The sequence below is a fragment of the Mya arenaria genome, chromosome 7 (genome assembly GCF_026914265.1).
Source record: "Mya arenaria isolate MELC-2E11 chromosome 7, ASM2691426v1".
Classification (NCBI taxonomy): Eukaryota; Metazoa; Mollusca; class Bivalvia; order Myida; family Myidae; genus Mya; species Mya arenaria.
This window is the reverse complement of record NC_069128.1, coordinates 34,085,553-34,229,731: the sequence shown is the minus strand read 5'-3', so window position 1 is coordinate 34,229,731 and position 144,179 is coordinate 34,085,553. Positions and strand designations below refer to the sequence as shown.

The 144,179-nt window shown below is 36.6% G+C and overlaps 1 protein-coding gene and 1 long non-coding RNA gene across 4 annotated transcripts; both read left to right on the top strand.

Annotated features, from left to right (window-relative positions):
- Nucleotides 1–47,803: 47,803 nt before the first annotated feature.
- Nucleotides 47,804–143,258, top strand: LOC128240545 (uncharacterized). Of its 3 annotated transcripts, none has more exons than XM_052957213.1 (4): nt 47,804–47,872; nt 140,812–140,931; nt 141,046–141,165; nt 142,363–143,258. In XM_052957213.1, the coding sequence occupies exons 1-4, from the start codon at nt 47,870–47,872 to the stop codon at nt 142,477–142,479; spliced, it is 360 nt and encodes a 119-aa protein (XP_052813173.1). In that variant the 5' UTR covers nt 47,804–47,869; the 3' UTR covers nt 142,480–143,258. The 3 variants fall into 3 exon arrangements, with proteins under 3 accessions (XP_052813173.1, XP_052813174.1, XP_052813175.1); XM_052957214.1 differs by lacking the exon at nt 47,804–47,872 and adding an exon at nt 134,556–134,708; XM_052957215.1 differs by lacking the exon at nt 47,804–47,872 and adding an exon at nt 134,818–134,946.
- Nucleotides 55,437–56,935, top strand: LOC128240546 (uncharacterized). Its single transcript, XR_008262186.1, has 4 exons — nt 55,437–55,503; nt 55,972–56,068; nt 56,308–56,404; nt 56,701–56,935. It is a non-coding gene; the product is annotated as an uncharacterized LOC128240546 (long non-coding RNA).
- Nucleotides 143,259–144,179: the final 921 nt, after the last annotated feature.

The window sequence follows — 144,179 nt, the reverse complement described above, 5'->3', positions numbered from 1 at the left end:
CGTCTTTTTGTTTTTTTTGTTTTTTACAATTGAAAGTAAAAAATGAAAAAGGAACATACATATCCTTTTTCGTTTTTCTAATGATTGAAGGGAAAACAAAATTGATAAGCTTTTTGACCTTTTCCGTATTTTAATTATTACCACGGAATACAAAAAAGGAAAATATTTATTAATACCGTTTCTTGTTTTTCGTTTAACACTTTGTAAAACAAAAAACAAGCTATCATTTATAAACCGTTTTTCGTTTTTTCTATGATTAAAAGTTAAAAACGAAAAAGGAACATTCTAATCATTTTTCATTTTTCTTATGACTGAATATAGAAAACCAAAATCGATAGACTTTTTCTTTTCCATGAATTCAATTTTACTACATAAATCACACAAGAAATTGATTTATTTAATACCGTTTTTCGTTTTTTGTTGCTGCAATTTCCGGTAATTCTTCACACCCTCTGCATAAATTACACAACATCACGGATGTAAGCGATCAAAAGAGTTTCAGTGGGAACAGTTTGCGTTGTAATTTCGCAACACATGTTGACACAAGAATGCTAAGTTTTATTTTATTTCGAGGCACTAAGGAGACAGGCAGTGCGGGGCGAGGACCTAGAAACGTCGAAGATTGCTAGAATATTTCATGTAATAATCAGTTACACCTCTGTTACCTCCTTTAACTAATATCTTCAAATGTGTACTGTATGCCATCTGTTTACAATTGACATGCCTCCTTTGAAAGCTGTCTTAGAATATGTTGTTGTTGAAGGGTTACTTTACGTTTTATCTGCACTGACCCGTAAATGTTTTCGATCAATCAGGGGCAAGTCCAGGAATTGTCGTTACCTTGAAAGGGGGGGGGGCGCTTTTGACATGCACCACAGTATGTGGTCTGAGCACAGGTGCAGTGTTGTTGCTTACTTTTATCTTATATTAAATTATTTAGAATGTTAGTAACATGATTGTTTGTCTTCAAAATGTAATTGAATTTCACAAGATGTCACAAAAGTACTATTAAAGAAAAGCACCACTTTCTTTTCAGACTATGAATATCTTTTCTCACCGATAGTAGTATGAAAGAAAAATGGAATAAATGGGTATTATTTGATTTTTAAAGATTGGGAGGTTGTGTGTGTTTGTGTGTGTGGGGGGTCAATATTTCTGCAGTTGCATGATGATGATGATGATGATGATGATGTTGTTGATGATGGTGATGGTGATGATGATGATGATGATGATGATGATGATAATGGTGATGATAATGATGATAATATTGATGATGATGATGATGATGATGATGATGATGATGAAGACGATGAAACAAATTTTCAAGACAGTGCTGCTAGCATGTATTTGAGAGATGACAATAATACAACAGTGTTTCCTGATGGCCATGGGCGCTTTCCGGTTGATGACATGGCATTTGGATCGCACTTTGAGGTTAACGGTGATGCCCTTAACACGGCTCTGTCGGCGGCGTTCGACCTCCCAGATCGTGGCAGGCCTGCAGCACCCACAGCCTCCGCCACAGACAATGACAGGGCGGTTTGTGTTTGCTGAAAGAACACCCTAATCCCATACAGACAGCGCCCCTGTTTCGACGACCTCAGAGCAAAACCTTTCAAAGGTAAATGACACATAAAAATGAGTTTTAAATATGTTCCTTCAAATCTTTGTGCTAAAAATGTAAACTCTACCCCAAAGCAATTAGAATCGTGATTCTAGGAAAAGTATTTTTTAACCAGTGTTCACATAGTGAAACCTGGTTATTAAAATGACGAAAGTCTTTGTTCGGGCGGGAGGCGGACGGGCGGCGTCAAACTTACCTTTGAAACTGAATAACTTTAGTTAGGGTTGACCCATCTTGACCAAACTTGGTCTATAGGAAGAGTTTATGGAGACCTTTCATGGGAATGCACTGGGGTCCCTAGGGTCAAGGTCACTGTTACTAAAAATAGAAAAACAGTTGAAACTGAATAACTTTAGTTAGGGATGACATATCTTGACCAATTTTGGTCTATAGAAAGAGTTAATGGGTACCTTTCATGGGATTGTGTTTGGGGTCCCTAGTGTCAAGGTCACTGTTTCTAAAAATCGAAAAATGGTTGACACTGAATATCTTTAGTTAGGGTTGACATAGCTTGACCAAACTTGGTCTATAGGAAGAGTTTATGGATACTTTCATGGGATTGCATTTGGGGTCCCTAGTGTCAAGGTCAAGGTCACTGTTACTAAAAATAGAAAAATAGATGAAACTGAAAAAATAACTTTAGTCAGGGTTTTCTGGTCCTTGGTTGTATACGGGTATTCAGGCAGTATACTCTTTAATTCTTTAAAACTTAGATCTCGTCCCCTTGAAGGAATGAATGGGTAAAAGATTTACAATAAACCTTTAACTCTGTACTTTGTCCTAACAGGTCTGTCCAGCTAGTAGAGACTCAAGGATCCACACTGCACCCTGTTCAGACAGTGTATCTATGGCTGACCGACATTGAAGCTAACGTCCCCGCTGTCAGTGATAAGGTACAGGAGAGCCACGACAGTGAGGAGCCGGTTATTCTCTGTGATAGCAAGGGGATGGAAATAAACGACGTGCCAGGAACAACAGGTAATACAGCTTAGACTTTCTTAAGAACCTTGGAATGAAAAGGCATCATGAGGAAATTGGCATATGGTACCTATGCTTTAAATGTATTAGGTAATGAAGACTTTATTAATGTTTATGCATCTATGAGCTTGTTAACGTGTACACATCTACAAGCTTGTTAATGTGTACGCATCTTTTAGCTTGTTAACGTGTACGCATCTACGAGCTTGTTAACATGTACGCATATTTTAGCTTGTTAACGTGTAGGCATCTACGAGCTTGTTAACGTGTACGCATCTTTTAGCTTGTTAACATGTACGCATCTTTTAGCTTGTTAACGTGTACGCATCTTTTAGCTTGTTAACGTGTACGCATCTTTTAGCTTGTTAATGTTTATGCAACTAATTAAATTAAGCGGGGAATATTATTTTAAGGATTTGCTTGTTTTCTTATTACCTCAACATATTTATTCAGGAGTGTATTACTGTAAACAATGCGGCAGTAATAAAGTCATTGAACTACTGATTCATACTTGCGTTTTACAATGGGCTGTTTAATGTTGTTTTGTAGGAACTGATTTCTGGAAGCCCAAGACCAGAGAAGTATTTTGCATGACAGAATCAGCCTACCGAGAATATACAGCAGGCCGCCGAAACAAGCAAAGGTACTTGTAATATTGAAACTGGGATGCAAACTGAAAGGTTAATATAATTAAGAGCTGGGTGTTAACCTATAATGGTTATACACCTATGTAAGGATAAGGATCAGTAATTGTTATATACCACTACCATATCATTCAATAAGTGACCTTTACGTGTAAACATAGCATCTTCGTATTTTATCAAAACGTTTGTCATTCAACATCAAATATCGGCCTATTTAAGCCGATCATCATTTGTGTTAATGGATAACAAAGTAAAACTATAATACAGGCGCCGTGATCAGCCTCAAGCTGCAGCTATTGTTGGCAGGGAGGACATCATCCACCTCGAAGAGGCAAGGGATCTTTTGGCAACCGTTCTTGAACAGACACGATCTGTCAAACGAAACATGGAAACACTACAAAATACATTTTTGACGGGACAAGTACACATGAGCGTGTCAGGGGAGCAGGCGAGGGCCATAAAAGATGCCTTCATGTGTAGCATATGTAAAGGTTTGAACCCAAATTTACCATTTGTCACAATCTTGTTATAATAGCATACACATTTTCGTTGAAACATCGCAAACATAACAGAGACTGTAGCCTTTAAACAAGAAAGAAAACATACATTTCTTTACATAAGCAATCGTATATGGCATTTCTAAAAGTATAGTTATTTAAACAGTGTTGAACTCTGCAGCTTAAAATACTAAATAATGCTATTAAAGCAGTTAAATATGTCAATTTTTCTTTAACAAAAAAATAGGAATGCAAAGACAAAGATTTCTGTGATAGTGGGTCTGGATTTAGTAGTTGCCCCGGGTCGATTTCGGATTGGAGCCTGTGATTGAGTTAGTGTTTTGATGACTTTAACCTGCAAGTTTGTAACTTGATAGTAAACTATTTGACTGTTGTTTTTATAATATTTATAAATGTATGATGATCAACAGTATGCATTTATTGCAGGTGCTATGGTGCAACCAATGTACGCAACGTGCTGCAAAACTCTCATTGGTTGCCAGCAATGCATAGAGACCTGGTATGCAAGGCCAATGCCAAGGTTGTGCCCCAAATGCAGGATCCCAGACTGCCAGGCGTCAACAACCCTTGCAGCAGGAGGGCTGACTGACGCCATTAGTGCGCTGACAGTGCATTATTTCAGCAGGAGGGCTGACTGACGCCATTAGTGCGCTCAGTGCATTATTTCAGCAGGAGTAGTGAAGGAACAATTGTTGTTGTTGATCTATGCAAACATTGCAAAAAATTTGTTTAACTTTGTCTTTTGTCATGTTCAGTAAAATTGAAACCTTTCAGAGTCTTTGGAGCTTTATCAACATTTGTTACGTGTCGTGTAGTTAAACAAAACGCCAACTATGTGTAAAAGTTTATAACTTTACTAACTGTTCTAAACAGCATCACGCTTCCAGCCGGATCATAACATAAAAAGATACTAGCGCCCTCCCTACTTAAAGGCTCCTTCACCCAAAAGCTCTCTCCCCCTAGTAATCAAAACCTTTATATACAACACCACCCTATACAGGTTATGCAAGTACCAGACGGGTTATGCAAGTACCAGACGGGTTATGCAAGTACCAGACGGGTTATGTAATCTAAGTACAAAAACCTTTTCCGGGGTGTGGTATCAGTTACACTATGTAATATGTTACACTACCACAACTTGAGCCGAAACTAGGTTTTCAAGGAAGGATACATGCATGTTTTCATAGTTAATACTTAAATGCATATGATGCTTGTAAAATATTTGCACATTTTACAGATGTTGTGTAGGTCCAAGGAGCCCCCCCCCCCCCCCCCCCCCTCCAATAAATCCAATTTATACAAGTGATAAATGTATTTCGGTTTAAGGCAGGAATGAAAAACAATTGTTTTATCATTTTGTCCAGATGTTTTCGCACTGAAGTGCATTTTTGCATATACTATTTTTATTGACAAAACGTATGGATGATTTCCTAAGACGGAGTGATGCATGAGTATTATTTCACTCATAGTTCTGGATCACACCATTATCCTCCATTATGTAGAAAGATATGGAGACCTTTAAAACTGAAGTCAAAATCCTCATAAACTGGAGTTGAGTGGCAAATGGACACCACCGTTGATCTTTAGAAATGATTGTTGTACAAACTACTCAGCACAATCCCACAGTCTACATATCGTGAATGCAACTTTAAACAACGTCCTGTATTTTGTGCTCATGTGCTCATATACCTTTGACCTCTATGTTTAGATAAATACTGGTCAATCAAAGACTTCCAAGACAAACCAACAAGATGACTTGTTTTATACAGTTCATGGTCGAGAATGAGTTGATACAACAAGTCATCAATATCATGGACGTAAATGGTGTATAGGTCCATGAAAATATATATTAAGATATTTATGCCGAATAATGTCTTGTCAAGTCAACGAGCAGGCTGGAAATCATGATTGACAGCTCTGTTTAATAGATGCTCGAGGTGTGGAACCTCATGACAGAAGCTGTCTTGGCAGGCTTTCCTGTTCTTTCTTCTGCATCAAATGGATCTCTTCCAAAATGCACTGTTGCTGTAAGGACTGAGTCTGCAGCATACATGTCTGCAGCAATATTTGCGGGTGGGAACTGATCAGCTGGCACCGGGGCCCCAGGTTGGAGACTGATCAGCTGGCGCCGGGGCCCCAGGATGGAAACTGATCAGCTGGCACCGGGGCCCCAGTACTCGGCTGTGCAATGCTAGAAGGTATGCCATGACCTAATAATGAACAGTATTAAACAATTATATTATTTTATTACTTTAAAACCATTTTCTTCTCCCAATAATTCAAACCCTTCAATTTTGTTTGCAAAACGAAACGGTTTTACAGTCGAACCCCGTAGGAACTCCCAGGGAGTATATAAAAATATATTGAATATTTATGGAACTAACCGGTACACATGATCATAAATGAGAAGATTGTTCTACACAGGCATGCTCTTAAGGGAGACAATTTTGCTACTAAAGCCATCAATTGCCAGCAAATGTGTAGCGCCAAACATAGCAAGTTTTTCATTCTGGTCCATGTGCAATTTATGGCCAAAATACTCAGCGAAATATGGAATAGGATTTATATTCCTTTAAAGGCAGTCCGGGAACTTTTTGACTGCCCCTCATGATATTTTATTGTGAAGACGCTTGTTTAAGCGATAAGGTCATTTGTAAATTGAATTATAAAAGTATTAGAAGTAATTGGGTATTGAAAATCATATTGTATAGACACCAGTGGTCGTCCCACAAAGTTTTGCACCCTATATGCGATGATCTATGCCAGGAAAGAAAGTTTTGTTTAAAACAACAATCATAATATTAAATCAAACCGAATGTGATTCTTTCTTGTTTTCATTATTTTTTATGAGTTTTCTTTTGTATTAGAGCAATATAAGATCAAAATGTCAAAATATGGCACTACAATCTTTCTGAACGTTCCTGGCTTTAACATAGTTCAGAAGTTAAATGTTAAAATACATACGCGCTGCCTGGCTTCATGGTACGGACAATGAGTGTCACGAATTGCTCGCCCAACTCGGACCACAGAGACCCGCATTTTTTGTGACGCTAGATAACCTGTCATCATTTTTCTCCCAAATGAAGGGCCAACCTAAATTTAAAACAACATTCTTTTATTTCCGTTAACACATAAAAATATTTGTTTATTTCCACTATTCTTTCTGACCCTATTTGCCTCCTGACCCGACACTTAGGGCCGAAGTATGGATTCTGTTTTCGTTATTTCCTAAAACATACGCATTTTTTGAGCGAACATGTAACCATTTGACTCCCGGTTCACAAATGAAATAAAAAAGGAAATTGCTTATGCCTAGGCCTAAAAAAAAAATACATTTGGTTCGGGTTACCCGACCCTACCTACGGAATAGGCGCCGACCCTAACGTTTTTATAGTCAGTTTAAAAAAAAAAAATGAAAAACTAAAAAAAAAAAAAAAAAAAAATTCTTTTTTTTTTGCTTTTCAATATGTAGTTTAAAACCTTAAATGCTTATATAGAAGATAACTTTAACACCATTCTCCAATGATGAAAATGACATTCTTATATAAAGCCTAATAAAAAAATAAATATAAAGCCTACCTACCCTACCTATTTTTAAAAATTTTTTTTAGGCCCTACCAATCACCTCCTATTTAATTGGAGGTTTTAGTATGCACAATGACCTTTTTTGGCCTTAAAACAGGACATTTTTCAGAACATGTAAAGTAATAGGTTTATAAAATGAAATCCTTATGTCTGAGCGTGATTGAGACTAGTCTAGCGTTCACATTCTCACATTTTGTGGTCCGGTAACTTCAGTTCAACACAGTGAATTTAATATCGACTCAGAGATATTTTCTGGAAATGGACTCCAGAAAATTTCAAAGAACTTATGCCAAATATAAGAAATGTGAGAACCAGTTATATACTTTTAATTGTTGCACAGCTTTTAATTTTTATACAAACCTTTGTCCAAAATAATACAATTGTGGAAATATATTTCCCTCTTAATTTAAGCATAATGAAAACTTTGCGACCACAGTGAGTGTTACACTCTTCGTATACACCCATTTCTGACTAAAAACCTCAAATAGCTGTAATTACTGATCAAATTAACGAGTGATGATAAAAGTGAATGCAATTAAAAGATCACTAGAATACTTGTGCATGCTGTGCAAGAAGCAGGACGCAGGGAAGACCACTGTTGGTCAAAGACAAAACACAATTCATTAAGTAATTTGTATCGGTTATATTAGACAGTACCAAATAAAAGATGGTAAACGTGTGGAGTTTAAAAATACCCATCATATGCACATATCCATTTAGAGATCTTGTGAGCCTTAGGCAAATATGAACATATGTTTTCCGTTATGCTACCCATACCTTTATATGGAACGACATTGAACCGAATGCAAGGCTGATTTAAAACAGTATGTTTGTTTATTCGGAAAATGTTGAAATCAGACCTGTTCAACAGCACGGTTGTTTGCCGTTCTCAGCTCCGTTTCTGGCAGCAGTGTACCACCTCTTCGTATGGCATGTGCATGGCAAATAAGCCTCGAACTGTCCGCACAGACATACCCCAAACCTCACCAAACTGCTGTTTAAGGCAACTGGCCACTTGCTTATGTGTCATTCCCTCTTTTTACTACAAAGTCTTTATAGATACTCCAAATGGGGTTCCAGGGCAGAGAACTCCATCTCCTATGGAATTATTTTTTAATACGGATCAACATCTTACATACATGTACTTCATGCAGCTTTTATATTCATTTGTGTTACAACCGGGGGGTATAAGCCCCCACCCACAACCCATCCCCCAGTTGGCCGGCAAGCTAAGGAAATTTGTGTACGTTTTCCCCCAAAGTATCAAAGTATTGTTATTTAAATAGTACTAAATTTCTCAAAAATGCATCATTAGAACGATTTTCACCATCACCTCACCCCTCCCTGTTTACACATTATATACCTTATAAATATTGATATATTGGCGTGTTTATAAGATATATTAGTCATCTTTAAAGTTGACGGTTTGGTTTAATAACAAATTGTTTTGAAAGTGCCATTTCAATATATTTATAAGCGAAACAAATTTTCCAAAGCGGTGGGAGGACAACCCTCAAACCAACGCCTTTAAAAATTAAATAATACAAATAAGTTGTATCCTACTTTAAATATGTCAGCCACTCCATTTGTCAGCCTAACGTACTGTATACAACTCCAGAACTACTTTCACTTTCATTTTTGACATGTATTCCAATGCTCGGTTAATTAATTAACACGAAGCAGATACAAAATGTTACAACATATTTAATGAAAATACTCACAAAATTGATCAGTGCTATCTTCACGTTGGATTCTGCACTTGGCAATCTCGCCACTTATGTCGTTCAGTACCAGAATAGGAGTAAACAGACATGGTGACGTCATCTAGTTCGTGTGAAACTGGAAATTGCAGCGCCACTCGTTTTTTGTTTTGTGCTTTGTAAAACGAAAAACGGTATTAATGAATCAATTTCTTGTGTGATTTACGTAAGTAAAATTGAATTCATGGAAAAGAAAAAAGTCTATCGATTTTGGTTTTCTATTCAGTCATTAAAGAAAAACGAAAAATGATTAGAATGTTCCTTTTTCGTTTTTTACTTTCAATCATAAGAAAACGAAAAACGGTTTATAAATGATAGCTTGTTTTTTGTTTTACAAGGTGTAAAACGAAAAAAAGAAAGCGGTATTAATAAATAGTTTCCTTTTTTGTATTCTGTGGTAAATATTAAAATATGGAAAAGCAAAAAGCTTATCAATTTTGGTTTTCCCTTCAATCATTAGAAAAATGAAAAAGGACATGTATGTTCCTTTTTTGTTTTTTTCTTTCAATTGTAAAAAATGAAAAATGAAAAGACGGTATATACACGGACCGTGTATCTATATTCGTTTTACATGTGTATCAGTTGATTTTGAATAAGAGTACTGTCACTTTAAAAGAGCTCTGCCAAGCTTTGCTCGGTCTTATGCAATATGATTGTTTTTATGAATCTGTTAGAAATCTGATTTAAATAACCTTGGCTTGCCCTATATGATTAAGGATATCAAAAGCAACAAGCTTAATTAACTACAGCGCTTAAAGCTGCACTCTCACAGTTTTTACCGTTTTTTCCAACTTTTTTTATTTTTTGTCTTGGAAAGAGCAAATTTTTGTGTAGATATCTGCAAAAACTTATTTAAGATTGCTGACCAAATATCAGATCATAGATTTTTATATTTTGTTTGAAAATTAATGTTTTATGGCTTAAACCGGTACTTAAACGGTTAAGAAAAATGCATAAAACATCAATTTTTGAACTTAAATATAAAAATCTGCGATATAATTTTTTGTCAGCAGTCTTATATAAATGGTTTCTATAGATAATTGCCAAAATTGGCTTGTTCCAAGACAAAAAATAAAAAAAAGTTGTCAAAACGTTCAATCTGTGAGAGAGCAGCCTTAAACTCTTGAGTCTTACTGTGCGTGCCACTTATATCAATTGAAGAAATTTATAAAAAAATCATTGTCAATATCAAATTTACAGAAGCCCTGATGATTATGAATAAAGATTTTAAGCATTATTACAATGACTGCTCATGTAAGATAGGTTCATCCCAACCCAAGTGACGCAGGTTTTGTGAAAACAAGGTTAAATTTCAGCGTTTCTTTCGAACACCCTGTGCAAGGGTTAAATTAGGATGAACCTATCTTCCATGAGTAGCTTGGGTAAATATACTAGGGAGGCAATCCAATGGCAAAATTGCTCATAATGTATTCGGAAATTCTTTCAATCAAATATTCTAATATACAATTACCAAATTGAATCTTTTAAAAGTTGTAGTAAATTATTAAAATTGTCCTTTCTTGCTGCCCAGGTCTTAAAAACCCTTCTTTTTCGTGTCAGTACACGCGACAAATCCTGATTCTTCCCTAAATTATTTCATCTTACTGCTTTCAAATACAGTCTTCATGACCTTAATTTACAAATTGATTGCTATATACCTTTTTTAAGATATTTCTTGTTTATGTTCACTTTCAACTTTGTCATTATATGACTGTATACACTAACACCTAACTGTAATTTTTTGAGCAATTCAAACTTAACAGAATGAATAAATCTAACTAGGTGCAAGATGATGATGATGATAGTGAGAGTCAAACTGACCCCGACGATGATGAGGAAGCTCCGGGACCCAGTAAGTTAATGTAGGATTGGATTGTGGTATTTTTCTAACTGACAACACTAAAGGCTAAATAAAGGAAAATCATGCCTATGAGAAATGAACACTGTCTGCATAAGGTGAAACCTTGATGGGACTGCAAAATCTGTTAGGTTAATTTAAATGTAAATTGTGGCCTTTTAAATTTGATTGTTTCACCCACTGATGCAAAAACATTTATACAGAGTGCTCAGTTACATTAAATGTACCGGTACTAGGGGAAACATGGTTTGCCTGTTGTTTGCAACAGTACAGAACTGCTGTAGGAATTTCTTCTAAAAAAGTAAATGCTCCTTTAAAATCTTGATTCAGTTTAAACGTTAAGTTTGTCACATCAGAGTATTTCCTTTGTGTAACAATCCCATAATTTTGATTTTCATAATTGACCACTTGTGTCCCTTTATTGACTGAAACAACAGCAATTATTTGCTCCCTATTTTTCATTTCAAGGCCGAAGATCACCCAGACACAAGGGAAAGAAAGGTAAATACCTTAAATATTTTACACTTTTTTTCTTGTTGATATAACAGTTTAATGAGCACAAAGTACCTGAGGGAGGTCAGGGTTGTCCATCATCCATCAGCAATCTGTCATCAAATTTCACCAAACTTTACAGGAATGCTCCTTTGGTAATATTTATAAGGTTTTAAGGTAAATAAATATACCCCCAGAAACGAAGTTTGAGGGGGTATATAGGAGTGAGCTTGTGGGTCGGTCGGTCGGTCGGTCGGTCGTCGGTCGGTCGGTCGGTTTTCATGGTCTAGGGACGATAACTCATGAAAGGCTTGACAGATTTGAAAATTTTTTGGTACACAGGTGTAACATCAGAAGATACAGGTCAAGTTCGATATTGGGTCTGGTGGGGCCAAGGTCAAGGTCACTGTTACTAAAAATAGAAAAACAGTTTCCGGACGATAACTCATGAAAGGCTTGACAGATTTGAAAAAATTTTGGTACACAGGGGTAACATCAGAAGATACATGTCAAGTTCGATATTGGGGCTGGTGGGGCCAAGGTCAAGGTCAGTGTTACTAAAATAAGAAAAACGGTTTCTGGACAATAACTCATGAAAGGCTAAATGGATTTGAACAATTTTTGGTACACAGGTGTAATATCAGAAGATACAGATCAAGTTAGTGAGCTTGTCGGTCGGTCGGTCGGTTTTCATGGTTTCCAGACGATAACTCATGAAAGGCCAGACAGATTTTAAAAAAAATTAGTACACAGGTGTAACACCAGAAGATACAGGTCAAGTTCGATATTGGGGGTGGTGGGGCCAAGGTCAAGGTCACTGTTACTAAAAAAAGAAAAACTGTTTCTGGACGATAACTCATGAAAGGCTAAACGGATTTTAACATTTTTTGGTACACAGGTGTAACATCAGAAGATACAGATCAAGTTCGATATTGGGGCTGGTGGGGTCAAGGTCACTGTTACTAAAAATAGAAAAATGGTTTCCGGACGATAACTCATGAAAGGCCAGACAGATTTGAACATTTTGGTACACAGGTGTAACATCAGAAGATACAGGTCAAGTTCGATAGATCCTTCAAAAACTAAATGAGCAAATATTTACCTTAAAAGTAATTGTCACTTGGAAAGATGAACAAACAAAACAATTCCAGCATGCTTCATTTGAACCAGATTCCAGTGGAATACCAGCAGAACTTAAGTATGGCATATTTGCCACAGTAGTGCTTACTACAAATATGGACCTGTCAGATATTGACCTGTCAGATGGACTTGTTAATTCGGCTACAGGAACAATCCCGGATTTATTCCCAGGTGGATAAGGATGCATTCAAGCCCAAATATGTACTTGTAAAATTTGATGATGATCGTGTTGGAAGAAAAGCTCGTGAATGCTCTAGATGTCTTATTTCAGAAGAGATCAGCTAGAGCATCAGCTAGTTTTTCTTGTCAGCAGTGTAACTTCTAAATTACTCAACAGATTTAAATAAAACAATACATGCATGATAAAAGAAGATGCAGTGTGCATTAACCTTGGAGTTATGGCCTCTTTTCAAAGGAATGGTTTGCCATTCCTGTGTCCAGGCGGCATTTGAGGGTATTCGTCACTCCTGTGACAGCTCTAGTTTGGGAAGTGGTATTTGGAAAAGGTTATATAACAAAAACTTTCAAATCAGGGGTCATTAAAAATTGCCTTTGCCTCAGGGGTCAATTGTTATCAATGCTTTTATAATCATTTTCTTTATATCTTGTTCTCCAAAAAGAATAAAGGTCCAAAGATAAGATATTTGATATGTAGCATTAAATTGTCTTGTGGTCATTTACTTAGTTTATTGATATTAATGGGTACCCGCAGGGTCATGATTGGCACTGCTCTAAAGAATTACTTGTTTGAAATCATAATTTTATTGAGGTCAAATTTCTGGTATGTAGGATTCCTGTATCAAGGTTGTTGAATTTGTCTCTTAGATAAACATAAATTGGCCTCCTCCTAGTTGGCTTATTTGTTATCTAAATGATCTAACAGAGTGAACATTTTTTCCATTACACCATGCGTATCCATATTGATACCTTCTTTGCGAGATAAACTGAAACGGTACCCATTTTTGCACATGTAGCAGTCATTCTCTGCTGAAAACAAATCAGCGATGGACATTTACAATCCAGTTCATTCTATTGATGAAGGTATGTCATGTGCAAAAGAAGTATACCACAGAACACTGAAAGGTTATAGCTATAATGTCTTTTTTTGTAAATTGTGCCCATTTTTAGCTCACCTGTCACTTTGTGACAAGGTGAGCTTTTGTGATCGCCTTTTGTCCGGCGTCTGTCGTGCGTCGTCCGTCAACAATTTACTTAAAAGACATCTCCTCCTTAACCGCTGGGCCAATATTAATAAAACTTCATAGGAATGTTCCTTGGGTGGTCTTCTATCAAAGTTGTTCAAAGAATTCAAATCCATGCAGAACTCTGGTTGCCATGGCAACCAAAAGGATTTTTTTTAAAAATCTTCTTTTCCCAAACCACAAGGCTTAGGCTGTTGATATATGGTAGGTAGGATCACCAAATGGTCCTCTACCAAGATTGTTCAAATTATGGCCCTTGGGTCAAAATTGGCCCCGCCCCAGGGGGGTCATGGGTTTTCTCTATATGTTTATAGTGAAAACTTAAAAAATCTTCTCCTCTGAACTTACTTGGCCTAGAGCTTAGATATTTGGCATGATTCATCGTCTAGTGGACCTCTACAAAATTTGTTGAAATTATGGCCCTGGGGTCAGAATTGGCCCTGCCCCGGGGGGTCATGGGTTTTCTCTGTATGTTTATAGTGAAAACTTAAAAAATCTTCTCCTCTGAACTTACTTGGCCTAGAGCTTAGATATTTGGCATGATTCATTGTCTAGTGGACCTCTACAAAGTTTGTTCAAATAATGGCCCTGGGGTCAAAATTGGCCCCGCCCCGTGGGGTCATGGGTTTTCTTTTTATGTTTATAGTGAAAACCTTAAAAATCTTCTCCTCTGAACTTACTTGGCCTAGAGCTTAGATATTTGGCATGATTCATCGTCTAGTGGACCTCTTCAAAGTTTGTTCAAATTATGGCCCTTGGGTCAAAATTGGCCCCGCCCCGGGGCGTCATGGGTTTTCTCTATATGTTTATAGTGAAAACTTAATAAATCTTCTCCTCTGAACTTACTTGGACTAGAGCTTAGATATTTGGCATGATTCATCGTCTAGTGGACCTCTACAAAGTTTGTTCAAATAATGGCCCTGGGGTCAAAATTGGCCCCGCCCCGGGGGGTCATGGGTATTCTCTATATGTTTATAGTTAAAACTTCAAAAATCTTCTCCTCTGAACTTACTTGGACTAGAGCTTATATATTTGGCCTGATTCATCGTCTAGTGGACCTTTACAAAGTTTCTTCAAATTATGGCCTTGGGGTCAAAATTGGCCCCGCCCCGGGGGGTCATGGGTTTTCTCTATATGTTTATAGTGAAAACTTCAAAAATCTTCTCCTTTGAACTTACTTGGACTAGAGCTTAAATATTTGGCACGATTCATCGTCTAGTGGACCTCTACAAAGATTGTTCAAATTATGGCCTTGGGGTCTAAATTGGCCCCGCCCTGGGGGGTCATGGATATACTTGATATGTTTATAGTGAAAACCTTAAAAAATCTTCTCCTCTGAACTTACTTGGCCTAGAGCTTAGATATTTGGCATGATTCATCGTCTAGTGGACCTTTACAAAGATTGTTCAAATTATGGCCCTTGGGTCAAAATTGGCCCCGTCCCGGGGGGTCATGGGTTTTCTCTATATGTTTATAGTGAAAACTTAAAAATCATCTCCTCTGAACTTACTTCGCCTAGAGCTGAGATATTTGGCATGATTCATTGTCTAGTGGACCTCAACAAAGTTTGTTCAAATTATGGCCCTGGGTCAAAATTGGCCCTGCCCCGGGGGGTCATGGGTTTTCTCTATATGTTTATAGTGAAAACTTCAAAAATCTTCTCCTTTGAACTTAACTTGGACTAGAGCTTAGATATTTGGCATGATTCATCGTCTAGTGGACCTCTACAAAGTTTGTTCAAATTATGGCCTTGGGGTCAAAATTGGCCCCGCCCCGGGGGGGGGGGGGGGTCATGGGTATTCTCTATATGTTTATAGTTAAAACTTCAAAAATCTTCTCCTCTGAACTTACATGGACTAGAGCTTAGATATTTGGCGTGATTCATCGTCTAGTGGACTTCTACAAAGATTGTTCAAATTATGGCCTTGGGGTCAAAATTGGCCCCGCCTCGGGGGGGTCATGGGTTTTCTCTATATGTTTATAGTGAAAACTTAAAAAATCTTCTCCTCTAAACTTACTTGGACTAGAGCTTAAATATTTGGCACGATTCATCGTCTAGTGGACCTCTACAAAGATTGTTCAAATTATGGCCTTGGGGTCTAAATTGGCCCCGCCCTGGGGGGTCATGGATATACTTGATATGTTTATAGTGAAAACCTTAAAAAATCTTCTCCTCTGAACTTACTTGGCCTAGAGCTTAGATATTTGGCATGATTCATCGTCTAGTGGACCTTTACAAAGATTGTTCAAATTATGGCCCTTGGGTCAAAATTGGATCCGTCCCGGGGGGGTCATGGGTTTTCTCTATATGTTTATAGTGAAAACTTAAAAAATCATCTCCTCTGAACTTACTTCGCCTAGAGCTGAGATATTTGGCATGATTCATTGTCTAGTGGACCTCAACAATGTTTGTTCAAATTATGGCCCTGGGGTCAAAATTGGCCCTGCCCCGGGGGGTCATGGGTTTTCTCTATATGTTTATAGTGAAAACTTCAAAAATCTTCTCCTTTGAACTTAACTTGGACTAGAGCTTAGATATTTGGCATGATTCATCGTCTAGTGGACCTCTACAAAGTTTGTTCAAATTATGGCCTTGGGGTCAAAATTGGCCCCGCCCCGGGGGGGGGGGGGGGTCATGGGTATTCTCTATATGTTTATAGTTAAAACTTCAAAAATCTTCTCCTCTGAACTTACATGGACTAGAGCTTAGATATTTGGCGTGATTCATCGTCTAGTGGACTTCTACAAAGATTGTTCAAATTATGGCCTTGGGGTCAAAATTGGCCCCGCCTCGGGGGGTCATGGGTTTTCTCTATATGTTTATAGTGAAAACTTAAAAAATCTTCTCCTCTAAACTTACTTGGACTAGAGCTTAGATATTTGGCATGATTCATCGTCTAGTGGACCTCTACAAAGTTTGTTCAAATAATGGCCCTGGGGTCAAAATTTGCCCCGCCCCGGGGGTCATGGGTATTCTCTATATGTTTATAGTGAAAACTTCAAAAATCTTCTCCTTTGAATTTACTTGGACTAGAGCTTAAATATTTGGCATGATTCATCATCTAGTGGACCTCTACAAAGATTGTTCAAATTATTGCCTTGGGGTCAATATTGGCCCCGCCCCCCTTGGGGGGTCATGGGTTTTCACTATATGTTTATAGTGAAAACTTCAAAAATCATCTCCTCTGAACTTACGTGGCTTAGAGCTTAGATATTTGGCACGATTCATCGTCTAGTGGACCTCTACAAAATTTGTTCAAATTATGGCCCTGGGGTCAAAATTGGCCACACCCCGGGCTGATGGGTTTTCTCTATATGTGTTATAGTGAAAACTTAAAAAATCTTCTCCGAACTCACAAAGACAAGTAACGTCTTAATTTAAACTGGATAACATATTTAGTACACATACCAATTTTCAATTTGGGCCACATACAACAATTCATAACAAGTACAATGTATACATATATAAATACACACGTAAAATCAAGTAGTGACAAGAGCTTAGATATTTGGCATGATATATCATCTAGTTGACTTGTACCAATATTGTTCAATCTTTGGCCCTGGGGTCAAAAAATGGCCCCACCCGGGCGGTCATGGGTTTCCTTATATATGTATATGATGAAAACTTAAAAAATCTTCTTCTCCGAAACCAAAAGGCGAAGGCCTTAGATATTTGGTATGAAGCATCGTTTATTGGACCACAATTAAGATTGTTCAAACTTTAGCCCTGGGGTCAAAATTGGCCACGCCCCGTGTTCATAGGCTTAGGTTTTCAATATTTGTATATAATAGAAGCATAAAAAAAAAAATTCTCTCCGAATTCACAAGGACTAGAGCTATTTGGCATAATACATCATTAAATGGACCTCTACCTTTATTGTCCAAACTTTGGCATTGGGGTAAAAAATGACCCAGACTTCTAAAAAACTACTTTGAACCATCCAGATTTCTTATCAAACCCATGTGCAATATATGACAGGTGAGCGATTCAGGGCCATTTTGCCCTCTTGTTCAATTACTGCAACTCCACAAAAAACTGCTACACAATATTGGTATTTCTTGCCTGGACCACCTCTGCATGTTCTGCGGGTTTAAATAAACCACTGGTTTTATTATGTACTCACCATACATATATATGGATATGCACCATGCATTAGCTGCTCACTTTTTTGGTTAAAGCACTGTATTTTGATTTTAAGACTAACAAAAATGTGCTAATGACCCTCTTAGCAGCTACAGCTTACTTCCAGAGCTTAAATTGTTTCCCCCAAAAAGCGCATTTAAAGTTGTGGTAATTTAAGCTACAAATGAAAGTCTCAAGCATCGACTTTTGTTACCTTTTTGTCAAAATAAAAGATTTCTGACAGCTCTGGATTAACATGGTGAAACGTTTTCATAACAAATAATGACTATATTAGTAACTTAAACTGATTTTCCCAATTTGCCATTATTTCCAATAACTTGTAAGCCGTTTGGCAGATGAGACTTTTTATGGCCCGTATGCATATGTATGGAACATGGCAATTTTATTCAAGTATAGGTTAGAATTCATTAAGTCATTTCATTGTTTTTAAGTAACCTAAGGAAGCGGATTGCAGCAAAAACAAATGGAGCCAGCCAGCAAAAACAAAATATAAATGTTGGAAAATAGCTCATTGAGAAATTAATAGTATTATAAGCTACCAGTATCAAAAATGCATGATTGTTTAATTGCATTATTAATTATTCTAAAGTGCATCATGAATAGTGAGCATGGTCAAAACACATCTGTTGTAAAAATTAGACTAAATTTCCAAAATTGGAGACACAGTGTTTATACCGGAAGCTGCAATTTGATTGAATTTATTGGAACCAATGCTAAACTGATCAATATAGATTATAAAACGCCACATTTCGGCTACTTACCTTTTCAAAAGAACATGTAAACTTAAACTCAGCAAAATTATGTTTGAATATTCAGCCTCTAAAATTTCTAGTACTTCAAAAAATGTTTGGTGTTTTAAATATGAGAGCAGTTGCACAAACATTTTTTATTAAAAAAATAAGTGTGGTAAATCAGTTGAACAAATATCAATTTGGTGTGGCCTTAGTGTTATCAAAGGTGTATGCAAATTCCAATGCAAATATTTTTTAGGATTGTTATATCATGATACTCAATGAAATCAAATCATGGAAAATCAGACATTTGAAATTCTCATTTAACATGACATTGTGGAATACCCAAATAATTACTAAAGTATGAAGTAATTTACTCAGTTGCATATAAAACCTTTTCTCCTACCTCAGATAAGTAGATCTAATAATTAAGCAGTGCTAGAATTTTTTATCTTGCCCACGGGCAAAGATAAAATGCCCATATGGAACTCCTGTTTAATGGTCACCCCATTGTATTTTAATGGTCACCACATTGTAATTACCTCCCTTGTTGAAGACTGTCATCTGTAGCATCATGGAAACCGTGTCTTCTGGCAATATTTAGAACGCTAATTTATTACTTCTCGCTTCAAATGTCACCATTAAACAGTTTTCAACCTATGAAGAAATAATGCCTCACTCTCCTTAGAACTATTTAAAGCTGCACTCTCACAAATTGAACGTTTTGACAATTTTTTTAATTTTTTGTCTTTGAACGAGCCAATTTATTCGAAATGCATTGAAACCATTGATATAAGAATGCTGATAAAATTCAGATAGCAGATTTTCAGATTAACGTTCAAAAATTGATGTTTTATGCATTTTTTTTTAAACAGTTAATAACGGTTTAAGACATAAAACATTAATTTTCGAACAGAAATTTGAAAATCTGCAATCTGATCTTTTGTCAGCAGTCATATATCACTAGGTTGCAGATCTTACACAAAAAATGGCTCATTCCAAGACAAAAAATAAAAAAAGTTGTCACAATGGTAATTCTGTGAGAGTGTAGCTTTAAAAACAGATTTGAATATCCATGACAACCACGAATTATCGCATATCCATACACAATTATTTTCACTAAGCATAAGGGATTCCAGCAAAAAATATATTTTAACTTAATTTTGTTTCATTGAGTAGGGAGAAAAAGCATCTAGTCACTCATGATTGATAGGTTCATCCCGACCCTCGCACAGGGTGTTTTGCGGAAACTCGGAAAACCTCGTTTGGGTAAAGGCCGTTACTTACAAATATTTTTTTTTTACATAGTCGCATAACCATCTATTTTGTGTTAGAACATATTTACAATCTTTATTAAAAAAATGTCAGGTAAGAGATGATTTATATCTAGGGAATAAACCTGTCAGAACCTGAAAACCAAGATTCTGTTTCTAACCGATAGTATCGAGCTCCCCAGCCGCAGCCAAAATAAAAACACAGATACAAATGTATTTATTTTCATTCAGTAGGCATTCAATTCAAAACAATTTGTGTATTCTGCTTTTTACATTGCGTTTTAAGTCTTTATTAAAATAATTGCATTAAATATGATTTTGATTGTAGAAGTCGCTACCACATGCAATTCTAACACTGAGAAACATTTATAAAAAGTGCATCTTTATTGAGTTTTTAGCTTGACTATTCTAAGAATAGGTGGGCTGTACTACTCGCCCCGGGGTTGGCATCGGCGTCCGGTTAAAGTTTTAGGGCAAGTTGGGATTTTCACTTATAAGTCCAGAACTTTCATTCAATTGACTTAATACTTCACACAGTTGTTCAGGGCCATCACATGATGAGGTTAGATAACTACATATTATTCTTTACTCAGATTATTGCCCCTGTTTGACTATGGAACTTAGGTTAAAGTTTTAGGGCAGGTTGGGATATTTATTAATAACTTCTATACCCTTTGTTCAATTGACCTTATACTTCACACAGTTGTTCAGGACCATCACACAATGAGGTTACATAACTCCGTATTATCCTTAATACAAGTTATGGCTCCTGATTGACTTAGGTTAAAGTTTTAGGGCAGGTTAAAGTTTTAGGGCAAGTTGGGATTTTCACTTAAAACTCAAATATCATTCATTCAATTGACTTAATACTTCACACAGTTATTCAAAGCCATCACATAATGAGGTTAAATAACTCCTTATTATCTTTAATACAAATGTTGGCCCCTGATTGAGTTTGACACTAAGGTTAAAGTTTAAGGGCAGGTTGGGATATTTATTAATAACTTCTATACCATTCATTCAATTGACTTATTTCTACACACAATTGATCAGGACCATTACCCTATGAGGTTATATAACTCCATCTCCTTAATACAAGTTATGGCCCCTGATTGACTTAGGTTAAAGTTGTAGGCAAGTAAAAGTTAGGGCAAGTTGGGATTTTAATAAAAAAAAACTTCTATTCCGTTCGTTCAATGCACTTAATAAAATTAAAAAAAAAATTTCCAACCATCTTCCAACAAGAAACATAACTCGATTTTAACCCTCAATACAAATTATGGCCCTTTTTTATGTCTTTTGAAAGGCATTTTTGTATATTCTTAACTACAATTTCATAATCGGAAATCAAGTTATTTGAATGACTAATGCGTCATTGTTCAGGCAGGCTGGTGGGAGGGCAGCATCAAAGTCAACTTATGTATCAAATAATTTTACTTAGGTTTGACATAAAGAGACCAAACTTGGTAATATTACATAGTTATTGTATTCACTTCTAAGTCAAAGCGGCGTAGTCAAGCCTTACTACGGCGGCTTTTGTTTATCTTCATCTACTATCTACTACATCATTGGTACTTTTATAGATATGAAAACTTAGATTGAAGGTTGACAAACAAATTTCATTCATTGAACATATATTACACTCATTGACTCACTCACTTGATTTACTGTTTATCTTACCAATTCTAAGACATTTGTATGCAATAAGTCGACTGAACTTGTTTATGTTTCAATATGTTAGCATAACCACACCATTATTTTATAATTGAAATGAATCTAATTCTCCTAAGAAAACAAACCTACCTCTCTGTTGGCTGGACCATAGACAAAGTCCCTGTTATTCCCTGAACTTGGAAGAGCCTGGTTACAATTGACTCAGGTGCATTATGAGGTTGCTATATAATTTTCATTGTTAGAATAAAAAACAACAACAGCTTTTTATAATATTTGTTCTTTCAGGTCCTGATTACTGTATCCCAGGGGACCAGTCATCACCCAGTGAGTATATATTTTACTCAAATTGAGTTCAGTTGCTAGGATATATTCTCAACAACTTATTACGCTAAAATTGCAAGACATTTATTAAAATAAATGCATTTTAGCCCAAAAAAAGAACAGTGACATAGAGGTGACAAGGGTAGCACTCTTTTATATTTGGACATAGTCTAGACAATCAAAACAGTCAATCAAACTGTGCCACTTTATTGTTTTAACACAGTCATGAGCCCCTGATACTAAAGTGCTGATTTGATTCAGCAAAGGTGAATTATATGGATGAATACAGGGAAAGTCTTTCTTCAGATTTTGAAGAAAAGTAGAAAACTAGTAATTCAAATAAGTTAATGTAAGTTTGAACTGAGTAACTGAGTTAGTTGATGCTAAGATGAAGAGTGAACAGTGATGCTCCTTCTTTTTGTAACTATTCAAAACATGATCCAGAATTCTGGAGGAAACCATCATGGTTACAGAAACATGAGACAACTGTGCTTGGTGTATGAATTTAGTTTGGTTTCTGTTTATCATCCATGTTCATAACCAAGGCCCCGTGACAGTATTCCATTCTCGTTCTTCTTCAATTCCTTTCATCCGGGCTAAGTAAGGCCAGTTTGTTCATGCCAAAATTTAAGGGGTATCCATAAACAGCAGTAAATGCTATATAGAGCCAAAGATAACGCAGTTGTTTCGAATTTGGCTAAATTAAGTTGTGTCCACAAGTTACTAAGTTGCGGCCGCAAGTTACTAAGTTGTGGCCTCAAACAACAAAGTTGTGGTCTAAAGCTACTAAGTTGTGGCTTCAAGTTACTAAGTTGCGGCCTCAAGTTACTAAGTTGTGGTCTAAAGCTACTAAGTTGTGGTCTAAAGCTACTAAGTTGTGGTCTAAAGCTACTAAGTTGTTGCTTCAAGTTACTAAGTTGTGGCTTCAAGTAACTAAGTTGTGGCTTCAAGTAACTAAGTTGTGGCCTCAAGTTACTTAGTTGTGGCTCCAAGCTACTAAGTTGTGGCCTCAAACTACTAGGTTATGGTCTAAAGCTTAGCTAAATTGTGGTCTAAAGCTACTAAGTTGTGACCTCAAGTGACTAAGTTGCGGCCTTAAGTTACTAAGTTGCGGCCTCAAGTGACTAAGTTGCGGCCTCAAGTGACTAAGTTGCGGCCTCAAGTGACTAAGTTGCGGCCTCAAGTTACTAAGTTGCGGCCTCAAGTGACTAAGTTGCGGCCTCAAGTTACTAAGTTGCGGCCTCAAGTGACTAAGTTGTGGCATCAAGTTACTAAGTTGTGGCCTCAAGTTACTAAGTTGTGGCATCAAGTTACTAAGTTGTGGCCTCAAGTGATAAAGTTGCGGCCTCAACTGACTAAGTTGTGGCATTAAGTTACTAAGTTGCGGCCTCAAGTTACTAAGTTGTGGCATCAAGTTACTAAGTTGTGGCCATAAGTAACTAAGTTGTGGCCTCAAACTACTAAGTTGCGACCTCAAACTACTAAGTTGCGACCTCAAGTTACTAAGTTGCGACCTCAAGTTACTATGTTGTGGCCTCAAGTTACTAAGTTGCGACCTCAAGTTACTATGTTGTGGCCTCAAACTACTAAGTTGCGACCTCAAGTTACTATGTTGTGGCCTCAAGTTACTAAGTTGCGACCTCAAGTTACTAAGTTGCGGCCTCAAGTTACTAAGTTGTGGCCTCAAACTACTAAGTTGCGACCTCAAGTTACTATGTTGTGGCCTCAAGTTACTAAGTTGCGACCTCAAGTTACTATGTTGTGGCCTCAAACTACTAAGTTGCGACCTCAAGTTACTATGTTGTGGCCTCAAGTTACTAAGTTGCGACCTCAAGTTACTAAGTTGTGGCCTCAAGTTACTAAGTTGCGACCTCAAGTTACTAAGTTGTGGCCTCAAGTTACTAAGTTGCGACCTCAAGTTACTATGTTGTGGCCTCAAACTATTAAGTTTGCGACCTCAAGTTACTATGTTGTGGCCTCAAGTTACTAAGTTGCGACCTCAAGTTACTATGTTGTGGCCTCAAACTACTAAGTTGCGACCTCAAGTTACTAAGTTGTGGCCTCAAGTTACTAAGTTGCGACCTCAAGTTACTATGTTGTGGCCTCAAGTTACTAAGTTGCGACCTCAAGTTACTAAGTTGTGGCCTCAAGTTACTAAGTTGCGACCTCAAGTTACTATGTTGTGGCCTCAAACTACTAAGTTGCGACCTCAAGTTACTATGTTGTGGCCTCAAGTTACTAAGTTGCGACCTCAAGTTACTAAGTTGCGGCCTCAAGTTACTAAGTTGTGGCCTCAAACTATTAAGTTGTGGTCTAAGTGCGGCCACAAGTTACTAAGTTTTACTTAAAAAGTGAAACAGTATTATGATTTATTTCCTTAATGCTTCTGCAGTTGGTCAACATTCAACTTATAATCTTGAATAGTAATAATATATATCTAGATTTATCATCGGGGCTTTGAGCAATAAGCATACATGTGATATCGTCCCGGACGTCTGGGATTGTCCCGGAAATCGTATCTCTGTCACGGAGTCACGGAGGGTGCATGTTTGTCCCGGAAAGTCATAAAAAAAAAACGAAAAAAAAATCTTGAAATCGGAATCGATTATCTTAATTTTACCAATGAAAGTCAGCTATTTTGCCTGTCCGGGACACTGGTCGTAAAACACAGGACATGTTGACACTAATCCGTTAATTGGTACCTGTGTCGTCGAGGTCATCGTCAATCACCGATATCGGCCTATTGTTGTGCTTAACTAGTGGGGGAGGGTTCTTGTATACAAATTCATTGTTTTCATATGGATTTGTTTGGTCTTATGAATGATAGCTTTTAATTGATGAATTGATATTTTTCACACATTTTACCAACAAACGAGCATGAAGGTAAGTTCAAAGAAAGTGACAAAATGAGTAAAAAAACAAAATTAAAACACGGAAAACATCCCATATTCCTTTCAAATTTCAAAGTCGATACGTCGTTATACTTAAAACAACTTACGCGTCCATAAGGAATTTAAGTGTTTTGACCTTTTTTCCGAACTATCGTGTGTATTTTTACGCCGAAATAAAACTGACAATATGGGGTTTACAGGTGGTTATATAGAGTGCTTTAATCACGTGACCATGGTAAGTTACGTGATCGCTTTATACAGCCGATTGTTGACACGTCCCTCTATCAAAATTATATGCATCTCCAAATGGAAAAAAGCTCATCGACTGGAAAATCTTCTTTATTGTCTGGAAAAATATTGTGTGTCTTAATTGCAAACGTTTTAAATGTGGTGAAAAAATAAATATTTTGTAATGCATGTTCTCAAAAGCGCGGGAAAACAGGTGCCCGTATAGTTGTTTATTTCCTGTTTTGATGAAACCGAAAGTAGACTGCATATCCTCCTGGTTAGCACTTCATTTAAAGCATGGGAAAAGATCTGGTGGTTTTATTTTTTCAAGAAAATGCAGAGAAAAACCAACCATGTCAAGTAAAAAATATGTCTTGGCAGTCAAAATAGGTACATTTTCCCGACGTTAAAAACGACTAAAATAGCCCCAGATATGCTATAGAATGCACCACAGACGTTCCCCCTAGTGTGCGTTGACATTACGACCAGTGTCCCAGAATCGACCCAAGAAATTATCACATGTATGGCTATAATTGTGATATCGACAACATTTGTTTTCATTACTGAGAATTAAAATGACGTAAGCGGGACACTCAGCTTTCAGACTATGTAGTAAATCAAGTGTGTCACTGTTGATATTCTATATATGGCAAGGTTGATTAATTCCGATTTTTTATGCTTTCACGGATTAATCTTTAAAAACGTTTTTTAACCAGTAATGGTTCTGGATTACAATTTAAATTTAACAGTTAGGTAATCAAGAAACAGATATATCATGTAATGATGGACGACGACATAGCATATTGCCATGCGAAAATATAGACTGATTTTGACAGTAAATCTGGATAGCTGCAAGCACATAATTAAGACATAGTTTGTTAATTGTGTCTGCTATGACCTACCAATACATGTGATTGGACCGATAAAAGCATAATTATCAGATAGGCTATAGAGTGATCAGCATAGCGGAAAAGCAAGGCTATAGAGTGATCAGCTTAGTGGTTTAGGCTTTTTGAAACTGAAATCCGTCTGGCTTGGTCAAATTTGGTAAAATTGCCAGTTTTTTGAAGCCCTGTATGATATCATAGATATTTGCCTGAAGCGGCTTCTTCTGAAAGGCATTTAAGAAGTCCCTGCGTATTACCTGAAAATAAACAAATTATTGTGTATAAGTAGAAACATTTTCATGCTGGTAATGATCTGTTTCTTGTAAAATGATTAATGTGTGATGTTGTTTAAATTTGTTTTTAATTAATCTATTTTATTCCATATAAATTGGTAATTTTTAAAAAAAAACTTTAAATACCATCTGATGATATGCGGCATTGACAGTTTTCACTTCCGGTACCTGGCGCTGAAGGATCTTTCTATTTTTAGCCAAGTCTTCATGATTGCCGTCTATTTTTGTTCAAATAATGCCCATAGGCTCATGACTTGCCATTGCACTGGGTTCAGAGGTTTGGTATACTTAATTTGGGAATGTTTGAATTTATGGTCTAAACAGCTATGTAAATCCTTGCTATTTTGAACAAGGCTTAATTTAGTGGTCCACTACCATAGTTGTTCAAATTATGCCCCTTGGGTCCAAACTGGCACTGCCGCGGTGGTCACAAGTGCCCTAGAATCTTATATAAGAAATATTTTCAATTTTTTTTGTTTCAAACCACAAGGCCCAAACCTTTGATATTTGTTGTGGTGTATCTTAGAGCAAAACATTTGAAATTATTCCCTTTGGCAAAAGCTGGCCATACCCTTTTTGACTTACTTTTTAATTTTTAAAGCTACAGCACTGAAATGTGTACAGTTTTGCAAACAAGCATCAATTTTGTCCTCGGTTGTCCTTGACTTTGACCCTTTTACCAATAGTTCATGCAACTAATTTGCTTAAAACACTTTCCGTACTCAGATGTTGGATGTGCAGCATTTTCAGCTAACCTAAACACAAAAAGTGGACTATATATTTGTTGCCTATTACTCATACATACATGCTTTTGATTGTAAATGACTACAAGAGCCATGACAGTTGAACATAGGCACTATTAGGCCTCTTGTTTATTAATCTTTGTTATCTGTTATAGGACGCAATGATTTTTTTAAAAATCATCGGCCACCATTGGCCACCATGTTTGTTTCCAGAGACAATTTTTTATGGTGAAAATGGCTGTCTTCTGTAAACAATGCAAATTTACAAAAGAATGACTGGTTATAAGATGATAGGGATTATCAAACACATGCAGAATATCTGTGAAAAACTGGAGAAAAAAACTTTTAATCTATGTTCTCTTTGTTCTCTTTGTTGACAGACGGAATTTTTTTTCATGTAAATGGCGATGGTTATTTTCATTCATGCAATACTAATAAAAGCAAAACTTTCTTTCTGACGGTGTATTGAAAACAATAACCTGTCAAGGATGAAAAGTTTTGTTAAGCAAAAACCTTATATTGTGTGTGTTTGTTCTGAAAATGTCAACACCTACAGCATTTAATTCTAAAGAATGTGGCAAAGTGCTTAAAGTTTTTGATTGCAGCAGTTAGTACTTTTGGTTTGTTAAACTGATTAATTTAAGGCAGCGCGCATTTTTTTGATATTATTATTATTACGATAGTTCACAGCTATGCTTTTTGACAGTCTTAATAATCGTTTTATACAAAATAATATTTAATAATTAAAGTCGCACTGTAAAGGAACTTTGAATTGACAAAAGGTTTTTTCACACGGTATTCTGATCTTCAACTGCTGTTATAACCAGGTTTTAACTCAATTGAGTTGATGTGAGTTACATCCCTTTCTAATAAAAAAGAAGAAAGTTTTTACAATTTTGTCACTTTAAAGCTGCACTCTCACAGATTGAACGTTTTGACAATGTTTTTTTATTTTGTGTAGGAATGAGCCATTTTTTGCAAAAATCCATGACAACCAGTAATAAAAGACTGCTTACAAAAAAAACCTGTTAGTAACAGTTTAAGCTATAAAGCATTAATTATCGAGCAGAAATATGAAAATCTACTATCTGATTTTTCGTCAGCAATTTTATACCTTTTCTCCTCTACGGATTATAACCACTTCCAAATTTCACCTGCCGACATTAACTAGATCCAACATTTGATCTGAATGATTTTTCTTCTAAATCAAATATAATCAAACACCATTTCTTCATTTTATTTCTACATTATATTATTTAAAATCATTTTTAAGACAAAAGCAAAGTACTTGAGATAACCCACAATTGTTATTTTGGTGTAATTATGGGAGATCATTAAGTTAATGCCTTATCTACAGTTATTAAGTTTCAGAGTGTTTCTGTAGGCAAAAGATTGAAGCCACTCATTAATACATTGGACATTAAAAGACTTGAAAAATCCTCCTAAGATGATAATATATAAATATATAAATAAATAATACAATTCATACTATCAAAAAAGTGTTTTTGATCCTGATATTTATTTGTGAAATTTGAAGCAGAGCAATGTTTACAATTAAGTTAATGAAATTTGAAGCATCATTTTTTAACTGCACGGCAGCAATTTGCTCTTTACCTCTTATTAAGTTTTAATAATACATAATTTGTTGTTTGTAAATTGTAATATAAATACATTTATATTTAGTGTTTTTTTATTACTTTTCAGGGAGGATGAGAAAAGTCAGACACGAAAGACAAGTCAGGCAGCAGGAGGTAAGCCATAACTAAATCTTTAAGAGGAAACCTATTATTTGATACATTCTTGGATTGGGTTTTTAGCTCACCTGAGCAAGAAGTGCTCAAGGTAAGCTATTGTGAACGCCCTGTGTCCGTAGTCAACAATTTGACTGTTAACACTTTAAAGGTCACAATTTGGGCACAATCTTAATGAAACTTGGTCAGAATAATACCCTCAATAAAATCTTGGATGAGTATTGGGTCAGCTGGGGTTAAAAACTAGGTCACCAGGTCAAATAAAAGGAAAAGCTTGCTATAGAGGTCAAATTTATGACTGTATCTTCAGGAAACTTGGTCAGAATGGTGATATTAATAATCATTAGGCCAAGTTTTAATCTGGGTCATGTACGGTCAAAATCTAGGTCACCAGGTCAAATAAAATGAAAAGCATGTTGACACTCTAGAGGCCACATTTATGACCATTTGTTCATGGAACTTGATCAGAATGTTATTCTTGATGTTCTTTAGGTAGTCATAAATTTGTTTTAATTAAGTCCCCTCTTGTTGCACTTTCCATTGCCCTGAAAAACACTTTTATCCTCCCCTGTCACAATTGCCCTCACCCGGAAAACACTGGATCAGGTGAGCGATACAGGGCCTTCAGGGCCCTCTTGTTTTTAAGCTCGCCTTAGCCGTAGGATGAGGATGAGCTATTATGATCCATGAGTGTCAGTTGTCTTCTGTCCACACATTTGTTAAAACACTCACATTTTTGCCTCAATTGTCACAAAACTTGGTCAGAATGATCGTCCTAGAAATTACCCAATTTTCAGCCCAGTATCCTGGAATTTTGTCATAAATGTTGTTTCATTGATTTAAAGCTCAAATTCTAATATAGCACTTCTGGGGTCAAAAACTAGGTCACAAAGCCCAAATATGGAAAAACCTTGTTAACACTCCAGAGGTTAAACATTTTTAGCCTTATTATCCTGGAAATTTGTCATCAATAATGTTTTGATAATTTCTAGCTCAAGTTTGAATATTGGTCATTTTGATTAAAAACCAGGTCACAAAGCCCTGATATGCAAATATAAAATTTTCAGCCCAAATATCCTGGAAATTTGTCATCAATAAATTGTTTTGATGATTCCTAGCTCAAGTTTGAATATGGGTCATCTGGGTTAAAAAAACAGGTTACAGAGTCCAAATTTGGAAAAACATTGTAAACACTCTAAAGGTAACATTTTCAGCCAAATTATCCTGGAAATTTGTCAGAAATATGGTTTCATTTATTTCTAGCTCAAGTTTGTTTTGAGTCAACGGGGGTCAAAAACTAGGTCACAGAGCCAGAATATGGAAAAACTTTGTTAACACTATAGAGATTACAAATATTTTGACACAAATATCCTGATACTTTGTCAGAAATGTTGTTTCATAGATTTCTAGCTCAAGTTTGCTTATCAGTCATCTGGGGTCAAAATCTAGGTCACAGAGCCAGAATATGGAAAAACGAGAACATTACAGCCCAAAGTCCTGGAAATTTGTCAGAAAGGTTGTTTCGTTGATTTAAAGCTCAACTTCTAATATGGGTCTTCTGGGGTTTAAAACAGGGTCACAGAACCCAAATATGGAAACACCTTTTTAACACCATAGAGGTAACATTTTCAGCCCATCTATCTTGGCAATTTGTCAAAAAGGTTGTTAAATTGATTTCTAGCTCAAGGTAGAATAAGGTCATCTGCGGTCAAAAACTAGGTCACAGAGCCAAAATATGGAAAAACCTTGTTAACACTCTGTAAGGTCACATTTTAGCCAAAATATCCAGGAAATTTGTCAGAAATAAAGTTCTGATGTTTTCTATCTCAAGTTTGAATATGGGTCATCTGGGATTAATAAACTAGGTAACAGAGCTGCAATATTGAAAATCTTGGTTAGCACCCTTTAAGGATTGTAACATTTTGAGCCTAAATTACCTGATAATTTGTCAGAAAGGTTATTTTGATAATTTTTAAGTCAAGTTCGAATATTGGTCATCTTTTTTCATGCCCCGTAAGGTGGTCATATTTAAATTGCAACATCTTATCATCCATCTGTCTGTCCATCTGTCTGTCTGAATTGGTTTGTCCAGCTCAATAAATTGTGTCCAGGCTGTAACTTTCTCTTGTATTAACAGATTTTAAAATAACTCGCCACATTTGTTTGACATACCAAGGCAACGTGTTGCGTGCAAGACCTGTGTCCCTACCTTTAAGGTCAAGGTCACAATTAGGTGTTTTTCACAATGGAATGCTGCACATATAGGGGCTTAGAGTATAGGTTGTCATGTACGGGCTTTAACTTTCTCTTGTATGGACATAATTTATAATAACTTGCCACATGTGTTCGCCATATCAAGAGGACATGATGCGTGCAAGACCCATGTCAAAGGCCAAGGTGACACTTAGTGTTATTTAAAAAGGAACGCTGCATATATAAGGACATTATAGTATAGGTTGTTTTGTCTGGGCTGTAACCTTCTCTTGTATTGACAAATTTAAAATGACTTGCCACATGTGCTCGACATACCATGATGACATGTCGTGTGCAAGACCTGTTTCCCTTATCTAAGGTCAAGGTCACACTAAGTGTTTATTCACTATTAAATGCGGTATATAAGGACATAGAGTATAGTTTGTCGTGTCCGGGCTGTAACTTTCTCTTGTATTGATATTTTAAAAGAATTTGCCACATGTGTTTGACATACTAAGTCGACATGTCACGTGCAAAACCCATGTAGTTACTTCTAAGGCAAGGTCACACTTAGTTGTTTATTCACAATGGAATGCTGCATATAAGGACATAGAGTATAGGTTGTTGTGTGCTGGCTGTAACTTTTCCTTGTATGGACAGATTTTAAAATAACTTGCCACATGTTTTGGACATACCAGGAAGATGTGTTGCATGCATGTCCCTACCTCTAAGTTGAAAGATACACTTTGTGTTTGTTCACAATGGAAGGCTGACTGTAAGGACACTAGGGTGTAGGTGGTCACATGAATGCTGACTGTAAGGACACTAGGGTGTAGGTGGTCACATGAAGGCTGACTGTAAGGACACTAGGGTGTAGGTGGTCACATGAAGGCTGACTGTAAGGACACTAGGGTGTAGGTGGTCACATGAAGGCTGACTGTAAGGACACTAGGGTGTAGGTGGTCACATGAAGGCTGACTGTAAGGACACTAGGGTGTAGGTGGTCACATGAAGGCTGACTGTAAGGACACTAGGGTGTAGGTGGTCACATGAAGGCTGACTGTAAGGACACTAGGGTGTAGGTGGTCACATGAAGGCTGACTGTAAGGACACTAGGGTGTAGGTGGTCACATGAAGGCTGACTGTAAGGACACTAGGGTGTAGGTGGTCACATGAAGGCTGACTGTAAGGACACTAGGGTGTAGGTGGTCACATGAAGGCTGACTGTAAGGACACTAGGGTGTAGGTGGTCACATGAAGGCTGACTGTAAGGACACTAGGGTGTAGGTGGTCACATGAAGGCTGACTGTAAGGACACTAGGGTGTAGGTGGTCACATGAAGGCTGACTGTAAGGACACTAGGGTGTAGGTGGTCACATGAAGGCTGACTGTAAGGACACTAGGGTGTAGGTGGTCACATGAAGGCTGACTGTAAGGACACTAGGGTGTAGGTGGTCACATGAAGGCTGACTGTAAGGACACTAGGGTGTAGGTGGTCACATGAAGGCTGACTGTAAGGACACTAGGGTGTAGGTGGTCACATGAAGGCTGACTGTAAGGACACTAGGGTGTAGGTGGTCACATGAAGGCTGACTGTAAGGACACTAGGGTGTAGGTGGTCACATGAAGGCTGACTGTAAGGACACTAGGGTGTAGGTGGTCACATGAAGGCTGACTGTAAGGACACTAGGGTGTAGGTGGTCACATGAAGGCTGACTGTAAGGACACTAGGGTGTAGGTGGTCACATGAAGGCTGACTGTAAGGACACTAGGGTGTAGGTGGTCACATGAAGGCTGACTGTAAGGACACTAGGGTGTAGGTGGTCACGTGAAGGCTGACTGTAAGGACACTAGGGTGTAGGTGGTCACGTGAAGGCTGACTGTAAGGACACTAGGGTGTAGGTGGTCACGTGAAGGCTGACTGTAAGGACACTAGGGTGTAGGTGGTCACGTGAAGGCTGACTGTAAGGACACTAGGGTGTAGGTGGTCACGTGAAGGCTGACTGTAAGGACACTAGGGTGTAGGTGGTCACGTGAAGGCTGACTGTAAGGACACTAGGGTGTAGGTGGTCACGTGAAGGCTGACTGTAAGGACACTAGGGTGTAGGTGGTCACGTGAAGGCTGACTGTAAGGACACTAGGGTGTAGGTGGTCACGTGAAGGCTGACTGTAAGGACACTAGGGTGTAGGTGGTCACATGAAGGCTGACTGTAAGGACACTAGGGTGTAGGTGGTCACATGTGGATGGTATTTGTTATGTTCTGAGACAAAATTTAAAATAACATGCCATATGTATTTGACACCTTAAGGCAAAATCAATTTTTCATGTACTGACCTTGTTCATAGGTCAATGTCACATTCAGGGGCATTTGCCACATACTCTGACAGCCCTTGTACTTTTATTGTACACTAGGTGAGCAGTATAGGACCATCTTGACACTCTTGTTTATATAATGTTTATATCATTAAAAATACACTTTTTGCTTATGGGTCAAAGCCCTTCCCTTAATATCCTCAAATTGGACTTGCAAAGTCGGCTGCAGTTGATGAAGTATTTCAACAGTGGTGAAAAACAATGAAAAACTGAAGTAAATGGGACTAATCATTTGGTCTAATTTTCACCAACTTTTTAATCAAATGCTTACATGGCAGTTGATGGAGTATCATAAGGAACATTTTTCACCAAATGCCATGGTGCAATTTATTTCATCAAAATGCCAAATTAGAATAAAAAAGTTTTTAAGCACATTATTAGTTTGTATTGAGTGCTGGGCCTAGCAAGATTGATACAAATATATACAAGAAACTGAATATAAAAATCCATCCTTACACATTGAATCATTGCATATTAAAACAAGAGAACAGCAGTGCCAAACACTTGACCCTTGTATAAGCTATGACAAAAGTGTATTTTTATCTTCTAAAACAGACAAGCTGATAAGTTTATTTAATTATATGGTATTTTGAATTTTTAAATGATTAAACTGTGTCTATTCATTATAGTGCTACACTTGTGTTGTATATTGTGTAGGTCGGTCGGTCAGTCAGTCTGTCAGTAGACCAAAGCTTGTTCGACTGATAACTAAACATCATTATTGGTCATCAAGCTTTACATGTAGGTTGGGCCTGACCAGTAGATGACCCGATTGATTTTAGGGCTCATTAGGTCAAGGGTCAAGGTCACAGTGACCTTAAATGGTGAAAGAATTTCAAAGCTTGTCCGAGTGATAACTCAACAATGGCTAGATCTATCGTCATCAAACTTGATTTGGAGGTTGGGCCTGACCAGTAGATGACCCCTTTTGGTTTGGGGCCAAAGGTCAAGGTCACAGTGACCTTGAATGGTAAAAGGTTGTCCGAGTGATAAAGCGACAATGCCTGCATCCATGGCCCTCAAACTTGACTTGGAGGTTGGGCCTGACCAGTAGATGACCCGTATTGTTTTTTGGGCCAAAGGTCAAGGTCACAGTGACTTTGAATGGTAAAAGGTTGTCTGAGTGATACCTCAACAATGCCTGCACCCATGGCGATCAAACTTCACTTGGAGGTTGGGCCTGACCAGTAGATGGCCCCTATCGATTTTAGGGGTCATTGGGCTAAAGGTCAAGGTAACAGTGACTTTGATAAAAAGATGCCTGAGTGATAACTCAACAATGCCTGCGCCCATGGCCCTCAAACTTGACTTGGTGGTTTTGATATCAGGGGTCAAAGGACAAGGTCACAATGACCTTGAAAGAAAACTCGACAATTCCTCGACCTATGGTCATCAAACTTGACATAAAGGTTGGGCCTGACCAGTAGACTCTTGACTTTGGGGGTCATCAGGCCAAGGTCAATGTCACAGTAACCTTTAACACAAAAACGTTAACAAATCTTCTCCCAGTGATATCCCAACAATGCCTGAATTGATGATCTTAAACTTGACATGTAAGTTGGGCCTGACCAGGAGATGACCCTTATTGATTAATGTTTCAAGTGATAATTGGACAATGCCTGCACCCATGGCCCTCAAACTTGACTTGGAGTTGTGTATGACCTGTAGATGACCCCTTATGATTTTAGGGGTCATCGGGTCAAAGGTCTAGGTTGCAGTGACCTTGAACGAAAAAAGCTTGTCTGCGTGATAACTTGTCAATGCCTGCACCCATGGCCCTCAAACTTAACATTTAGATTTTTGGTGACTGCTGATGACTCCTATGGATTTTGAGGTCATAGAGTCAAAGGTCATGGTCATAACACACTCTATCCTCAAACTTTGAATGGTCATAATCTTAAAACTGCCTCAACGACATCCAATGTCAGCGAAAAATCAGCCGTCATTTCGGTCCATGCATATTTCATTCAATTGTCCATATTATCCTGACAACATGGCGCTCAGGGGGGGCATAATGTTTGACAAACATCTCTTGTTGATACAAACTTAACCAAAAACTCAAATGAGATTCTAATGAAGTTCTTCGGCGTTTCTAACAAAAAAACATTGCTAATCAGTAATTAACTTGCGGCCGGCGGTTAGAGGACAAAAAGTGAACCAGTATTATGATTGATTTGCTTGTGGCTTCTACAGTGGGTCAACATTCAACTGATAATCTTGAATAATCATATATATCTAGATTTTTTATCAGTGCTTATAGCTTATCGCAGCGAATATTTTATTTAAGTAACAGACTTTTAATCTAAATTATCTGTACAATTTCTTCCATGTTTTGTGCCGCGTGGACGACTCTTAATGATTCCTTCCCGAGATCTAAAAAGGATCAAGAAATGTGTCTATTTCCTCGTTTTATTATGAGATGAAACACTTCGAAGTCAACAGTAAAAGTGCTGTACATATACATGTATCATAAGTATTAACAACATTTCATAATACAGAATAATAATGATTTCAATATTGTCAAATAATAAGTTTCTCTTCAATTACAAATTAATCTTGATTGACAATTAGCAATTAGATGAACCAACAATGCATTGCAAAGTCTCACATCAACTTCTGAGTTAGTTGGTTTCAAAAGTATACAAAGAAGCAATATACATACATGTCAACATCTTTTGCTGTCTTAAAAGAATCAGATAAGCTTAAAACTTTTTTCACTGACAAATTTCTGCTTTTTTTCTCAATCGCTTCCTGATCATAGAACGACTAAGTTATCTATCTAACGAAAAGCTAACAACGGAGCCAAAGAATGACCGAAAAGTGTACAGCGCTTAGATGTGACTTGGGTGTATAAGCCATAGACAATAATATGCTTCTTACATAAATCAGTTATACATAGTTGGTACATGATAATTATAAGAAATGTATGAATACATTTATACACATATCAAGACTGATTTTCCATTCTAAATTATCTTTAAATACCTAATACAATATCATTGAAATAACTTTATAGCATGTTTCTAAAACGGAAACATTTAAGTCTCAAATACAACTGTTAATCATTAAAAAAGATAGAACAACCTTACACAAATAAGCAAAATTCTTACCTAAAAAGGATCAAGAAATGTGTCTATTTCCTCGTTTTATTATGAGATGAAACACTTCGAAGTCAACAGTAAAAGTGACTCGAGCGAGGAAAGACACAACGTTTTAGAGAATTGCCAAACCATCATCATCCAATGACAAAGGATGTTACAAAAAGTCATGCCAATACATGGCCAATGAAATTGAGACAATTAATCCAGACGCAGGGACACTAGGGGCTGGGCCCTAAAATGTCATTGTCTGACTTAATCTCAATTATCAGTTAAGCCGGGCATTCTGTTTATATTACAATCTAAAGTTTCGCAACAATCTTTAGACGTAGTGATAGGTTGTCAAGAAAAATAATTCCACAGACTAATTGATAATAAAAATGCTATACTCTGTGTATACTATAATATAAAGTTTGACAGCTATGTTTGGATAGAGTAATAAATGTCATGAAATAATTTGGCTATTATCAAAATTCACTTTAAGCACCAGAAATGTATGTTTCTAACAGACAAAATATTCTAAAATTATGAAACATGAAAAGTATTAATGACATTTCGCAAAACTTCATTACACAAAAGTACTCGAAATTTTACAGCATAACACCAGCATAACACTATCCCTCTCCCTTGTTTTACTTTATTCCTATAAAGTTGTAGGACTCGGGGAATGCACAACATATGAAAAATATACAAATGCTCATAACACCACCATTTTGACTAATTGTGTTTATTAGCTCCTGTGGTTTAATTTGAGCTCCTATGGGTTTTTAAAAAAAAAAAATGTACACTAATCATGTGAAACATTTATACACATTGTTGACATCAAAACAGTGAAAGAACATCATAAAATATATACATTTCCAGCATCTGTACTTACTATATAATACAAAAAATGCTGAAAAACAAAATCACATCAAGAAGAATTGTAAATTATTTACACAAAATATTGTTGTTATTATTTATTTTTTTATACAAGTTCTGTTCTGTGGAACATAAAGTGGCGTTTTACCAACAGGTTTAATCACAGCTGTCCAAAGAGAAAAGATGTATTTAAACATTTTACATGATATATAATACATAATACACAAGTTTCTTTTGTAGGTGCAACAGTCCAAAAAATTTGTAAAGCAATGGTATTTTCTAGTTCAATGGAATTAACAGGTTTCCATGTTTGGCATAAAAATTGGCTGTCTGTATGAAGTATGCATGATATGTCGAATTCGTCTAGCTGCTAGAGGACCAACTCTAACAGTGGATCCTACATTATTCTTTTGATGAGTTAATTTATTTTCCACATGAAAGTCATCCCAGTCAAATGATAAAATGGGTGTCCATAGTCCTTGAATTGAAATGCATGAAATGCTCTGTGGAACCCTAATATTCCAGTAGGTGGGACACATCGAAAGGTTATAAATAGGCACAAAGACACATGAAAATCCATTTGTGAGCTCAAGAACAATTTGACATGATCTATTTCTTAGTCTACATGTACATGTTTTGACTTAAATAGAACCATCACACATGACATAATCACAAAAGCTAATATGTAATGATCTAAAGTAATGCCAAGTTGTTCCCAAATATAATTTGTTGGCGCAGGAGTGGTTTCAGGCTTCTTATATATGAAAGAAGGTAGAGTGGCAGCCTGAACTTTTTGTACACCTGTATTTTGTAGAACAGACACTACAATCATGAGTTTTCTAAGTTTAAGAGATATTAAGATTAAAGCAATCAGACAAAAGGCAGCAATGGATGTCGTACAATACAAGAGAATGTCATCTGTGGAGGGCCAGTTATCTTCCAGCATAATATCTCCGGTCAACAATGGATCGGTTAAAGATTGAAACACCATAGCATCAGTTTTAGCCGACTGTGCCATCTTTTCCAGACTAAGGTGTGCCTTTCTGTCATCGGCAATTATATTTTGCATCGTATGATTATAGATTTGGAATTGAGGCACATCCACAGACAATGGATTTTCAAATAAAAAATTGCTATCAATATTTTGTAATTCTGTATCATTAAAGAATTGTTGGAGCAATGCTAAATTAACAGGATGTAACCTGCTAGTTGTGTTTTGATTACATGTAGATAATCTTTGAGGAAGATAAATGGTAGCTGTAGACACAGAACATTCACATGGTACATGTATAATACAAAAGTTACAGCCTTTAACCATTCTCTGACCAGTTTTACAATCAAATTCAACAATATCTACATTGTATACCAAAATAGTTGTGTGAGATAATGGCAAAATCTCAGATGATAAATGACTAATCAAAAATCTGAAGTTACAGTCTGCTTTTATCAGGCTTTTATCATCATTGAACAAAGCAGAAATACAAGTATCATGTGTTATTGGGTAAAGAGCTTTATTGAAAGTACAAATCTTAGTTTTGCCTGTTTTACAGCTATTTAATTCAGTCATATCAAAAGTGCCATAGTACTGTGAATCCCCAGTAATTGCAAAAAGCTGTGGTCATTAATTTGCCTGGCAGTCTTATTTTCACTAGAAACCTTAGCACCATGTTTGCCTGAATTTAAGGATAACCTCCCTTTGTGCCCATCTACTGGATTGAGTGATTCGCCCCTGTAGACAGACGCGTATCCCTATCTCGAGTTGTCATATCTTGAATTACCATATGCAGACTGGTTTCCATATCTTGAATTATCAGACTGATTCCCATATCTTGAATTACCAGACTGATTCCCATACCTTGAATTACCAGACTGATTGATAATAAAAATGCTATACTCTGTGTATACTATAATATAAAGTTTGACAGCTATGTTTGGATAGAGTAATAAATGTCATGAAATAATTTGGCTATTATCAAAATTCACTTTAAGCACCAGAAATGTATGTTTCTAACAGACAAAATATTCTAAAATTATGAAACATGAAAAGTATTAATGACATTTCGTAAAACTTCATTACACAAAAGTACTCGAAATTTTACAGCATAACACATGCATAATGATTGTTTGTGAGATCGAAGTTGGTAAATCATCATTCTTAAGATCTATGAAGGTTTTCTTATAATACAAATTGGTGTAATTATGTAACTGTTCAAAAGTTAACTATTTGATACTGAACAACTTTAGTTAGAGTTGACATATTGTGACCAAATTGGTATGTAGGAAGTGTTTATGGAGGACTACCATTGGATTGCTTTTGGAGATTCTTGCAGGGGAGGTTATGGTCACTATTACGAAAAAAAGGAAAAGAGTTAAAAGTGAATCACACAATGAAGGCTGAAGTTATTCTGTCAGTCATTGAAAACCTGGTTTGGTCGCATTGCTGCATTTCTTGTTATGTTATTGTGGTTTATGTCAGTTTGTTTTCAATCAGTGAATTTAATCAGCAATCATTTCTATGGTCAGACACTATTTAACATTCATCTTCAAAAGTAATTAAGAGTATTTTCCAAGAATTCAGAATGCTGTTATATCATCTTTTACAGGCACAGCTTCCTAGGCAAGTCCCCCAGGCACAGCTTCCTAGGCAAGTCCCCCAGGCACAGCTTCCTAGGCAAGTCCCCCAGGCACAGCTTCCAAGGCTAGAACGCCAAGTCCCCCAGGCAAGACCTCAGGCACAGCTTCCAAGGCTAGAACGCCAAGTCCCCCAGGCAAGACCTCAGGCACAGAATGGTATTTATGTTTGTTGTTTTCTTAAAAACAGACATGATTATTTAAATTATAAATGGCTAATTATTAGGGATGGCAACGAGTAGTAAGATTGATACTCGAGTACTCAGACAATCTTCCGATCGAGTACTCGGCTACTCGATTACTCGGAAAAATTGAATTTGTTTTCGGGAAAGACAAAATCGTGAAATCGTGTATACATGTATCGTTCATGGCGTATATTGTGCGTTGGTCGTATTACTGGTCATTTTCATCTTTAAATTAAACTTTCATTATGTACTTTAACAGAAATTTAAATAAAAGGAAAACAAATGTTGTTTCAGGCTTTCAATTTTGTCTTTTTCATTTCATTTAAATGATTTTATATATAAGTATTCACTGCAAATTAGCTACAATATAGCTGGAAAGTTAATTTGATTGACCCGGATTTTATTCGAGCGTCTAGATAATCGAGAATTATAATGAACAACAATCAGAATAACAATTAACAAAAATTAATAGCATACATAAAAATAATGAACCAAATACTTTGTACCGTGTTATTGTTGTTTACCTCATTAATATTCATAATTCTTGATTTAAGATATCAACCAATCAATTGTGATAGTCATTGGAAAAATAGTTAAAATACGCCCATTAAGAAATCAATGCTCGTAATGGTCACTACTCATTCGCTCGTTATCGTTCATTGTTTGGTAAAGGGTCTCTAATTGGTAAACAATAGAATTGTGAAGGTGAGAGTTCAAAAAAGCTATCAAAACTTCGCTAATTGTCATCAGTGCTAATTGGAAATAGGGGCCATTTGTTGACAGTTTGCAACTCTTACAACAACTCTCAACTTATTTATTAGGGTCAATTGTGTACACAGCGGGGATTAAAGGGACCATCCGTAAATTGTCCTCTTGGCAACTAACCAGATCTGATACTTTGTCTGTAAATTGTGTATTCGGTGATTTTTATAGATCTTTTTTATTTTTTTCCGAGTACTGGAGTAGTGATTTGGTACTCGAGTACTCGGACGATCGCTCGAGTATTCGAGTACTCGGGTACTCGTTGCCATCCCTACTAATTATAAGACACTTTTATCCCTCGGATTTAAATTTTAAAAAAATGTGAAGTTTTACAAACAAATAAGCTATTGACATTTTTTATATTGACTTTAGGCAGTCTATTGCTATTCAGAGAAATTAATGATCAAAAAACTAGTTTGTTCAATACATTCATCACCCACATAATTTTAATAATAAAATTGCAGTTGAAGATTCGGTGAATCAAAAAAAGTTCACTTTTACCTTGACTATTCAAAGAATAAGGAGAGCTATCCTATATGGAGGCTATTCGTTGCCAAAAGTCCAGACGTGTAATTCCTCCAATGTGCTTTTTAATTGTGCTAATATCTCTTACATTTGTCAATGTAGACGTGCTATTTGTTGTTTCTATTCGTCAGTTTTTCCGTATTGATTTATCATTTGTCATTATAGTAGTCAAAATGTATATTTGTCAGATCGACCCTGTATAAACTCACTAAAACATAGATCGTATAACTTGCCTTTAACAATATGATGATGTAATTTAGAAAGCCAAATCATGCATATGTAAAACTGCAATCCTACAGTCGACACTCTCAATCGTAAAATGAACATTTGCAGTCCAACAAGTCCAGGTTTACAAAAGTGAATTGACAAGTTCAGAATTACAAGGATAGACGATTTCGTATGGTAAATGTCACCGAAAGAAACTAAGGTGAATGAGCGGAGCTAACGTTTCGGATTTTCTTTTGATTATTTCCGTCGAATCAAGCAAGGGAGATAACATCTTCGCCTTCTTCCTGTAAATTCCCGGTTGTAAGTCCATGTACTCTCTCTTCACAATAAAAACTAAAATTAACTTCATCTTTTATTTTGACGATCAATGTTCCTAAATGGGTTATAAATCACCATATTATTTAGTCAATTGCAGTTGGGTGTATCTGAGCTGGGCTCACGGACCCAGATTTATACTGCCACTGTCAGTTTTTTTTACTTATATAGCCAAGCAAGCAAAAATTATTCATTTGTTTTATTTACAAGTGGACCATAGGCTGGTCGTTCAGTGTGGGGGGGGGGGAGCTGTAGGGCCTGTGCCCCCCCCCCCCCCAGTTGGCCCGCAAGTAAACTTTAAGGGGTTAATTTTTTTGTCAATATTTCTCAGAAAAAAGTACTTAATTACGCCATAATGCACCAATTCAGACTAAAAATATTTAAAATATTCAAGGGGGAGTACCCTAAACCCCACATTTTAAACCTAAGTAACGCCCCTCTAACGCAAGTCCCTGTTCAAAACCTGCTCCAGCAAACCCACGAAACTTTTGATGGACATCATAATGATATCCACCTAGTTTTGTCTGATGTTGTACATTTACTATCTTAATAAGCATGTATGGTGTAAACGTGTAATTTCAATACGTCATTGAAACAAAATATCCATGTGGATCGAAGAACAGTCCTCCAACCCACTTGTGTCCCCCAGTTATGAATTACGTGATCTGCCACTGTGAATCATAACAATCAAGTGGGGGATTTCAAGAACATGAAAAAATAGATATCGTGAGTCTTAGATTAGAAAAACAATCACGCGATTGTTCCCCTCCAAAAGGGCTAGAACCGTTTCACCTAAATGTGAAAAAAGCCCTGCTGTTGAGTGTGGGTGGGGTATAAAAGGTAGCAGCAAGTAATAATTGTTTATTAGCAATAAATTGACTTCATCATTAAAATACTTTATTAATTACTTATAAAATAATATTTGTTACAGTATAATGTACGAGTTAATGAAGTTGTAATCTTAGTGTATTTTATCCATACAGTTCCAGCTACCAGGTAATAAACCTCTGGGGCATCAAGTGAATAATTTCAACTTAATGAAAATTTTGATTTTTTTCTTTGTAAATTTTAAATTATCTAATATTACTTGCAATCTTAAACATTGCAAAAAGGCAAGAAAGTGCCCTGTAATGGTAGAATTTAAAATAGTGTTTATAGTAATTTAAAGCTGCACTCTCACAGATTGACAGTTTTGACAACCTTTTTTTTGTCTCAAACTCGGCTGAATTTGGCAGATTTTGGCAGCAATGCTTTCTATACAAATGACAAGATTACTTACAATAAAACAGATCTAAATTGTTTGGAAAACTCCCGACATTTTTCATTATTCTTAAAACGTTACTGTGGTATCACTTTTAACCATAAAACATCAATTTGCGAACGTAAAACTGAAAAACTGTATCTGATCTTTTGTCAGCAGTCTTATACCACTGGTATCCAGACATTTATGCAAAAATTGGCTAATTCCAATACAAAAAATAAAAATAGTTTTCAACACGGTCAATCTGTCAGAGTGCAGCTTTAAAAGAAAAATGAGACAATGGGACTTTTCATTCTTGAAGTATGATTTAATGCTAATGACTTACATTTTGTTGTGTTTGAGTCAAGTATCATTTTACATACATCTCATTTCATGTCATATGTGCGTATTAATTTCTATTATATAGACAAAAACATGTTGTAATATCATAAATTATTTTATTCGACATGAAATATTTTATAATCCATCCTGTTTCCAACTCATAGTCCATAGCGTCATAATATAGATGATTCGTAATGTCCATAATAAGGTTGGCAATGTCCATGGTCCAAAGTATCCATAATTGGTTTAAATAGAGCCGAGTGATAGCGGAATTTTCCGAAAGACGTAAGGAGGAGTTAAGACATGGTTAAGGCGGAGCTATCTATAAATTCAATTAAATTCATCTCATAAACATGTTCAACTGCGAATGAAAAGTCACCACCATACAATGTACTTTGTAGAACTACGAACTGAAATCTGTCTTTTACACACCGCAATGTAAAACTCGACATGTGACTTTCACCGAATGACGTTTGTTTACCATACACAGCTTTATAAACAAGACTGAATTGTCTGTTGAATAGATGCAACGAGAATAAAACTCCAATCGGTACAATGAAAAATGAAAATGTGCAGTGTAAAATGTAAGCATACAACCGAAAAATACACACATACACGTCTGGACATTTGGCAACGAATGGCCTCCATAATCCTACTCACCCGAGCGTCAGCGTCGGCGTAACCACTTATGTTAAAGTTTGCGCACCACCTCGAATATTTACAAAGTCCATTGGCATCTGGCTTTGAAACTTTGCACGCTTGTTCACCATCATGCCCCAAGCCTGTACGCAGGAGGAGATAACTCTATCAAGCATTTTGAAAAATTATGCCCCTTTTTCTACTCAGAATTAAGTTAAAAGTTTGCAAACCACGTCAAATATTTTCAAAGTTCATTGAAATCTGTCTTTGAAACTTTTCACACTTGTTCACCATCATGCCCCCAACCTGTACACAGGAGGAGGTAACTCTATCAAGCATTTGCCCCTTTTTCGACTTATTTACGTTAAAGTTTGCGTACCACCTCTAATATTTTCCATTCAATTTATGTAAATATCTCAGCACATCATGTATTGTATTGAAATCTAATGTAACAGTGATCCATGCATGTTTCAAAAAAAGCGGCGGAATTGTCGAGCACGCTGTCCCTGTGACAGCTCTTGTTTTTAATTCTGAAAATATTGTAAGATTTAATTCATTCAGATTTATTCTTTATCTAATAATAATTAAATGTGCATGTTAAGAAGCATCTAGCTGTTCACTGTCAAACATTTTGGTGTGCAAAACTCTTATTGCCTCAATTAAGCAGTTTAATATATCAAAAGTACAAACTTTTGCGATGAAATTCTTTGTTTTTCGCACTTTGTTTGTTTCATTCTTTATACTTTGCTGAAGATGTTGACATTTTGAGTACAAAAATGTTCAATATAAAGTTTTTGATGAACATAATTTCTTCATTCTTTACAGTATATCGTTTATGATAAACCATCAGAAAGAACACTTACAAATTCACATATTTTTATGGAAAACATATTATTTCGTCACTGTAAACAAACATGACGGCCAATGGTTGCAGGCAAATCAACATTTTTATTTTGTCCTTGAACCCAACATAGATTTAAGAAAAATCGATTTTTGTTCACAGATTTATTTGCCTACGTCTTATATACACTATCGTCTTATAAGCAGCCATTTATGATGTGTGAGTAATATATACACTGCAATTGATAAGCTTAATACCTATGTTTTGTATGAAAGAAAGCAGACAAATTTGATAATTTAACTCCAACTTGTGTGGACAAAAATTTCTTGCGTTCCTGTTTCAGCTGACAGGCGTCGACAAGAACAGAAGGCAGTTCAGACCATAAAGAGGGCTGCCTCCTACGCGGAGAGGAGGCAGTTTCAGATCGCTGAAAGAGACCTGGAGAAGTCGCTCCATCTCGTACAGAGGTAAGAAGATCAAGACTTGCTCAAGACAGTAAGGGCAGAAAACCTGTTTGGGTGGAGTCACTGCATAGAAATATTTGTGATCTGGTTGATTGACATTATTACCTGATGTCATCAATGTTTCCTAAACAGGTCACCACATCCACCATTTTTTATTAGTTACATAGGCAATGTTGACTGGTTGACTGATTTCTATTATTTTTTTGCCTTTATTGGTATGGGTTCAAGCCCCACTGAAACCAAAATAATTTTTGACGCTTTTTCTGTGTTTTTTTTTTCTGCAATATATAAACCATATCATAGAGTGAAAATAATGATAAAATAAGAGATCAAATGCATTACCGGACCAACTATATTTTGTTTCAAAACCATGAGCGAGTCACTTTTAATTTCTTCTTAATGTTGGAGAAACAAATGGCAAAGAAATAAAATAAAGCTACTAAATTTAGATATAGCAGTCCCGTAAATCCGAAGGAATAACAGCTCTTGCCATTGTGAGATTACAATTAAGCACACACAGGATAATATCTCAGCAACTACTTGATGTATTGCATTGAGACTTTATACAATGGCATTCAACCACCCAATCTACTTGAATAACCATGTTAGATAACTGTATTTTGCAAATAATGGTTCTTTATTATTGGACTTAGAAATTCTGGTTATAATTTTGCATGTTACCACATTTATGTTAATTTCGCAGCAAATACATCATATATTGCATTGAAATCTAATCCAGTGATCCATGTATATTTCGCTCAAACTTTTCAATCCTTACACTGAAAAGCCATGGAATAGTCGAGCGCGCTGTCTCTGTGACAGCTCTTTTTAAAAATTATGTGGTAAAAGTAGAGTAAATGTCAATTTTTCTTTTCGGTAAATTTTCGTTATGTTCATTTTACTAAGGGAGGTCACTCGTACACAAATGGGCTGAATGTAAACACTCTTGCTTCAAAACTTACAAAACTCTGCCAAAATTACAAATTGATTTTTATGGTTTTTATATTTCATAAAACCTCAATTAACTGTCTCTATGGTGTAGTGGTTCCCGCCTGAATACCTGGCTCAAATACCTGGGATGCCAGCATGATACAGTCTGCTTTTTAAAAAAAAATGGTATTGATTGTTATAACAAATTTACTTTTTTGTGAAAGTGTTATGAAATATTTAAGGTATTTAAATGAAATCTTTAATTTTTTAGGTTATTGAATTTTAAGCTGGTTAACAAATATTTGATATGCTTTTACATGGATAAAATTCTTAGATAACTTACTTGATGAGGACTGCATCATTTTGCAATTGATCTGCAATTATTAAGTATATTTTTATGCCCCCGAAGGTGGGAATATTAAAATCGCACCGTCCGTCCATCCTTCCGTCCGTCTAGTGTCCGGCTCAATAACTCGTGTCCGGGCATTAAGTTTCCCTTGTATGGACAGATTTTAAAATAATTTGCCACATGTGTTTGGCATACCAAGACGACGTGTCGCGTGCAAGACCCGTGTCCCTTCCTCTTAGGTCAAGGTCACACTTAGTGTTTATTCACAATGGAATGCTGCATATAAGGACTTAGAGTATAGGTTGTTGTGTCCGGGCTGTAACTTTCCCTTGTATGGACAGATTTTAAAATAACTTGCCACATGTGTTTGACATACCATGACGATGTGTCGTGTGCAAGAACCGTGTCCCTACCTCTAAGGTCAAGGTCACACTTAGGTGTTAATTCACAATGGAGTGCTGCATATAAGGATACAGAGTATTGGTTGTTATGTCCGGGCTGTAACTTTTTCTTGTATGGACAGATTTGAAAATAACTTGCCACATGTGTTCGACACGTGTCGCGTGCAAGACCCGTGTCCTTACCTCTAAGGTGAAAGATACACTTAGTGTTTATTCACAATGGAATGCTGAATATAAGGACATAAGAATGTAGGTTGTCAAGTATGGGTGGTATTTTTTTATGTTCTGAGGCAATTTAAAATAAGTTGCCATATGTATATGTTTGATCTTTAACTTTTCATGTACTGACCTTGTTCATAGGTCAATGTCACATTCTGGGGCCTTTTGTCAGATACTGTGACATCTCTTGTTTGTTGTTATTTTTTTCAGAAATTTAAAAAAAAAAGGAAATGGTTATGGATATTTATTGTCTGTTGCAAAACGCATGACTATAGCAAAAATTTAAATGTTCATGATTATACTATGTATAAAGAATGTATTCCAGATATTTCGATTATTGTCCGATAGAAACCAAAATGTTCATTTTGATTCAATTTTATAATTTAGCGATAGGAAATGGAGTCAGATTTTCAAACACTAAAATTTATAGATAATATGTTTGCTTTCAGGCTGAACCAGAATTGACCATAGGCCCAGAAAGACATCTCCACCTTCACCTCTATCTATCTTCACTTCCCTTTACTTGTAGCAATGGTATGTAGTATGTAATATGTAAAATGTTTATTGAGTGTCAAGCTGTATACTAGTATATCATTTTCACCTTAGCTTCTGTGTTATTTAACTTTTCTCAGCTGTGGGTGTAACTGTAATCTAAATATCTGAAAATGATTAAACCATCTTGAGCATCAGCTGTTTCAGGGGAATTTTGATTTTTTTATGAAATTAACTTGGCATTTTTCATATAAATTTGGTACAAATGTTGGGAATTTGCGGTATTCATTCATGTGAAGTTTATCCTTTTCTATTGTCAAATACAAGTTATTGAATAGATGTGAATACTGCTTACACTATTATAAGTAATACTTTTTGAGTATCTAGCAGTTATGGAATATCTAGCAGTTTTGGAATATGTAGCAGTTGTGGAATATCTAGGATAAAGGAAATATCTTAACAGTTTGGGAATATGTAGCAGTTATGGAATATGTAGCAGTTGTGGAATATGTAGCAGTTGTGGAATATGTAGCATTTGTGGAATATCTAGCATATATGGAATATCTATCAGTTTGGGAATATTAAGCAGTTTGGGAATATTAAGCAGTTATGGAATATGTAGCAGTTTTGGAATATGTAGCAGTAATGGATGAGATACCTGTTCTGGAATATCTAACAGTTGGGAATATCTACTAGTTATTGATTTGTAGCAGTTATGGGATATTTAACAGTTTGTGAATATGAAGCAGTTACAGAATAGGTAGCAGTTATGGGATATCTAGCAGTTTGGGATTATGTAGCAGGTCTGGAAAATGTAGCAGTTATGGAATATCAAGCAGTTTGGGAATATTCAGTTTTGGAATATGTAACAGTTGTGGAATATGAAGCGTTTATGGAATATCTAGCGGAATTTGAACATGTGGCATGGAATATGTAGCCGCTCTGGAATATGTAGCAGTTATGGAATATGAAGCAGTTACAGAATAGATAGAAGTTATGGAGTATCTAACAGTTTTGGAATATGTAGCAGTTAGGGAATATGTAACAGTTATGGAATAGATAGCAGATATAGAATATCTAACAGTTTGGGAATATGTACCAGTTATAGAATAGAATAATTAATAGCAGTTATGGAATATCTAGCAGTTTTGGAATATGTAGCAGTTTTTGGAATAGATAGCAGTTATGGAATATCTAACAGTTTGTGAATATGTATCAGTTATGGGATATGTATCATTTATGGAATATATAGCACTTTTGGAATATGTAGCAACTATGGAATAGATAGCAGTTATGGAATATCTAGCAGTTTTGGAATATGTAGCAATTATAGAATAGATAGCAGTTATGGAATATCTAGCTTTTTGGAATAGATAGCAGTTTTTGAACATGTAGCAGTTATGGAATATCTAGCAGTTTTGGAATAGATAGCAGTTTTGGAACATGTAGCAGGTATGGAATATCTGACAGTTTGTGAATATGTATCAGTTATGGGATATGTAGAAGTTATGGAATATCTGACAATGTGGGAATATGTAGCAATTATGGAATAGAAAACAGTTCTGGAATATCTAGCAGCTTTGGAATTTGTAGCAGTTATGGAATAGATAGCAGTTATGAAATATCTAACAGTTCAGAAATATGTAGCAGTTATAGAATAGATATCAGTTATGACTATCTTAGGTTTGGGAATATCTAGCAGTTTTGGAATATGTAGTAGTTATTAAAAAGATAGCAGTCATGGAATATCTAACAGTTCAGGAATATTTAGCAGTTTTGGAATAGATAGCAATTATGGACTTTCGTACAGTTTTGGAATATCTCGCAGTTTTGAAAGATGTAGCAGTTAAGGAATAGATATCAGTTATGGAATATTTAACAGTTTGTGAATATGGAGCAGTTACAGAATAGGTAGCAGTTATGGAATATTTAACCGTTTTGGATTATGCAGACGTTCTGGAGTATGTATAAGTTATTGAATAGATAGCAGTTATGGAATCTCTAACAGTTTTGGAATATAAAGCAGTCATGGAATATCTAGCAGGTTTTAGCAACATTTAGCAATTATAGAATAGATAGCAGTTATGATATAGATAACAGTTTTGGAATTACAATAGCAGTTATGGAACATGTGGCAATTATGGAATAGATAGTAGTTATGATTTAGATTACAGTTTTGGATTATATAGCAGTTATGGAATTTATAACAGTTTTGGAACATGTAGCAATTATGGAATAGATAGCAGATATGATATAGATTACAGTTTTGGAATATATAGCAGTTATGGAATTGATAACAGTTTTGGAACATGTAGCAATTATGGAATAGATAGCAGATATGATATAGATTACAGTTTTGGAATATATAGCAGTTATGGAATTGATAACAGTGTTGGAACATGTAGCAATTATGGAATAGATAGCAGATATGATATAGATTACAGTTTTGGAATATGTAGCAGTTATGGAATTGATAACAGTTTTGGAACATGTAGCAATTATGGAATAGATAGCAGATATGATATAGATTACAGTTTTGGAATATGTAGCAGTTATGGAATTGATAACAGTTTTGGAACATGTAGCAATTATGGAATAGATAGCAGATATGATATAGATTACAGTTTTGGAATATATAGCAGTTATGGAATTGATAACAGTTTTGGAACATGTAGCAATTATGGAATAGATAGCAGATATGATATAGATTGCAGTTTTGGAATATATAGCAGTTATGGAATTGATAACAGTTTTGGAACATGTAGCAATTATGGAATAGATAGCAGATATGATATAGATTACAGTTTTGGAATATGTAGCAGTTATGGAATTGATAACAGTTTTGGAACATGTAGCAATTATGGAATAGATAGCAGATATGATATAGATTACAGTTTTGGAATATGTAGCAGTTATGGAATTGATAACAGTTTTGGAACATGTAGCAATTATGGAATTGATAACAGTTTTGGAACATGTAGCAATTATGGAATAGATAGCAGATATGATATAGATTACAGTTTTGGAATATGTAGCAGTTATGGAATTGATAACAGTTTTGGAACATGTAGCAATTATGGAATAGATAGCAGATATGATATAGATTGCAGTTTTGGAATATATAGCAGTTATGGAATTGATAACAGTTTTGGAACATGTAGCAATTATGGAATAGATAGCAGATATGATATAGATTACAGTTTTGGAATATGTAGCAGTTATGGAATTGATAACAGTTTTGGAACATGTAGCAGTTATGGAATTGATAACAGTTTTGGAACATGTAGCAGTTATGGAATAGATAGCAGATATGATATAGATTGCAGTTTTTGAATATATAGCAGTTATGGAATTGATAACAGTTTTGGAACATGTAGCAATTATGGAATAGATAGCAGATATGATATAGATTGCAGTTTTGGAATATGTAGCAGTTATGGAATTGATAACAGTTTTGGAACATGTAGCAGTTATGGAATTGATAACAGTTTTGGAACATGTAGCAATTATGGAATAGATAGCAGATATGATATAGATTGCAGTTTTGGAATATATAGCAGTTATGGAATTGATAACAGTTTTGGAACATGTAGCAATTATGGAATAGATAGCAGATATGATATAGATTGCAGTTTTGGAATATGTAGCAGTTATGGAATTGATAACAGTTTTGGAACATGTAGCAGTTATGGAATTGATAACAGTTTTGGAACATGTAGCAATTATGGAATTGATAACAGTTTTGGAACATGTAGCAATTATGGAATAGATGGCAGTTATGATATAGACAACAGTTTTGGAATTATAAGAGCAGTTATGGAATTGATAGCAGTTATGGAACATGTGGCAATTATTGAATAGATAGCAGATATGATATAGATTACAGTTTTGGAATATGTAGCAGTTATGGAATTTATAACAGTTTTGGAACATGTAGCAATTATGGAATAGATAGCAGTTATGGAATCTCTAACAGTTTTGGAATATGCAGCAGTTATGGAATAGGTAGCAGTTACAGAATAGATAGCAGTTATGGAATATGTAGCAGTTACAGAATAGATAGCAGAATAGATACTCAGCCCTCATGATGATCTGAAATAAGATTATGTGCAAGATGATGATCATACTTGTGGCAATTAAAGTCTCCATGTTATAATTTGCTAATGTAAGGCTTATATACAAAAAACAGTATGTGCTTATCAAGGTAACAAGACTAGCATTGATTGTGACATGTTCTCATGGTCAGTCAGAACACTTCCATAATTTGTTTTATATGAAATAAAATGACTATTTATTCCATTAAAAAAATATCATCTATGGTTGTTGAATATGTTAGATCTTATTTAGTATTGTAGGGAAAATGTAGGAACAGAACCCTTCTTTCAAATTGAGATTTAACATAGAGATGTTGTTGTGGCATATTTTCCTTGAAAGAATTTAGTTATTAAAGGGACTGTGTCACAGATTGGCACCAAATTATTTTTTTTCTGTAACGAATCTCAGGACAATTATCTGATAGAATGTGTTACACTTTGATATCATAATTGTAAAAGAAAGTACCAAAATGTAAAAAAAAAATTGTGTCTGAGACCGGGTTCGGGAGTCGCCAATATTGAAGTCCAATGTCTTCCTGACTGAGCTATTAAGGCTTACTTACTACCTCAGTAATATCACGTGATAACACCGACTAGCCAATCATGCATAAGGAATGAATTCTACCTGGTAGACATACCCAGTAATCTTTTTGAATGGAAAAATGCAAAATAACTGCTAAACTTAAAATAAATTGTAAATAATGTGGTACTTCAGTTAGTAAGTTTTAATGCATTGTAAACATCGATGCCATGTTCATGTCATTTTTCGAAAAATTTCTTTTTTTTCCCGCTATTTTATCATCTGTAAGACCTTTAAAGATGTATTTTTTTTTTAGAAGTTTTCTTTAATTTAAGAATCCTTTATCTTTATTGTGGCCCCTTGCAGAAAAGGGTGCTCCATAACAGGAAGACACATTTGAATAGATCACAGTTAAGATAAATATTTAAAAGCAATTATAAATTAATATAACATATTGATGCAGAGGCATGCAGAATGATGGAATGAAGAAAAACAATTATAAAATATGCTGAATATATCAAATGTCAGTGATCTACGAACTTAAAATATCTCAAATTTCACACAGAAGTTGTTCTGGCGGGAGGGTGTCCGGGCGGGTGGCCTGGCGGCAACAAACTCACCTATGAAACTGAATAATTTAAGTAAGGGTTGACATATCTTGAACAAGCTCAATCTATAGGAAGAGTTTATGAATACCTTTCATGGAATTGCGTTTGGGGTCCTTCCAGTCAAGGTCAAAGTCACTGTTACTCAAATAGAAAAACAGTTGAAACTAAATAACTTCCAAGTCACGATTCACATACCTTGACCAAACTTGGTCTAAAGGAAGAGTTTATGGATACCTTTCATGGGATTGCGTTTGGGGTCCCTAGATTCAAGTTCATGGTCACTATTACTAAAAATAGACAAACGGTTGAAACTGAATAACTTCTAAGTCATGGTTCAAATATATCTTGTCCAAACCTGGTAATTTAAGAGTGTATGGATACCTTTCATGGGATTGTGTATTGGGCCCCTAGGATCAAGGACAAGGTCACTGTTTCTAAAAATAGATAAACAGTTGAAACTGAAAAACTTTAGTTTAGGTTGACATATCTTAACTCAACTTGGTATAAAGGAAGAGTTATTGAATACCTTACCTGGACTGCGTTTTGGGTCTGTAGAGTTAAGGTCAAGCCCTTATGAAAATACGCTCTTTCAATAAGATCGTACGAGCTCGCGACAAGCTCGTTACGACCTTGCACAATCTTAATTTCCCCTGTTGCTTGCTCGTACAAGCTTGTATGAGATCGCGCAAGGTTTTGACAAGAGCAAGCTCGTGCGAGCTTGCTATCTTTACGAGCTTGCACGAGCTTGGACCACAAATTATATTATATGGAGCAAGCTATATGAGAACTTAGAAATTTTAACAAACTCTGAAAAAAGACTAAGTCCATAAAATATCAGAAAAATCACCAAATGTCACATTGATGCACATTGTAAATGTAAAACATAACTTAAGTACAAGGACATAATTTTTTTTATTTAATTATATATATTTATAATTATTTATGATTACTGAATAATAATATCTCTTATAATAATAATCATCATCATAAGTGTTGAATACTAAGCACGTATTAAACATATTATACATGTATGAATATCATTAATAATAACACTCAAAAAACAACAGTTAATTTAACCAACAAAAAGATCCAACAAGTACTAGCAATGGGAATCCAACCAATATGACCTGACAACCTACAGTAGCAGTTCAATCATCACTTCATTTTGGTCAAATCAGGCACAAGTAGATATCCATCCATTAAATGCAGTCCAACCAACACTTGTGCTTCCATTAAATATTGTTCAACCAAAACTTGTAAATCAACTGATTATAGCTGTCCAAACAACAATAACTGTCTATCCAACAGTGATTCAAATAACACTAGTTGTCCATCACACATTCTGTCCAACAAGCAGTCCAAACAACACTGGTGGTCCAACCAACACTTCCGGTCCAACCATTTATAATTGTTCAATCAACACGTATGGTCCATCCAATATAGCGGCCCAGTAAGCAATAGATGCCCAACCAACATTAGTGTTTCAACAGGCACTAGCTGTCCATCACGTTGCTACCAATCTAGCAGTCCAACCAATTGTAGTGATGTTCTTCATTGAAAGCAATGATCTCAGAAGATAACATCAGCATATTTGAATAATATCTGTAAAGAAAGGAATGGAACATAAAAGTATATTTTTTATAAAAAAAGTAAATAACTCTCAGACTTATTTATGGATGGGGTTTAAGACAATCTGGACAATTTAAGTGCAGGCCTGGGTGTATGTGACTAGTCCTGTGGCCATCATAATATTTAAACATAACTAACTAGTAACAAATTATTCAGAAGACTACACAGGTGACAGCATGACATAATTGCTCTTTCTAAGTAAAATGTTTATTACATAGTAATAAAATACACAAAGCATTATAAATATCATACCTTATATTGATGAGGATTTATATATGTTCATTCATAAGACTTATTAGTTATACCTGGTCATGTACATACAGATTCCTTATTATAGATTTTGATGGTCAGATAGTAAAACAGACTAATGTATTATTTGTATTGATTTTCAAGTAAAACAGACTAATGTATTATTTGTATTGATTTTCAAACAAATATTTTTAGAATAGATGAGAATTATTTGTTGTTAATAATACTCCAATAAGAAAAGTACCGCAGTCTTTTCTGAACCATCTACCCCACCCACCAGAACTAAGTGTCCAGGTAAACAGTCAAGCGATTTATAGCTCAAATAACAAATGTCATTCAAATAATATCACAATAATGTAATATAAATTCATTAAAATGACAAATCTAATATAAATAAATAAATTATAACAAACCTGGAATGATAATTAGTCCGCTGTTATTGTACTTCGTTATAACCCGGAAATAAACCGGAAGTCACCCTGGACCGCAAAGGATTATGGTCTATTGGAAAGTCGAAAATGTTTGTCGAAATAATGCGCCAAATAAACTGAAGTGTTGTTTCGTTTATTAAAGGTAAGTTCAAGCAAAGTTTGGGGTATAATTCAATTACATTTATAAGGATCTTTTACGCTAACATTATTGTTTAAAATAACATAGCAACATTTTAAAGTAATGAACAAATATGTTTTGTTGTAATACATTTTCGCGACAAACGTACGAAATACGTTTTTGTAGAAACACAGTTAAATGAATGTTTGTGACTAGCGTACAGCTAATACTTCATTGTTATATATTTTAACAGCTATTATATTTGTTACTTAATGTAAGTAGGCTATTTTTGTCTAAAAAAAGAATCAATTGCCATAAATGTCCGGCAGCGATGCAAAAGTGGGTGGGAAGGTCAAAAACTAAAACGTTTAAAAAGTCCTTATATAGTTTTGAGGAACGATCTTTTAGGGGAGTGAAACATCTATTATTGGCAACATGTTTTGGTGTAGTAAGTTATAGTAAGTGTCTGAAATGTTGTTTCGTCTATTTTAGCCGGCCTAATTGAGCTAACAAAGAAATCATCAGTCCACAAAAGAATCAACCAGGGAAGGAGAAAAACATTCAAAGCTGCAAATTGTCAAATCCATCAGTGAGTAGACTATTTTTAAAGCACATGGTAAGATTTCCATGTTGCAATGGATAAATGGGTATGAATCATGCTAGTGAAATATTGAACCTCAAAACTAAGTAGAAATTGATTTTTTTTAACATTTTAAAGTTTGGTCCTTAAATGGGCTTTTGCATCACTGCTGACCCTTGACCTTTTAAAAAACCACTATGCAAGCAAATTATGGTTTAGTGTCTGAAATGTTGTTTCGTCTATTTTAGCCGGCCTAAAGGAGCTAACAAAAAAATCATCAGTCCATAAAAGAATCAACCAGTGAAGGAGAAAAACATTCAAAGCTGTAAATTGCCAAATCCATCAGTGAGTATAAAGACTATTTTTCAATTCCCATGGTAAGATTTTCATTCTGATTTTGAAAACAATATGGTGAATGTGTGGAGTGGATTTTATTTGTAACGGACAAACACTTATAAAAATATTTTTTAAAAATAAGACTCAATAAATTTGAGCACTTTAGTTTGAACAAATACAATAATCTATCATTAATTTATATACCTGCGACATTGAAATCTTAATTCGCACTGATTTGATAACCAACTGGCCGTTAGTTATTGGAAAATATTGGCAGTACAAATAAAAAAAGAAATATTTTTCAGGTTGGAAGATGGATGTCAAAGTCTCAGACAAAAGCTTCCAGAGTTAAGGAGAGAACACTTCAACAAAAACAAGCACGAGAAGAATGACTGCAAAAAAGTTTTTCGCAGATTCGTTTCCTTATCAAGTGTATTTAAGGAAAATGGACCTGTCTACAGAGACTAGATGTAAATGTCAAGGACTGCAATGAGCAATTCAATGACTCCTTTCTAATTGTGTCAAGTGTTATAAAAAATTAAAACTGTTATAAATGGACGTGTAGTAATGATGAAATTATTACCCTGTTGCGAATAACATTAACTATTCATGAACTTAGTTCATGAATGACATTTTGAAAAAATCATGTTCATGAACTGTCAAGTTCATTAACTAAGTGGGAGTTCATGAACATGATTTGTCCAAATTGTCATTCATGAATAGTTTATGTTTTTCTTTAAAAGCACACGCCAGGGGCTAGAATAAGGTTAGGTGAATAAGGGTCCTCTTATTTAAACTTCAGATAGGCTTGCACAAGCTCGCAAAGTGAATTGTAACGAGCTTATCAAGCTCGTAATATTGCTCATACAAGCTCGTAAAGCTGCCCATGACGAGCTTGTACAAGCTCGCGACGTGAAATGTAACATGCTTGTCAAGCTCGTAAAATTGCTCATACAAGCCTGTAAAGCTGCTCGTGACGAGCTTGTACGATCTTGTTTTTAAGCTTGTACTATCTTAATTTTGAGCGTGTACGAGCTTAAACGAACACGTACGAGCTGGTATTTGTTTCAATTACGGCCCATAATAGCTTAAAGCTCGGGCGCGCTTGCTCGCGAACTAGATTGGGAAGTTGATCGTACGATCCCTTGACAAGCTCGTCTTCTAGCTCGCGATTTTCATAAGGGAGGTTACTGTTACTAAAAACAGAAAAAAACAATTGAAACTGAATAACTTTAGTTATGGTTGCCATTTTTTTTTACCCAACTTGGTATAAAGGAGGAGTATATGGATACCTTTCATGGGATTGTGTTAAGTGACCTTAGGGTCAAGGTCACTGTAACTAAAAATAGAAAAACAATTGAAACTGATTAATTTTAGTTAAGGTGGACTTATCTTGACCCAACTTGGTATAAAGGAAGAGTGTATAGATACTTTTCATGGGATACAGTGTTTGGGGTCCCTATGGTCAAGGATAAAGGTCACTGATACTTATAATAGTAAAACAGTTGAAACTGAATAATTTCAGTATCAATTGTCATATCTTGACCAAACTTAGTCTATATGAAGAGTTTATGGATAATTTTCATGGGATTGTGTTTGGGGCCCCTTGAGTCAAGGTTATGGTTGCTGTTACTAAAAATAGAAAAAGGGTTGAAACTCAATGACTTCTAAGTCACGGTTCACATATCATGACCAAAATTGATCCAACAGAAGAGTGTATGAATTCCTTTTATGGGATTGCGTTTTGGGTCCCTAGAGTCAAGGTCATGGTCACTGTAACTATATGTCTTCTGTGTTGATGTTCGCTAAGAAGTTATTATGACTTCCACTGAATAATTTGAAAATCCTTGTTTCCGTAATGCTTCCCCGATATAGGAAAAGCTCCCATCCTCATTTGCTTCAACGGATGGTGAACCTCTGGTTTGTGAAGTAAACGTAGAATTCTCTGTGGGGATGGTAGTTGAATCCAATCCTGATTCAGTAGGCTTATAAAGCGTGGCCACCAGCTCTGAGTCTTCCATATTGATGCAATCAATATAGCATTCCCCTGATCAAACTGAAGTTTCTGTAAAATTTTGGGAATGAGGGTGAAAAGTTGAAAGATATATAACATATCATGATTCCATTTTAATGTAAAAGCATCAATAGCCATTGCCTCAGGTTCTGGGTATCTGGCAACATAATGAGCTTTCTTGGCATTCAGCCTAGATGCAAACAAATCTACATCAAAAGGTCCATATATTGTTTCAATACTTTGAAAAATGTTCATATCTATAAGGACCATTCTAGATCATCATTAAATGTTCTTGACAGTTTGTCAGCTTCATAGTTAGTAGAGCCTGGATTTATGAGCTGCACTCAAATGAATATGTTTTGATAAACACCACATCCATTACTCCCTTGCGTCTTTGTTTAGTTCTGATTTCATCCCACCAAAATTGTTGTTATAAGCACATGAAGTTGTGTTATCAGTGAGAATTTCGAACATGTGTATACGTTTTTGATTTACACAAAGATAACAATCTTAAGTTGGCAAGCCTTAAGTTCTAGCTTAGAACATTGATGTGCAACAGTTTATCCTCCACGGACCATACACCATTTGTGTAACTATTTTTCGGCAGCTATGTTAGACCCCCCACACCCAAATAACGTGCTGTCTGTATTCAGATTAGAGGCTAACTCTACTCTATAGCTGCAAATTGTTTGAAGAATCCATTTATCATGGGTTATTTGAAGCCATTTATTGTAACTTATAATGTTTGGTCTTGCCAGCCTGAAAGCTATCCTAAAGGTATTTATTAAAGTGTAATTTTGACTACCTGTACATACAAAAGCATTTATTTCTTGAGAGGGCCCTTTCCCTTCAATCCTGGTTGATTGGGATACTTCTTACCGTAATTTCTTGATTTCATTCCGTACGCTGCTTGTTTTGTTTGAAGAAGTGTTGGTTGCGCCCCATCTGATTGAAGTTGTGGTTTTGTCTGCTTTAGTTTGGGGTGAGGGGTAAACTGAGAGATATGAAATTCTCAGTAATGTACAAAATCTGTTACGGTGCTCATCATGCAAAATTGAGTGAAATTCATCACAAATGTTGCCCTTCAGACAATAATGAGATTACAATCCCATAATGCAAGTAATAACGACTTTAAAAAGCAATCATGCGTCGTATAGAACATTTTTTAAAAATAGATCCGATATGGCATTCAGCCGATATGGCATTTTTATCAATTAAAACAATATTAGGCAGATAAAAAATCGCATGTCATTCAGACAGTTATGTCCTTTGGACATATATTTTTGTCATTCAGACAATACAATAATTTGTCATGAATTATATAACTGAAATATGTCATTCAGACTTCCGAAATCGCCTCCAAAATTAGGAGAAATGGGTCTTGCCCAGAACAAAGAAACTGACAAAAAATCTGTAAAATATCGCCTCTTACCTGGGTGAATAATATTTTCTCTATATCGACATCTATATCACACTGATCCAAATCGTTTTTGTAAAAAGTTTTTAAACTTTAGTCCACTAAAAATCGTAGAAAAATTGAAAAATTATGCTCTAAATTACCGACTATTGTCTACAATAACTGCATAAGCCTTGTTGGTGCTGATAAAGTTTACTTCTTTAAACCATTCTAAATTATAAACCTTCAGCTATAGTGCTTTTGCAGGGTATTATAACCTCAATCTTTAGTGTTTCTGCATATGCTTAAAATAACCTTCAGCTAAAGTGATTTTGCTTATGCTAAAACATAATAATAATATAAAAATAATAATTATAATAATAAAAGATCTTTTTTGGAAGTTGAACTCCTATTTATTCATGGTATGAATATTAATGATTGAATAGAACATTATTTTCTGAAATATTTTTACAAAGTTTATATAAAAACACCACTGTTGTCAGATAAATGTGGTCAAACAATATTGATTCAATGGGAAAAAGTTTACTGTATAGTCTGCTTGAGGGTTATATAGAATAAGTATGTGAATCATATAGGTTTAAATAATTCACTTTTCAAAAGGAAGATGCTTGATATTGTTCTGGTGCTTTAAAATAATATATAAGGAAATTTGTTTCAATTACCTGAATGTGCAAGCCGATCTAGTTTGTGCAAGCAGAATCACATATTCTAGGTCAATCTGCAAGCTGTGAACAACAGTTTCTCTTAGTTTAGATATATTCTGTGATGTTAAAGTTTTGTTTGAAATATTTAGAAGGTTGACTGTCATGAATTTACTGTTTTTGAGTGGTGTAGTGACAGGAAATGACCATGTGTCCATTTAGGTAGAGGCATAATGTGGTAAGTTTTTACTATTCAAGTACTAGAGTAACTATTACCGTTCCTGGAAATATAATCCTTTAATTATAAGTAACTTGAAAAACCATGTGGCTGGTACAGTGACAAGGATTAGCTTGGGTAAGTAAGCCTAATGACGTTTCACTAGAAAAGGTTTTGCACCATATTTTAGCATTAGATTGGAACCTGATTTTCACTGGCAAAGATGTCATGGTTGGTCAGTCCTGATTTTCACTGGCAATTAAAGATGTCATGGTTGGTCAGTCCTGATTTTCACTGGCAAAGATGTCATGGTTGGTCAGTCCTGATTTTCACTGGCAAAGATGTCATGGTTGGTCAGTCCTGATTTTCACTAGCAAAGATGTCATGGTTGGTCAGTCCTGATTTTCACTGGCAAAGATGTCATGGTTGGTCAGTCCTGATTTTCACTGGCAAAGATGTCATGGTTGGTCAGTCCTGATTTTCACTGGCAAAGATGTCATGGTTGGTCAGTCCTGATTTTCACTGGCAAAGATGTCATGGTTGGTCAGTCCTGATTTTCACTGGCAAAGATGTCATGGTTGGTCAGTCCTGATTTTCACTGGCAAAGATGTCATGGTTGGTCAGTCCTGATTTTATTACTGAGTACCAAAATGGCGTCTATTTTCTGATTCCAATGATAAAATGAAACATTTAAACAGGCTAATGACGTGATATATACATTACTGGGTTAGTAGATGACCTAAAGTGGTCAAAGGCTATAGAGATTATCCTTGTTAGGACTGTAATGTGAAGAGGTCAAAGGCCGTAGAGATTATCCTTGTGAGGACTGAAATGTTAAGAGGCCAAAGGCTGTAGAGATTTTCCTTGTGAGGATTGTAATGTTAAGAGGCCAAAGGCTGTAGAGATTTTCCTTGTGATGATTGTAATGTTAAGAGGCCAAAGGCTGTAGAGATTATCCTTGTGGGAATTGTAATGTGTAGAGGTCAAAGGTTGTAGAGATTACCATTGTGAGTACTGACATGTGAAGAGGGCAAAGGCTGTAGGGGTTACCATTGTGAGGACTAAAATGTTAAGAGGTCAAAGGCTGTAGGGATTACCATTGTGAGTACTGACATGTGAAGAGGTCAAAGGCTGTAGGGGTTACCATTGTGAGGACTGAAATGTTAAGAGGCCAAAATCTGTAGGGGTTACCATTGTGAGGACTGAAATGTTAAGAGGCCAAAATCTGTAGGGGTTACCATTGTGAGGACTGAAATGTTAAGAGGCCAAAATCTGTAGGGGTTACCATTGTGAGGACTGACATGTGAAGAGGTCAAAGGCTGTACAGATTACCATTGTGAGGACTGAAATGTTAAGAGGCCAAAATCTGTAGGGGTTACCATTGTGAGGACTGAAATGTTAAGAGGACCAAATCTGTAGGGGTTACCATTGTGAGGACTGAAATGTTAAGAGGCCAAAATCTGTAGGGGTTACCATTGTGAGTACTGACATGTGAAGAGGTCAAAGGCTGTAGGGGTTACCATTGTGAGGACTGAAATGTGAAGAGGTCAAAGGCTGTAGGGGTTACCATTGTGAGTACTGACATGTGAAGAGGTCAAAGGCTGTAGAGATTACCATTGTGAGGACTGACATGTGAAGAGGTCAAAGGCTGTAGAGATTACCATTGTGAGGACTGACATGTGAAGAGGTCAAAGGCTGTAGGGGTTACCATTGTGAGGACTGACATGTGAAGAGGTCAAAGGCAGTAGGGGTTACCATTGTGAGGACTGAAATGTTAAGAGGTCAAAGGCTGTAGGGGTTACCATTGTGAGGACTGAAATGTTAAGAGGTCAAAGGCTGTAGGGGTTACCATTGTGAGTACTGACATGTGAAGAGGTCAAAGGCTGTAGAGATTACCATTGTGAGTACTGACATGTGAAGAGGTCAAAGGCAGTAGAGATTACCATTGTGAGGACTGAAATGTGAAGAGGTCAAAGGCTGTAGAGATTACCATTGTGAAGACTGACATGTGAAGAGGTCAAAGGCAGTAGAGATTACCATTGTGAGGACTGACATGTGAAGAGGTCAAAGGCTGTAGGGGTTACCATTGTGAGGACTGACATGTGAAGAGGTCAAAGGCAGTAGGGGTTACCATTGTGAGTACTGACATGTGAAGAGGTCAAAGGCTGTAGAGATTACCATTGTGAGGACTGACATGTGAAGAGGTCAAAGGCTATAGAGATTACCATTGTGAATACTGACATGTGAAGAGGTCAAAGGCTGTAGAGATTACCATTGTGAGTACTGACATGTGAAGAGGTCAAAGGCTGTAGGGGTTACCATTGTGAGGACTGAAATGTGAAGAGGTCAAAGGCTGTAGAGATTACCATTGTGAGTACTGACATGTGAAGAGGTCAAAGGCTGTAGGGGTTACAATTGTGAGTACTGACATGTGAAGAGGTCAAAGGCTGTAGGGGTTACAATTGTGAGGACTGACATGTGAAGAGGTCAAAGGCTGTAGGGGTTACCATTGTGAGTACTGACATGTGAAGAGGTCAAAGGCTGTAGGGGTTACAATTGTGAGGACTGACATGTGAAGAGGTCAAAGGCTGTAGGGGTTACAATTGTGAGGACTGACATGTGAAGAGGTCAAAGGCTGTAGGGGTTACAATTGTGAGTACTGACATGTGAAGAGGTCAAAGGCTGTAGGGGTTACCATTGTGAGGACTGAAATGTGAAGAGGTCAAAGGCTGTAGAAATTACCATTGTGAGTACTGACATGTGAAGAGGTCAAAGGCTGTAGGGGTTACCATTGTGAGGACTGACATGTGAAGAGGTCAAAGGCAGTAGAGATTTAAGTTTTGTAAGAACTTAAATGTTTAGAGGCCAAAGTCCGAAGCGATTTATTTTATTAGTGTTGAACCATTTCAAAGCTGATTTTAACCATGCATCAAGGAAGTGTAAATGAATGCTTATCATGATGATGTCACAGCTTATCTCTCATTGTTGTTCATTCTAAATTAAGTACTTTTATAAGGAATTCATCTTGTCAGGTCTTCCATTTAACTGTAACTCATTAGAAATGGGCACACTGTTCTCAATAAGTAGACAGTGTGCTAGAAATAGACTCATGCCTGTATTTCAATGGCCAAGGTCATACTTACTGGTCAAAATTGTTGATTTCATAGGCAAGCTACTGTGTGAGCCACATAAATAGCCATGTTTTATTGATGAGTATGAGGTTGTTTGTCACATGCAACACTAAGGATGTGCCTGAATAGCCAAGCCCTTATTCTATATTAGATAAAGATGCGGTTCTAAATTACATAGAGGTAACTCTTTTTTATCATTAATAATATTAAGAAGTTGAATGCAACCAAGTTATATGACTTTTTGTCATGTACACACAACAATACTGTTTTCAACTGTCTCTTGCACTTAATTTGATTTTGTTTTGCAATTGCATGGAAGAGCATTATGTCTGTACCAAAGGCTGTTTTTTCACCTGTTGGTCTAATGAATTAATAATAATAGAAATCAAATGGTCATTAAAATGTGTTAAACTGTCCCTATTGCTTGTGTCTTTAACCATTCATACACGATTCAAACATGCACAAAAACAACTTTCATGAAGAAAGCGCTTTCTTAAAAACATGTATTTTTGAAGACATTGACAGCCACTTTTGAATGTATAGTTGTCATATCTGGTATTTAGCCATTCCACTTTTATAACTTTTCTCTCCTTTCCTTCTCATTTTTATGCCCCCCTTCGAAGAAGAGGGGTATATTGCTTTGCACAGGCATGTCGGTATGTCGGTTGGTTGGTCGGTCGGTCCGTCGGTAGACCAAAGCTTGTCCGAGTGATAACTCAACAATTCCTGGACATATGGTCATCAAACTTCACATGAAGGTTGGGCCTGATCAGTAGATGACCCCTATTGATTTTGGGGGTCATAGGGTCAAAGGTCAAGGTCACAGTGACCTTTAATGGTAAAATAATTTTAAAGCTTGTCCGAGTGATAACTCAACAATGCCTGCACCCATGGCTCTCAAACTTGACATGGAGGTTGGGCCTGACCAGTATATGACCCCTATTGTTTTGAGGGGTCATCAGGCCAAAGGTCAAGGTCACAGTGACCTTGAATGGTAAAAGGTTGTCCGAGTGATAATTCGACAATGCCTGCACCCATGGCCCTCAAACTTGACTTGGAGAATTGGCCTGACCAGGAGATGGGTGACCCCTATGGTTTTTGGGGGTCATCTGGCCAAAGGTCAAGGTCACAGTGACCTGGAATGGTAAAAGGTTGTCGAGTGATAACTCGACAATGCCTGCACCCATGGCCCTCAAACTTGACTTGGAGGTTGGGCCTGGCCAGAAGATGGTCCCTATTGATTTTAGGGGTCATTGGGCTAAAGGTCAAGGTCACAGTGACCGGGAATGGTAAAAGGTTATCCGAGTGATAACTCGACAATGCCTGCACCCACGGCCCTCAAACTGGACTTGGAGGTTGGGCCTGGCCAGAAGATGGTCCCTATTGATTTTAGGGGTCATTGGGCCAAAGGTCAAGGTCACAGTGACCTTGAATGCTAAAAGGTTGTCCGAGTGATAACTCAACAATGCCTGCACCCATGGCCCTCAAACTTGACATGGAGGTTGGGCCTGACCAGTAGATGACCCCTATTGATTTTAGGGGTCAAAGGTCAAGGTCACAGTGACCTTGAAAGCGACCTCGACAATTCCTGGACCTATGGTCATCAAACTTGACATGAAGGTTGGGCCTGCCCAGTAGATGACCCCTATCATCTTTGGGGGTCATCAGACCAAGGTCAATGTCACAGTAACCTTTAACGCAAAAAGGTTAACAAATCTTCTCCCACTGATATCTCAACAATGCCTGAACCTATGATCATTAAACTTGACATGGATGTTAAGCCTGATCAGTAGATCACCCTTATTGATTTTAGGATTCATAGAGCCAAAGGTCAAGGTCATGGTGATCTTGAATGGTAAAAGGTTGTCCGAGTGATAACTCAACAATGCCTGAACCCATGGCCTTCAAACTTGACTTGGAGTTGCATATGACTTGTAGATGACCCCTTATGATTTAAGGGGTCAAAGGTCAAGGTCACAGTGACCTTGAACGAAAAAAACTTGTCTGTGTGATAACTTGACAATGCCTGCACCCATGGCCCTCGAACTTGACATTTAGGTTTCTGGTGACCTGCTGATGACTCTGGATTTTGAGTTCATAGAGTCAAAGGTCATGGTTATAACACACCCTATCCTCACACTTTAATGATCATAATCTTAAAACTGCCTTAATGGCAACAAATCAGCTGTCATTTCGGTCCATGCATATTTCATTCAATTGTCCATATAATCCTGACAACATGGCGCTCAGGGGGGGCATAATGTTTGACAAACATCTCTTGTTTACTTTGTTTTTCCCTTTCAATGTCATTTTTATAGTCTAAAGTGTGGATGGATGTAGCCATTTTTGGGAAGATTGGTCTTGTGTAGGATAGGGTAGATGTAGAAAGATGGCTGGGTAGATGGTTGGTTGAGGGAAGGTGAGGTGGGTGGTGGGGTGGTTGGGGGATGAAGGTGGGTAGTTTGGTGGAGCGGTGGCAGAGGGTTGGGGGCAGGTGGTGAGGGGTCAGTGTGGCGTGGAGGTGGTTTGAGACACATCTACAGATGTTTTTTCCTTAATCATTTAATAAGTTAATGTGTTAAGTTATTGTTAGTTAATTATATATGTATTTATTATTGTTTGTTGAATGTTTTATTTTAAATTTTTAGGGTATTATTTGGTCATGGTTACCTCATCGTTTTTTTTGAGAAGACTCAAAGAAAATATAGTTTCTATTATTCTTTCAAACAAAATTTCAGATTTACGTCCCTCTGCCCATTTTCTCGAACTTTTCTTGTAAACAGTAACTTTTTAACCAGGTTTTCAACGAAAACCGGGTTATTAGAATGAAGTTGTCGTTGGACGGCCAGGCGGGCATCAAACATTGGTTTCTGTTCAATAACTTTAGTAATTATTGATAGATATTGATGAAACTTGGTGTGTAGGTAGCTTATTGGAAGAGCTAGCTTGAGATTGCTTTTGAGGGGGGGTGGGCTAAGGTCAAGGTCACTGTTACTAAAAACAGAAAATGGTTTCTGCCCAATAACTTTAGTAAGCATTGATATATATTGACGAAACTTGGTGTGTAAGTTGCTTATGTGAAGAGCTAGCTTGGGATTGCTTTTGAGTGGGGAGGGGCTAAGGTCAAGGTCACTTTTACTTAAAATAGAAAAATGGTCAAGGTCACTGTTTCTTAAAATAGAAAAATGGTTTCTGCCCAATAACTTTAGTTAGCATTGACAGATATTGATGAAACTTGGTGTGTAGGTAGCGTATGTACAGAGCTAGCTTGGGATTGCTTTTGAGGGGGGTGCGGCTAAGGTCAAGGTCGCCTGTTACTAAAAATAGGAAAATGGTTTCTGCCCAATAACTTTAGTTAGGATTGATAGATATTGACGAAAGTTGATGTGTAGGTAGCTTATGTGACGAGCTAGCTTGGGATTGCTATTGAGGGGTAAGGGGCTAAGGTCAAGGTCACTTTTACTAAAAATAGAACAATGGTTTCCGCAAACAGTAATTTTCAGTTACATCTCTTTTTGATAAAAGTAAAGATAAAGTCATACAACAAATTAATTGACTTTAATTTCTGATTGCCCATAACAAAAACCTGGTTTCGTCGCATTGCGGGGCTTCTAGTTTGTCATAAAAATTCCTTAATTTTTCATTCCTTGTTTGTACAAACTGTTGAAAATGTCTTTAATCTAGCTCAGAGAAGCTGATGGTTTTACTTCTTTTATTTACTCAAATCATGTTATTCTGCAAAAAGATTCATTTTACACAATATAGGAAAACAACTGAGAAACAGAAACATTGCAATAAACATTGTTTATGTTTATATAAAATAGGGCATGCAACATTATTCACTAAAATACTAAAGTACTGAATTATTTTCTCCAATACCATCAAAGAAAACCCATGAAAATACTAAACGCTACTGAGCTATAGCCATTAAAGTTTATGGATGGGCCTGAATGTGAATAGCCTTGAATGTGTAGGGGCAGATAAATACGAACAAATTATCAAGAGTTTGATAATTAAGGATCTGAATGTAAAGGCGTTAATTATAATTATGGATTAAACTATGAAGGGTTGGATAATTATGGATGAAAGTATGAAGGGTTGGCTAATTATGGATAAAACTATGAAGGGTTGGATAATTATGGATAAAACTATGAAGGGTTGGCTAATTATCGATAAAACTATGAGGGGTTGGATAATTATGGATAGAACTATGAAGGGTAAAATTGGCTAATTATGGATAAAACTATGAAGGGTTGGATAATTACGGATGAAACTATGAGGGGTTGGATAATTATGGATGAGACTATGAAGGGTTGGCTAATTATGGATAAAACTATGAAGGGTTGAGACTGTACAGGGGTGGATAATTTAGTATGAGTCTGAGTCTATGTGGTTGGATAATTAAGCATGAGACAGTGCAGTGGTGGAAAATTTTGTATGAGACAAAGTAGGGATATAATATTAAGCATGAGATTTGAAGGAGCACACAATTATGGATAAGACTGTGTAGGGGCAGACAATTATGGATGAGACTGTGTAGGGGCAGACAATTATGGATAAGACTGTGTAGGGGCAGACAATTATGGATGAGACTATTTAGGGGTAGACAATTATGGATGAGACTGTGTAGGGGCAGACAATTATGGATGAGACTATTTAGGGGTAGACAATTATGGATGAGACTGTGTAGGGGCAGAAAATTATGGATGAGACTGTGTAGGGGCAGACAATTATGGATGAGACTGTGTAGGGGCAGACAATTATGGATGAGACTGTGTTGGGGCAGACAATTATTTATGAGACTGTGTAGGGACAGACAATTATGGATGAGACTATGTAGGGGCAGACAATTATGGATGGGACTGTGTAGGGGCAGACAATTATGGATAAATCTGTATAAGGGCAGACAATTATGGATGAGACTGTGTAGGGACAGACAATTATGGATGAGACTATGTAGGGGCAGACAATTATGGATGGGACTGTGTAGGGGCAGACAATTATGGATAAAACTGTGTAAGGGCAGACAATTATGGATGAGGCTGTGTAGGGGTAGACAATTATGGATGAGACTATGTAGGGGCAGACAATTATGGATGAGGCTGCGTAGGGGCAGACAACTATGTATGAGTCTATGAAAGGGCAGATAATTATGAATAAATCTGTAAAGGGGCAGGCAACTATGGATTAGACTTTGTAGGGGTGGATAGTATGCTTTTCAGGGGTATGCAACAGGGGTGATTTATTGGTGGGGGACATAAGTGTTATTCAATGTTTAAAAATGGAACATGAGGCAGACCCAAAGTTCAGATTATCATAGAGGCAGGCAGTATACAAAGTAGAAACTGGGGCAGGTTCATGTTCAAGTTTTACAAATATCTTGGACAAGGCAATACAGGATTGAACAATGGTTAACTGTGCTATAGGCATTTATTTACATATTAAGAATACAATTTGTCGGTTGATGTTGAAGGGGGAGGATGGACTTAGAAGTAGTAGAGTGGGGAAATTAAAGGGCAAAGGAAGGATGACTCATAATGCATGTCACATTGTGAGACATTTAGGATCTAAGACATCATTCTGCTACTGAACAAACATGGCCATAATAAAGTTAGATATGATAATGATAAAATGAAGTAATTCGCTCCAAGTTGAAAAACAAGGTCATTGAAAAGTATTTAACAACATATATGATTCCTGCCCCAGTCTATATTAAATATGCCAATTATTGCATGGCATTTCTGCCACTATGATCTGGGTCTGAGGGAAAGCTCTGAGAGTTACCATATATAACAGTTGAACATGGGAACAATGACAGGGTTATTAGTAAGCTCAAAGGGATGTTGAGGGTGTGTTATCAATCTGATGGTATCCAGTCAAATATGTTGGTTAGAATTGGTATAAAGTGATGAAACTTGGTGAGTAAAGAGCTCATGTGGACACATACATATGAATTGCATTTGGGTTGTATGGGGGTCAAGTTCAATGCTATACAACTAAAGCTTATAATAGCTGACACTGTGTAGGAGCAAATAAATGCAAGAAAAAAGCCAGGGTATTGGAAGATAACATAAGGATGAGTTTAAAAAGATCAGTTAGTTATGGAAATGACTGTGAAGGACAAGATAATTTAGGATGAGGGGTTAGGGTTGATAATTAAGGATAATACTGTGAATGGGCAATAAGTTAAGGATGAGCATGTCAAGGGTTGGACAATATTGAATGAGGCTGTGAGGGGTTGATAATTAAGGATAATATTGTGAATGGTCAGTTTATTAAGGGTGAGCCTGTCAAAGGTTGAACAATTTAAGATGGGGCTGTGATAGTTTGATAATTAAGGATGATACTGTGTAGGAGCAGCTTATAAATGATGAGCTAAGTAAAATGTCATGGGTTGGATAATTTTGACAATTATGGATGGGACTATGTAGGGGCAGACAATTATGGATGGGACTATGTAGGGGCAGACAATTATGGATGAAACTGTGTAAGGGCAGACAATTATGGATGAAACTGTGTAAGGGCAGACAATTATTGATTAGACTGAGTAGGGGCAGACAATTATGGATAAAATTGTGTAAGGGCAGACAATTATTTATTAGACTGAGTAGGGGCAGACAATTATTGATGAGACTATGTAGGGGCAGACAATTATGGAGGAGGCTGTGTAGGGGCAGACAATTATGGAGGAGGCTGTATAGGGGTAGACAATTATGGATGAAACTGTGTAGGGGCAGACAATTATGGATAAAATTGTGTGAGGGCAGACAATTATTGATGAGACTATGTAGGGGCAGACAATTATTGATGAGACTATGTAGGGGCAGACAATTATGGAGGAGGCTGTGTAGGGGCAGACAATTATGGATGAAACTGTGTAGGGGCAGACAATTATTGATGAGACTATGTAGGGGCAGACAATTATGGAGGGGGCTGTGTAGGGGCAGACAATTATTGATGAGACTATGTAGGGGCAGACAATTATTGATGAGACTATGTAGGGGCAGACAATTATTGATGAGACTATGTAGGGGCAGACAATTATGGACGAGACTATGTAGGGGCAGACAATTATGGAGGAGGCTGTGTAGGGGCAGACAATTATGGAGGAGGCTGTGTAGGGGCAGACAATTATGGAGGAGGCTGTGTAGGGGCAGACAATTATGGAGGAGGCTGTATAGGGGTAGACAATTATGGATGAAACTGTGTAGGGGCAGACAATTATGGATAAAATTGTGTGAGGGCAGACAATTATGGATGAGACTATGTAGGGGCAGACAATTATGGAGGAGGCTGTGTAGGGGCAGACAATTAAGGATGAAACTGTGTAGGGGCAGACAATTATGGAGGAGGCTGTGTAGGGGCAGACAATTAAGGATGAAATTGTGTAGGGGCAAACAATTATTGATGAGAATGTGTAGGGGCAGACAATTATGGATAAAACTGTGTAAGGGCAGACGATTATGGATGAGACTGTGTTGGGGCAGACAATTATGGACAAGACTATGTAGGGGCAGACAATTATGGACGAGACTATGTAGGGGCATACAATTATGGATGAGACTGTGTAGGGGCAGACAATTATGATGAGACTGTGTAGGGGCAGACAATTATGGACAAGACTATGTAGGGGCAGACAATTATGGACAAGACTATGTAGGGGCAGACAATTATGGACAAGACTATGTAGGGGCAGACAATTATGGATGAGCCTGTCAAAGGTTGAACAGTTTAAGATTGGGCTGTGATAGTTTGATAATTAAGGACGATATTGTTTAGAGGCAGCCTTTAAATGATGAGCTTGTCAAGGTTTGGATAATTTAGGATGTGAGGGGTGGATGATTAAGGATAATACTGTTAAGGGGCAGTTTATTAAGGACAAATTGAGACCTTAGGTGTGCAATCTCAAGGAGAATACTGCAGGGGGTGATGCTTATATCTGAGACTATTCATGGAGAATACTGCAGGGGGTGATGCTTATATCTGAGACTATTCATGGAGAATACTGCAGGGGGTGATGCTTATATCTGAGACTATTCATGGAGAATACTGCAGGGGGTGATGCTTATATCTGAGACTATTCATGGAGAATACTGCAGGGGGTGATGCTTATATCTGAGACTATTCATGGAGAATACTGCAGGGGGTGATGCTTATATCTGAGACTATTCATGGAGAATACTGCAGGGGGTGATGCTTATATCTGAGACTATTCATGGAGAATACTGCAGGGGGTGATGCTTATATCTGAGACTATTCATGGAGAATACTGCAGGGGGTGATGCTTATATCTGAGACTATTCATGGAGAAAAGAGAGGCCCTTTTTCAATTTGCAGGGGACAAAATAAGTTTGGAACAATGACACAGTAAAGTAAGCTGAAAGGGATGTTTAATAAGTATGCTAAATATGATGAATAATATTGATGTGTTGCATGCTGATGCTGATGCATCTCTGTATTTTTAATCTAACAGTTTTCCTTTAAAACCTGACTATGATTATGACATTGCAGTGTTTCTGGTTTTTGATTAATTTTCTCTATAAAATTATTTGGAACATCACAGTCAACACGCTTAGGTTATATTTTCATTAGATTCCAAATGTTCCTACAAAGTTAGTTCTAGAAAACAACATTGAAAGAGTTTTTCAAAAAGTTAAGAAAAGTATTAACATTCTTCAGTGGCTTGTATAAATTATCTTTTTGATAAAACATTTATGTCTTGGAAGTATTCCACCAGAGAAATAGAAGGTTCAATGGCACACTTGAGGTTCATGCAAAGATGAGATTTTGTGCATTTTGATGTTTAACTTATTAACCAGGTTTTCACATAGTGAAATAAAAATAGAAAAACAGTTGAAACTAAATAACTTCAGTAAGGGATGACATATACTGACTAAACTTGGTTTATAGGAAGAGTTTATGGATACCTTTCATGGGATTGTGTTTGGGGTCCCTAGGGTCAAGGTCAAGGTGACTGCTACTAAAAATAGAAAACAGTTGAAACTGAATATCTTTAGTTAGGGTTGACATATCTTTACCAAACTTGGTCTATAGGAAAAGTTTATGGATACTTTCATGGGATTGGGTTTGGGGTCCCTAGGGTCAAGGTTAAGGTCACTGATACTAAAAATAGAAAAAAAACAGTTGAAACTGAATAACTTATTGAAAAACAGTTTAAACTGAATAACTTTAGTAAGGGATGACATATCTTGACTAAATTTGGTCTATAGAAAGAGTTTATGAATACCTTTCATTGGATTGCGTTTGGGGTCCCTAGGGTCAAGGTCAAGGTCACTGTTACTAAAAATAGAAAAACGGTTGAAACTGACTTACTTTAGGTTTGGGTTGACATATCTTGACTTATCTTGGTCTATAGAAAGAGTTTATGAATACCTTTTAATGGATTGCATTTGGGGTCCCTAGGGTCAAGGTCACTGTTACTATAAATAGAAAAACAGACACAGGCTGAAGTTCTTCTGTCAATCATTTTGTTTTGTCGCATTGCGGCATTTCATGTTGTCTATATTGTTGTTTTTGCATAAACCGATAGTGTCCACCTTTTAATTGATAAAACATATAGAACACTTACGCTATGTATAAAAATGTTAATGACTCAAAATTGTTCAATGTCATCCAAATTTATAGAATTGATATTGAACATACAATCTTGTAAATTTGTACTCAGATATTTGATATTAATTCAGTTTTGTTGGAGCCTTATTTATCTGTCTATTCCATTCTGTTCCATTCCTTAGTATTCACCTTGCCTTCTATCCACAATTTATCCTTCCAACCCAAAGTTCATCCTTGACCCCTCAACACACTTACTTCACAATCTCTCACCACCTTTATTTTTCCAATCAGCACCCCAAAGTTCAGCCAACCCCTGCAACAACCCACTTTTCATTCATTCCTCCTGCCTCACTCTCCCTTTTTTGAATCCCTATATTCCCCATCCTCATTTCAAATGCCTATTAGACCTTACTCCTCCCCCCATCAGTGCCCTGATCCCAATTTCCAACATTTACCAATTCTCCACCAAAAATATTGATCAAGCTCATGCCACCAACACCTCCTTTACTAGTCCTTCTACTGTTTAGTACTCCTGCCCTCACTCTTACTCCCATTGCCACCAACACCTCCTTTACTATTCCTACTACTGTTTAGTACTCCTGCCCTCACTCTTACTCCCATTGCCACCAACACCTCCTTTACTATTCCTACTACTGTTTAGTACTCCTGCCCTCACTCTTACTCCCATTGCCACCAACAACTCCTTTACTAGTCCTACTACTGTTTAGTACTCCTGCACTCACTCTTACTCCCATTTCCACCAACACCTCCTTTACTAGTCCTACTACTGTTTAGTACTCCTGCACTCACTCTTACTCCCATTTCCACCAACACCTCCTTTACTAGTCCTACTACTGTTTAGTACTCCTGCACTCACTCTTACTCCCATTTCCACCAACACCTCCTTTACTAGTCCTACTACTGTTTAGTACTCCTGCACTCACTCTTACTCCCATTTCCACCAACACCTCCTTTACTAGTCCTACTACTGTTTAGTACTCCTGCACTCACTCTTACTCCCATTTCCACCAACACCTCCTTTACTAGTCCTACTACTGTTTAGTACTCCTGCACTCACTCTTACTCCCATTGCCACCAACACCTCCTTTACTATTCCTACTACTGTTTAGTACTCCTGCACTCACTCTTACTCCCATTTCCACCAACACCTTCTTTACTAGTCCTACTACTGTTTAGTACTTCTGCACTCACTCTTACTCCCATTTCCACCAACACCTCCTTTACTAGTCCTACTACTGTTTAGTACTCCTTCCCTCACTCTTACTCCCATTTCCACCAATACCTCCTTTACTAGTCCTACTACTGTTTAGTACTCCTGCACTCACTCTTACTCCCATTGCCACCAACACCTCCTTTACTAGTCCTACTACTGTTTAGTACTCCTGCACTCACTCTTACTCCCATTTCCACCAACACCTCCTTTACTAGTCCTACTACTGTTTAGTACTCCTGCACTCACTCTTACTCCCATTTCCACCAACACCTCCTTTACTAGTCCTACTACTGTTTAGTACTCCTGCACTCACTCTTACTCCCATTTCCACCAACACCTCCTTTACTAGTCCTACTACTGTTTAGTACTCCTGCACTCACTCTTACTCCCATTTCCACCAACACCTCCTTTACTAGTCCTACTACTGTTTAGTACTCCTGCACTCACTCTTACTCCCATTTCCACCAACACCTCCTTTACTAGTCCTACTACTGTTTAGTACTCCTGCACTCACTCTTACTCCCATTTCCACCAACACCTCCTTTACTAGTCCTACTACTGTTTAGTACTCCTGCACTCACTCTTACTCCCATTTCCACCAACACCTCCTTTACTAGTCCTACTACTGTTTAGTACTCCTGCACTCACTCTTACTCCCATTGCCACCAACACCTCCTTTACTAGTCCTACTACTGTTTAGTACTCCTGCACTCACTCTTACTCCCATTTCCACCAACACCTTCTTTACTAGTCCTACTACTGTTTAGTACTTCTGCACTCACTCTTACTCCCATTTCCACCAACACCTCCTTTACTAGTCCTACTACTGTTTAGTACTCCTTCCCTCACTCTTACTCCCATTTCCACCAATACCTCCTTTACTAGTCCTACTACTGTTTAGTACTCCTGCACTCACTCTTACTCCCATTGCCACCAACACCTCCTTTACTATTCCTACTACTGTTTAGTACTCCTGCCCTCACTCTTACTCCCATTGCCACCAACACCTCCTTTACTATTCCTACTACTGTTTAGTACTCCTGCCCTCACTCTTACTCCCATTTCCACCAACACCTCCTTTACTAGTCCTACTACTGTTTAGTACTCCTGCACTCACTCTTACTCCCATTTCCACCAACACCTCCTTTACTAGTCCTACTACTGTTTAGTACTCCTGCACTCACTCTTACTCCCATTTCCACCAACACCTCCTTTACTAGTCCTACTACTGTTTAGTACTCCTGCACTCACTCTTACTCCCATTTCCACCAACACCTCCTTTACTAGTCCTACTACTGTTTAGTACTCCTGCACTCACTCTTACTCCCATTTCCACCAACACCTCCTTTACTAGTCCTACTACTGTTTAGTACTCCTGCACTCACTCTTACTCCCATTGCCACCAACACCTCCTTTACTATTCCTACTACTGTTTAGTACTCCTGCACTCACTCTTACTCCCATTGCCACCAACACCTCCTTTACTATTCCTACTACTGTTTAGTACTCCTGCCCTCACTCTTACTCCCATTGCCACCAAGCCCAATATTTTTTCTTTGCCCACTTTTGAGATAGTTTATACCCAAGCCCCCATTAACTTCTAGTTTCTAACCAACAAAGCTGGTAATCAAAATCTGAGTACATAGTTAATGGGTCAAATATGACGACTAAAATTTCCATTGTTGCACTATAGGGTCTATATTTATTAAGTTGGGTTCATGAACCTTAACATTTCAATGAAGTGAAAGCTTTTTGAGTAAATTGATATCAATGAGTATGAATAAAGAATATTCATAACCAGCTTATTCTTCAGTAACCATGACCAAGTAAAAATTATTGTTAGGTAAAGTTTGCATTTTACAAAGTAAATTATAATTTGTGTACAGTCATGTGATTTTGGCCCATTGTCAACCTAGAATTCACTTTTGAACTATTAGCAATAATGTATCTACATGTTTGTAAAATGCAAGCTTTTATTTATATATATATGTGTGTGTATATAATTATATGTGTTTATTAATTTTACTTGTAAAGCTCAAGTTATCATGATTTAAGCCCAAAATTGCTCAAAACATCAAAAGGTAAGTATGCCCTAAACTTGTTAAGTGAAGAAGTGGCAATGTCACCAAAAAGGTAAGGATAATCACTGCTATGTCCCTAAAAAGAGAACATTGAAGTGTCAGTGAGATGGTTATTATAGCAGTTTGTATGTAAATGTAGGTTAACAATGTGTATATCATGAAGACGTTCGGTTTAGAAGATGCTATGTTACTCAAATGAGGTAGATTCAATTGTGTTATGTCACTGTAAGTAGGTAAGTTCAGCAGTACTTATGTCACTGGGTAGCCAGGTAGTTTTAAAAGTTGTTATGTTACTAAGAAGGTGTTGTAATGTTACTGATAGGTAGGTTTAGAAGAGGTCAGAAAAGAAGTTGGGTGTATCAGTTGTCATGTCACTGAGAAGGTGAGTTAAGAATTTGCATTGTCACCAAGAAGATGGGTATAGAAATTGATATTTTACTTAGTAGGTAGGAATATTTAAGTTCTCATTTCACTAAGAAGATGGGTAAATAAGATGCTATGTTACTGAGAAGGTAGCTATATTAGTTGTTATGTCACTCAGAAGAAGGGTTTATAAGATGTCATGTCACTTAAAAGGGAGGTTTGTGAGTTATGTCATTTAGAAGTAAGGTTTAGCTGTTTATATTTCAATAAGAAGGTAGGTTTAGCTGTTTGTATTTCACTTAGAAGGTATGTTTATAAGGTATTATGTCACCAAGAAGAAAGGTTTGTGAGTTGTTATGTCACTAAGTAAGGTTAAGCTGTTTATATTTCACTATAAAGATGGGTATATAAGTTGTTATATCGCTAAGAAGAAACGTATAGGAGTTGTTTGTGCCACAAAGAAATTAAGTTTAGAATTTGTTATGTCATTAAGAGGTGGGTACATAAGTTTTTATTTCACTACGAGGGTTAATATAAAACTTGTGGGTATATAAGATGTTATGTCACTGAGAAGGTGGGTATATAAGTTGTTATGTCACTGAGAAGGTGGGTATACAAGTTGTAATGTCACTGGGAAGATGAGTTTAGAAGTTGTTATGTAACTTAGAGGTGGGTACATTTTTATTTCACTAAGAAGGTGTGTATATATACTGTTAAGTCAATGAGAAGGTGTGTATAATAGTTGTTATGTCACTTAAAAGGTGGGTATATCAGTTGTTGTGTCACTGAGAAGGTGGGTATATAAGTTGTTATGTCACTAAGAAGGTGGGTATATCAGTTGTTATGTCACTGAGAAGGTGGGTATATAAGTTGTTATGTCACTAAGAAGGTGTGAATAATTGTTGTTTTGTCACTAAGAAAGTTGGTATATTAGTTATTATGTCACTTAGAAGGTGGGCATATTAGTTGTTATGACACTTAAAGAAGGTGGGTATATTTTTGTTATGTCACTAGGAAGGTGGGTTTATTTGTTGTTAAGTCACTAAGAAAGTTGGTATATTAGTTGCTATGTTACTAAGAAGTTGAACTTATTAGTTGTTATGTCACTAAAAAGGTGGGTTTATTTGTTGTTAAGTCACTAAGAAAGTTGGTATATTAGTTGCTATGTTACAAAGAAGTTGAACTTATTAGTTGTTATGTCACTAAGAAGGTGGGTATATTAGTTGTTATGTCACTAAGAAAATTGGTATATTACTTGCTATGTCACTAAGAAGGTGGGTATATTAGTTGCTATGTCACTAAGAAGGTGGGTATATTAGTTGCTATGTCACTAAGAAGGTGGGTATATTAGTTGCTATGTCACTAAGAAAGTTGGTATATTAGTTGCTATGTCACTAAGAAAGTTGGTATATTAATTGTTATGTCACTAAGACAGTGGGTATATAAGTTGTTATGTTACTAAGAAGGTGTGTATATTAATTGTTTTGTCACTAAGAAAGTTGGTATATTAGTTATTATGTCACTTAGAATGTGGGCATTTCAGTTGTAATGACACTTAAAGAAGGTGGGTATATTTTTGTTACGTCACTAGGAAGTTGGGTATATTAGTTGTTATGTTACTAAGAAGTTAAACTTATTAGTTGTTATGTCACTAAAAAGGTGGGTTTATTTGTTGTTAAGGTACTAAGAAAGTTAGTATATTAGTTGCTATGTCACTAAGAAGGTGGGTATATTAGTTGTTATGTCACTAAGAAGGTGGGTATATTAGTTGCTATGTTACTAAGAAAGTTGGTAAATTAGTTGCTATGTCACTAATAAGGTGGGTATATTAGTTGTTATGTCACTAAGAAGGTGGGTATATTAGTTGCTATATCACTAAGAAAGTTGGTATATTAGATGCTATGTCACTAAGAAGGTGGGTATATTAGTTGTTATGTCACTAAGAAAGTGGGTATATTAGTTGTTTTGGCACTAAGAAGGTTTGTATATTAGTTGCTATGACACTAAGAAAGTTGGTATATTAGTTGCTATGTCACTAAGAAAGTTGGTATATTAATTGTTATGTCATTAAGAAGGTGGGTATATAAGTTGTTATGTTACTAAGAAGGTTGGTATATTAGTTGCTATGTCACTAAGAAAGTTGGTATATTAGATGCTATGTCACTAAGAAGGTGGGTATATTAGTTGTTATGTCACTAAGACAGTGGGTATATTAGTTGTTTTGTCACTAATAAGGTGGGTATATTAGTTGTTATGTCACTAAGAAGGTGGGTATATTAGTTGCTGTGTCACTAAGAAAGTTGGTATATTAGATGCTATGTCACTAAGAAGGTGGGTATAATAGTTGTTATGTCACTAAGAAAGTGGGTATATTAGTTGTTTTGTCACTAAGAAGGTGGGTATATTAGTTGCTATGACACTAAGAAAGTGGGTATATTAGTTGCTATGTCACTAAGAAGGTGGGTATATTAGTTGCTATGACACTAAGAAAGTGGGTATATTAGTTGCTATGTCACTAAGAAGTTGGGTATATTAGTTGTTATGTCACTAAGAAGGTGGGTATATAAGTTGTTATGTCACTAAGAAAGTAGGTATATTAGTTGCTATATCACTAAGAAAGTTGGTATTTTAGTTGCTATGTCACTAAGAAGGTGGGTATATAAGTTGTAATGTCATTGAGAAAGTTGATATATTAGAAGCTATGTCACTAAAAAGGTTGGTATATTAGTTGCTATGTCACTAAGAAAGTTGGTATATTAGTTGCTATGTCACTTAGGTGTGTATATTAGTTGCTATGTCACTAAGAAAGTTGGTATATTAGTTGCTATGTCACTAAGAAAGTTGGTATATTAGTTGTTATGTCACTAAGAAGGTGGGTATATTAGTTGTTATGTCACTAAGAAGGTGGGTATATTAGTTGCTATGTCACTAAGAAAGTTGGTATATTAGTTGCTATGTCACTAAGAAGGTGGGTATATTAGTTCTTATGTCACTAAGAAGGTGGCTTTATTAGTTGCTATGTCACTAAGAAGGTGGGTATATTAGTTGCTATGTCACTAAGAAAGTTGGTATATTAGTTGTTATGTCACTAAGAAAGTTGGTATATTAGTTGCTATGTCACTAAGAAGGTGGGTATATTAGTTGCTATGTCACTAAGAAGGTGGGTATATTAGTTGTTATGTCACTAAGAAGGTGGGTATATTATTTGTTATGTCACTAAGAAAGTTGATTTATTAGTTGCTATGTCACTAAGAAGGTGGGTATATTAGTTGTTATGTCACTAAGAAGGTGGGTATTTTAGTTGCTATGTCACTAAGAAAGTTGGTATATTATCTGCTAAGTCACTAAGAAGGTGTGTATATTAGTTGTTATGTCACTAAAAAGGTGGGTGTTTTAGTTGTTATGTTACTAAGAAGAAGGGTTCATAAGAAAGTTGGTATATTAGTTGCTATGTCAGTATGAAGGTGGGTATATTAGTTCCTATGTCACTAAGAAAGTCGGTATATTAGTTGCTATGTCACTAAGAAGGTGGGTATATTAGTTGCTATATCACTTAGAAGGTTGGTATATTAGTTGTTATGTCACTAAGAAGGTGGGTATATTAGTTGTTATATCACTAAGAAAGTTGATATATTAGTTGCTTTTTCACTAAGAAAGTTGGTATATTAGTTGTTATGTCACTAAGAAGGTGGGTATATTAGTTGTTATGTCACTAAGAATGTGGGTATATTAGTTGCTATGTCACTCAGAAGGTGGGTATATTAGTTGTTATGTCACTAAGAATGTGGGTATATTAGTTGTTATGTCACTAAGAAGGTGGGTATATTAGTTGTTATGTCACTAAGAATGTGGGTATATTAGTTGCTATGTCACTAAGAAGGTGGGTATATTAGTTGTTATGTCACTAAGAAGATGGGTATATTAGTTGTTATGTCACTAAGAATTTGGGTATATTAGTTGTAATGTCACTAAGAAGGTGGGTATTTTAGTTGCTATGTCACTAAGAAAGTTGGTATATTAGTTGCTATGTCACTAATAAGGTGAGTATATTAGTTGTTATGTCACTAAGAAGGTGGGTATATTAGTTGTTATGTCACTAAAAAAGTTGGTATATTAGTTGCTATGACACGAAGAAGGTGGGTATATTAGTTGCTATGTCACTAAGAAGGTGGGAATATTAGTTGTTATGTCACTAAGAAGGTGGGTATATTAGTCGTTATGTCACTAAGAAGGTGGGTATATTAGTTGTTATGTCACTAAGAAGGTGGGTATTTTAGTTGTTATGTCATTGAGAAGATGGGTATATTAGTTGTTATGTCATTGAGAAGGTGGGTATATTAGTTGTTATGTCATTGAGAAGATGGGTATATTAGTTGTTATGTCATTGAGAAGGTGGGTATATTAGTTGTTATGTTATTGAGAAGATGGGTACATTAGTTGTAATGTCATTGAGAAGGTGGGTATGTTAGTTGTTATGTCATTGAGAAGATGGGTATATTAGTTGTTATGTCATTGAGAAGGTGGGTATATTAGTTGTTATGTCATTGAGAAGATGGGTATATTAGTTGTTATGTCATTGAGAAGGTGGGTATATTAGTTGTTATGTCATTGAGAAGGTGGGTATGTTAGTTGTTATGTCATTGAGAAGGTGGGTATATTAGTTGTTATGTCACTAAGAAGGCGGGTACATTAGTTGTAATGTCTATAAGAAGGTATATTTAGTAGTTGTTATTTCATTGAGAATTAGGTTATATAAATTGTAATGTCACTGAGTATATGAGTTGTTATGTTACCGAGAATGTGTGTATATCAGTTGTGATTTCACTAAGAATGTTGGTTTTAGAAGTGGTTATGTCACTAAGAAGGTGATTATAAGTTGTAATGTCACTAAGAAGGTGATTGTAGAAGTTGTAATTTTAGTAAGTTTAGAAGATATGTCTCTGATAATATTGGTAGAGAAAATATTATGCCACTGAAAAAGGTGGGTGTATAAGTTGTTATTTCATTAGGAAGGTTGGTATATGAGGTGTAAATGTCACTGATAAGGTTGATTTAGAAGTTGATATTTCATTGAGAAGATGAGCATAGAAGTTGTTAATTCAATGAGACCTTGGGTTGTTATGTCACTGAAAATGTGAGTTTAGGCCTTGTCATGTCACTGAGTAGATGGGCATAGAAGTTCTGATGACACTATGAAGGTTGGTTTAGAGGTGTTTATGTTTCTTTGATTGTGGATGTAAAAGTTGTTAATTCACTAAGGAGGTGGTTTAAAGAAGTTGTTTTGTCAATAAGATAGTGGATTAAAAGTTGTTATTTAAAATACTGAGATGATTGGTTCAGACATTTTTATGTCACTATCATGGTAGATTTAGAAGTTTTTCTGTCAATGAGAAGGTGAGTTCGGAAGCTGTTGTTATGTTACTAAGATGAATGATTTAGAAATTTTTATGTCATTAAGAAGGTGAGTATTTAGGTTTTCATGCCACTGAGCAGGCGATGTGATAAGTAAGTATGGCCGTGAGAAGGTATGTATAGTGGGGATGTCACCTAAATGCAAAATGTTGTGTAACTTACATTTTTGAGAATCCACATTAATATCAATACATTAGCTGTAAAAACTTCAGAGCATTTTTAAATTCAAATTCAAGATAAGATTTACTTTACAAAACTTTCTTGACACAGGTTGATTCAAAAATAATATTAAGTGCATTTATAATATATAATAAATCATTTTAATAAAAATACATTTGTTATAATTATATAATGCTTTCTGGTGGTTTATATAGATTTTTTATCAAAGAAACAAAAACGTTATTTCACTGTTTCAAATAGTAACATTCTGATAACTCCCCAATATTTTGAGTGTTAGATAATGCAATATATTTCATGAAGTGAACACCGAAAGTAAATATTTTAGAAGTGGCTATGCCACTTGCGAAACATAGCTTTTGGTGATCACTCTGTAATATATCATGATCCAACATATTATATATAATCAACTATCCCCTCTCTCTATCTCTCTCGCGCACTCACGTGCGTGTGCACACTCTCGCTTGAGCTCTCTCTCTCACGCTCCCTCTTGCTCTCTTTTATAATACTATATTGCTCAAATTGGAACTTAGACTCAAAAGCCCATTGTAAGTGCACTTAATTATCAATTTTTTTGTATCAAACAGACTGTAAGTAACCAGTTATGTAAGTATCAAATATTGTTTTTAATAAAAGTTTTTAATTAAGTATACAATTCTGTTAATGTCAGTTACCGTACGTTTTGCAATTAGGTGACAAATAGTGATTTGATGATGCAATTTCTTTGTTAAGTCATTTTTGTTAAGTTTTTCTTGGTTAAGTTTTTCTTGGTTGTGTTAAGTTATTCTTTTTTTCAATTTCTAGTTGTTGTGTTTTTTTTCTCCTCTGTATGATGTTTGATAGTGGTTAGTACCACTATGTCTTAAGCATACCCCACAGCTACCACAAGAAGCACTCCAAAATCCACCAGAAGTCCTGGCCACCTCTTAAGTCCATCATACTCTACCAAACTATTCCACCAACATTCCTTGTCCATCCCACCAGTAAACCAACCATCTATCCAACCACCCATCTACATCTATCCCATCCTACACCTCAACCATTTATGTCTTAAATGGCTATATCCATCCACACTTTATAACTCACCTCAGCACAAAGTCAGCTAATAGGTGAGCTTTTGTGATAGGGAACTCTTTGTTTTCTGTTGTCAGTTATTTTTACTTTTTGTTTTATGGAGCCCCGTACCTAATTATTGGTAATATTAAGTTTTAAAACGGACATCAGGTAATCTGTGATGGTCTTGATGTGTTCACATTCATTACTGCTGCCATTTTTTGTCTTTAAACATGATTATACTTAGTTATAGAATGGATTTCCAGTAATCGGTAATGATCTAGATGTGTTTGCACTCGGCACTATTACCACTATATTGACTCTGTACATGGTTATATTAAGTTTTAGAACAGACATCCGGTAATCAGTGATGATCAAGATGTAATCGCACTTGGCACTGTTACCACTATATTGACTCAGTACATGGTTATATCAAGTTTTAGAACAGACATCCGGTAATCAGTGATGATCAAGATGTAATCACACTTGTCACTGTTACCACTATATTAACCCCGTACATGGTTATATTAAGTTTTAGAACGGACATTTGGTAATCAGTGATGATCAAGATGTAATCGCACTTGTCACTGTTACCACTATATTAACCCCGTACATGGTTATATTAAGTTTTAGAACGGACATCCGGTAATCAGTGATGATCAAGATGTAATCGCACTTGGCACTGTTACCACTATATTGACTCCGTACATGGTTATATTAAGTTTGAGAACGGACATCCGGTAATCAGTGATGATCAAGATGTAATCCCACTTGGCACTGTTACCACTATATTGACTCCGTACATGGTTATATTAAGTTTGAGAACGGACATCCGGTAATCAGTGATGATCAAGATGTAATCCCACTTGGCACTGTTACCACTATATTGACTCCGTACATGGTTATATCAAGCTTTAGAACGGACATCTGGTAATCAGTGATGATCAAGATGTAATCACACTTGGCACTGTTACCACTATATTGACTCCGTACATGGTTATATTAAGTTTGAGAACGGACATCTGGTAATCAGTGATGATCAAGATGTAATCACACTTGGCACTGTTACCACTATATTGACTCAGTACATGGTTATATTAAGTTTTAGAACAGACATTCCGTAATCGGTGATGACAAAGATGTAATCACACTTGGCACTGTTACCACTATATTGACTTCGTACATGGTTATAATAAGTTTTAAAACGGACATCCGGTAATCTGTAACTATCTAGACGTGTTGGCACTTGGCACTGTTACCACTATATTGACTCTGTACATGGTTATATTAAGTTTTAGAACAGACATTTGGTAATCAGTGATGATCAAGATGTAATCGCACTTGGCACTGTTACCACTATATTGACTTTGGACATGGTTATATTAAGTTTTAGAACAGACATCTGGTAATCAGTGATGATCAAGATGTGTTTGCACTCTTCAATGTTACCAGTTTATTGACTCTGGACATGATTATTTTAAGTTTTAGAACGGACATCCCGTAATCTGTGATTATCTTGATTTGTTCACACTCGGCACTCTTACCGTCTCCGATAGATAATAAAATTCAGTGTTATTTAACCTTATGCTAATTTCAAATCAAAGAATAATCTATGTGCATATTTTTAAAGATGGCAGAAGCCATTGCTTATTGCTTATTAATCATCATCTAAGGTAAGTTTGAGTTACCAACCGTGATTTTTATTCTTGTATAATCAAAAAAAATTCTTCAGTTGTATTGTTTATCACATTATATGTACCCAAAATGATATTAATCAATATTTAAGACACAAATAATAAGCCAGAAGCCTCTATATATATATATATATATATATATATATATATATATATGGAAAATCCATTTTATTTTTGTGGTTTTTGTTTGTGGCGCATGTTGTCGACATCTTTTTCTTCTTTTTTTCCCTCCTTCTGGCACGTTTTTTAATAAAAATCCCGTAAAACATAAAAAACCTGACCTTAGAAAAAATAATATGGTCCATTTAGAACCTTTTTTGCCATGGCAACCAAATTGAATTTTTTTGATATGATCATAAGGAGATACTTTTCCAAATTCAATTGAGCCGTGGGGGCTCATAAAATACTTTGCTGACATGAGGTGGGCCTAGTTTTCACTTTGAAAATCTCACTGACAGTTGGAAACTCAAATAATTTCACAGAAATGTGGCCCTTGATCAATTTCTTTAGATGCATATGTTTGTTTTTTAAATCTTGGCAGACAAGAAGGGGTGGGAGGTGAATTCTAAGTCCAGATTTCAACTTCCAATATAGTTTCCCTTGTTCTTTGAAAAAAAACCACACAAAAAAAGCATATAGTTGTAAGGTCAGAAGGTCAAATGTCCCTGTCAACATTTATTGAATTTGTCCCCATTGTAATTCCTTGTACTGAGACCTTATAAAGCCAATTATACCTCTTGTAAATGGAAAGAGTAAGTCATAGTGATCATTATAACACCAGATATGCCAATGTAACCTTCAAGAACTGGCTTTCAATGTCCACACTGTTAATTGTGAAACTGGTGGTAGATTGATTTAAAAAGGGTTACCCTAAAATAAGACATTCACAGAAAACTACAGTGTACATATAAAAAAAATTTGTAAAATGCATCTTTTTTGTATGACAAAGTAAAGTGTTGCAGAACTAAATTAAAACTTAAGTTAAGATACCACAAGCTGGAACCCTTCTGCATATGTTGGTATTTGCTCAAATATCTTCTTTAAGGACCACATGATAATAAAGTGCTTTCAGATGCATTACTGCTTTTGTTTAATATCTCAGACCTAGTGACTTATGCACCAGTCAATTGAAACCACGGCTCACCCAGGTCCACAGGTATACCGGGAATAGCCAGGGAAATGGGCCTTGTCTGAAAAAGGCATACTGGTACTGTGATCACTGAATTTTGGCTTGATTGAAACAGGTGATCTTGCACAAATTTTGGTTTGGGGAAGGGAGTAGATTTGAACTTATATGGAGAAAGATGGCAATTGTAAGAAGTTGCAGAAAGACTACACATGTAACCCTTGACCTGCTGACCTAATCTCTGGTAAGGAATTTAAGACAGATTATCATTGGCCTTCAACTAGCTAGACGCTAGTAGTCATTAAGATGATCCCTGTTTTAAGACAGATTATCATTGGCCTTCAACTAGCTAGACACTAGTAGTCATTAAGATGATCCCTGTTTTAAGACAGATTATCATTGGCCTCCAACTAGCTAGACACTAGTAGTCATTAAGATGATCCCTGTTTTAAGACAGATTATCATTGGCCTCCAACTAGCTAGACACTAGTAGTCATTAAGATGATCCCTGTTTTAAGGTAAGTGAGCATTGCGTTCTTTAGAATGGTGAAATAATGCAAATTAATAAATAAATAAACTGGTAGATTATGTATTCATTTGAATGTTAAAAAGATGTTTTCAATTTATTGAGGTTAAATATTTAGCAAGCATTAAATTCATATCTCGGTTGCACAGGAGAAGCGGCTGCTGTAACTTAAGGATTAGCAATTTATATGAAAGAAGATTTTATCAGATTTCCAATAAAAAAGCATTTACATTGTCTCGGAAATGTCTTTAAACAAAATGAATATGTTTTTGAGTCAAATTTATTAGAACAACCCAATCAACAATGTCTAAACGTTTTGTGGTGATTGCAGCTTTTGAAAAGAGGGTTCCTCAAAACTAAATTAACCATGAATTGTTAAAACATTTTGATTTTTTAATTTTCCCACCCACGTTTGCACTTTGGAAGGCTCTTATGTGGCTTAAATGCTTTATCTAGTGTTCAAAATGAAGGTTTGGCCACTTTTATGTGATGACAGTGGGGTGAAGAAAGGAAAGTATTTTGAGTCTGATAGTGATCAAAATATAGATATGCAAACAATTGTACATACACTATATAATGTTTATGAAGAACGTGCATGAAATCAATATTCAATTTTCTGCACTGAAAAAACTAGTTAATTGCCCAGTGTCCCTGACATAGGTGTTGATCATTCTACTCTATTATGAGGATTAATTTTTGTTTGATAATTGATGCATCTTGCTAGTTCTCTAGTATTGTTTCATCATCATTGCATGACAACTTTAAACAAAAGCAGAAGCTAGTTGTTTAAATGTGTTTGTTTCTTAAATTCAGTGCACTAGAACCATAATGCAGCACTGCATATATTTTCAGATTTCTCTCCTTAAGCAAATAACTTTCTCAAAACTTGGTTGTCCAAGCCATTTTTTTTAAAAATACTAGAAGGGAGATTAATCTTAAAAACCGGAAGTGCATTCTTTTTGGTTAACTCCCCTGACTTACACTTTCTCAAAATTAATACATACACATGTGTAACAAACCTGAATTTTGACTGATAGACCCTTAAAGTGACACTCTTATTCAAAATCAATACATAAACATGTTTAACAAACATAAATTTTGACTGAAAACCCTTAAAGTACTTACTGAATAATGCATTTATGGAAAATACTAACTACTGATAACAAGATTGGAACCATGTATTTAATAGCAGAAAATGCAAAAATATTAAATGATTGGTGAATTCTAAAAGATTTACTGTGGTCTTCTATAGACGAATAAGGAAGAAATACTGTGTTTAATGCTCATTTCTTTCAAATTTAACTCGATATTCTTAATAAGAACCATTTTTTTTTTACATGTATTCATCCTATTTGGAATATTAAAAAAATATTATTAATTGTGATAAACCTTACTTGGGAGTAAGAGTGCATCTTTAACTACCTGCTAAATAATGCATTTATGGAAACCATTAATTACTGATAAAAAGATTGTGACTGTGTATTTTTAGCAAAAAGGACAAAAAATTAAATAATTGGTAAATGCTAAAAGATTAACTTTGGTCTACTATTGTCTCTTAAGGTAGAAATAGTGTTTTAAGAACATTAATTTCAAATTAGACTCAGCATTCTCAAAAACCATAATTGTCAACATTTATTTATTCTTTTTGGAATACTGAAACAAAATAATTGATCTAAGTAAACTTTATTTGGGAGTTGTAGTGTATTAAAAGGTTTGAAATTAGACTTGAGATGTAGATTAAGACTGTTGTGAGAAGAAGTGCACTACTGAAGAATAAAAATCCATTCATGCATAGTTATCTCCCCTTAACCCAATATTTTCCATGATGAGTGCCTTTCCTTTGTACTTAGGTGATTCATATTAAACATGGTTTATGGATGGACCTCAATGACAGGAAGTGCGTACATAAGAACAAAAATCTTGCCCTGTACAGTTGACGTTAACTCCCCTTATAATCCTCTCAACCTGATAGTTTAAAAAACAACAACAGATTTTGTAGGGCAATATCCTAGAAATATAAAACAAGACAAGACATTTATTATGTGACTTAGGCCTCAAGTCCCTGACACAAATTACATTATATTTGACAAATATTACAACAGTACAGTGTTGTTTTCAAAGGAAAGAATGAACTCCTTCATTAATACATTAACAGGTTTAGCAAAAATATAAATTCATACATATGCTAATATAGCTTAAATTATTTCAAATACTAGTGTAACCTTTGAAATACATATATACATATAATAAACTCATCTGACTTGATTAATAACTCTAGCAGTAAAAGGGATTTCAATAAAACTTGAACTCAAAAGATGGCAGTAAGATAAAAATTCACATTATTGTCTATGTTAGATTTACCAGGCTGTGTTAAATCTTTCATAATATATCTAGAATAATAAGGTCAATGCAACTATGTATTCATAGTATATGCTCAAAGAATATATGTTCTTCACTTGGGGACCATCCTTGAGATACACATATGGTTGATTGCTTTTATCCTTTGAGTCCCTCCCTGGGGTACACATATGGTTGTTTGTTTTTTCCTTGGGGACCATCCCTTAGGTACACATATGGTGGAGTATTCTTTCCTTGGGGTCCATCCCTGGGGTACACATATGGTTGTTTGTTCTTTCCTTGGGGTCCATCCCTGGGGTACACATATGGTTGTTTGTTCTTTCCTTGGTGACCATCCCTGGGGTACACATATGGTTGTTTGTTCTTTCCTTGGGGACCATCCCTGGGGTACACATATAGTCGGTTGTTCTTTCCTTGGGGACCATCCCTGGGGTACACATATGGTTGATTGTTCTTTCCTTGGGGACCATCCCTGGGGTACACAAATGGTGGATTGTTTTTCCTCTGGGTCCATCCCTGGGGTACACATATGGTGGATTTTTTTTCCTCCAGGACCATCCCAGGGGTACACATATGGTGGATTGTTCTTTCCTTGGGGCCTTCCCAAAGGTACAAATATGGTGCACTGTTTTTTCCTCTGGGTCCAATCCTGGGATACACATATGGTGGATTGTTGTTTCCTTGGGAACCATCCCCGGGGTACACATACGGTTGATTGTTCTTTCCTTGGAGACCATCCTTTAGGTATGGTGGATTATATTGTCCTTTGGGACCATCCCTGGGTACACATATGGTGGATTGTTTTTTTTCTTGGGGTCCATCCCTGATGTACATACACATATGGTTGTTTGTTCCTTCCATGGGAACCATCACCGAAGTACGTACACATATGTTGGATAGTTCCTTCCTTGGGGACCATCCCTGAAGTATGTACACATATGTTGGATAGTTCTTTTCTTGGGGACCATCCCTGAAGTACGTACACATATGGTGGATTGTTCTTTTCTTGGGGACCATCCCTAAAGTACACATATGGTTGTTTGTTCTTTCCTAGGGATCCACCCCTTATGTACACATATGCTTGACTGGTCTATCGTTTAGGTCCATCCCTGGTCTATTGTTTAGGTCCATCCCATGTCCATTTTCGTAGCTGAATAAAACTAAATGTTAGTTGATGAAAATACATAAACATAAACAACTTGATTTTTTTATTTAAGTATTGTAGTTGTTCAGGTTTATTGGTTCACTCAGAGGTGGAAACCTTGGAAGCTTGTTTTTACAAAATAAATTTCAATTGTATACTATGAAAAAGAAATAAAGAAAACAGTACTATATATCAATCAGCTTCAACAGGCTTTGCAGCTTTCAATATAGAAAGTTTAATAAAGTCGACTTAAGATGCAGATGGATTGTGGTATTTGTATAACATAAAGTTCCAAACTGTAGCAGGCATATCGTCACTTACAGGTTTTTCTCCTTTGCCAAATTCCTTATGTGGTTCTTCTACAGTCAATGATTGATTTAAAATAGTTCTTTCCTTGGGGTACACAAATGGTGGGTTTTTTTCATTTGGGGTCATACCTAAGGTACACATATGGTGGATAATTCTTTCCTTGGGGACCATCCCTTAGTAACCCATAATGATGGATTATTCTTTCCTTGGGGACCATCCCTGGGGTACACATATGGTGGATTATTCTTTCCTTGGGGACCATCCCTAAGTAACACATATGGTGGATAATTCTTTCCTTCGGGACCATCCCTTAGTTACACATATGGTGGATTATTCTTACCTTGGGGACCATCCCTGGGTATACATATGGTTGTTTGTTCTTTCCTTGGGGACCATCCCTGGGGAACACATATGATGGAATAAATATTTCCTTGGGGACCATCCCTAAGTAACACAAATGGTTGATTACTGTTTCCTTGGAGACCATCCCTGGGGTACACATATGGTTGTTTGTTCTTTCCTTGGGGTCCATCCCTGGGGTACACATATGGTTGTTTGTTCTTTCCTTGGGGTCCATCCCTTAGGTACACATATGGTGAATTATTTTGTCCTTGGGGACCATCCCTGTGGTACACATATGGTAGATTGTTTTTTTCCTTGGGGTCCATCCCTGAAATACGTACACATATGATGGATAGTTCCTTTCTTGGGGACCATCACCGAAGTATGTACACATATGTTGGATAGTTTTTTCCTTGGGGACCATCCCTGAAGTACATACACATATGGTGGATTGTTCTTTTCTTGGGGACCATCCCTAAAGTACACATATGGTTGTTTGTTCTTTCCTAGGGATCCACCCCTCATGTACACATATGGTTGACTGGTCTATCGTTTAGGTCCATCCCTGGTCTATCGTTTAGGTCCATCCCATGTCCATTTTTGTAGCTGAATAAAACTAAATGTTAGTTGATGAAAATACATAAACATAAACAACTTGATTTTTTTATTTAAGTATTGTAGTTGTTCAGGTTTATTGGTTCACTCAGAGGTGGAAACCTTGGAAGATTGTTTTACAAAATAAACACAATTATGAAATAAATTACAATTGTATACTATGAAAAGAAATAAAGAAAAAAGTACTATGTCAATCAGCTTCAACAGGCTTTGCAGCTTTCAATATAGAAAGTTTAATAAAGTCGACTTAAGATGCAGATGGATTGTGGTATTTGTATAACATAAAGTTCCAAACTGTAGCAGGCATATCATCACTTACAGGTTTTTCTCCTTTGCCAAATTCCTTATGTGGTTCTTCTACAGTCAATGATTAATCTTAAAATAGTTCTTTCCTTGGGGTACACAAATGGTGGATTCTTTTTCATTTAGGGTCATACCTAAGGTACACATATGGTGGATTATTCTTTCCTTGGGGACCATCCCTAAGGTACACATATGGTGGATTGTTCTTTTCTTGGGGACCATCACCGAAGTACACATATGGTTGTTTTTTCTTTCCTAGGGATTCACCCCTCATGTACACATATGGTTGACTGGTCTATCGTTTAGGTCCATCCCTGGTCTATTGTTTAGGTCCATCCCATTTCCATTTTCGTAGCTGAATAAAACTAAATGTTAGTTGATGAAAATACATAAACATAAACAACTTGATTTTTTTATTTAAGTATTGTAGTTGTTCAGGTTTATTGGTTCACTCAGAGGTGGAAACCTTGGAAGATATTTTTTTTTAAATAAACACAATTATGAAATAAATTACAATTGTATACTATGAAAAACAAATAAAGAAAACCGTACTGTCAATCAGCTTCACCAGGCTTTGCAGCTTTCATTATAGAAAGTTTAATAAAGTCGACTTAAGATGCAGATGGATTGTGGTATTTGTATAACATAAAGTTCCAAACTGTAGCAGGCATATCGTCACTTACAGGTTTTTCTCCTTTGCCAAATTCCTTATGTGGTTCTTCTACAGTCAATGATTGAACTTAAAATAGTTCTTTCCTTGGGGTACACAAATGGTGGATTCTTTTTCATTTAGGGTCATACCTAAGGTGTACATATGGTGGATAATTTTTTCCTTGGGGACCATCCCTGGGGTACACATATGGTTGTTTGTTCTTTTATTGGGGTCCACCCCTTATGTACACATATGGTTGATTGTTCTTTCCTTGGGGACCATCCCTTATGTACACATATGGTTGATTGTTCTTTCCTTGGGGACCATCCCTTATGTACATATATGGTTGATTGTTCTTTCCTTGGGGACCATCCCTGGGGTACACATATGGTGGATTGTTCTTTCCTTGGGGACCATCCCTTAGTAACACATATGATGGATTATTCTTTCCTTGGGGACCATCCCTGGGGTACACATATGGTTGTTTGTTCTTTCCTTGGGGACCATCCCTGGGGTACACATATGGTTGTTTGTTCTTTCCTTGGGGACCATCCCTTGGGTACACATATGGTTGTTTATTCTTTCCTTGGGGACCATCCCTGGGGTACACATATGGTGGATTATTCTTTCCTTGGGGACCATCCCTGGGGTACACATATGGTTGTTTGTTCTTTCCTTGGGGACCATCCCTGGGGTACACATATGGTTGTTTGTTCTTTCCTTGGGGACCATCCCTTAGGTACACATATGGTTGTGTGATCTTTCCTTGGGGTCCATCCATTAGGTACACATATGGTGGATAAGTCTTTCCTTGGGGAGCATCCCTGGGGTACACATATGGTGGATTATTCTTTCCTTGGGGACCATCCCTAAAGTACACATATGGTTGTGGGGACCATCCCTGGGGAACACATATGGTTGTTCGTTCTTTCCTTGAGGTCTATCCCTAAGGTACACATATGGTGGATTATTTTGTCCTTGGGGACCATACCTGTGGTACACATATGGTGGATTGTTTTTTTCCTTGGGGTCTATCCCTGAAGTAAGTACACATATGGTTGTTTGTTCCTTCTTTGGGGACCATCACCGAAGTACGTACACATACGGTGGATTGTTAATAATAATAACTTTATTTAAAGAAGGTAACACATTAAGACATAGGCATCATATTATAAACAAACATAACACACAACTTATTTACAATGTGGCCTTTTCTTGGGGACCATCTCTGAAGTACACATATGGTTGTTTTTTCTTTCCTAGGGATCCACACCTCATGTACACATATGGTTGACTGGTCTATCGTTTAGGTCCATCCCTGGTCTATCGTTTAGGTCCATCCCATGTCCATTTTTGTAGTCCAATAAAACTAAATGCTAGTTGATGAAAATACATACACATAAACAACTTGATTTTTTTTATTTAAGTATTGTAGTTGTTCAGGTTTATTGGTTCACTTAGAGGTGGAAACCTTGGAAGCTTGTTTTAAAAAATGAACACAATTATGAAATAAATTACAATTGTATACTATGAAAAACAAATAAAGAAAACCGTACTGTCAATCAGCTTCACCAGGCTTTGCAGCTTTCATTATAGAAAGTTTGATAAAGTTGACTTAAGATGCAGATGGATTGTGGTATTTGTATAACATAAAGTTCCAAACTGTAGCAGGCATATCATCACTTACAGGTTTTTCTCCTTTGCCAAATTCCTTATGTGGTTCTTCTACAGTCAATAATTGAACTTAAAATAGTTCTTTCCTTGGGGTACACAAATGGTGGATTCTTTTTCATTTAGGGTCATACCTAAGGTGTACATATGGTGGATAATTTTTTCCTTGGGGACCATCCCTTAGTAACACAAATGATGGATTATTCTTTCCTTGGGGACCATCCCTTAGTAACACATATGGTGGATTATTCTTTCCTAGGGGACCATCCCTTAGTAACACATATGGTGGATTATTCTTTCCTTGGGGACCATCCCTTAGTAACACATATGGTGGATTATTCTTTCCTTGTGGACCATCCCTTAGTAACACATATGGTGGATTATTCTTTCCTTGGGGACCATCCCTTAGTAACACATATGGTGGATTATTCTTTCCTTGGGGACCATCCCTTAGTAACACATATGGTGGATTGTTCTTTCCTTGGGGACCATCCCTGGGGTACACATATGGTGGATTGTTCTTTCCTTGGGGACCATCCCTTAGTAACACATATGGTGGATTATTCTTTCCTAGGGGACCATCCCTTAGTAACACATATGGTGGATTATTCTTTCCTTGGGGACCATCCCTTAGTAACACATATGGTGGATTATTCTTTCCTTGGGGACTATCCCTTAGTAACACATATGGAGTATTATTATTTCCTTGGGGACAATCCCTGGTTTACACATATGGTTGTGTGATCTTTCCTTGGGGTCCATCCATTAGGTACACATATGGTGGATAAGTCTTTCCTTGGGGAGCATCCCTGGGGTACACATATGGTGGATTATTCTTTCCTTGGGGACCATCCTTGGAAACACATATGGTTGTTTGTTCTTTCCTTGGGGTCCATCCCTGAGGTACACATATAGTAGTTTATTCTTTCTTTGGGGACAATTCCTAGGGTACACATATGGTGGACTGTTCTTTCCTTGGGGACCATCCCTGGGGTACACATATAGTGGATTGTTCTTTCCTTAGGGACCATCCCTAGAGTACACATATGGTTGTTTGTTCTTTCCTTAGGGACCATCCCTAGAGTACACATATGGTTGTTTGTTCTTTCCTTGGGGACCATTTCTGTGGTACACATATGGTTGTTTACATAACTCCATTTCAACCCTAAATTATGGCCCTTGAATTTTTATTTTTTCTTATTTATTTTGAAAGGCATATTTGCATACTCTTAACCACATTTTCATATTGGGATATCAAGTTCTTTGAATGACTTGCATCATTGTTTGGGCCAGCTGGTGGGAGGGCAGCATCAAAGTCACCTTTTGTATCGAATAATTTTAGTTAGGTTTGACATAAAGAGACCAAACTTGGTAATATTACATCGTTATTGTATTAACTTCTACGTTAAAGTATTTTTCATGTTTCTTTTTTTTAGTTGAATAAAGCTTAATGTTAGTTGATGATAATACATAAACATCAACACCCTTTTTGTACTGAAATAGTGTAGTTGTTCAGTTGATTGGTTAACTGTGGTGGAAACTTGGCTACATTTTTTTTAATAAACACAAGTATGAAATAAATTACAATTGTTTACTATGAAAAAGAAAAAAAGAAAACAGTACTATGTTAATCAGCTTCACCAGGCTTAATGCAACTTTCATTATAGGAAGTTTAATAAAGATTGTTCTATCCTTCGGGTTCCTCCCTGGGGTACACAAATGGTGGATTGTTCTTTCCTTAGGGACCATCCCTGGGGTACACATATGGTGGATTGTTCTTTCCTTGGGGACCATCCCTGGGGTACACATATGGTTGTTTGTTCTTTCCTTGGGGACCATCCCTGGGGTACACATATGGTGGATTATTTTGTCCTTGGGGACCATCCCTGGGGTACACATATGGTGGATTGTTCTTTCCTTGGGGACCATCCCTGGGGTACACATATGGTGGATTATTTTGTCCTTGGGGACCATCCCTGGGGTACACATACGGTTGATTGTTCTTTCCTTCGGGACGATCCCGTGGGTGCACGTATGGTGGACTAATCTTTCCTTGGGGACCATCCCTGGGGTACACATATGATGGACAGTTCTTTCCTTGGGGACCATCCCTGGGGTACACATATGGTGGATTGTTTTCCTTGGGGACCATCCCTGGGGTACACATATGATGGACAGTTCTTTCCTTGGGGATCATTCCATGGGTGCACATATGGTGGACTAATATTTCCTTTGGCTCAATCCTTGGGGTACACATATGGTTGATTTTCTTTCCTTTTGGGACCATCCTTGGGGTACACATATGGTTGATGGTTTATTCCTTGGGGACCATTCCTGGGGTACACATATGGTGGATAGTTCTTTCCTTGGGGACCATTCCTGGGGTACACATATGGTGGATAGCTCTTACTTTGGGGACCATTCCTGGGATACACCTATAGTGGATAGTTCTTTCCTTGGGGAACATTCCTGGGGTACACCTATAGTGGATTGTTTGTTCCTTGGGGACCATTCCTGTGGTACACATATGGTTGTTTTTTCTTTTTTGGGGGTCCATCCCTTAGGTACACATATGTTGGATTATTTTGTCCTTGGAGACCATCTCTTTGGTAAACATATTTTGGATTGTTCTTTCTTTGGGGATCATCCCTGAGGTACACATATGATGGTCTGTTCTTCCCTAAGGGTCCTTTTTTTAATACAAATACCATGGCATTTTTCTTTCCCACAATCTTTTTTTTTTTGTTATTTCTGCAGTGAAATGAAGCTCAATGAAAGTTAATAAACATATCGAAGGATTATTTCCTATCTATGAAACAGATTTAACTGTGAAATATTCGTATGTGTCTTCATTACAAGTAATTAACTGGGAAACATTCATGTGACAAATATATTATCTGGTGGACAATTAGACTTCATACAATATGATTTGAGATAGCCCTGTGCCCCTAAACAGGGTTTAAATATAAAATCTCAACATCCCTAATTCTGTCTATCCATCCGTCTGTCTGTCGTCCATCTGCGTGTCCAGCTCAATAACTTGTGTCCGGGCTGTAATTTTCTCTTGTATGGACAGACTTTAAAATAACCTGCCACATGTGATTGACATAACAGAATGATGTCAGGTGCAAGACCTGTGTCCCTACCTATAAGTTCAAGGTAACACTAAGTGTTTATTAACCAGGTTATTCCTAAATATAAGGACACAGAGTATAGGTTGTCGTGTCCGGTCTATAACTTTATCTTGAATGGGCAGATTTAACTTGCCACATGTGTTCAATATACCAAGACAATGGGTCGTGTGCAAGACCCATGTTTTACCTCTATGGTGGAAGATACACTTAGTGTTTATTCACAATGGAATGCTTAATATAAGGCCATAAGAGTGTAGGTTTCCAAGTATGAGTGGTATTTTTTATGTTCAGAGGCAATTCTAAATAACTTGCCATATATATTTGACTCGTAAAGGCAAGATCAACTTCTCATGTACTGACCTTGAGGTATTCATCACATACTGTGACAGGTATTGTTTTTAATTTTCAACATACTGGCAAATATAGTTTGTATAACATTAAAATTATTTATTATTGAGAATATTATAAAGTAATTTACACACTAAATCTAGTTGATGGTTGCTTGCAACTTGCAGTTTTGATGCCAATATGGCTGTGCTGAATTATTTGTTTTGCGGATTCAGGTAATGCTCTGGTTAATAGCTCAGCAGGGATTGTGGCGCCAGCTAAGTTCCTACACAGTAATACTGTTCTGATAAAACCGTTCAATGCCAGTGGAAGCTGTTTTCATATAATAAAATAAAGGGGCTGCCAAACTCTGTAATGTACACTTATAACTAACTAAAATTATGGATATTATTTTTTGGATAAAGCACTTATGACTGGTGTTAGGAGCGTTTGGCAACAGTAACTTATAGTGTTATTATGCTTGGCACTGGTAATTTACTTGAAAAAAAATTAACATTAGGTCACAGTGTTGAATAAAAACATTTTGAATGCAGATAAATCTTGGTCTTAAAACTGGTGAAACCTTTAATGCATTTCTATGTATTTAGCTTTTTAAAACCTTACTTGTCTGTCACATTTGCAAGCTAGCATATTCCTTCATAGTCATTACCTTCATTAGTTAGTTTATTGGAGCTTCTTTAAATGCCACAAGTATGATCATCATCTTGATGATTGCATATTTAAATTGAATCATGATTGTAATCATAAGAGATCTATTAATATGACACAAAAGGTGGGCATATTTAAATCGCACCATCCATCCGACCTTCCGTCTGTCCATATGTCCGGCTTAATAACTCCTGCCTGGGGTATAAATTTCCCTTGTATGGACAGATTTTAAAATAAATTTCCACTTGTTTTTTGATATTCCAAGACAACATGTCATCTGCAAGAACTATGTCCCTACCTTAATCATCACATATCTATTGGAATCAATACTGACTTTGTAAGAGAGGCAATTTTTCACATTTGTCTTGGAATACATTCTGTCTTTGTATAATATATATCACCACACTTTAAGGTCAAATTAAACATATACATTTGTGCATGAGGACGATTGGTGATAAGCTTCTAGGCAGGGCAATTCTGGCCTCATTTCTTTGAATGACTGAACAAACTTTCATGAAAACTTTCATAGGTTACTACCTCACCAGTAAAACTGACTGACTTTCTACATCTTTTGCATCATATCCTGAGGAGGAAGTATGGATATAAGTTTTGTATATCACATTTTAAAACAGTTACATTTAGAAAAAGGTTTTTAAGTTTTGGTTATTTGTTTCTGATGGGAAATTTGTATGTCATTTATTCAAGCTTTAATTCTCTTTTACATAATGGGTACCCTGAAAATTGTGTTTGTTTGTGATAAAACTACTATACAATGACATCTGATCCATGTCATTTTATAGTAGATTACTTGGGTACCATAATCATCAACATACACAATTTTTCATTTTGTAAATGACTGTTTTAGCTCATTATTCTCTGCAAAATTACTCTTTCTGACAAGTACAATCGAACTAAAAAAAGCTGTTTTTTCATGTAATTGTGTTAAGGCATGATAAACAAGAGACTTGTCCGTACACCCCCTTCAGGATATGATGCTGAAAATGTAGAAAATCAGTAAGTTTTACTGGCAAGGTAGTAAACTCTGAAATTGTTCAAGAAAGCTTGTCTAAGGAGTTTGAAGAAAGCAGCCAGAAAAGCCCTGCTTAAATGCTTATCACCAATCCCTTTCATGCACTAATTTATATGTTGAATTAGATCTAAATGTGTGGTGTCTGAGATATCATGCATAGTCAGATTGTATTTAAAGAGAAATGTAGATAATTATTTACCTATCTTAGTTACAGAGTCAAATAATTTATTTGAAGAGGAATGTAGAAATTATTTACCCATCTTAGTTACAGAGTCAGATTTGAAGAGAAATGTAGAAATTATTTCCCTATCTTAGTTACAGAGTCAGATTTGAAGAGAAATGTAGTAATTATTTACCTATCTTAGTAACATAGTCAGATTTGAAGAGAAATGTAGAAATTATTTACCCATCTTAGTTACAGAGTCAGATTTGAAGAGAAATGTAGAAATTATTTACCTATCTTAGTTACAGAGTCAGATTTGAAGAGAAATGTAGAAATATTTACCCATCTTAGTTACAGAGTCAGATTTGAAGAGGAATGTAGTAATTATTTACCTATCTTAGTTACAGAGTCAGATTTGAAGAGAAATGTAGTAATTATTTATCTATCTTAGTAACATAGTCAGATTTGAAGAGAAATGTAGTAATTATTTACCTATCTTAGTTACAGAGTCAGATTTGAAGAGAAATGTAGTAATTATATACCTATCTTAGTTACAGAGTCAGATTTGAAGAGGAATGTAGTAATTATTTACCTATCTTAGTTACAGAGTCAGATTTGAAGAGAAATGTAGTAATTATTTACCTATCTTAGTTACAGAGTCAGATTTGAAGAGGAATGTAGTAATTATTTACCTATCTTAGTAACATAGTCAGATTTGAAGAGAAATTTAGTAATTATTTACCCATCTTAGTTACAGAGTCAGATTTGAAGAGAAATGTAGGTAATTATTAACCTATCTTAGTAACATAGTCAGATTTGAAGAGAAATGTAGTAATTATTTACCTATCTTAGTTACAGAGTCAGATTGTATTTGAAGAGGAATGTAGTAATTATTTACCTATCTTAGTTACAGAGTCTGATTGTATTTGAAGAGGAATGTTGTAATTATTTACCTCATAATCTTAGTAACAGAGTCAGATTTTATTTGAAGAGGAATGTTGTAATTATTTACCTCATAATCTTAGTAACAGAGTCAGATTGTATTTGAAGAGGAATGTAGTAATTATTTATCTATCTTAGTTACAGAGTCAGATTTGAAGAGGAATGTAGTAATTATTTACCTATCTTAGTAACATAGTCAGATTTGAAGAGGAATGTAGTAATTATTTACCTATCTTAGTAACAGAGTCAGATTGTATTTGAAGAGGAATGTAGTAATTATTTACCTATCTAAGTTACAAAGTCAGATTTGAAGAGAAATGTAGTAATTATTTACCTATCTAAGTTACAAAGTCAGATTTGAAGAGAAATGTAGTAATTATTTACCTATCTTAGTAACATAGTCAGATTTGAAGAGAAATGTAGTAATTATTTACCTATCTTAGTAACATAGTCAGATTTGAAGAGGAATGTAGTAATTATTTACCTATCTTAGTAACATAGTCAGATTTGAAGAGAAATGTAGTAATTATTTATCTATCTTAGTAACATAGTCAGATTTGAAGAGGAATGTAGTAATTATTTACCTATCTTAGTTACAGAGTCAGATTTGAAGAGAAATGTAGTAATTTTTTACCTATCTTAGTTACAGAGTCAGATTTGAAGAGGAATGTAGTAATTATTTACCTATCTTAGTTACAGAGTCTGATTTGAAGAGAAACTTAGTTACAGAGTCAGATTTGAAGAGGAATGTAGTAATTATTTACCTATCTTAGTTACAGAGTCAGATTTGAAGAGAAATGTAGTAATTTTTTACCTATCTTAGTTACAGAGTCAGATTTGAAAAGGAATGTAGTAATTATTTACCTATCTTAGTTACAGAGTCTGATTTGAAGAGAAACTTAGTTACAGAGTCAGATTTGAAGAGGAATGTAGTAATTATTTACCTATCTAAGTTACAGAGTCAGATTTGAAGAGAAACTTAGTTACAGAGTCAGATTTGAAGAGGAATGTAGTAATTATTTACCTATCTTAGTTACAGAGTCAGATTTAAGAGGAATGTAGTAATTATTTACCTATCTTAGTTACAGAGTCAGATTTGAAGAGAAATGTAGAAATTATTTACCTATCTTAGTTACAGAGTCAGATTTGAAGAGAAATGTAGTAATTATATACCTATCTTAGTTGCAGAGTCAGATTTGAAGAGGAATGTAGTAATTATTTACCTATCTTAGTTACAGAGTCAGATTTGAAGAGAAACTTAGTTACAGAGTCAGATTTGAAGAGGAATGTAGTAATTATTTACCTATCTTAGTTACAGAGTCAGATTTGAAGAGAAATGTAGTAATTTTTTACCTATCTTAGTTACAGAGTCAGATTTGAAGAGAAATGTAGTAATTATTTACCTATCTTAGTTACAGAGTCAGATTTGAAGAGGAATGTAGTAATTATTTACCTATCTTAGTTACAGAGTCAGATTTGAAGAGGAATGTAGTAATTATTTACCTATCTTAGTTACAGAGTCAGATTTGAAGAGGAATGTAGAAATTATTTACCTATCTTAGTAACATAGTCAGATTTGAAGAGAAATTTAGTAATTATTTACCCATCTTAGTTACAGAGTCAGATTTGAAGAGGAATGTAGTAATTATTTACCTATCTTAGTTACAGAGTCAGATTTGAAGAGGAATGTAGTAATTATTTACCTAACTTAGTTACAGAGTCAGATTGTATTTGAAGAGAAATATAGTAATTATTTACCTATCTTAGTAACATAGTCAGATTTGAAGAGAAATGTAGTAATTATTTACCTATCTTAGTTTAAGAATAATTTAATTACATACATAGTCAGATTGTATTTGAAGAGAAATCTTCTATTCCCTATACATGTTTTGTGCTGGCAAAGATTTAAAATATTGTTGAGTATTTACTTTACTTTTATGAACAAACATGACATATTGCAATAGGCAGATACTCATTCAAGTTATTTTTTGATGTCTTAACTTTCAATACCATAGTTAGGCATTTCCTTTCTCATTGATGTGTCGTCTGCGTAGCATTTGGGTTCTATGTCCAGTAGTGTATTATCAGCATCAAACTTTCAAATCCTGTTGAATGGTTGTAAGAAGTCCTTTAACATGGTTACAGTGAACATTGGTCATTGTCAGTATATGACTACTAAAAATATTTTGGTCATTTTGGTCAGTCTGCAAAGCATGGGGATACTTTGGCTAGTGGTATGGTCAACATCACACTTTCATTTCCAATAAATTCCTACTGAACTCAAACTTGGTATGCACATTGGTCATTATGTAAACATACAACCACCTTAACCAGAACAAATTTGCATATTTCTGGTCCATTTATTTGAAAAGGGGAAGAGTGTATGAACTCAGACAGGACATTGCAATGGTCAAAAGATGACCGCTGGTCATGGGTTATGATTGCAAAATGTCCAAGGTCAAGGTCATGATGCACTGAACAGAAATATCAGTGGTTGTTTCTGTTATAAGTAGGTATGAACATGAGTACTCTCATTATGACACCTGTTGATTTTGGGGTCAATGAGTCCAAGGTTAAAGCCATGGTGGGTCTCATTATAGAAAATATGTGTGCTTCCGACAGGCGACACATTATAGTAGATTTCCATTTTGAAGTGTTTATGTATTATCATTGAAACATGCATTTTACTCATATTTCACACAATTAATTTATTGAACTTTGTTACAAACTTGCTTGTTGCTGTTAAGATGAATAAAGAATTCACTTAGCCTTTTTACTTACTTTAGGGCACTTGGAATTTATTTGGCTGGTTTTTTCTTTGCTCAAGATGGTACCTATATATAACCACTCATTCTCATTCATTGTTCATTAGTTATTTGTTGTCTAATGTATTTGTGTTAGGGAAAATATTGTTTAACCACTTATGTAATGCTCATGAATGATCCAAAAATTATGTTTTTATGGAATCGTTGAAGTTTTACTTGTGAATCATTATTGAAATCAAATTGTATGAAAAATTAACTGATCTATACGTACTTCTATCTGAAAACATTTAATGATTATTATATATCATCAATTGCAATTAGACTGGAACTATTTGTTATGTCTGCCCCATTCATGGGGTTAGTCTGTATGTCACACTTAAAAAATACAGAACGCTTGCACCAAGGAATTATATACTTGGAATGCTAGTTGGTCATAGTTGGACGAGTTTTTATCAGGTTATGATTTATAGTCTATTGGCTTATATAATGCAGTATGTTGTATATATGAAACATGTTTAAGCGATGGTGCTCTGTAGATGATGGTGATCTGTAGGCGAAAGTAAATATGTTATTACCTACATTTGTACTTTTGATGCACGATTCTTTAATTTATCAACACTGGTTTTTTGTTTGTATCCCATTGTGATGTTTGTTGACATCTTTTGACAAGTTCTTGTCTTTGTTTGGAAATAGTTAACCAATGAGTCATTATTTGCATATTTGTTGACATCTTCAATTCACACTAAGATGAACATGTTTAATATTGATACTGGTTAATTTTCAATTAGAATGGCAACCTAAAATTTTTAACATGATTCAGGTATTTGAGCACTGAATGTTTCTGGTGTTGCTATATGTTGTAAATAATTGCGTAATGTGTTTATATGTACATAGAGGTGGTTGAAGATTAAGCTTAATTTCATAAATGGTCATGCATTCAAATAAATTTTAAGCGGGCGTAGACGCAACTAAATTTATACATTTTTTGTATTAATCATGAATGAAATAAAGATTGTTCTGAATCGACCAAATTTGTAGTCATTTAGATATGTAAAATATGTTCCTGTGATATGTTTTGTGTACTTGTTGCTGTTATAAATAACAATTTTTCAGAGGTTCATTAAAAATTTAGTTTTTGCTTATATTTCCTTTTTTATGTATATTAATGTGCTGGTCAGGTTTAAGTTCAAAATCATTATTTTACAACTGTTAAATAGAAAAAAGTATTTTTATAAGCGAGCGTAGACGCAAATAAAAATATATTTATCTATTGATCACAAATGAAATAATATTTGATAATTTTTGTGTTAGAAAAAAATTAGAAGTACATGATTATATTTGATATTTATTGATTTTCGTAAAGATTTCTGAGGGACTGACCTGACCTCTTACTTCTGAAAATAATTCATTAATTTCTTCATAACCAAATGTTTCTTGTTTTGGTACTTTTGTGAAAATGTCATTTTTTATGTTTATATTTGTATATTATGGTTGTTGTAGTTCAGATTTTATTTTATGAGTGTTCAATAGGGAAAAAAAAAAATTATAAGCGGGCGTAGACGCATATAAATATTTATTTAATCTATTGATCACAAAAGTGATAATGATTGATTTGAATCCATCAAATCTGTACTCATTAATCATATTAAATATATGCTTTGGAGTTACTGTGATAAGTTTTGTGTGATTTTCTGTGATAAATGACAATATTTCAGATGTGTACATTTTCAAATTTGGTATCAATTTTGTTGATTTTCTTTTTCGATTTTTGAGGTACTGACTGCCTCCTTTTTGAACACAATTCAGAGATTCTAGCCATTGAATGTTTTTTGTTTTCATAAAATATTTATTTTCTTCTATGTTTGTATTAGAGAAGGTCTTACTTCACAAGTTTTTCAACAGAAAAAAGGGCATGCTTACATGCATATATATGTTAATTTTATAAATATGGAAATACATTTCTTTTCTATTGATTATATAATTATGTAATAATTTGTGGATCTAGGAAAATAAAAATTATGAAAGTGTTCTGTCATAAATAACAATTTTTGATATTTCATACATTCATTATCACACCTTCTTTTGTATATTATTTAAAAAAAACTATGTATAATATATTTCCTTTTTATGTATATTTATGTGCATATTTAGGTCAGATTAAAGTTCAAATATTATTTCACTACTGTTTGATAGGAAAATGTATTTTTATAAGTGGGCGTAGACGCAAATAAAAATATATTTATCTATTGATCACAAATTGAATAATATTTGATAATTTTTGTGTTAGAAAAAAATTAGAAGTACATGATTATATTTGATATTTATTGATTTTCGTATAGATTTCTGAGGGACTGACCACCCCCTACTTCTGAAAATAATTCATTAATTTCTTCATAACCAAATGTTTCTTGTTTTGGTACTTTTGTGAAAATGTCATTTTTTATGTTTATATTTGTATATTATGGTTGTTGTAGTTCAGATTTTATTTCATGAGTGTTCAATAAGGAAAAAAATATTTATAAGCGGGCGTAGACGCATATAAATATTTATTTAATCTATTGATCACAAAGGAAATAATGATTGATCTATATCCACCAGATCTGTACTCATTAATCATATTAAATATATGCTCTGGATTTACTGTGATAAGTTTTGTTTGCGTTTCTGTGATAAATAAATGACAATATTTCAGATGTGTACATTTTCAAATTTGGTATCAATTTTGTTGATTTTCTTTTTCGATTTTTGAGGTACTGACTGCCTCCTTTTTGAACACAATTCAGAGATTCTAGCCATTGAATGTTTCTTGTTTTCATAAAATATTTATTTTCTTCTATGTTTGTATTAGAGAAGGTAGAAAGTCTAAGGGGTACTTCAAAAGTTTTTCAACAGAAAAAAGAGCATGCTTACATGCATTTATATGTAAATTTTATAAAATTGAATATGGAAATACATTTCTTTTCTATTGATTACATAATTATGTAATAATTTGTGGTTCTAGGAGAAAAAAAATCTAAGAAAGTGTTCTGTCATTAAAAACAATTTTTGATATTTCAAGCATTCATTATCACACCTTGTTTTGTATATTATTTAATAAACTATTATAAACAATGTTTTTCAAATGTTTCTTTTTGAGCAAAAAAAATAATCTCCAAAGTTAAGGTTTAAGGTTGAAATGATCCTTGTCTTGGCTATATTTTGATCATGCATTACAAGATAAAAAAAAATACACTGAAGAGTTCACCATTATAAGGCCTATCATGCACAAAACCAAGGTATGCACCTCAAAGGTCAAGGTCACAATCAGAGGTCAATGGTTGAAATTATTCTTATCCGGGCTGTATCCATGTATTGTAAGATTTCAAGAAACACTAGCCATAATGGTTCACCATGATGAGGCAGGTGTCCTAGCAAAATCAAGATAAATACCTCAAAGGTCAGGCTTTGAGGTCAAAGGTTTAAATGTTGCTTTAAAAGGAGAGAGGTTGTTTTTTTTAATCTTTAGATTTATGAGAGATTTTCCCAAGTAAAGGTTAGAGGAGGAGGAAATAAAAACAAAATGCTTTAAAGGTCTTGAAGGAGAAATTAATAAAAACAAAACAGATTTTTCTTCCAATTTTTTTTTTAGTTTTAAAACTATCATGAAGACGAGACACACCTGACTTGTGTCTGCCAATTCAAAGGCAGTACTTCGGGTGAGAGATCACCATAAAGTTTCAAAAACTAAAGATCCTTTTTAAAGTCTGAAAATATTGACCTGAACACAGTTCAACTGCTTATTGAAATAATTTTTTAAAGATATATTTGTTCAAAAGTCCCCCCCCCTTTTCGGTCCAGCCAGAAAAATCAAGGCTAATTTTCCAGCTATCCCTGGTATACATCCAGACCAGGGGGACCAAGAATACAAGCAAATGGTGCATAATAGGATACGTTGTTTTTCGCTTCCTATATGTAATCTTGAAGCAGTACAGTACAATGTTCAATGCTGCTCAGAGTACAGTTTTGACTTTGATGAGCACAATTTTATTTTGCTGTTTGTATTTAGCAGGAGCTATTCATTTTTATCCCCCTGAATGTGGGCATATTGAAATCGCGGAATCTGTCCGAAATGCTGCAATAATGCACATAGATGTCATAACTGGGCTGTATTTACAACAAAAACTTGGCACATGTGTTTGGCATATAAAGATTGTGTGTTGTATGCACATGCATACATCAAAGGTCAGTATTTGAACTTTAACTTTTCATGAACTGACTGTGTTCATAGGTCAATGTCACATTTGTAGGCATTTATCACATACTGTGACAATTCTTGTTTGCGCTGTAATCAAATTCATCCTTATTAGTATATTAGGAAGGTGGAGGCGACTATATTGACGAAAACAACCTACAAATTCCTGTCTACTTATTTTTGTAACTCAGGGTCTCCTTGAAGAACTAGCTTTTATAGTGATGCCATAGCGTGTGCGCTTGCTGAGCGAAAGGTCAGGGCTTCGAATGCTGACAGGTGCACAAAGCCTCCAGGACCTTGGAAGGCATTGACCATCGATGATATGAGGCTTACAGCCATATATATCCTTGTCCGACCACAGCATTCCAAATTCTTACATCATTTGATATAACAAATGCAAAGTTTTGTTGGTCTTTGCACTTAACTGATCAGTGTATAGAATCCGTGTTTTGTGTTTGAAACTCCATTCGAAATGCACGAGTTTGTGTATATAGTGTCTGGGACTGTCGCTGTGTTTTATTATGTACACATGTTTTGTGTTTCAACGTGTTTACAATCTACCTGGGACTAAACTTCCAAAATCTACCGATTTATCTCCAAGCATCTAGAGAGATATATCTTACTACTTAATTCAACCGTCTCATGACAAAAGGATCTTCACCTTACGACTGTGACCATGATACCTGTTGTATTATGGGTTTGTGACATTTGGCCCCGTAACAAGGGACCTGTGTTGCACGATATACCTCAAGGTCATTGCAAATATTAACCTTTGTCTCTGAAAATCGAGGACAAATTTCAAAATATTTCAGGTATTTTATATGTATTTAGCTATTATAAGAGTAGCTTTCATAGTAACGCAGTAGAGTGTACACCTGTTAAGTGAGAGGTCAAGTGTCGGAAATAATTATATCTAAATACATCTATTGTAAAAAAATTGTAGCGTTATGTAGTCATTAAAGGTATTAAATTAAAAGTTGTCCAAAAGTTCTTTCTGAAATATGAAAAAATATTAAATGGAAAGAGTTCAATGTGCAACCTTAAGCACCTAGAACTTTTTAGCACTAAGAAATGTTTGTATAACGATGAGTTCCATCTGATACATCATATTTCTTATATAAATAGTGACAATAGTTATTGTGAGGTATATATTTTTCTAGATGTTTTTCCTTTTTATACACATTTCAACATCGCTTTTTTGCGCTCATTTTCTTTTTAAAGTCATTACAGAAACAAGTGCGAATAGGTTCATGCAGAAGTATAGGAGGTCAATTTGTGTGGGTTAATTTCTTTCATAGTTGAGTTAAAATGCTATTCATGTCTAAAATGTACTTTTTAATACTTATTATCAATTCAGTAATGGCTAATTCATGATTTTGTTGCAATATCTAATGTAGTCATAAAAAATATTCTTGCATTTTGCATATTATTTTATCATAATGATATTCAACTACTCCTCACAGGACACCTTTTTTATTGATGGCTTTTAATTTCCTTCAAATAAATATTTTTTTTCTATAAAAACATTCTGAATTCCTAATTTTGTCATCTTCTCCCTGGATTTTTCATCCCTAATTTGAGGATTTTTTAATTAATTGTCACAAAGAACCCAACTCTTATTGAAACCGATAAAATTCCTAATCTGCACACCACCACACTGATGACTGGGTTATGGACCTGGAATAATTGATCAAGCAGTTCATTTATGTTTATGATGTCATACTGATGGTGTCATAATAATTAATAATAAAAGGTCACACTTACTTAAGGTGTAAGTAAATGGAGCGAGTGCAATGATGTTACAGGCTTAAAAAGCAAGCACTATTTACTGTAGATAGCCAAGAGAACTCAAACTTTTTTGGTGTTCACGTTAAGTTGACCCACTAGCTCCACCCTTTGTGTAGTGACATGGCATTTTGGTTCATAAGTTAAATCGCCCAGGCGTTAGTTTCATTGAATAAGTGTCGAGTGCTGGACAATTGACGCAAAATTGTGAAAATGTTTGTACAAAAATGAAAAGGCACCAAAACATGAAATTTATTATGCTAGTTGTTAAATAATCAACAACTTTTTGATATTTAAATTATTTGAATTATCTAGGTATGTTTGCATTAAGTAGAAAACTTTACAAGGATTACCTTGTGAGAATAATATTTATAACCATCAACAAAAGATTGCACATTTTGGTACTGAATCAGGCCCCAATTTCTCGAAACTTCTTCAGTCCCTTATAATAGGATTAAGCTAATCTCACTATTTTTGTTGTTCTATAAAATGTGTTACTTCTTCAAGCATTTTTAGAAATTGTGTAGGAATCATCTGTATGATTATCAGAATAAACCATTTTTCATTTATCAAAATCCATTTTCAGTATGTATTTTGGCTAATTGAAATAAGCAACTTAAGCCTGTTAAGCTTAAGAAGTTGCGAGAAATTGAGGTTTTTTCTGTTTAATTGGTCGTATAATATTAAGAGCATCTTAAAGAAAGAAACATAAATGAGATTTATAATTTCCCCGGCTATCTTCGGTATACCCCCGGACCTGGGCGGAGGGGGGGCGTGGTTAAAATTGACTGGTGCATTGAAGCTTCAAATGGATTGGAAAAATGGAGGGCGTGGAAACAAAACATCACGATAGGTTTATGTTTTATCTTTAAAGCTGCACTCTCACAGATTAAACATTTTGACAACTTTTTTTCTTTTTTTTTCTTTGAACAAGCCAATTTTTGCGGAAATCCATGTTAATCAGTTATTGAGACTGCTGAGAAAAATTAGATTGCAGACTTTTATATTTAAGTTCAATTATTGATGTTTATCGGATTTTTCTTAAACCGTAAGAACAGTTAAATCCATTAAAAACATTAATTTTCGAACAGAAATTTTAAAACCTGTGATCTGATTATTTGTAAGCAATCATTTATCATTGGTTTGCAGATATTTACGCAAAAATTTGCTCTTGCCAAGACAAAAAAATTGTTGTAAAAATGGTATATCTCTGAGAGTGCAGCTTTAACATTCTACCTGTTTTGAAAACCCTAATAATTTATTAAATTACAGTAGGGCTATCTTTCGAAAAACTTTCGTGCGGGTGTACATACCCCATTTCCTTGGACAACGGATGTACTTATTCTCCAAAATGTAAGTTAAAATTCCTATTCATAATCCAAAATAATTTCAAAAACAAACAAGAGCTGTCACAGTACATAAATAAATTTAATGTAGCAAGCTTTGACTCTTTCCACATCTTATATTAGTCAAAATTTGAAGTCATACCCCACGGCCTCTAAACGCAAGCTCCACCACTTTACGGTGATGCAAAGAAAAAGAGCTGTCAACACTTCCGTGGTGGAGCTGTGTCCTATGTTTACATGAACAAACGTGAGTATAATTAATATTTTATTTGATAATTTCATTTAACCAACATATTTCGAAAATCGGAGAATGTGGTACCGTGTAAGAACACTTCTACTGTAGGCTGGTTACTATTTCGTTTCAATATTGTGCAAACTGCGGTGCCCGGAGCTTTTCTCCTGAATCGGACTAATGCATATTTTGAGATCTGATTGCATAGCAAGTAAATTTTAGTGCTTACACACACCATAAGAACATTCTCACGCATGCAAACATAACTGTTATGTATAGTACCTATGCCGGAACACAATGAAACTGAAAAATGCACATATTTATAAAAGTGGTGGCGCTGTTGCCCTAGTGGTGGCGCTGTCGAGTAATGGTGGTGCTATCGAGTATGTTTTGCGCTTGAAGTAATATATATAAATTAATGCTTTTGGCATGAATACAAAAGTTGCAATGTTTATCATTCGTTGAACATTATGCTGGTTATGCATACTTCTTGCGGTAACAAAACTCTTCGCGAACTACCTTAACCTTACTGAGTCATCATAATTCATAAAATTGAAAAAATCTAAATTTTATCGCATTTTCAGGCTTTAAAGCTGCACTCCCACAGATTGAATTTTAGTTAAAATTCCTATTCATAATCTAAATTAATTTTAAAAGCAAACAAGAGGCGTCACAGGAGCAGCATGATCCACTTTTTCGTTGTTTTAAGCATTAAGGATTTCAGCACTTGCGGGGCAATGGGGGAGCCCACACCCAACCCCATAACATCCTTGTTTACTTTCTATTTCAATGGCACTGGTACACAAATAAACAATCAGGGATATTTTTTCTGACCACCAAAGTATCACTAAAAAGCACCAACTAAGACAAAATAAAATCATGATGTTTGCCACTTATGCTAAATCTTGGAGTTGCCTTGAAAATGAAGCTGCATGCTGGAAATTAATGGTCAAAGAGAGACAACTTGAGTATATATCATTCTGGTAAGCTTACGCGGTAACTGCCCTTTTCAATTGCTAACATGTTCTCAATTACAACAATAATTTTGGATATGATGGATGCAATTTTTTTAAGAAAGTCCCAACAGAGCAAGCATGCATGTGCATAGAGGTAAATGTTCATAATTATTATATTGACCTTGTGCACTGCATAACGAATTTATACAATACAATGTCATTTATTATTATTATAACAAGGAAAGTAATAAAATTGTAAATATTGTTTCTATTTATTAATATAATACAGACTTTCAGTCCAAAACAGTATAGATCAGTATAGACATATACTTTTAATTAAAATATATTTCCATTATCATATTAATTCTATGATTCTCAGTATATGTTTCCATCTAGTACTATACCTACACTGCTGTACTGCCAGACTGCCAGACTGCTAGCTTCACATCCATATGTTTCCATCTAATACTATACCTACACTGCTATACTGCCAGACTGCCAGACTGCTAGCTTCACATCCATATGTTTCCATCTAGTACTATACCTACACTGCTGTACTGCCAGACTGCCAGACTGCTGGCTTCACATCCATATGTTTCCATCTAGTACTATACCTACACTACTGTACTGCCAGACTGCCAGACTGCTAGCTTCACATCCATATGTTTCCATCTAGTACTATACCTACACTGCTGTACTGCCAGACTGCCAGACTGCTAGCTTCACATCCATATGTTTCCATCTAGTACTATATCTACACTGCTGTACTGCCAGACTGCCAGACTGCTGGCTTCACATCCATATGTTACCATCTAGTACTATACCTACACTACTGTACTGCCAGACTGCTAGCTTCACATCCATATGTTACCATCTAGTACTATACCTACACTGCTGTACTGCCAGACTGCCAGACTGCTAGCTTCACATCCATATGTTACCATCTAGTACTATACCTACACTGCTGTACTGCCATACTGCCAGACTGCTAGCTTCACATCCATATGTTTCCATCTAGTACTATACCTACACCACTGTACTGCCAGACTGCTAGCTTCACATCCATATGTTACCATCTAGTACTATACCTACACTACTGTACTGCCAGACTGCTAGCTTCACATCCATATGTTACCATCTAGTACTATACCTTCACTGCTGTACTGCCAGACTGCCAGACTGCTAGCTTCACATCCATATGTTTCCATCTAGTACTATATCTACACTGCTGTACTGCCAGACTGCCAGACTGCTAGCTTCACATCCATATGTTTCCATCTAGTACTATACCTACACTGCTGTACTGCCAGACTGCCAGACTGCTAGCTTCACATCCATATGTTTCCATCTAGTACTATATCTACACTGCTGTACTGCCAGACTGCCAGACTGCTAGCTTCACATCCATATGTTACCATCTAGTACTATACCTACACTACTGTACTGCCAGACTGCCAGACTGCTGGCTTCACATCCATATGTTACCATCTAGTACTATATCTACACTGCTGTACTGCCAGACTGCCAGACTGCTGGCTTCACATCCATATGTTACCATCTAGTACTATATCTACACTGCTGTACTGCCAGACTGCCAGACTGCTGGCTTCACATCCATATGTTACCATCTAGTACTATACCTACACTACTGTACTGCCAGACTGCTAGCTTCACATCCATATGTTACCATCTAGTACTATACCTACACTGCTGTACTGCCAGACTGCCAGACTGCTAGCTTCACATCCATATGTTACCATCTAGTACTATACCTACACTGCTGTACTGCCATACTGCCAGACTGCTAGCTTCACATCCATATGTTTCCATCTAGTACTATACCTACACCACTGTACTGCCAGACTGCTAGCTTCACATCCATATGTTACCATCTAGTACTATACCTACACTACTGTACTGCCAGACTGCTAGCTTCACATCCATATGTTACCATCTAGTACTATACCTTCACTGCTGTACTGCCAGACTGCCAGACTGCTAGCTTCACATCCATATGTTTCCATCTAGTACTATATCTACACTGCTGTACTGCCAGACTGCCAGACTGCTAGCTTCACATCCATATGTTTCCATCTAGTACTATACCTACACTACTGTACTGCCAGACTGCCAGACTGCTAGCTTCACATCCATATGTTTCCATCTAGTACTATACCTACACTACTGTACTGCCAGACTGCCAGACTGCTAGCTTCACATCCATATGTTTCCATCTAGTACTATATCTACACTGCTGTACTGCCAGACTGCCAGACTGCTAGCTTCACATCCATATGTTTCCATCTAGTACTATACCTACACCACTGTACTGCCAGACTGCTAGCTTCACATCCATATGTTTCCATCTAGTACTATACCTACACTGCTGTTCTGCCAGACTGCCAGACTGCTAGCATCACATCCATATGTTTCCATCTAGTACTTTACCTACACTGCTGTACTGCCAGACTGCTAGCTTCACATCCATATGTTTCCATCTAGTACTATATCTACACTACTGTACTGCCAGACTGCTAGCTTCACATCCATATGTTACCATCTAGTACTATACCTACACTACTGTACTGCCAGACTGCTAGCTTCACATCCATATGTTACCATCTAGTACTATACCTTCACTGCTGTACTGCCAGACTGCCAGACTGCTAGCTTCACATCCATATGTTTCCATCTAGTACTTTACCTACACTGCTGTACTGCCAGACTTCTAGCTTCACATCCATATGTTTCCATCTAGTACTATACCTACACTGCTGTACTGCCAGACTGCCAGACTGCTGGCTTCACATCCTTATGTTTCCATCTAGTACTATACCTACACTGCTGTACTGCCAGACTGCCAGACTGCTGGCTTCACATCCATATGTTTCCATCTAGTACTATACCTACACTACTGTACTGCCAGACTGCCAGACTGCTGGCTTCACATCCATATGTTTCCATCTAGTACTATACCTACACTGCTGTACTGCCAGACTGCCAGACTGCTAGCTTCACATCCATATGTTTCCATCTAGTACTATACCTACACTGCTGTACTGCCAGACTGCCAGACTGCTAGCTTCACATCCATATGTTACCATCTAGTACTATACCTACACTGCTGTACTGCCAGACTGCCAGACTGCTGGCTTCACATCCATATGTTTCCATCTAGTACTATACCTACACTGCTGTACTGCCAGACTGCCAGACTGCTGGCTTCACATCCATATGTTTCCATCTAGTACTATACCTACACTGCTGTACTGCCTGAGACTGCCAGACTGCTAGCTTCACATCCATATGTTTCCATCTAGTACTATACCTACACTACTGTACTGCCAGACTGCCACACTGCTGGCTTCACATCCATATGTTACCATCTAGTACTTTACCTACACTACTGTACTGCCAGACTGCCAGACTGCTGGCTTCACATCCATATGTTTCCATCTAGTACTATACCTACACTACTGTACTGCCAGACTGCCAGACTGCTAGCTTCACATCCATATGTTTCCATCTAGTACTATACCTACACTGCTGTACTGCCAGACTGCCAGACTGCTGGCTTCACATCCATATGTTACCATCTAGTACTATACCTACACTGCTGTACTGCCAGACTGCCAGACTGCTGGCTTCACATCCATATGTTTCCATCTAGTACTATACCTACATTACTGTACTGCCAGACTGCCAGACTGCTGGCTTCACATCCATATGTTACCATCTAGTACTATACCTACACTGCTGTACTGCCAGACTGCCAGACTGCTGGCTTCACATCCATATGTTACCATCTAGTACTATACCTACACTGCTGTACTGCCAGACTGCCAGACTGCTGGCTTCACATCCATATGTTACCATCTAGTACTATACCTACACTGCTGTACTGCCAGACTGCCAGACTGCTGGCTTCACATCCATATGTTACCATCTAGTACTATACCTACACTGCTGTACTGCCAGACTGCCAGACTGCTAGCTTCACATCCATATGTTTCCATCTAGTACTTTACCTACACTACTGTACTGCCAGACCGCCAGACTGCTAGCTTCACATCCTTATGTTTCCATCTAGTACTATACCTACACTACTGTTTTGCCAGACTGCCAGACTGCTAGCTTCACATCCATATGTTTCCATCTAGTACTATACCTACACTACTGTACTGCCAGACTGCTGGCTTCACATCCATATGTTTCCATCTAGTACTATACCTACACTACTGTACTGCCAGACTGCCAGACTGCTAGCTTCACATCCATATGTTTCCATCTAGTACTATACCTACACTGCTGTACTGCCAGACTGCCAGACTGCTAGCTTCACATCCATATGTTTCCATCTAGTACTATACCTACACTACTGTACTGCCAGACTGCTGGCTTCACATCCATATGTTACCATCTAGTACTTTACCTACACTACTGTACTGCCAGACTGCCAGACTGCTAGCTTCACATCCATATGTTTCCATCTAGTTCTATACCTACACTACTGTACTGCCAGACTGCCAGACTGCTAGCTTCACATCCATATGTTTCCATCTAGTACTATACCTACACTGCTGTACTGCCAGACTGCTGGCTTCACATCCATATGTTTCCATCTAGTACTATACCTACACTACTGTACTGCCAGACTGCCAGACTGCTGGCTTCACATCCATGTTTCCATCTAGTACTATACCTACACTGCTGTACTGCCAGACTGCCAGACTGCTGGCTTCACATCCATATGTTTCCATCTAGTACTATACCTACACCACTGTACTGCCAGACTGCTAGCTTCACATCCATATGTTTCCATCTAGTACTATACCTACACTGCTGTACTGCCAGACTGCCAGACTGCTGGCTTCACATCCATATGTTTCCATCTAATACTATACCTACACTGCTGTACTGCCAGACTGCCAGACTGCTAGCTTCACATCCATATGTTTCCATCTAGTACTATACCTACACTACTGTACTGCCAGACTGCTGGCTTCACATCCATATGTTACCATCTAGTACTTTACCTACACTACTGTACTGCCAGACTGCCAGACTGCTAGCTTCACATCCATATGTTTCCATCTAGTTCTATACCTACACTACTGTACTGCCAGACTGCCAGACTGCTAGCTTCACATCCATATGTTTCCATCTAGTACTATACCTACACTGCTGTACTGCCAGACTGCTGGCTTCACATCCATATGTTTCCATCTAGTACTATACCTACACTACTGTACTGCCAGACTGCCAGACTGCTGGCTTCACATCCATGTTTCCATCTAGTACTATACCTACACTGCTGTACTGCCAGACTGCCAGACTGCTGGCTTCACATCCATATGTTTCCATCTAGTACTATACCTACACCACTGTACTGCCAGACTGCTAGCTTCACATCCATATGTTTCCATCTAGTACTATACCTACACTGCTGTACTGCCAGACTGCTGGCTTCACATCCATATGTTACCATCTAGTACTTTACCTACACTGCTGTACTGCCAGACTGCCAGACTGCTAGCTTCACATCCATATGTTTCCATCTAGTACTATACCTACACTACTGTACTGCCAGAATGCCAGACTGCTAGCTTCACATTCATATGTTACCATCTAGTACTATACCTACACTACTGTACTGCCAGACTGCCAGACTGCTGGCTTCACATCCATGTTTCCATCTAGTACTATACCTACACTGCTGTACTGCCAGACTGCTGGCTTCACATCCATGTTTCCATCTAGTACTATACCTACACTACTGTACTGCCAGACTGCTGGCTTCACATCCATATGTTTCCATCTAGTACTATACCTACACCACTGTACTGCCAGACTGCTAGCTTCACATCCATATGTTTCCATCTAGTACTATACCTACACTGCTGTACTGCCAGACTGCCAGACTGCTGGCTTCACATCCATATGTTACCATCTAGTACTATACCTACACTGCTGTACTGCCAGACTGCCAGACTGCTAGCTTCACATCCATATGTTTCCATCTAGTACTTTACCTACACTACTGTACTGCCAGACTGCCAGACTGCTAGCTTCACATCCTTATGTTTCCATCTAGTACTATACCTACACTACTGTATTGCCAGACTGCCAGACTGCTAGCTTCACATCCATATGTTTCCATCTAGTACTATACCTACACTACTGTACTGCCAGACTGCTGGCTTCACATCCATATGTTTCCATCTAGTACTATACCTACACTACTGTACTGCCAGACTGCCAGACTGCTAGCTTCACATCCATATGTTTCCATCTAGTACTATACCTACACTGCTGTACTGCCAGACTGCCAGACTGCTAGCTTCACATCCATATGTTTCCATCTAGTACTATACCTACACTACTGTACTGCCAGACTGCTGGCTTCACATCCATATGTTACCATCTAGTACTTTACCTACACTACTGTACTGCCAGACTGCCAGACTGCTAGCTTCACATCCATATGTTTCCATCTAGTTCTATACCTACACTACTGTACTGCCAGACTGCCAGACTGCTAGCTTCACATCCATATGTTTCCATCTAGTACTATACCTACACTACTGTACTGCCAGACTGCCAGACTGCTGGCTTCACATCCATGTTTCCATTTAGTACTATACCTACACTGCTGTACTGCCAGACTGCCAGACTGCTGGCTTCACATCCATATGTTTCCATCTAGTACTATACCTACACCACTGTACTGCCAGACTGCTAGCTTCACATCCATATGTTTCCATCTAGTACTATACCTACACTGCTGTACTGCCAGACTGCCAGACTGCTGGCTTCACATCCATATGTTTCCATCTAATACTATACCTACACTGCTGTACTGCCAGACTGCCAGACTGCTAGCTTCACATCCATATGTTTCCATCTAGTACTATACCTACACTACTGTACTGCCAGACTGCTGGCTTCACATCCATATGTTTCCATCTAGTACTATACCTACACTACTGTACTGCCAGACTGCTAGCTTCACATCCATATGTTTCCATCTAGTACTATACCTACACTGCTGTACTGCCAGACTGCCAGACTGCTAGCTTCACATCCATATGTTTCCATCTAGTACTATACCTACACTACTGTACTGCCAGACTGCTGGCTTCACATCCATATGTTACCATCTAGTACTTTACCTACACTACTGTACTGCCAGACTGCCAGACTGCTAGCTTCACATCCATATGTTTCCATCTAGTACTATACCTACACTACTGTACTGCCAGAATGCCAGACTGCTAGCTTCACATCCATATGTTACCATCTAGTACTATACCTACACTACTGTACTGCCAGACTGCCAGACTGCTGGCTTCACATCCATGTTTCCATCTAGTACTATACCTACACTGCTGTACTGCCAGACTGCTGGCTTCACATCCATGTTTCCATCTAGTACTATACCTACACTACTGTACTGCCAGACTGCTGGCTTCACATCCATATGTTTCCATCTAGTACTATACCTACACCACTGTACTGCCAGACTGCTAGCTTCACATCCATATGTTTCCATCTAGTACTATACCTACACTGCTGTACTGCCAGACTGCCAGACTGCTGGCTTCACATCCATATGTTTCCATCTAATACTATACCTACACTGCTGTACTGCCAGACTGCCAGACTGCTGGCTTCACATCCATATGTTTCCATCTAGTACTATACCTACACTGCTGTACTGCCAGACTGCCAGACTGCTGGCTTCTCATCCATATATTTCCATCTAGTACTATACCTACACTGCTGTACTGCCAGACTGCCAGACTGCTGGCTTCACATCCATATGTTTCCATCTAGTACTATACCTACACTGCTGTACTGCCAGACTGCCAGACTGCTAGCTTCACATCCATATGTTTCCATCTAGTACTATACCTACACTGCTGTACTGCCAGACTGCCAGACTGCTAGCTTCTCATCCATATGTTTCCATCTAGTACTATACCTACACTGCTGTACTGCCAGACTGCCAGACTGCTAGCTTCACATCCATATGTTTCCATCTAGTACTATACCTACACTACTGTACTGCCAGACTGCCAGACTGCTGGCTTCACATCCATATGTTTCCATCTAGTACTATACCTACACTACTGTACTGCCAGACTGCCAGACTGCTAGCTTCACATCCATATCTTTCCATCTAGTACTATACCTACACTACTGTACTGCCAGACTGCCAGACTGCTGGCTTCACATCCATATGTTTCCATCTAGTACTATACCTACACTGCTGTACTGCCAGACTGCCAGACTGCTGGCTTCTCATCCATATGTTTCCATCTAGTACTATACCTACACTGCTGTACTGCCAGACTGCCAGACTGCTAGCTTCACATCCATATGTTTCCATCTAGTACTATACCTACACCACTGTACTGCCAGACTGCTAGCTTCACATCCATATGTTTCCATCTAGTACTATACCTACAATGCTGTACTGCCAGACTGCCAGACTGCTGGCTTCACATCCATATGTTTCCATCTAGTACTATACCTACACTGCTGTACTGCCAGACTGCTAGACTGCTAGCTTCACATCCATATGTTTCCATCTAGTACTATACCTACACTGCTGTACTGCCAGACTGCCAGACTGCTAGCTTCTCATCCATATGTTTCCATCTAGTACTATACCTACACTGCTGTACTGCCAGACTGCTAGACTGCTAGCTTCACATCCATATGTTTCCATCTAGTACTATACCTACACTACTGTACTGCCAGACTGCCAGACTGCTGGCTTCACATCCATGTTTCCATCTAGTACTATACCTACACTGCTGTACTGCCAGACTGCTGGCTTCACATCCATATGTTTCCATCTAGTACTATACCTACACTACTGTACTGCCAGACTGCTGGCTTCACATCCATATGTTTCCATCTAGTACTATACCTACACTACTGTACTGCCAGACTGCCAGACTGCTAGCTTCACATCCATATGTTTCCATCTAGTACTATACCTACACTACTGTACTGCCAGACTGCCAGACTGCTGGCTTCACATCCATGTTTCCATCTAGTACTATACCTACACTGCTGTACTGCCAGACTGCTAGCTTCACATCCATATGTTTCCATCTAGTACTATACCTACACTACTGTACTGCCATACTGCTGGCTTCACATCCATATGTTTCCATCTAGTACTATACCTACACTACTGTACTGCCAGACTGCCAGACTGCTGGCTTCACATCCATATGTTTCCATCTAGTACTATACCTACACTACTGTACTGCCAGACTGCCAGACTGCTGGCTTCACATCCATGTTTCCATCTAGTACTATACCTACACTGCTGTACTGCCAGACTGCTGGCTTCTCATCCATATGTTTCCATCTAGTACTATACCTACACTACTGTACTGCCAGACTGCTGGCTTCACATCCATATGTTTCCATCTAGTACTATACCTACACTACTGTACTGCCAGACTGCCAGACTGCTAGCTTCACATCCATATGTTTCCATCTAATACTATACTTACACTGCTGTACTGCCAGACTGCCAGACTGCTAGCTTCTCATCCATATGTTTCCATCTAGTACTATACCTACACTGCTGTACTGCCAGACTGCCAGACTGCTAGCTTCACATCCATATGTTTCCATCTAGTACTATACCTACACTGCTGTACTGCCAGACTGCCAGACTGCTAGCTTCACATCCATATGTTTCCATCTAGTACTATACCTACACTACTGTACTGCCAGACTGCTGGCTTCACATCCATATGTTACCATCTAGTACTTTACCTACACTACTGTACTGCCAGACTGCCAGACTGCTAGCTTCACATCCATATGTTTCCATCTAGTACTATACCTACACTACTGTACTGCCAGAATGCCAGACTGCTAGCTTCACATCCATATGTTACCATCTAGTACTATACCTACACTACTCTACTGCCAGACTGCCAGACTGCTGGCTTCACATCCATGTTTCCATCTAGTACTATACCTACACTGCTGTACTGCCAGACTGCTGGCTTCACATCCATGTTTCCATCTAGTACTATACCTACACTACTGTACTGCCAGACTGCTGGCTTCACATCCATATGTTTCCATCTAGTACTATACCTACACCACTGTACTGCCAGACTGCTAGCTTCACATCCATATGTTTCCATCTAGTACTATACCTACACTGCTGTACTGCCAGACTGCCAGACTGCTGGCTTCACATCCATATGTTTCCATCTAATACTATACCTACACTGCTGTACTGCCAGACTGCCAGACTGCTGGCTTCACATCCATATGTTTCCATCTAGTACTATACCTACACTGCTGTACTGCCAGACTGCCAGACTGCTGGCTTCTCATCCATATGTTTCCATCTAGTACTATACCTACACTGCTGTACTGCCAGACTGCCAGACTGCTGGCTTCACATCCATATGTTTCCATCTAGTACTATACCTACACTGCTGTACTGCCAGACTGCCAGACTGCTGGCTTCACATCCATATGTTTCCATCTAGTACTATACCTACACTGCTGTACTGCCAGACTGCTAGACTGCTAGCTTCTCATCCATATGTTTCCATCTAGTACTATACCTACACTGCTGTACTGCCAGACTGCTAGACTGCTAGCTTCACATCCATATGTTTCCATCTAGTACTATACCTACACTGCTGTACTGCCAGACTGCCAGACTGCTGGCTTCACATCCATATGTTTCCATCTAGTACTATACCTACACTGCTGTACTGCCAGACTGCTGGCTTCACATCCATGTTTCCATCTAGTACTATACCTACACTACTGTACTGCCAGACTGCTGGCTTCACATCCATATGTTTCCATCTAGTACTATACCTACACCACTGTACTGCCAGACTGCTAGCTTCACATCCATATGTTTCCATCTAGTACTATACCTACACTGCTGTACTGCCAGACTGCCAGACTGCTGGCTTCACATCCATATGTTTCCATCTAATACTATACCTACACTGCTGTACTGCCAGACTGCCAGACTGCTGGCTTCACATCCATATGTTTCCATCTAGTACTATACCTACACTGCTGTACTGCCAGACTGCCAGACTGCTGGCTTCTCATCCATATGTTTCCATCTAGTACTATACCTACACTGCTGTACTGCCAGACTGCCAGACTGCTGGCTTCACATCCATATGTTTCCATCTAGTACTATACCTACACTGCTGTACTGCCAGACTGCCAGACTGCTAGCTTCACATCCATATGTTTCCATCTAGTACTATACCTACACTGCTGTACTGCCAGACTGCCAGACTGCTAGCTTCTCATCCATATGTTTCCATCTAGTACTATACCTACACTGCTGTACTGCCAGACTGCCAGACTGCTAGCTTCACATCCATATGTTTCCATCTAGTACTATACCTACACTACTGTACTGCCAGACTGCCAGACTGCTGGCTTCACATCCATATGTTTCCATCTAGTACTATACCTACACTACTGTACTGCCAGACTGCCAGACTGCTAGCTTCACATCCATATCTTTCCATCTAGTACTATACCTACACTACTGTACTGCCAGACTGCCAGACTGCTGGCTTCACATCCATATGTTTCCATCTAGTACTATACCTACACTGCTGTACTGCCAGACTGCCAGACTGCTGGCTTCTCATCCATATGTTTCCATCTAGTACTATACCTACACTGCTGTACTGCCAGACTGCCAGACTGCTAACTTCACATCCATATGTTTCCATCTAGTACTATACCTACACCACTGTACTGCCAGACTGCTAGCTTCACATCCATATGTTTCCATCTAGTACTATACCTACAATGCTGTACTGCCAGACTGCCAGACTGCTGGCTTCACATCCATATGTTTCCATCTAGTACTATACCTACACTGCTGTACTGCCAGACTGCTAGACTGCTAGCTTCACATCCATATGTTTCCATCTAGTACTATACCTACACTGCTGTACTGCCAGACTGCCAGACTGCTAGCTTCTCATCCATATGTTTCCATCTAGTACTATACCTACAATGCTGTACTGCCAGACTGCTAGACTGCTAGCTTCACATCCATATGTTTCCATCTAGTACTATACCTACACTACTGTACTGCCAGACTGCCAGACTGCTGGCTTCACATCCATGTTTCCATCTAGTACTATACCTACACTGCTGTACTGCCAGACTGCTGGCTTCACATCCATATGTTTCCATCTAGTACTATACCTACACTACTGTACTGCCAGACTGCTGGCTTCACATCCATATGTTTCCATCTAGTACTATACCTACACTACTGTACTGCCAGACTGCCAGACTGCTAGCTTCACATCCATATGTTTCCATCTAGTACTATACCTACACTACTGTACTGCCAGACTGCCAGACTGCTGGCTTCACATCCATGTTTCCATCTAGTACTATACCTACACTGCTGTACTGCCAGACTGCTAGCTTCACATCCATATGTTTCCATCTAGTACTATACCTACACTACTGTACTGCCATACTGCTGGCTTCACATCCATATGTTTCCATCTAGTACTATACCTACACTACTGTACTGCCAGACTGCCAGACTGCTGGCTTCACATCCATATGTTTCCATCTAGTACTATACCTACACTACTGTACTGCCAGACTGCCAGACTGCTGGCTTCACATCCATGTTTCCATCTAGTACTATACCTACACTGCTGTACTGCCAGACTGCTGGCTTCTCATCCATATGTTTCCATCTAGTACTATACCTACACTACTGTACTGCCAGACTGCTGGCTTCACATCCATATGTTTCCATCTAGTACTATACCTACACTACTGTACTGCCAGACTGCCAGACTGCTAGCTTCACATCCATATGTTTCCATCTAATACTATACCTACACTGCTGTACTGCCAGACTGCCAGACTGCTAGCTTCTCATCCATATGTTTCCATCTAGTACTATACCTACACTGCTGTACTGCCAGACTGCCAGACTGCTAGCTTCACATCCATATGTTTCCATCTAGTACTATACCTACACTGCTGTACTGCCAGACTGCCAGACTGCTAGCTTCACATCCATATGTTTCCATCTAGTACTATACCTACACTACTGTACTGCCAGACTGCCAGACTGCTGGCTTCACATCCATATGTTTCCATCTAGTACTATACCTACACTACTGTACTGCCAGACTGCCAGACTGCTAGCTTCACATCCATATCTTTTCAATCTAATACTATACCTACACTGCTGTACTGCCAGACTGCCAGACTGCTAGCTTCACATCCATATCTTTTCCATCTAATACTATACCTACATTGCTGTACTGCCAGACTGCCAGACTGCTGGCTTCACATCCATATGTTTCCATCTAGTACTATACCTACACTGCTGTACTGCCAGACTGCTAGACTGCTAGCTTCACATCCATATGTTTCCATCTAATACTATACCTACACTGCTGTACTGCCAGACTGCTAGACTGCTAGCTTCTCATCCATATGTTTCCATCTAGTACTATACCTACACTGCTGTACTGCCAGACTGCTAGACTGCTGGCTTCACATCCATATGTTTCCATCTAATACTATACCTACACTGCTGTACTGCCAGACTGCCAGACTGCTGGCTTCACATTCATATGTTTCCATCTAGTACTATACCTACACTGCTGTACTGCCAGACTGCCAGACTGCTAGCTTCTCATCCATATGTTTCCATCTAATACTATACCTACACTGCTGTACTGCCAGACTGCCAGACTGCTGGCTTCACATCCATATGTTTCCATCTAGTACTATACCTACACTGCTGTACTGCCAGACTGCTAGACTGCTAGCTTCTCATCCATATGTTTCCATCTAGTACTATACCTACACTGCTGTACTGCCAGACTGCTAGACTGCTAGCTTCACATCCATATGTTTCCATCTAGTACTATACCTACACTGCTGTACTGCCAGACTGCCAGACTGCTGGCTTCACATCCATATGTTTCCATCTAGTACTATACCTACACTGCTGTACTGCCAGACTGCCAGACTGCTGGCTTCACATCCATATGTTTCCATCTAGTACTATACCTACACTGCTGTACTGCCAGACTGCCAGACTACTGGCTTCACATCCATATGTTTCCATCTAGTACTATACCTACACTGCTGTACTGCCAGACTGCTAGCTTCTCATCCATATGTTTCCATCTAGTACTATACCTACACTGCTGTACTGCCAGACTGCCAGACTGCTAGCTTCACATCCATATGTTTCCATCTAGTACTATACCTACACTGCTGTACTGCCAGACTGCTAGCTTCACATCCATATGTTACCATCTAGTACTATACCTACACTGCTGTACTGCCAGACTGCCAGACTGCTAGCTTCACATCCATATGTTTCCATCTAGTACTATACCTACACTGCTGTACTGCCAGACTGCTGGCTTCACATCCATATGTTTCCATCTAGTACTATACCTACACTACTGTACTGCCAGACTGCCAGACTGCTAGCTTCACATCCATATGTTTCCATCTAGTACTATACCTACACTGCTGTACTGCCAGACTGCCAGACTGCTAGCTTCACATCCATATGTTTCCATCTAGTACTATACCTACACTGCTGTACTGCCAGACTGCCAGACTGCTAGCTTCTCATCCATATGTTTCCATCTAATACTATACCTACACTACTGTACTGCCAGACTGCTAGCTTCTCATCCATATGTTTCCATCTAATACTATACCTACACTACTGTACTGCCAGACTGCTGGCTTCTCATCCATATGTTTCCATCTAATACTATACCTACACTACTGTACTGCCAGACTGCTGGCTTCACATCCATATGTTTCCATCTAGTACTATACCTACACTGCTGTACTGCCAGACTGCCAGACTGCTGGCTTCACATCCCTATGTTTCCATCTAGTACTATACCTACACTGCTGTACTGCCAGACTGCTAGACTGCTAGCTTCACATCCATATGTTTCCATCTAGTACTATACCTACACTGCTGTACTGCCAGACTGCTGGCTTCACATCCATATGTTTCCATCTAGTACTATACCTACACTACTGTACTGCCAGACTGCCAGACTGCTGGCTTCACATCCATATGTTTCCATCTAATACTATACCTACACTGCTGTACTGCCAGACTGCCAGACTGCTGGCTTCACATCCATATGTTTCCATCTAGTACTATACCTACACTGCTGTACTGCCAGACTGCCAGACTGCTAGCTTCACATCCATATCTTTTCCATCTAATACTATACCTACACTGCTGTACTGCCAGACTGCCAGACTGCTAGCTTCACATCCATATGTTTCCATCTAGTACTATACCTACACTGCTGTACTGCCAGACTGCCAGACTGCTAGCTTCACATCCATATGTTTCCATCTAGTACTATACCTACACTGCTGTACTGCCAGACTGCCAGACTGCTAGCTTCACATCCATATCTTTTCCATCTAGTACTATACCTACACTACTGTACTGCCAGACTGCCAGACTGCTAGCTTCTCATCCATATGTTTCCATCTAGTACTATACCTACACTGCTGTACTGCCAGACTGCCAGACTGCCAGACTGCTGGCTTCACATCCATATGTTTCCATCTAGTACTATACCTACACTGCTGTACTGCCAGACTGCTGGCTTCACATCCATATGTTACCATCTAGTACTATACCTACACTACTGTACTGCCAGACTGCTGGCTTCACATCCATATGTTTCCATCTAGTACTATACCTACACTACTGTACTGCCAGACTGCCAGACTGCTGGCTTCACATCCATATGTTTCCATCTAGTACTATACCTACACTGCTGTACTGCCAGACTGCTGGCTTCACATCCATATGTTACCATCTAGTACTATACCTACACTACTGTACTGCCAGACTGCCAGACTGCTAGCTTCACATCCATATGTTTCCATCTAGTACTATACCTACACTACTGTACTGCCAGACTGCCAGACTGCTGGCTTCACATCCTTATGTTTCCATCTAGTACTATACCTACACTGCTGTACTGCCAGACTGCCAGACTGCTGGCTTCACATCCATATGTTTCCATCTAGTACTATACCTACACTGCTGTACTGCCAGACTGCCAGACTGCTGGCTTTACATCCATATGTTACCATCTAGTACTATACCTACACTGCTGTACTGCCAGACTGCCAGACTGCTAGCTTCACATCCTTATGTTTCCATCTAGTACTATACCTACACTGCTGTACTGCCAGACTGCTAGCTTCACATCCATATGTTTCCATCTAGTACTATACCTACACTACTGTACTGCCAGAATGCCAGACTGCTAGCTTCACATCCATATGTTACCATCTAGTACTATACCTACACTACTGTACTGCCAGACTGCCAGACTGCTGGCTTCACATCCATGTTTCCATCTAGTACTATACCTACACTGCTGTGCTGCCAGACTGCTGGCTTCACATCCATGTTTCCATCTAGTACTATACCTACACTACTGTACTGCCAGACTGCTGGCTTCACATCCATATGTTTCCATCTAGTACTATACCTACACCACTGTACTGCCAGACTGCTAGCTTCACATCCATATGTTTCCATCTAGTACTATACCTACACTGCTGTACTGCCAGACTGCCAGACTGCTGGCTTCACATCCATATGTTTCCATCTAATACTATACCTACACTGCTGTACTGCCAGACTGCCAGACTGCTGGCTTCACATCCATATGTTTCCATCTAGTACTATACCTACACTGCTGTACTGCCAGACTGCCAGACTGCTGGCTTCTCATCCATATGTTTCCATCTAGTACTATACCTACACTGCTGTACTGCCAGACTGCCAGACTGCTGGCTTCACATCCATATGTTTCCATCTAGTACTATACCTACACTGCTGTACTGCCAGACTGCCAGACTGCTAGCTTCACATCCATATGTTTCCATCTAGTACTATACCTACACTGCTGTACTGCCAGACTGCTAGCTTCACATCCATATGTTTCCATCTAGTACTATACCTACACTGCTGTACTGGCAGACTGCTAGCTTCACATCCATATGAGTTACACAACATTTTATGGGGAAAAATCTAGTGGTGTGTTTAAGCACCCAAGCAGAAAAACACACTGTGAATTCAATGAGATGTCTAGGCACATTGGACAGTCAGATACAAATTGCTTGCTAGAAATTCTCGCTCCAACTCCCTACTAAGAGCATTTTTTTAAAATTCACGAAAAATGGCATGTGAATTGGATGTCATGCGTCGAAAAAACATTGAATTTAGACCGCAGTTATAAACATAATTCCACCTTTATCAGCAATATCAGAAACAAATGGTGCCAAGGAACGGACAAATGCATACATTGCTATATAGGCTTAAACATAAAGTCACACCACGAATATACGTGAACTATTTTGCAATGAAAGCACTCATAATATTATGCTACACATACTTTCGTTTTGCATTTAGGATGAATACCTCCGTGAAGACAGCTCTAAATTACTCATGTAATTGTGAAAACATTTATAATAAGTTTTAAGTTGATGCTTGCTGCTAAATTAGTATAAACGCGTACATTATTTGCTAGAATATATTTACATGCACAATCTTATAAACTATATATATAGATTAAAACATTCAAATAAAATGTACAAATCGTTTCCTTAATGTCTGAAAATAAGCATATATATTCAATTCACTGAAGATGAAAAGACCAATTTTGCGTCAATGATGTCTTTATAAAGGGAGGTAAATATTGTTTACACATAGTGCAGTTAACAACGCAGTTATCTGACCAGAGTGAATACAGGAACAGCGGTAGTCATTTTATTGAACAAGCTGTTTGTAGTATTAATGAACATATCAGATATATATAATTGTTCAAAATCTTGTATTTACAGCGTCAATCATACGTGCAATGGATAAGGCTCAGGAAACGAACATCACATCTAAAGATTTACCATGGTTGTGAGGTCATATGACATTTTAATACATTTTGACATATATGCTGTAGTTTATGATCTAAACATTCAACGAAAGCGTCATATCTGAAATACACACGTAAAAGACATTTGATATTCTGACAGTGTTAGTGCCAGTGCGTTGTATGTTGTAAGATAAACATGAATTTTCACATTTTGTATCAGCATTAATACCAATGGACACAACGTTCCAAATCATTTTCTTACTTTAAGAAACATATTTTCGGCTACGTGTCTCAACGTTCACACTACTATCTGGTGATGACGGACGTTGTCGTCCTACGTACACGCCATGGATGTAAATAATGAAATCCTGTCTTTCTTAACAGTCTTGATCATTATTGTGTTAGTGTTGTCTTCAACTCATTTAGGGAAATTATTGTCGTCAATAGCTCGATTTACGCGTACTTTGAGTATAATATAAATAAAGAAATGTCTTGTTGTGACATTTCATGCCATGGTGTTTAATTACGACTTAATACAACGTCACTTACGATTATGCAACGATAATTGCATGCATTATTTAAAAAAAACAAACACTCGATATCGGGAGTAAATAAGTACTGATATTCTGGATTGCCTTTAACATTTTATTATCACAAATTGCGTAATACATGTACGTACTTCTGAGCAAAGACAACACAAGTTATGTTTGTAGAGCGAATGTATCACATCGCTTACGACGCATGTAACTTTCCAAGTGTTTGCGTATTTTCCAATCCGAAATAACCTTGGTTTGTCTTCCACGTCAATCCGAGATAATCGTATTGTCAACAATTCTAACAATGATGTTGACAGCATAGATAATAACATATTAAATTCCAAAATTGGAGCCTATGAAATAAAAGAGGTAGTTAATGTTGAAAGTTTAATAAGGCTTCAACAGGTGAGCTATAAGCGGGTCATTTTCAATATGGTTTTAATTATTTATTTCCATATAAGATTAAAAATTTTAATCGTATATTTATGTCCGGGACTATTTTCAAGAAGCTGGATTCTGTCTATCCATGTACCAGTACATAAGAAGGGAAATTATGATAATCCTGACAACTATAGAGGCATATAGCCCTTGTAGAAGTGTTTATATATATATATATATATATATATATATATATATATATATATATATATATATACCGTCGAACCCCGTTGACTCGAACTCTAAGGGACCGGCGAAAATACCTCGAGTCTCGGAGAGTTCGAGCCAAGCGGGAATTTAAACAATTAGTATTAAGAAATTGGTCATTTAGATTCAGATCGAGCCAACGATGAAATCGAGCCAAGCGAGTTCGAGCCAACGGGGTTCGACTGTATAAGTATTCTGTATAGAAGACGGTTTAAGGGGCTGAGTCCCCCCCCCCTCCGAAAAAAAAATATCCAAAAAATACTACACAACAACAACAACAACAACAACAAAAAACAAAAACCGCAAGTACTTTTTAACACATTTTGGAACAAGATCAATATTTTTAAATGCAAACAATGTTAAAAATGAAGTTATATATTAAGCTGACTCCTGTCAGCCAAAACTGAATTTCCTGTCGATTTCCGAATTAGTATTGTCTTTTAAAGATTCGATCCTTTGAGTTCGTTATTTTTTTATTAATTTCATTAAAATTGAAGAGATAAAGCCTTTACTCCTTACGATTTTAAGCCTTAAGAAGCTAATTCAAGCATGCAAATAAGAAGTAATAGGAATGTGTCTAAAAGAAATAGTTTTCAGTGGATTTCTGTTTCGTCACGCACCGACGACGTCAAAGTTCACATTCGGAGTCTAAATGCATTATTGTCAAAAAATGTTATTTTCGCCAAACTTACCACATTTTCGGATTTTTTTCAAAATCTTACTTCCGCGAAATAACCTTATTTTCATAAAAAATAACCTTATTTTCGTCTTTTAGTCAAAAATGCTATTTTCGCGAAAATAACCATTTTTTCGTATTTTAGTCAAATCGTTCGGAGATCCTCGGCCATTTTTGAGAAAACAACAAAAATAGCTGAGGAGTTCCGAATGCAAAGCCAAAGCACATTTTCAGAAAAAAATGACCGGCAACTGCTGGCCGCCTACATTCGCTGAAAATTCGAATCGAATTTCTTGAGTTTGACAATGAGATGTAAGTTTACTCAGAACTGATCTGCTGTATTAACTTTTCTCCATATACTTGTACTGCTCGCGCATTATAAGTTCGTCTGCATTATCTTTTAAGTCCATATAAACAGCCGCTTCAGTCTTTGATAATTTTTGTGTTGGCGACTCTGTCATAGGAAACACAATAAATATCCAAATGTTAAAAAACGTTCCCTAAACACGCATTATTGTGGCTATAACTTTTTATGTTTGAATTTTGTTTCGTCATTTGTTTTCGCGACTTTATATTAATATTCTTACTTTATTTTTCACTTTCCGAATATGTTATGGCTTGTGTTTTTAGCATTTACTCATTGAATTAGTCATTCTAAAATGCCGTCCAGGCTTTTTTTTTTTAATGATGGTTAGCCTGAACGGAATTAGTCATTCTAAAATGCCGTCCAGGCTTTTTTTTTTTAATGATGGTTAGCCTGGAACGTCATTCATAACAAAATTCGTAAACATGTAAAAACTGTCTATGAAATGAAATGGTCTTCATTTGTATTCTATTGCTTAAGACTGCCAATAAATACCTTAATTCTTATCAATAACCATATCCATTTTGCAAATTCACAAGCTATTTCTTCAAAAAAGTAATTTAAATACTTGATTTCAGTTGACAGGAGCTTTCTTACTGCCCAAAAGGAAAAAAGGTTACACACAACTATACTTTAAGGTTTCAATCTGAAGTAGTATTTTTAGTATGGATTACCTTCCCCTAACACTATCATTATCAGTTACCACACTTTTGTACTTAATGAATTTGAAAAACATTTATCGTCACATACAGGATTCAAGATTTATTTACAAACTATTCTATGGGCAATGTGGACAATGCATACTATTATACACATGTATTTAAAATAAGACTAAATATTAAAAAAAAACATGGTATATCAACGGCATTGTTACACTAAGTGAATCAAAATGTTTTATTGTGTAACCTATTAATCAAAATTTGACTTCAACACGACAATCCAAGTTTACAATAATCAGAGATTTTGCTGACTTATCAATTTATTGTGTGTATATATATATATATATAGTTTCGCTAGAACAGATGTTTCATGATGATATTTATATTAACAAATACCTTATTCCTCACATCAGAAAACCTATACAAAACTCAACTAAAGGGAATCTTCAGGAAATTACTATTTTTAAACATATTTACAGAACATAGTTGTTTGCTTTTTTTCCGACTAAAGTGCGTTTTATCGTCAAGCTTATAGGAAAACAACTAGAGTTAGAATTGTTGTGTGTTTTTTTAAAGAACTATTGGTAAACAGAAGTAACGCTTATGTGTTTAAGGGGTTAAAATATGACAAAGCCGGGACTCTGTGTGAGATTTGGCCTTCATGCTCTTATAGAATATGCCTCGGGTTGTTATGGGACACTTGTGCAATCTTCGCCGACTTTACATTTAAAATGTCATCATATAGAAGGTCATATGCCCAGTTTGTGACGTGAACGCGCCAGCGGTTCAAAGAGACGCTATAAAATTTAACAAAGCTTATAAAGGCAAACCGGTAATTTTACCTAGTATTCTCATTTCTGTCATACAAAGTAAAAGCACACATATAGTATTTATAATGTATGGTCGTTTTTAGACGGGAGGCTAGGTGCGTGTGGGAAAGGGGAAAGAAATGTAGAAATGTTTTTATGTCAAAAGATGGCAATCAAAAACCTCCAAATAATTGCAGAATTTCAAACCGTCATGGCAGGTTTTTGTCAACATACATACAAATGGTCGTTCACTGGGGAACACCAGAAAACTTACTCGCCTACTGGTAGGAAAAAGGTAGGGAGGAGAGAGCTCGTAAAATCACCAGTTGGTACCTGAGGTTGCTCTTACCACAAGTTTGTGACAAGTAGTACTTAAAAAAGTTTTTTTGTTGTGTGTCAGAATCTGGATGCTTTAAAGAAACCAAACAAAGGAATATTAAGCATACAAAAGTTCAAAGACATCCAAGTGAGCGCAAATGAGGGGTAAATTACAAGAATAGAAAGTAATGATACGAACTGAAAAAAATGCCATGCATGCAAATGAAAATTCTTCCCATACTTTGCATGATAACATTCCACAAACTTAATGATATTGCTATTTGATTCATTTTGCAAAAACTAAATGTCCTTGTTCCAATATGCTAACAAAAGTAATAAATGTTTGTATACACTTCATTCTTAATTTATTTTGAATATTTTACAGGTTTACAATATGTTGCCTTTACAAAACTACTGCCAATGCATTGTGTACACACCGGTCTCAAAAATAGAAGACCGGTGTGTACACAATGCTGCCAATGACACTACAGCTGTACTAAAGTAACTAATAGTCATGTGTAACCTTAAGCAGAGAAAAGAAAATGCATTTGGATATTCTCGGCTACATTCGTTAACAAAAACAATGGTGTTTGGTGAATTTTGATGGTGTTTGAAAATGTATGTTGTTTTAACAATTCGGAACGTGATTATTTTATAATATATAGTGCAATTGATGTAAAAGGGATTAGTTTTAACAGGTAAAGTGTTCTTTTTTTGTTTTAATAGACTAAATTGGAATAATTTCAATAAATTTGCGACCAAATTCTGATCGGCATTTTGAACATGTTTACGAATTTTATTATGAATGACGAATGACGTCCAGGCTAACCATCAATTAAAAAAAAGCCTGGACGGCATTTTAGAATGACTACTCATTGAATAGTCTATTGACAAGGGATTGAAAATTTGCTTACATCTCAAAAGAATGAAATTCAGGTACAGTATAGAAATAAGTGAATGTGGGAGGAGAAATGTGCCCAGTGCGGAACTCGAGCCCACAAATGCCAGAACACTAGCATCAGCTGCATGTGAAGTTGTGAAGCTCTAATCTATGACTTCCACTTTTAAACTCGTAAACCATTGTAACGTGCGACATAGCTAAAGAACTTCAGCGATAGATATGTTGTTTCTCTTGGGCACACGTGTTGAATTGATATTGCAATGGCGGGATATAGTCTAAAATAATAGACGTGTTATACGGGATTCTTCCAATCCCTAACGTCTAAACGGGAATGTGCAAAAAACGGGGGTGTTTTAAAAATATTGAAATTCTCTTAAGTGAAGTATTTTATGGTTGAAATTGATCATAAAGAGTTATTTTCATATTTTACCATGTAAGTGAAATGTTATTTTGCACTAAACAAGCATTTCATGCATTAAAACAAGTTGTTTACCTTTCCAACAAAACGAAAGTTGACTGACACTGACAACAATTATGCGAAGGGGGACAACTCGTTACAATCGTAAGAACTTGGCCTCCTCCGACAAAGCTTCGAGAAAGACCTCGTTATACAATCGTAACAACTCGGCCATGGCCGAAATGTTCCGAGCGATTTAAAACTGTGCCCTGAAGCCTTGCAGGTGCCCTTCATGTATATATCGTTATGTTTTGACAGAATGAAATGAAGAAAAGCCGTCAAACTCATAATTATAAGTTGGATATTTATTTTTTGTGTATGGAAATTATGTAAAATAACATTATCTGGTAATATTTCTTGTTTTTATGATATTATATAGACGCTATATGCTTTAACCCGGAATCCTGATCGGAACAACTACCCACTTTTGATACTAAACAATTTGTACGTGAAGGATTTGCCATATCAAAAATCTAAAAAAATCCATCAACGTACAATTATTTGGACTATGGCGGGATAATGCATTTTAGTCTGGAAAATTTCGGTGTAATTGGCGGGTAGTTGGTTCGTCGAGTAACATGTTTTAGGAAATTCGGGTTTGAAATTGCATTTGTTTTCGTTAAACTGTACATTTTCTTAAAGATTGACACTAACTCTACAAGGAAAGTCCAAAAATGTACAGTTTGGTTAAGATTTGATAAAGTTATGGCTTCTTAAACAGGTTCATGTCGGCAAATATATGGAAATTCAGGGTCAAGTCGTCACCCTTTACAAAGATTATTACAAAGATAATAAAACAAAAAATTAAAAAAAATTTTTTTTGCCAAATTTCACAAGTTACAGTTACCACATCATATTCTTACTAAAAATTAATAAAAAAAAAATTGATAAAAAAAAAAAACGACGGGTGGCGTGGTGTGTCAAAACAGCGCAACCTGCCCCTGTGCATTGTACAGACAAAATAACTGTCATAATCCTCAGGTAAATGAAGTAAAATGTAGTTCACAAACACATTTCCAAACCAAAAAACACTTTAAAGATAGTTGATTTAGCATTTTAATAAATCCTATTACAAGCATTCCTTAACTAGGTCATAGTTGTGTTCAAATTTAATCATGTGACACCAAGATTTTCAGAAAGTACCCATGTAACCTACATTTGACCTCACAAATGTAGTGTTTATTTTGCTGTTATTTTTTCTATTTCGAATAATGAGTAAATAACTAAAAGCAAAATTGTTTTTACTTATCATCAGCCATTTTTGTTAAAGATAACATCTGAACACTTACTATTTTTTTATTTTTTTTTATTTATTTATTTAAATTTTTTTTTTTCGATAATCGATTATAACCAAATACTATCGATTGTCACCAATTTCAGGCCCAACCAATCGATTTTCGATTATAATCGATCATCGGAACATCACTACTGTTGACATTAGTATTTCAACAGGTTTTTATGTCAAAATGCCCCAGACTACTTATTCAACAATGTCTTGAACAAACACGAACTCAGTTTAGATAAGATGTTGGGAGATTTGTGTTTCTGTAAATGCTGAGGTGAGTTAGGTGATTTAATTAGTAATAATACTTAAATAGGCATTGTTTACATTAATATTGATCGGTTTAATTGATTAACATTGTGATTTGTTGTGAATACTTTGATAAAACATTGTGAACTACATTTCTGAAAACTGTAAACAAACACGAAACATTTAGATAAGAACGTTGGAGATTTGTATTCACAACAAGAACGGATTTATTTATTTAACATGGTCACAATGATTGAAAGTGTTGGTTGATCATTTTGTTCTGTTTGTTATTGAAATTTCTTTGACCTTGCACGAAGTGCCCAAGGTGAGCTATTGTGATCGCCCTGTGTCCGTTGTCAACAATTTGACTGTTTACACTCTAAAGGTCACAATTTGGACACAATCTTAATGAAACTTGCTCAGAATGTAACCCTCAACAAGATATTGGACGAGATCGATATCCGGTCATCTGGGGTTAAAAACTAGGTCACCAGGCCTAGTTAAAGGAAAAGCTTGTTAACACTACAGGGATACTTCTATGTCAGATTTTCAATGAGAGAATTGCTCCCATTTGTCCAAAATTGGTGAGAGAATTTTTATTTTAGTGAGAGTTTTATAAAACATTGATAACGTGGTGATAAAACAATGCATAACAATATATGCATGAATATCAATATATTTACAAATTGACAATATATAGATAAATAGATATAATATAAACACTTGTTTGAAGGGAACACTTGTTAACAGTTCAGACAACTTGAACATTCATACTCATCATACTTGAGAAAAAAATAGGATTTAACCATTTTTGCTGAAAGGTGCTTGACTTTTTTGTGGGAGATGAAGGCTTTCCAATGTTGTTTTCATCTGAACTTGTTAAATTATTTTCAGAGGCTTTACTTCAAGGAATGCAAACAGCGTTTTCTGATTTAACATTTTGACGCTTCCGATATTGTAGACGCCTTTAAAATGCAGTGGTAACCCGCATAAACAAAATTATTCCGGGTCGCAAAAATGCTTGAAAACAAGTGCGTGGACGATATCGATTAAAACATTCGATAAGACAAATGCATTCAAAGTAGGGGAGACCATTCGTCGGTAATTCAAAGAATATGAACGAGAAACCATGGGCGACTACGATGCTTTTTTTTGTTAAACAACAAAAGATGAAAAAGACACAAAATACACAAACTGCGATAAAGTGCGAGAATATCTCGCAATTAAGCGATTTGGATGCGATTTCAGCGATTTTTATGCGAGAAATCGCAGAAATCGCTTACTAGAATTATCCCTGCACTATAGAAGTCACATTTATGACTGTATCTTCAGGAAAATTGGTCAGAATGTTAATATTAATAATCTCTAGGTCAAGTTTGAATCTGGGTCATTTGCGGTCAAAAACTAGGTCACTAGGTTAAATTGAAGGAAAAGCATGTTAACACTCTAGATGTCTCATTTATGACTGTATCTTCATGAAAGCTGGTCAAAATGTTTATATCAATAATCTTTAAATCAAGTTTAAATCTGGGTCATGTGAAGTCAAAAACTAGGTCACAAGGTCAAATCGCAGGAAAAGCGTGTTGCCACTAGTGATGTTCCGATGATCGATTATAATCGAAAATCGATTGGTTGTGCCTGAAATCGGCGACAATCGATTGTATTTGGTTAAAATCGATCATCGAACAAAAAAATGATAAAAATAAAGTAAGTGTTCAGACGTTATCTTTAACAAAATGGCAGATGAAAGCCACAATGAGCAAGTAAAAATGAACTGTTTTTGATATAACACTTAATTACTTTAATCATTGATATAACGTATATGCATATGATGATTAAGAGTTTAATAATGTGCATGAATAAAACTTCACTTTAGGTTTTATCTAGTATTTTAAAAAAAACGATTGTACTAACGATAATCAGGTTACTTGAGTGGAACCAATTATCGATTGTAAAATTGGAACCGATTCCCAACACTAGTTAGCACACTAGAGGTCACATTTATGACTGTATGTTCATGAAACTTGGTAAGAATGTAAATATTAATGATCTCTAGGTCATGTTCGAATCTAGGTCATGTGCGGTCAGAAACTAGGTCACCAGGTGAAATAAAAGGAAAAGCTTGATGAAACTTGGTCAGAATGTTACCCTCAATAAAATCTTGGATAGTTTGATATTGAATCATCTGGGATTAAAAACTAGGTTACAAGGTCAAATTAAAGGAAAAGCTTGTTTATAACACTATAGAGGGCACATTTATGACTGTATGACTGTAAGTTCATGAAACTTGGTCAGAATGTATAATGTGGATGGGAACGTGATTTTGATCATTGTGGCGCTTACGTGAATAACGAGAAAAGGTGAGAATAAAATCGCGCATTCTTGTCCCCTTGATGTTTTATGGTATTTTCGAGCTTAAAACTTAAAACTTATTTATTTGTTGTCAGCATAAAAAAAACGTCAATTTCGTCAATCGACCCTCTGCAACACTATTCGTTGACGTTTAGTTGATCATAAACTTTTAACTTGTGTTTAATTTACAGAAAGAGTTGGTCAGCTGTTCGGCTTTTGGACTTTGGTAACTGGCAGATTTCATTTTGCTAATGTTACAGGACGGAAAGTAACCCAAATGCTGTTTTTTTGCTGCAGAGTATAAATTTTGTCATAATTTACTTAAAGTTTGTCTAATTTAATAATTTTTAATAAACCAAATAGATTTTAGGATCAGTTCAGTTGTTCCCTGACGTTTATTTTTTGAAAATGTATATCAAATGACACCAACACGAGACGGAAAAAACTCCCCTCAATATTAACAGGTCGTTTGTATACACTTATATCACAATAAGAAATGCAAATATAACAAAGTAGCATCTCTGATACGCTCCATTATTGTTCATATATGAAAAATATTAGAGGTTTGTGTGTTTAAATTCTTTATTTTTCATTTTATAACATTTTATATGAACACACGTCGATAACCTGTTTTTTCCATCCCGATGTCTTTTCGTAATGATCGCACCTGTCACTCGTTTGTAATTTAGCTTATGGCGGAAATTTCCGGAAATTACCGATCGGCAGGGGAATTAATTCAACACCAAAGATTTTCGACCATTTAGAACAATCTCACAACGATTTTTACTATCAACAGGTTTGATAATTGTTTTGCTATCGTTACAGATTTTTTTCTGTCCGGTTTGTCGATAACGATTGCAATGGAAAATTACCGTATCACTCGCGAATTGCGTGTGATTTCCCATTATTCATTCCGTGAACCAAAATGGCTGCGCCCAGGCGGGTATGTAAACAGATCTCAAGTAGCGTAATAAAACAACAATTAGCTGTTGAAAATGTTACAAATATTTCTGCCCATTGTTGGTAACGATAGAAAAAGATGACGTTAGCAATGGTGACTCGTGTTCGATGATATTCTGATGTAATTTATCGTGTGTTTGTACTTTTTCAAATTCTCGGAACGTTTATTTGCACAACCAACACCGACTTTGCAAATGAAAACGAATAGAATTTAGATTTTTAGTTGATACTCTTGCGATCGTTATATTATGGACAATTCATTTGCTATCGTTATTTAGAAGACAATTCATAATTTTGATAACGTTATTAATGGACAGAAATGTTTTGCTAGTGTTATGATACGGACTGAATATAGTATTGTGATAACTTGACTGATGGACGGAATACTGTTTGAAGGCTTTTAACAAGTCAATTAATAGTATATTTGGACTGTTTGCACCAAAGGTATTTAAATGGTCCTTATTTAGTAGATGACCAATAAAAAAACCTTAAAAAACATATAAATTGGTAAGATTCTGTGGTTCTGTAATTGAAATTGTGCCATTCTGTGTTTGCCACAGTAGATTGTAATATTATCTTAACATTTGTATATCTTTTCAGAACACTAATACGACAAGCGACAAGCAGACCAATCGCATGTTACTGAGACGAAAATTGGGGACAACATGGATATTACCTCTGATGTGGACCAGATTTGTGCTGACAACCCTGTTCATGAGGGTGTGTGTTACTCAGTAATTTTTGTTCTGTAAACCTGCTCTTATGTAACTTTTAAGTGTTTGCCACAGTAATGTAACCTCACCATATTGTCTTAACATTTGTATATCTTTTCAGAACACTGACAAGATGCAACAAGCAGACCGATCGCATGTTACTGAGACGAAAATTGGGGACAACAACATGGATATTACCTCTGATGTGGACCAGATTTGTGCTGACAACCCTGTTCATGAGGTGTGTGTTACTCAGTAATTGTTGTTATATTTACTTACAAGTAAGTGTTTGCCACAGTAGATTATTACATGAGTATATTGTCTAAACGTTTGTATATCGGTTCAGATTACTGATGACAATCAGCAGATAAACCATGAAGCAGTTTCACTGAGCACTAATGACACTAATAAGTAAGTTATACATAGCCTCAGATTATTATGCTCTCAGTCTTTTAAACCACAGTCTTGACAACATATTTTAGCCTGAACATTCAAACAAACAAACCATATAATTAAATTAGCCTTGTATAGTCTTATAACATTAACATGGAACAACTAATGCATTTACTGACCATGAAATGTAGTATAAAGCTGTACTAGGTTAACCCTTAGCATGCTGGCAGCGATATTATAGTATTTGCAAACAGCTAGAAACCAGACCAGATGCCGAGTAGCTCTGCGTCTGGTCAGGTTCCAAGCTGTTTGCCACTCAGTCAATATTTCCTCCAAGTTTTAAGTAAATTGACAGGAAAACAAAGCAGACAACATTTTAGCAGGCAACATTTTTTACCCAGCATGCAAAGGGTTAATGTAATACTGACTTATTAAATGACTTAAAAATTAAATGCAATTCTTTTCGGTTGAAATGTGGGTCCAATATTGAGACGGAAAAACATGCTTTCCATTTTTTGAGCTTAGCAACAATCTATCATATACATACTCATGCAAACTGAATATTACAATACTAATTGATAGGTGCACAGTTGGAGACTTCATTCTTGCTAACTTTGGCAGCCAAAATTGCCCATGTATTGTAAGCCTTGCGTTATTACTGTTTAATTTTTTGTTCAAGTTTATAAATTTGTGTTTCTAATTTTTCAATGCAGCTATCCAGACTGTTGATTGTTGGATTTGGTAGTTAAATCTGTTCAGATGGCAGTTTTGAATATCTATACATGTACACTCAGATGAAAAAGTTTAGTCAGTGAAAATGCATGTAAAATCCCATTGTTTCAGGTTTTTGTTATTGGCAACAATCTCTGTTTGACAACACCAGTAATGAAAGCATCAACATAACAATTTTTCAGATAGTAACAAAAAGGATGTTATGCATAAAAGGCTAGTAACTATGTCCAAATGGTCCAAGCAGAGAAGTTTTTGTCAAAGTTGTAATGCTAGTTTGAGATGCTTTCCTAATTCTATTGTTATATATTCACAGGTTATACAGACCGGCCTAACAACATGGAAGCGCTTCCTGGCATTGGTGTCTTGGTACAGTGCCTCAAAAAAGTTAGAGCTAGCCCTTGGACTCTGGAAGAGAAGCCTTTCTTTGTAGAAAACATGAACATTAGTCGTTCTCTGGTGTACCCATCTCTGACAGCAGCCGGGTCAAGATTATATTATCAGTTTAAACTTAATAATAAAGAATTGAGTGTTTTATTCTAAAAATGGAACCTTTTTGCATATAGTGACAGTTGTGATTTTCGTTAGTCTAACCCATATTTTGATATGTCAAGATCAGTTCAAGGTCTAACATTGAGAATAGGCAAATATAGGTTTCATAATATTTTGTATATATGCTTTATGTATCAGACTTTGTTTACAGTCAATTAATGGTTAACTCTTTAAGGAGTCAGTGTCAATTCAAGATGAAACATTTAGGAGGCAAATCTAGATTTCATCAGTTTTGTGAACTCATTAAACAAAATTAATCTAAGAGTGAAGACTATGATTTTTGTCCACCTTTATTATGACAACATTATATTGTGCAGCATCTTAATCATATAAATTTATAAGAAAACATATCTATCTTAAAAAACCCAACACATAGCGGCCAAAAATAGACGGTCTTTGAAATTGTATGATATCTATATGAATATAAACAGCCTCTTATGGAGCTGGGTGGTTACGTTCTTATCGACACTTTGAAGCCTGCTCATCTCTCTTGCGTTTGGTAGCTTAGATTTTTTTTAAGAATACTATTGTTTGATCGATACCAGTTATTGAATTATAGCGATATTTTTGCTATAGGCTCCCAATAAATGGAAGTAATTACATGTACATGTATATGTCGATAAACTGTTGTTTGAAAATAAAAGAGAGTTAAGAAGTTACTACTTGTTTAATTTCAATTTTGTATGTACCAATTTATTGAAGCTGGATTGCAATTAATGCTCTGAAAACTTAGAATGCTATGGTGAGCCCCCAGGTCCACTTACACTGTGGTTGCCTGGCTAACCAGTCAGCTTTCAGACTGGGGAAAATTTCTAGCAGTTAATGTATTAATAACATAAAAAATCTACGTATTTATACAGAAAGAAAAGAATAAGCTAGAAATACTCAAACCCAATACAGATATGTGCATGTTATGAAATGTGCAGCAAGCAAGCTACTAACTACTAGGTTGACAGTTGGATAAACCAGGTATTAGAGAAAAAGCACAAAGTCACAACATCTGCCTACTTTGCTGTTATGTTACATTGCACCATAGCATACAGCAGGGAGTAGCTAATGGGTTAAGGGCGCATACGTGTTGTTAATATTCACATGCATACATGTATGTATACATCTAATAAAAGAAATGAAACTGAAGATGTTTATGGTATAAAATAGTAGAACATGTATATAATATTGTTTTAATGCAATATAAACATAATTGTAATATTAATGATAAGGTTAATTATAATTAAACATGTAAAAGCTCAATGTTTTGTACAATATAACAGTATTAATTACAGTTTCAGTCCTCTGTAACATTAGCAATTCTGGTGTTCTGTCCTACTTGTAACACTAGCAGGACATTTTCCATCTTTGTCACATTAGCATCAGTCTTTCCATAACATTAGCAATTTTATTTTTGTTAAGTATAAATAACTAAAAATATTTAACTGAAATATAATTTATGTTCATCTTTTAAAGTAAATACATATATGACCATCTACAACTTACTAAATGTTACCAATTTCATGTATTAAAGATTATGTGGGGAAAAAACGAACACATAGCGGCCAAAAATGGAAGGTATTTGAAATTGTA

Bases quoted from the DNA above. Each gene is read 5' to 3' on its own strand.
- LOC128240545 (XM_052957213.1), top strand. The intron at 140,932-141,045 runs GTGTGTGTTACT...ATATCTTTTCAG, and splicing joins TGACAACCCTGTTCATGAGG to AACACTGACAAGATGCAACA. The intron at 141,166-142,362 runs GTGTGTGTTACT...ATATATTCACAG, and splicing joins CTGACAACCCTGTTCATGAG to GTTATACAGACCGGCCTAAC.